Source organism: Crocodylus siamensis, chromosome 15 (assembly GCF_052110815.1).
Source record: "Crocodylus siamensis isolate JL-2025a chromosome 15, ASM5211081v1, whole genome shotgun sequence".
NCBI lineage: Eukaryota > Metazoa > Chordata > Crocodylia > Crocodylidae > Crocodylus > Crocodylus siamensis.
Genome location: NC_143409.1, coordinates 51,024,772 through 51,148,902, shown reverse-complemented (window position 1 = coordinate 51,148,902; position 124,131 = coordinate 51,024,772). Strand labels below are relative to the sequence as shown.

General features: G+C 51.7%; 3 protein-coding genes and 7 non-coding genes across 14 annotated transcripts; 5 read left to right on the top strand and 5 right to left on the bottom strand.

Annotated features, from left to right (window-relative positions):
• The first annotated feature begins 3,302 nt into the window (after positions 1-3,302).
• Positions 3,303-3,374, top strand: TRNAW-CCA (transfer RNA tryptophan (anticodon CCA)). Its single transcript has one exon. It is a non-coding gene; the product is annotated as a tRNA-Trp (tRNA).
• Positions 3,375-3,539: 165 nt separating this feature from the next.
• LOC149852751 (signal recognition particle RNA) lies at positions 3,540-3,838 on the top strand. The gene has a single exon (XR_016439482.1).
• A 1,182-nt stretch (positions 3,839-5,020) lies between these two features.
• On the top strand, positions 5,021-5,092 carry TRNAW-CCA (transfer RNA tryptophan (anticodon CCA)). The gene has a single exon. It is a non-coding gene; the product is annotated as a tRNA-Trp (tRNA).
• Positions 5,093-6,637: 1,545 nt separating this feature from the next.
• On the top strand, positions 6,638-6,936 carry LOC149852749 (signal recognition particle RNA). The gene has a single exon (XR_016439483.1).
• Positions 6,937-28,162: 21,226 nt separating this feature from the next.
• LOC149852745 (uncharacterized) lies at positions 28,163-49,873 on the top strand. Its single transcript, XM_090029755.1, has 5 exons — positions 28,163-28,695; positions 29,404-29,566; positions 30,251-30,377; positions 31,380-31,496; positions 32,132-49,873. Exons 2-5 carry the CDS (start codon positions 29,537-29,539, stop codon positions 33,478-33,480), a joined length of 1,623 nt encoding a protein of 540 aa, XP_089885881.1. The 5' UTR covers positions 28,163-28,695; positions 29,404-29,536; the 3' UTR covers positions 33,481-49,873.
• On the bottom strand, positions 40,676-40,748 carry TRNAK-CUU (transfer RNA lysine (anticodon CUU)). The gene has a single exon. It is a non-coding gene; the product is annotated as a tRNA-Lys (tRNA).
• Positions 46,253-46,324, bottom strand: TRNAW-CCA (transfer RNA tryptophan (anticodon CCA)). Its single transcript has one exon. It is a non-coding gene; the product is annotated as a tRNA-Trp (tRNA).
• Positions 47,961-48,259, bottom strand: LOC149852746 (signal recognition particle RNA). Its single transcript, XR_016439480.1, has one exon.
• Positions 49,874-57,651: 7,778 nt separating the features above from the next.
• Positions 57,652-68,069, bottom strand: LOC149852744 (zinc finger protein RFP-like). Its single transcript, XM_090028408.1, has 6 exons — positions 64,499-68,069; positions 63,562-63,792; positions 63,235-63,257; positions 60,866-60,881; positions 58,906-58,932; positions 57,652-58,216 (listed from the first exon to the last, which is right to left on the bottom strand). The coding sequence occupies exons 1-6, from the start codon at positions 65,258-65,260 to the stop codon at positions 57,671-57,673; spliced, it is 1,605 nt and encodes a 534-aa protein (XP_089884534.1). The 5' UTR covers positions 65,261-68,069; the 3' UTR covers positions 57,652-57,670.
• Positions 68,070-73,935: 5,866 nt separating this feature from the next.
• DDR1 (discoidin domain receptor tyrosine kinase 1) lies at positions 73,936-112,649 on the bottom strand. 5 transcript variants are annotated; one of them, XM_090029695.1, is made up of 19 exons: positions 112,499-112,649; positions 111,878-112,062; positions 101,221-101,356; positions 98,537-98,639; positions 96,445-96,673; positions 95,719-95,866; positions 95,392-95,494; positions 93,879-94,065; positions 93,233-93,479; positions 91,529-91,687; positions 91,256-91,419; positions 90,727-90,925; positions 89,055-89,165; positions 86,832-87,070; positions 83,818-83,945; positions 79,488-79,688; positions 78,156-78,390; positions 76,991-77,140; positions 73,936-76,817 (listed from the first exon to the last, which is right to left on the bottom strand). In XM_090029695.1, exons 3-19 carry the CDS (start codon positions 101,294-101,296, stop codon positions 76,677-76,679), a joined length of 2,820 nt encoding a protein of 939 aa, XP_089885821.1. In that variant the 5' UTR covers positions 101,297-101,356; positions 111,878-112,062; positions 112,499-112,649; the 3' UTR covers positions 73,936-76,676. The 5 variants fall into 5 exon arrangements, with proteins under 5 accessions (XP_089885821.1, XP_089885820.1, XP_089885822.1 ...); XM_090029694.1 differs by lacking the exon at positions 112,499-112,649 and having other exon boundaries at positions 111,878-112,074; XM_090029696.1 differs by lacking the exons at positions 111,878-112,062; positions 112,499-112,649 and adding an exon at positions 111,281-111,418.
• Positions 112,650-124,131: the final 11,482 nt, after the last annotated feature.

Here is a 124,131-nt window from a genome sequence, read left to right as displayed (position 1 = left end):
ATCGCGGGGCCACATGCTCAAAAGAGCTCTTTCTTCGCTTCATATCCTTCTGCCAAAAGCCCTTAACACGGTGCATGTCGGGATCTTGCCCCCTCCCCTCTTCCAAGTGCTCATTCCACTGCATTTTCCAGCCTTTCCCTACGTTCACTGTAACTTTCGCATTAATCCAAACAGAACATCCTAACTGCGGCAAGATTTTAACGCAGAACTTACAGAAGCTTCTAGCTGAAATATAGGTTTTATCTTTCAAAGAGTTGCCAAGCTACCCTACAGCACCCAAGTATAAACACAAAGGGAAAAAAATCATTAAAGATTACATTATAGTAAATAAATCATTAAAGGTGAAGAATCTTTCTCCTTTTCTTAGGTGTATATTTGTATACTATCAGCAATTGCAATTTATTTGTGAAACAGGAGGAAAGGTAAGTCCTTTAACCATTCCTGGGAAACCAGAAGCAGTAACAGCATGCTAGAGGGGAGTGGGAGAAGGAGTAGAAGAAGACTCCTTGGGGCTCAGTGTTAAGGGTGGCTCTTATGCCACTTCAGGAACTGAATGGGGGAGCATTAGGAGCACCCTGAAACTAGCATCCAAGCAGGGATGACAGACGAGGCATGAATCCCCTGGGGTGCGACAACCCTTGGGCAGCCCCAGGCAGTGCTGAGGATTGGCAAAGCGTGCATGGCCATGCAGGGCCAGCACTGTCAAAAAGGTGGGGAGGTGAGGCAAGAAAGATCCAAAGGGTAAAATAGAAAGAAAAAGAGTTTTAAAACGGGGGGGGGGGGGGGTGTTAAATGCTGTAATATGAGGAGCACCTACACAATCTAGGCACACCTGGAGTAACCGGGGATGCAGGAAACAGGAATTGACATGCAAATAGGCTAAGCTGATAAGACCATAAGAGACTTGTAGATGGGGCATGGGGGTGGGCATGTGCCCCCCACCCCCGAAATTGGCCCTCACCGGCCAGAAAGGGAGTGCTAAAAGAAACCTCTGGCCAGTGCCCCCCCCGTGATCATTGGGACACCCAAGGAAACTCTGCCAGCACTTCCAGTTGTCGATTGGCCACTGGGGCCCCCACCCTCATCAGTGGTCAGCTGCTGGCAGACCCCACCCTGGAGATAGGCCACTGGTGGTCCCCCAGAGCCAGGAGGCACTAATCGCCCGGGGGTAAGACAATGCCTGTGACTGAGCCGAGAATGCTTTGCTGACTGGCAGAAAAGTTGTGCTTATACGAGGTTCGGATTGGTGGCCAGGGCAGAGAGAGTGTTTTCCAACAACAGCACCCCACCTTTGTGCCCCGAGGTCCCCCTAGCATGCACCCAGGCTTTCTCTGCGTGGCTAGTTCAGTTGGTGGAGTATAAGACTCCTAATCTCAAAGTTGTGGGTTCAAGCCCTATGATGGGTGGGTGCGTTTTACCTCCCAAATGGGACCAGAGGAAGGCTTAACTGAAAACCTGTGGGTCAGACTGTAAGGAGGGTGGGGGGAGAGGGATCTGGTGGTAGGGGTGACTACAGGCCACCACATCAGGAGGAAGAGCTGGATCTGGAAGTCTCCAGGCGGCTGGGGGAGGCTGTGCCTGCAAAGGATGTTGTGGTCATGGGGGATATGAATTACCCTGACATCACCGGGAGGAGCAGTCGGCCAGGTCTACCCACTCATGAAGGCTCTTGACGTGTGTCCAGGACCTACTCCTAGTGCAGGATGTACTTGTCCCCACTAGGGAACTGCCATACTGGATCTGGTGTTAGCCTCTGGGGACGACCTAGTGAGGGAGGTGCTAGTACAAGGGAGGCTAGGGGACAGTGATCATGAAATGATCCAGTTTGCTCTTCAGAGGAAGGTGGGGAGGGTAACTAGCACGGCGCAAATGCTTGACTTTAGGAAAGCCAACTTCGATGGGGGTAGCTAGTACAGGGGTCCAGGAAAGGCGGTCCTTCCTCAAGGAGGCTTTCCTTGGGGCGCAGCAGGACGCAATTCCTCTGCGAAGGAAGGTGGGAACAGGGTCCAAGAAAACTTCCTGGCTGAGCGTGGATATCCAGGCTGGCCTGAGGGCAAAGAAAAAAGCATACTGGCGGTGGAAGCAGGGGGCAGGGACAGAGGAGGAGTACACCTCCCTGACCCAAGCTTTTCGGGAATTGGTGAGAAAGGCAAAAGCAGCACTGGATCTTAGATTAGCTTCTGGGATTAAAGATAACAAAAAGTCCTTCTTCAAGTATATAGGTAGTAAGAAGAAGTCTCGGGGTAACACTGGACCCCTACGGGGCAGGCAGGGCAGATTGTGCCAGATGCACAAGAGAAGGCAGAACTCTGCAACAAGCTCTTTCCCTCCGTGTTCCTGTCTGCTGACAACGGGGTGCTCTCGGGTGACAGCGTAGAGAGGCCCGGGAAGGATGCGAGTCCCCCGACTGTTAGTTCAGATAAGGATTACCTGGAGGGCTTGGATGTGTAAAGTTGGCAGGCCCGGATGACCTTCATCCGCGGGTGCTGAGGGGATTGGCTGGTGGCATTGCGGAGCCATTGGCACGGCTGTTTGAGGACTCTTGGTGCTCGGGCCAAGTCCCTGAGGACTGGAAAAGGGCCAATGTCCCTATTTTCAAGAAGGGGAGGAAGGAAGAACTTGGCAACTACAGGCCAGTCAGCCTCACTTCTATCCTGGGGAAGGTCTTTGAAAAAATTATCAAGGGCCACATTTGTGAGAGCCCTGCAGGGGAAGTGATGTTGAGGGGTAACCAGCATGGGTTTGTGCCAGGCTGATCCTGCCTGACTAACCTGGTCTCTTTCTATGACCAGGTAACAAAGAGCTTAGATGGGAAGGAGGAAGTCGATGTCGTCTTCTTGGACTTCCAGAAGGCTTCGACACAGCGTCCCACCCAATTCTGCTGGGCAAGCTGAGGGGCTGCGGTATTAACGAATGCACGGTCACATGGGTGGCAAACTGGCTCCAGGGGCGCACCCAGATGGGGGTGGTGGATGGGTCGATGTCGACCTGGGTGGGTGCGGGCAGTGGAGTCCCCCAGGGCTCGGTCCTTGGGCCGGTGCTGTTCAACATCTTCATTAGCGACCGGAACGAGGGTGTGGAGAGCACCCTGTCCAAGTTTGCTGATGACACCAAGCTGTGGGGTAAAGTGAATACACTGGAAGGAACGGACCGCATCCAGGCAGACCTGGATAGGATTGAGAAGCAGGTGGATCTGAATAGGATGCGGTTCAACAAGGACAAGGGCAGGATGAATATGAGTCGCCAATGCGATGAAGCAATAGGCAGAGCCAACTGCACACTGTTCTGGGTTAACAGCATGTGGCCCCATGGTGCAATGGCAGCATGTCTGACTCCAGATCAGAAGGTTATGTGTTCAAATCACACTGGGGTCAACAGCTGCTTTTTATGCCCTAGGAGATTGTCACCACTTGTGCTGGTTTCCTTGCTGTGTTGTGGATGACTTGAGGCAGCAAGCAGATGCCAAAGGAGGCCTTTTACACATGCCTAGTGAATCGGGCAGTAAAGGAGAATGGTGTTGTTGGGAGGCTGGGAGGGCAGCTGGGTGCAGTGGCTTGTGCCTGTAGTCCAAGTGTCTGGGAAGCTGAGGCTGGTGGATCCCTTGAGCCCAGGAGTTTGAGGCTGCAGGGAGCTGTGTTGAGCAGGTGTCCACACTGGGGTCTGCACCAGCATGGGGCCTCTGGGGGAGCTCGGGGGCTCCAGGTTGCCTAAGAAGGGGTGAACCGGCCCAGGCTGGAAACAGAGCAGGTCAAAGCTCCCTTGCTGACTGGTAGTGGGACAGCACCTGTGAAGGGCTCCTGCAGCCCAACCTGGGCAAGAGAGGGGGACCCAGCCTTTTGCCAGTTCCTTACTCCTGACAGGCTGCCCTGTAGTCCCCGTGGGGCAGGGCTCCTGAGAGATGAAGAGAGCGGCTGGTCTGACCGCAGCTGCAGTCCTCTGTCCAGTTCTGGGTGCTGAACTTCAAGGGGGACGTGGAGAACCTGGAGAAGGTCCAGAGGAGGCCACTCATATGGTTGAGGGCCTCTGTGGCCAGCCCTATGAGATCTCGTGGCTGCCTACAACCTTATCAGGGGCCAGCAGCAGGGACTCGGGGAAAGTCTGTTCACCAGGGTCCCCCTTGGATTCACCAGGAACAATGGCCACACGCTGAGGGACGAGAGGTTTAGGTTAGATATTAGGAGGAACTACTTCACTTTCAGGGTGGCCAGAGCCTGGAATAGGCTCCCCAGAGAGGTGGTGCTCTCCCCTTCCCTGGAGATCTTCAAGAGCAGACTGGACAGGCACCTGGCTGGGGTCGTATGACCCCTCCCACTCCCAGTGCTCCTTCCTGCCCATGGCGGGGGGTCGGACTAGATGATCTGTCTCGGTCCCTCCCGACTCACTGATTCTGTGATTCTATAAACATTTTATCACTTGTTCTGTGCCACAAACCTCCGCAGTAAACTAGGTTTCATCTTCCAGCTCCATTCTCAGTATGAACAGCTGGGCACCCATACTAGACGTACTGACCCATTATTATGAACTAAGCAAGGCATCTTGACCAGCAGGGAGTGAGCCTCTGATGATGTGTTGGACAAGTGGGGAGGCTGTGTAAAGGCCAGGAGAGGGGAGGGGAGAATATATTTCTCTCAGGTACGCTCCTGCTTGAGTACGTGCTGCCATTTTTAATGAACATTTCCAGTGGTTCAAGTCGGAGATGGCAGGGTACAACTAAGACTGTGAAGCCAGTGGGTGTTTCCTGTGTGTTTGTACTAGGTTGCCGGAAGGTAGTTTGTCAGCTCGTTGAAAACTACAACTGATATTTTAGCTAGATGCTTAAGTAAATGCTGTGTTAACACCATGCTGAGGTTCAGTTGTTGTTTTTGGATTTCTATGCAAGTCACAGGAAGTGTAGGAAAAGTCTGGGGAACGCAGTGGGCTGGGCGCTTGGAATAGGGCGGGGGGAAGAATCCCTCTGTGCACCGAGGAAGGCCTTCTTCCAGGCAGTTCTCAAGAGGCAGGTGAAGCCAGCAAAGCGCATGGCCCCATGGTGCAATGGCAGCATGTCTGACTCCAGATCAGATGGTTGTGTGTTCAAATCACACTGGGGTCAGTGGCTACCTTTTATGCCCTAGCAGATTGTCACCACTTGTGCTGGTTTCCTTGCTGTGTTGTGGATGACTTGAGGCAGCAAGCAGATGCCAAAGGAGGCCTTTTTCCAAAAACAGCTTCAGGCCAGCTGTTCTAAAGGGAAGCAGGTCCCAGCCCTTCCTGGCTGCTGTACAGGCCAGGAGCGAGAGTGCCTTGCAACATTCACCTCATCTAGGACTACACCCAGCAAGGGCTTGGAAAAGCTCCACAGGTGTATGGCAGGTGGGCAAAAGGCTGGGTGGGAGATATGGCGGGACAGGACGGGGTGCTACTGTGCTGAGCTGCCCTATGAAAGCCACACCTGGGGTTTCTGCCCTGGAGTGTCTATGTCAAGCTGATCCCCCTTCCTGGTGCACACCTGCAAGCCTGGGGTTACTGCTGCCACCACCCAGGCTCCGGTCTCTGTTACAGCTCTGTGCAGCTCGGGGCACGCAGACCTCGGCGGTGTTTTGCCCACTAGTAGTACTTCTGGGGGCCCCTTATAGCCTGGAGCCACTCAGGTAGGGCAGGATCTGTTCATTATCAGCCAAGCTCTGCTAAGAGTGGAAAGGCCTGTCCCTCCCCTCCAAAATGTTTCAGTTCTCCATTTGCTGCTGCAGACACATGAGGCCAAACACTGCAAGCCTCACTCCTTTCTGGCCCAAATTCCTCAGCACTTTCACCACTTTAGCCAGGTGCGGACAGCAGGCTTTGTCCCAGCGTCTGCACTGGATCCAGCTGCGGTCACTCTGCTTGTGAATTCTGAGCTCTCCCTCTGTGCTGCTTGATTGTAGGACTCAGAAGAGCCCAAAAACATGCCGGTGACCCTGTAGCCATGACCCTAGACCCCTCCTTGGAGAACTTTCCTTGCTACAGCCACTTCTGCCACCTTGAGGGTGCCCTGGAGGGGGGCTTTGTTCCCATGACCAGCAAGAATCCCTGCATCTCTGTGGCCTTTCCCCCCTGCTGACTGCAGCCCAGCATCCTGTGTGTGCCCTGGGGCCTGGTCCCATTCAGGGAAGCTCAAGGGGGAGCTCTGTGTTGTACCTGGCTCCAGAATGCAGGGGTCAAAAGAGTGATTGGCTTCCAGGATTAAGCCTACAGGTCCCCTTGTCTTACTTTCCCAAGTTACGAGAATCTGAAAGAAGGGCTCACAAAAGAAGTCTTCCTTACTTCATTTTTCACAGCTTTGGATGAGAGAAGGAACCACTGGACTGTTGGGGCTTTTTTGTTTTGTAGGAAGTGGACCCTGGCCAGTGTTTTCCTTAAGGTTGTATATTGTGCACCTTTCCCTCTGCAATCAGCCTTCTTTGATTGCACTGTTGTTTCTAAGTGGGTAAACTTGTTTATGGTGAAAAAGGTATTTCCCATGTTTCTCTGATGATGCTGGAGCTAGAGCTAGATTGAGGAAGTTAACGTTTAATCCAAAACCTGGGCCTGGAACCTCTTACTACTGATGAAAAGTTTACACATGCCTACTTAATAGGGCAGTAAAGGAGAATGGTGTTGTTGGGAGGCTGGGAGGGCAGCTGGGTGCAGTGGCTTGTGCCTGTAGTCCAAGTGTCTGGGAAGCTGAGGCTGGTGGATCCCTTGAGCCCAGGAGTTTGAGGTTGCAGGGAGCTGTGTTGAGCAGGTGTCCACACTGGGGTCTGCACCAGCATCGGGCCTCTGGGGGAGCTCGGGGGCTCCAGGTTGCCTAAGGAGGGGTGAACCGGCCCAGGCTGGAAACAGAGCAGGTCAAAGCTCCCTTGCTGACTGGTAGTGGGACAGCACCTGTGAAGGGCTCCTGCAGCCCAACCTGGGCAAGAGAGGGGGACCCAGCCTTTTGCCAGGTCCTTACTCCTGACAAGCTGCCCCCCCAGCCCCGTGCAGAAGGCTGAGACCTCTGCCACAGTAAGACCAGGTGATCCCAGAGGAGCAAGAGGCTCAGTCCAAGGAGAAGGAGTCAACACCTTAACTGAATGATTTGCAGAAGCGCCGTTGCTCAAATTCTCCCTCCCAGGATGGATGGCTCAGGCTTGTCTCATCTATACTGTAGGTGGCCCTGTCATTGGCAGGTTACAAGGGGCCACAGGTAAGTCTGGGGTGGTTTTTGTCATCCTTGTGTGACTCATGTCAACGCCCCCCAGCAGCAGTGGGTAAGGGGCACTGAGGAGCAGGTTACAGTTGGTCCTGTCTAGAATTTAATGACTGGGGAGGCTGAGGCTGCTGACTCACTTAATTGCAGGAGTTTTGGGGTGCAGCACAGAGGGAGCTAAGGATGAGTTTGGGATCTTCTCAAGAAACATCTGTGACTCAGGGGCCACGTGAAAAACTTGGCTGCAGACAGCCCTGACTTGCAGGAAGAAGAATCCTCTACTGCCAGGTCCACGGAGATCTGACCTCCACCTTGAAACTGAAAACGAAGAGTGCGTGTTGCCTGAGACTTTGGCTTAGTCCCTTATATAGAGTTCTGGGCAGCCCTGTCCCAAAAGCAGAAATAAGCTGCCTAGAATAAAGCCACCATTAAGCTGCTGGCTTGAGTCGCTCTTCATTTACATGCGGAGACCAAGTCTCTGCCCCTCCCTGCCTCTACACTCAGGAGCCCTAAAATGCTGCCAGCCAGAAGGATAGCCTTGTGGTGCCATGGGAGATGACTCGCTGCACACAGCAGCTCAGTCTGCAGCAGGAGATATGCGAGGAACGGTGTCACACACACCATGAGCAGCTTGCGGTATTATCAGGGTTATGCGGTGTCCTCTCACTCACTGAAATAATTGCTGCCTCGATGCTCCTCACGAGATCCCAAGTGGTTGTGATTTGAGTTGCTGCCAGATGATGCCTCTTGGACTTTCCTCTTTTGTGGGCCCTAGAGGACCCTGGCAAGGGTCATCTGCATCCCTTGTCTTCAATGTTCCCAGGGACAGCAATGCTCTGGCTGTGCTTTTGTATCCTAGTCCCTTATTTCCTGCTGCTCCCACATGATCTCACAGACCTCATGCACAAGGGGCAGCCACCCTTTGAAAAGTCCAAGATCCATGAAGAGGAGTGGGCTGGCAGGTCCACGTCAGTCACTCACTTTGCACCCTGTTTCCTTGGCTGGCTTCCTGCAGAGCCAGAGTCCTTGCTTGGTGCAGCTGGAGCTGACAATACCCTTGTCAGTCAGAAGCGCAGAATCCTGCTCTCAGTATTGGGAACCTGCCACAGAAACAAACTCAATCAGCAGAAGTAGTGGGACAGCAGGGACTTGTTGGGAGATTTCTGCCCTTTTAACCTCTCTACCCCATCGAAGGATGGTACAAGGGGGACCACAAGGGGGTCTCAGTATAAGTGCACTGTGCGTGATGCCCCAGAAAGGCTGTACATGACCATGTCAGGGTCCTGTTAGGTACACACCAATAGGCCCTCTGACGCAGGCACTCTCACTGGTGCCTGCCCAGCACCTGAGCAAGGCTGCACAATGCACACCGCAAGTACACTGCCTTTGCCACTGCAGACAAGCTTGGGGTGACTGGGTTAGGACCCCAGGAGAACCTGCAACAGAACCAGCAATCCCATCCCAGCCTCTGGGCTGCAAGGGAGGCTGTTTCTTCCAGCCCTCTGAGCTGCCGCACTGACAGAGCCCACAAGACTAAAAGGGCCTCACCAGTGACTGAACAGGGTGCCGTCAGCCCATTGCCATGGCTGGCTCAGTTTCCTCTGGAGTCCAATCCAGTAGTCTCAGGGGACTTTATAGTGCATCAGAAATGCATGTGTTAGAAGCATGAACAGAAAGAGACAGACATTACAAACCTTGGCCTCTGGCCTCCTACAGTCTGGGTTGATTCTCTGAGTGGCTGCTCCACAGACGGTCCAGCCGGGGACCTCCTTGCACTGAAAAGTGTCACCGCCCTTCGCAGTTCTGGTCCTCACTCCCCCAGGAGGGCAGTACAGACCTGCTCCCTCGACGCCTGGGTCATGCTACAACCAGCACGTTCCTCTTGGCACAGCTGACTTGGGATTCATAGATTCATCAACTGTAAGGCCAGAAGGCAGCTCAGAAGATCATTGGGTCCAGCTCCCTAAACTAAGCAGGAAAGACAACTGGGGGTCACGTAACCCCCAACAAGTTGCCCATCTAGTCTCCTCTTGAAGATTTCCCGGGTCGGTGATTGCATCACCACTGGAAGAAGCTTATTCCACAGTCTGGACACCCTGACTGTTAAGAAGTTTTCCCTAAGGTTGAGCCTGAATTGATCCTCCAGGAGTTTGTGGCCATTACTTCCGGCTTTCCCTTCAGGTGCCCTGGTGAACAGCTGCTCACCAAGCCCTCGATGTACTCCTCTAGTGTAGCGGTAAGCTGCTACCAGGTCCCCTCTCAGCCTTCTTTCCCTCAGGCTGAAGAGTCCCAAGATCCCTCAGCCTTTCCTCATATGGCCTGTAAGACTCTGACCATACTGGTGGCTCTTCTTTGGACCCTCTCAAGCTCGTCCACGTCCTTGTTAAAGTGCAGTGCCCAGAACTGGATCCAGTACTCCAGCTGCGGGCTCACCAGTGCTGAGACGAGCAGAAGAATCACCCCCTTGGCTTTGCTGGAGATGCATCGATTGATGCATGCCAGAGTATGGTTTGCACTGATGGCTACAGCATCACACTACCGGCTCATATTCATATTGTGGTTTATTATTACCCTCAGGTCCCTTTCATTCATAGTGCTAGTTAGTTTGGTGCCGCCAAGCCTGTAGGTGTGTTGGGAGTTGCTCGTCCCGAGGTGGAGCACTTTACATTTCTCAGTGTTGAACTTCATCAGATTCTGATCCATCCAACTTGCCAGCCTGTCTAGGTCCACCTGTAACTGTAGCCTATCTTCAAGCGTGACTATGCTCCCCCATAACTTGGTGTCGTCCGTGAACTTGGCCAGTGAGCTCTTCACCCCCACATCCAAATCGTTAATAAAGATGTTGAAAATTACAGGACTGAGCACTGACCCCTGTGGGACACCGCTGCCCACTTCTCACCAGGATGACACAGATCCATTCACTACGACTCTCTGGGTCCTATCCTGCAGCCAGTTTCTCACCCACCTGACTGTCTTGGAGATAAGCCCACAACCCTCTAATTTTCTTGCGAGGACATCATGGGATACTAGATCAAAGGCCTTTTGGAAGTCAAGGTATACAGTGTCAACCTGCTCTCTTGTGTCCAGGTGGTGAGCTCCTGGTCATAGAAGGAGATGAGGTTGGTAAGGCAGGACCTGCCCGTGATGAAGCCACGCTGGCTGTCATTCACAATCTTACCTTCTGCAAGCCTATTGCAGATAGACTTCTTGACGAAGCTTTCTAGGTTTTTCCCTAGGATGGAAGTTAGGCTGATTGGCTTATAGTTACCCGGGTCCTCTCTCCTGCCCTTCTTGTGGCTGGGCACAACATTGGCTCTCTTCCAGTCCTCAGGGACTTCTCCAGAGCACCACGAGTTATGGAAGAGTTTTGCCAAGGGTTCCACAATGACTTCAACCAGCTCCTTCAGCACTCTCGGATGAAGGGCCCTAAACCTGTTCAGCCTTCACAAGAGAAGGCTGAGGGGGGACCTGGTGACTGTCTATAAACTCACTAGGGGGGAACAGAAGGGTTTGGGGGAGACACTGTTTCCCCGAGCGCCCCTGGCATGACAAGGAACAATGGACATTATTAGAGCGTAGATTTAGATTAGACATCCGCAAGAACTACTTCACAGTTAGGGCAGCTAGGAGCTGGAACCAACTTCCTAGGGAAGTGGTGCTGGCTCCTACCCTGGGGATCTTTAAGATGAGACTTGATGACTACCTGGCTGGACTCATTTGAGCCCAGTCTTTTCTCCCGCCCAGGCGGGGGGTCGGGCTTGAAGATCTACAAGGTCCCTTCCGACCCGATGTCTATGATTCTATGAAGATCATCCAGTCCCACTGACTTCTATACATCTTTATTAATAGAAAGAGGCCATAGAATTGGTGTATGACCAGCTTTATTAACTGGTCATACACCAATTCTATGGCAATAGTAGGAAGGCAAGCATCCTGTACTCTACCTGGCATGCTTTTCCCCTTGGTTTGGTGAAAGACCAAGGTGAAGTAGTGATTCGGGAGTTCATCTTTCTCTTGGGTGCCGGTAACCAGCTCTCCTGAGTTGTTGAGCAATGATCCCACACTCCCGTTTGTTTTCTTCCTGTTCCCTATCTACCTAAAGAAGGACTTATCGTTGTCCTTGATTCCCGTTGGTACTCTAAGTTTGGTTGCTGCTTTAGCCTTTCCGATCTGTTCCCTGCAAATGCAGGCCATCATGGAATAATCCTCCTAGGGGCTCGCCCCAAGCCTTCATTGTTTATATGCCTCTTTCTTCTTTCTTAAGAGGACCGTGATTTCCCTCTTTAGCCAAAAGGGCTTCCCAGCCCTTCTGTTACCTTATCGCCACATGGGAATGGACTTCCTTTGTGCTTCAAGGATCAACCACTCTTCAGGCACACCTTTCACCTTTGGTCCCTGGTCCTGCAGTACTTGCCCTACTAGTGACCTAAGCGTGTTGAAATTTGCATTTTTAAGCCCAAGACTTCAGTCCTGCTATCCGATTTGTCTGTCTTACGATTTGTCTGGGATGTTGGATCTAAAGGGGTCTTGCAACCAATAAATGTTTTCCAGGGATTGTCTTTGCAGAGAAGAGGGTCAGTTTCCTCAGGCTGTTTCAATTTTTTATTGAGGAACTGTTTGCTTCGCTGTGGGTCAGCTCGGTGCTAGCCCATGTCCAGCATTTGAGCAGCCGTGGAGCCTCACAGATGTGGTAGTTCTGCTGCCTCCTGTGCACAGTCCCTCCCATGGACTAGGCTCCCTGCCCAGACTATGTCTTCTATGATGCACAAGTGTTTCCCGATTGACTGAGGTACCGCTGAGCATCATGGGAGACACAGTCCAACCAAAGGAACCCACAGGGGAGAAGAGAGCAAAGAGGCACCTGCACCCCTGCCTGCACAAGGCACCAGGGCGGCTGCTCAGTGCTGAAGTGAAGCGTTCTGACATGGCAGGACACAGCAGAGCCGTTTGCACTAGGAACATCCAAATGTGTGTGTGTATATATATATAAATTTTGAATGAACAGCAATTGCTGCATTTCCAGGTGCATTTTCGAGCTATCGTGGGGAGAGCTGGCCGTCCTGGTATTTCAACTTCCTGCCTCCAGAATGCAGTGGCCGAACACTGGGATCTCCATCACATAGAAAACGTGGCTTCCTCTCAGCGCAATCATCCCTTGCAAGGCCTGGCCTCAGGCTTCAGCTGCATTCCCACCCCTTCACATTCCTGCACCGTCTGCAGCTCGCAGATTTCATTATATTTGTTACTCTTTTAAAGCCCCAGCTCCTGGAGTCAGGCAGTTACGAAGGAGTTGGAGCTCTCAAAAGCATATGAAAAACACAGCTATTAAAAAAACCCAATGATTTCAAGCAAGCCCTAAATTCTGTGGAGCCAGATTCTTTGTGTCTGAGGTTGACAACACTGCTCCCATCATGTAGAAAGGATGGGAAGCAGGTGGATTCCCCCAGCCAGGAGAGCCCTGGAGCAGAGAGGAGCCATAAAACAGCCCTGCCCTGCTTCTGCCGTCACCCACAGAGAAGGGTGCCATGGGGCATACCTGGAACAGCTCCTGCTCCACCCAGTAGGGCATGATCCACCCAGTAGGACATGACAGCACACACAGGAGCAGCAAGAGTAGCTGGAGGCTGTTCAAGCCTCTTTGTGGGGGATACAGAAAGAACGGGAAGAAATTTGCCCTTCAGCAACCAGGAAAACAGCTCTGTGGTGATGCTGCAGTACAGACCTGCTCTCCCTGTATTCACACTCTACACTTTGGGGTCCTGGATTCATGCCTGGGAAGCCTCCCCTTGTTGACCTACTGGGGCCAGTGCCCCCCTGCCGCTCCCAAAGGAGGACAGCCCTCAATCTAGACCTGGATGAATCTGCACATCTGCTGCTCAGAGGCTGCTGTGCCTGTGTCATGTCCCTGGGAGCAGGGCACAGAGCTGCTCTCCAAATGTCACCACATACAGCCCCAAGAGGATCAAAGAGCTGGCCAAACTAATGGGCCGGCAGGGGGTGGTGCAACCCCCGTGCACCTGCAGAAGCAGCATCCTGCCCAAAACGGGGCACAAGCTCTAGGAAGAGTGGGCGGACATTGTGCCCCTCACTTGGTAGTGAGCTGATGCTTCTGACCAGCCACAGGGTCTCCCGGCTGCCACTGTGCGTGCAAATGCCCTCGCGGCTGCAGGAGTTCTTTGCCCCCCACATGCTGCAGACTTTGTGGTCAGGATAAAATTCACTCTGCAGGCTGGATGCAGCATGCAGGACACAGGCTATTAACCTCTGCCCTAAATCATCCAGGTGCTGCATGCACCGTGCAACCACAGCCCTGGCTCCTCCTTCCTTCCTGGGCACAGGATGAAGCTTACTGCGGTAGTGGAAGGGAGGAGATGGCACAGTCACCCAGGGGCCAAGGACCTCAGTGCTGCACCCCAGCTCTAGCTCGTGTGGCCAGAGTTCCCCAAGTCTCAAAAAGGGACAATGTGAGCTATGTCTGACCTGACTGCTGAAGCAGAGGTGAGCTATGGGAGGGAAAGACAGTGAGAAAAGGGCCTGTGTGACAAATATAGCCTTGAATTGTGGCAGGGAGGTGGCATCAGTGCGGCTCTTCATTCACCTGAGTGTGCTATGAGGGAAATTGCCCAACAGGTTGAGGACCACGCTCAGAATTAGCAAGTAAGAGATTCATGGCTGGAGCGTGGACAGGCAGCCTGGAAGAGAAAGAACCAGGAATTGTCCGTGTTGTCTGCACCAGAGGGACGGAGGTCATAAATACACTGGTGGAAGGAACAGCTGGACCTGGGAGGCAAAGGCAGGGGCACTTGTGAGAGGGAAACATGCAGGGACTTTTAAGAGAAACAAATTAGAAAAATTAAAAACATTTAAAAGGGAAAAGCAATCATGCCAGTTTTCAACAGGAGAAATTGTTGGTTCCTGATTTTCAATGATTCTGTCCCTGTTCCCCTGGGATTAATTAGTTAAAGAGCCATTCCCGAGGGAAACCTGGAGAGAAAATCCAGAAGCCAAGTATTTTACTGGCCTCATCTCCAGCTGACTTTAGCCTTGAACATGAACCAGCCACTAGAGGGAGAGGGAGACTTGTGCTGTGCTCCTAACAGCTGGGCAGTGGAGAGCAGAACATGGCAGGATGGGGCTGCACCTGGAGAAGTCATGGTGCTTCTCTCTCTGTCTTGCAGAGGGACGGTCATGTGAGCCCCTTCTTTTCCTTTCTGAGAGTTTTGCACAGGCTCAGCCTTGACACAGATTCATTCTCCCACCTTTCCTGCATTGCAGAAGGCATCAACCCCCCCAGTCCAGCCGTGGTGACTTGACGCACCCTGAGGACGCCCCTGATCCTGGCAGTGCAAGCAGAAGCCTTGGAAGGACAACTTTAAGAGTCACTCACTTGATTGCAGCTCAGGCCTGAGTCTGCTTTGCCCCCGCAGGGCCGTGCTCCACAGGGAGGGTTTCTCCCCAGGCCAATGAGAGCTCCACGAGAGGAGCCCGGCAGAGCGGTGCACAGCCCCGGTGGGGATCTTGCGGCCCTGCCCCCAGAGCCCGCGGTGGGGCCGAGCTCTGCTGCGGAGACACACACGCTCTGCCAACTTGGCTCGGAAGGTCCCTGCCAGGGTCAGGACGCAGCGGTGCCAGGGATCCCGGGGCTGAGCTCCCGCTCCCACTCCCGCTGGGGTGCGAGGGTGTGGCGGCATCTCTCTGCCCTGGTCCCACCGTGTCCGTGCCAGGCCCGGGCTCACGGATCGGCCTCGGCTGTGGAACGGCCCAGCAGCCCAAGGGGATCAGGCCCCCTGCCCTGCGCCTGGGCACACTCCTGCCCCTAGAGGATGCTGCTTGCTCCCACTGCGTCCCTCCATCCTGTCCCCAGGCATCCCACCAGCCCCTTCTGGAGGGAGGGTTTCCCTGTGCCCCTTTGCACTGCAGGATCCTTAGGCACTTCACCCGGGCACTTTGCGGGGCTGCTTGATCCAGCCCCGGGAGCCGAAATGTGCCAGGAGGAGAGGACTCCGGCACCGCCATCCTTATGGCACAGCCTAACCCTAACCCTAACCCCAGCCCACCCTGTGCTCAGCACCAGGGCGGGTGCACAAGCCGGGGGTCCCGGCACTGGGGAGAGCCACACAAAGCCCTCCCTGCCGCAGAGGTGGAGGCTGAGGACACACAGGGCCCCCCAGCTCCCCACCCTCCTCCATTTCTTGGTGCTTGAACTATGAAATGAGGCTGAAGTTGGTTCCTTATTCCTTATTCCTGGTTCCTTTTTCAAAGCTAATCTAGACCAAATAAAAACTTATTCATGAATTACACTTTCTAAAGAGACAGAATTTCATTAGCTATGCATATGTACTAATTAATATGTAAAATAATATCTCACGTCAAGTACAGAGCACTAAAAGAAGGTCAGATTAGGATGGGATTATGGGGCAAAATACTTCTTGGGCCACCCCAAATTTCATGGCAATGCCACTGGGGCACTGTCCCAAAGAACCAGGACCACAGTCCCGCCCAGCCCAAAGCATGGTTTGGCCATGCCAGGCTGCCAACTAACAGCCCCCATGCCCACTGTACAAAGTATAATGGCTTGAAAAAGGAACTCGTTTTCAGGCTGGGATTATGGCTAGAAATTCTGCTTGGACCACCCATCAGAATAGCTCTGTGCCACCAGGAGACGGTCCTGGACATCTGTGACCAGAGACTTGCTTGGCCCAAAGCACGGTTCGGCAGTGCCAGGCTGCCAGCAGACAGCACCCAAACCACTGTGCTAAGTATATGGAACCGAATAAGGAACAGGATTATGGGCTGGGATTATACCCAGAAATCCTTCTGCCACCCCAGACCACACCTCAGTGCAACCAGGGGATGCTTCTGGGCATCTCTGAATAGAGACCTGCCTGGCCCAAAGTGCGGTTTAGCCATACCAGGCTGCCAAAACACAGCACCCCAGCCACTGTGCTAAATTAATGGACCTGAATAAGGAATTGGATTTTGGGCTTGGATTATAGCTAGAAATCCTTCTTGAGCCACTGGGAGAGACTTTTGGGCATCTCTGACCAGAGATTTGCCCGGTCAAAAACACGGTTTGGCATGCCCGCACTGTTCAACATCTTTATCAGTGATTTGGATGAGGGGGTAAAAAGCACCCTGTTCAAATTTGCTGATGACTCTAAGATGTGGGGGGACGTGGGCACACTGGAAAGATGCAACAGGCTACAATCAGACCTAGACAGGTTACAAGGGTGGGTGGACGAGAATAGGATGGGATTCAACACAGACTAGTGCAAGGTGATGCACCTTGGGAGGAACAACCGGCACCATACCTACAGGTTGGGGAACTCCCCTCTTGTCAGCACAGAGGCAGAAAGGGATCTTGGGGTCATCATTGACTCCAAGATGAACATGGGCGGCAGTGTGGAGAGGCAGTCAGGAAGGCCAACCACACCTTGGCATGCATCCACAGATGCATCTCGAGCAGGTCCAAGGAGGTGATCCTCCCCCTATATGCGGCACTGGTCAGGCCGCAGCTGGAGTACTGCGTCCAGTTCTGGGTGCTGCACTTCAGGAGGGATGTGGACAGCATGGAGAGGGTCCAGAGGAGGGCCACTCGTATGATCAGGGCACAACAGGGCAGGCCCTATGAGGACAGGCTATGGGACCTGAACCTGTTCAGCCTCCAAAAGAGAAGGCTGAGGGGGGATCTTGTGGCCTGTTATAAACTAGTCAGGGGAGATCAGCAGGCATTGGGGAAGTCACTGTTTCCCCGAGCACCACCAGGAGCGACCAGGAATAATGGTCACAAGCTGGCAGAGGGGAGGTTTAGGTTAGATATCAGGAGGCGCGACTTCACAGTCAGGGCGGCTAGGGCCTGGAACCGACTTCCAAGAGAAGTGGTGCAGGCTCCTACCCTTGGGGTTTTTAAGAGGAGGTTAGATGAACACCTTACTGGGGTCGTTTGACCCCAATACTCTTTCCTGCCATGGCGGGGGGTCGGACTAGATGATTTGCTCAGGTCCCTTCCGACCCTAGAAACTATGAAACTATTGTTAGAAATAGAATATTGTTAGAAATGCGCAGCTTGCATCTTGCACCTGATAAGAAAGAAATACTGCCAAGGACTTTTTCTTTCCCAGCCTTGCCACAGCCTTTCTCATGCTAATTGCAGTTTCTCCCCCTCACCTGCCTTAAGTCTTTCTCATGCGGATTGCAGGAGCCAAAATTCAATTATCTGTGTCCTTGAAGGGCGGGGGGGAAGTAAACTTTTGGTGACCTGTTGTAGTTTCTGAGCAGGCTTAATTAGCTGATGCATATTTACTTCTCCACCCTGCATACTTAAGTAGTTAATTATACTATACATGCGATGTATGTAGTGATGTAACTTATATGTATGCTTGTATGAAACGGAAGTAAGCTGTAAGAGTTCCTGTTTCTGCACACGTGCCCAGGAGGGAGGAGATAAATTTCGCTTGCGAATACCAATGCGGGGTCAGAGTAATCTGAGTACCTGACTCTGCTCTGACCTTTGTTTGCAAACAAATGCCACCTTTGTGCCGTTTAATGTATGTGTGTCTGTGATTTTTTGCGGGCCTCCGGAGAAACGAACCACTTTATGCATCACTATGAAACTATGACAGGCTGCCAAATGACAGCTCCCCACAGGCACTGTGCTAAATATCTGGACAAATCTTGCCTGGCCTACGATGCAGTTTGGCCATGCCTGGCTGTGATCTGACAGCCCCCCAACCTCTTTTCTAAGTATAATGGCTTGAATTAGGAACTGCTTTTTGGGCTCGGATTAGAGATGGAAGTCCTCTTTGGGCCACCCCACTCTATGTATGACTCTGTGGCACTGAGTGACTCCCCCAGGCATCCCCCACCAGAGTATTGTCTGGCCCAAAGTGCGGTTTGGCTCTGCCATGCGGTCAACTCAGAGCATGCCCCCTTCCTCCCACCCCAGCAACTGTACTAAGGACAATGGCTTGAATAGGAAACTCTGTTTGGGCTGGGATTAGAAGTGGAAATCCTTCTTGGTCACCCCACACTATGACTCTGTGGCACTGGTGGACTCCTCTGAGCAGCCCTAACCAGAGTCTCGCCTGGCCCAGAGCACGGCTTTTTCATGCCATGCTGCTAACTGCAGCTCCTATATCCATTAACATAATAAAAAGCCACAGAAGCATGGCACGGGGTGGCCCGAGGTTTTCTGGATATAACCCTAGCCCAAAATCCAGTTCCTTTTTGGGTCCATGTACTTAGCAGGGTAGCTCAGGTGTTGGGCCCATAGAAGCAGCCGGCCCAGTGCTGCAGGACGTGGGGGCAGGCGGTGAAGCATCCTGTGTTGCCCTGTCTGTGTGCCCATGGCCCCCACAGGCCCCACCACTGGCACCAGGGCATGAGCTCCCCGTGCCAGAGACCTGGCGCTGGCACATCCAGGGCTGCACTGCCAGGTCGGCACCCACCTGCGGGAGCTCTGCCAAGGCCACAGCCAGGAGCAGACGGTAGAGCTGGTGGTGCTGGACTAGGTCCTGGCTTTCTTGCCCCAGGAGATGCAGAGCAGGGAGTGGGGACATGGCGTGGAGACCTGCACGGGGTGGTGACCCTGTCAGACGGACCTCGGCTGGGACAGGTGCAGGTGGGGAAGCTTCATGTCCGAAAATGTCATTCTCTTCTCTACCTGCAGGTGCAGAGACCATGAGCAGAGCTCATCAGTCGCCTCCTGAAGAAGGGCCTGCAAACCTGGAGCTGCTGAGGACTTCCCCAGGGAGGCTGAGGGAGAGGGCGCCCCTGAGCTGGACCAGCTGCAGAAGGGGTAGAGCATGCCAGCAAAGCAGGGGGAGAGCGTGGAGGTAAGTAGAGCACCAGATCCAGCAGGGCTGGGAATGCCACACCCAGGAGAAGTCAGGGTCACTGTCAAGAGTTTGGGGAACAGAGAGTTTGGGGAGCTACCCCACCCAGCCACAATTCTCCAGAGCTTGCTCCCCAGTGGTGATAGTCAGGGGTGCTGGCAGGGGAATCTCTGGCCACAGTTGTGGAGCCAGGGGCCATGGCTATAAAGGTGTTGCCCAAAAGGATGGAGCACAGGATGAGGAACTATTTGATCTGAAATTCCTACAGCATTTGTAACATCAGAGGAGAGGGGAGTTGTAGGAAATTCTTCAGCTCGGAGAGTAGAGCGGCTTGCACCTGGGTCTACCAAACATTTTGTAGAGATGTCATTTATCACACAGGAAATGAAGGGGTCTTCTTGATTAAGTGAGAGAAGTGTGGCTGTGATGACGTTACTGTTCCTCAGGCTGGCCTAACAGGAGGCTGATTCAGGACAGAGAATTGAGTGCTCGAGTGCACAAGGAAAATAACAGAAGTCTGCCAGACAGGCAACAAGAATACTCCAAGGCTAAGATAAGCTGAAGACACAAGAACAACCGCAAAAAAGAACAACCACAAAAACAGAAGCTGGGTATGGAAAAGAGCCCCAGAGCATTGAAACAAAGGATGCCAATCCCTGTAAAAGAACACTTTGAAAATGCCAAGTTGGGTGAGTCTCTTTCTCTACTGCTGTTTCATCGGAGCACAGATGCATCTGTTCACCCTGCTCCAGCAGTTATCTTTAAATGTGCTATCTTCAAATCAACATCATCTACTCAATAATCCTAGGTTGGCCACCCTGGGCTGATATTGAGCAACTATTGCTGGTAACTATATCTAGTGTATGTGTAGATGAAATGGCTGTTTTGTGTATGGGTATGCCTGTGTGTAATGGTGTGTATGATGATTTGTGTGTGTTTGTATGAATAGTGTGCCTGAACCTCTATGTCTAACTCATGTAATCAATAAATGCAGCACTGTGCCTTATCCCCCTTTATAAAGTCTCACTCATGATTTAAACAATTAGCAATCTGTGTAACTGGCAGTGGGAGAAGGTGACGGGGACAATGCACAGGCCGCTTGAAGCCTGCCAATCCTGAGCTTCCCAAGCATATTTGGGCTTCCAGCATCCCAATGCACTTTCTTATGTAGCAAACTAAAATACCTCCAGTGGGCTTTACCTTGCTATGTAACAAAGTAATTTAAAGCCAAATACACTGGCAAAGGTGTACATCATCATGTAATTAAAGCAGAAGATGCCACCAAATGTGTAAACAACAACACCATTAAAGCAATGCAAAAGGGGAATTAAGCCACTTTAAACACCAGTTTTGTCACATGTACAAGCACCCATTTAGTCCAACTCCCTGCCTGAAGCAGGATCAGCCCTATCCAAAGCATCCCAAGCAAATCCTTGTCTAACCTATTAATAAAATTACACAGGCCACCCTGTCACACAACCACAAGGCAACCTAATCTGCCACAGGAAAAGCAAGTGGACAACAGTGGTCAATGTCCTGCTGCTGCACGTGTTGTTAAAATACATTCAAGAGATCCAAGGAAGAAAACAGCGTGGCTGTGAAGGTTGAAGGAATTGGACAGGTCATGGAGTATGACGGCTGAGTACTAGTTCTAAGAAAAACTCATAAGAGATTTTGGCAAGAGGTATTTCAGTGGAGTACAAAGAGACTTAGCATGACAAAAGCAATGATTTCAAAATAATCTATCCAAATAATCCCAAATTATAGTGACCACAAAAGAAAAAACCCAGCAGGAAGCTAAGCAATTTAAAGCCACTATTACAGCTTCTAGCGTTGCACAATACATTCAAAGTGAGAAGACCCCCCCCAGTGTTCCCATGAAGAATAAATTCAGAATACTTCTATCCTCCTTGGAATTTACATGAGTCTGTTTCCCTTGCAACCAACAGCACTAGATACGAGCACATAATTCCTGATGCCACTGTGTAGTTATGCAAATGCAAGGAAAAGATAAAGGAAGGGAATCAAGGATGATGACTCAAAAAAGTAAGTCCACTGCCTGCACCGCTGCTCTGTCTGCACACTTTGGATTGAGACAGACTGTGTGTAGATACTGTCCTCAGGCACAGACCATTTGTAGAAGATAACAGAAGCATGTAGTTTTTCAGAGGGAGGAAAGGGGCACTTCTGATGGAGGAAGTGTGAAATAATGCTACTTTGTGGCTAACAGGAACATCACATTCCCCTAAAGAATAAAATCTTGGACTAGACAACAGGCTGAATGATGAGCTAGGGAGAACAAGGCCTGTGTGGTACACCCCCATTCCACAACTTTTATATCAAAGCAATACAGGTTTGAATAGATTTTGATGGAAGTACAATCAAAAGTTTCCATTTCCCCCCTGTCATCAATATTCCATCATCCACATTGAAAGAAACTGCACCTGCTCCTTTGCCCCTGCAGCAGGTAAGTAACATTTTCTTAGCAAAAAGAAGTTAAAAAGAAAGGTTTGCTCTGGCTCAGGACACCATGTGTGAGCTATTTAATCATCCAAATTAAACATACATTAGTAACAGTTCCACTTTTACAGCTTTGCAGTCACCAACAAACAGCTCAACCTTAGATGTCGATGGAGCCCCTTGCCTATAGAGGTACTGAGCTTATGCAAATATCAGTTTGTACTGCAGGAATGTCCAGAAGCTCTAATTTGTGATCAGGACCCCATTGTGCTAATCACCAAACACATCAGGTAAAGAGACAGCTCCTGCTCCAAACAGCTAACAATTTAATTAGAGAATGAGACACATTTGGGCACAAATAAAGCACCAGGTAAGAGATGGTTATGAATAACATAGTAAGCCGCACACACAATACAGCAGCTGCCTTGTCTTTGACAAATGTGGATGAAGACAGGTGAGTTTTAAGGAGCAAGCTGGATAAGCAAAATGTAGCTGCTCCAAGGACTTTTCTTTAAGTGAGCTTTGATGCCATTTTTTTCTGAGGGACACAAGGAAAGTACTAGTAGAGAAAAAATGACTGATGGACAAACATCTTTTTCTTCTGTTGTTCCCCCATCTGGATAACTGAGTGGCATAACAGCTCAATCAAAGTCGGAGGACAGACTAACATCTCAAAGCAACATCTTAAGCTCATCTGCTTAGTTGTTTGTCATTCCATTTTGCAATTACCTTTTAGTATTATTCTATATAACAAGCTATGATGATAATACAGGTATTACTGGCACAGCGTCAGAATATTCCTCAGGCTGTTTTACCCTTAATCTATACACAAGTCCAGTTCACCTGAAGGAAAAAAGCAGTGCCACCAATATTCCCAGAGGCAATTTTACCTTCCAAACTCCAGAGCTATTATCGCAAGCTTGTCTGATCCTGTGACCTCCTCCTACCCTTCTGTCACATACTACCCAGCCTCAACACACAGTATCCTCAGTCTCTTTGTTCAGGATACCATGCCCCATCTGGTTCAGACGAACTTGGGCACAAGCTCTTTGGCTACCCAGTGGCAAAAATCAGAGCTGGACCTGTCATTTTTACCACTGTATCTCTACTCATGGCCGCACTGGTAGAAGCAAGGTATAAGTAGAACATGGTACTTGACTTAACCGTTTTCTATCACTGTGTTTTCTGGTTCTGCTTTGCCAAAGCATTTATTTTACTCTAGTTATTACAAATGTATATATAATATACATGATCTGAGCACACGACTAGTAAAATATCAACTTACCAGTTTCCCTTTAAAAAAGCAGGCCAAGTATACCTAAAGAAGCCTGTCCAATTTCCTCTCTAGAGTTGGAAGAACCTGACAAGATGCACAGGAAATTGCAGGGGGATGAGATTTCCTGTGAAAATTTCTGAAAAATCTCATTTTGGGAACAATGGCAGTGTTTCCAGAATGACAGATGCTTCCCAGTGCCAGCTACCAAATGACATCAACATGATTTTTGCCTATTTTGTTTCTGTCTACAAACATGGCCTCAGACACCCTGCTATAATCTCAGAAGTTGAATCCCTACCAAAGGCAGAGTTCTCAACACTTCCAGGCACCAACTTCATATAACTTTAAAAAAATAAAACAGATATTTGGGAAATTAAGAAGAATTTTTTGTCACAAATAAAGATTGGTTGAATGAATTTGAATCAGAACTCATAATTCCTAATTCAGATTATAAACCCAAAACTTTTATTCAAAGGAAATAGTTTGATTCCTGCGTATGTGTCTGCTTTGAATAGATCAGAGGTTCCCAAACATTTCCGTATTGTGTACCCACTTGCAGATTTACCAGCTGCCCACATAACCCCACCAGCATACTTTCTATCTGTCTTATATTAACCCCTTAAACACCAATTATTATAATAAAATTTATATCTGCCATTACACAATTTCTCCCATGTAACCCCTGGAGATGTCTTGTATACCCCAAGGGGTACATGTACCACAATTTGGGAACCCCTGGAATAGACTGTTGCAAAACTGAAACCTTGAAAATGAAGAGAGCTAGTTAGTTTTGGGACTACTGAAAACACTGTGTACTTAAGTCCTGCTTATAGTACGGCTGTATTAGCTACCCTAAAACAACTTCACAGATCGAGAAATTTGGTCGTCACACCAGACAACAAAGCTAACATGTTTAACGATTTCTTTGCCTCTGTCTTCCTAAGTAGAGACCAGAACAGCCACCTCCCTGCTGGGCCCCCCTCGTGCCCCGGGGGAGGCACACCTGGGCCAAGGGTTAGTGAGGAACTAGTTTAGGGAACTTCTGGAGGGACTGGATGTATTCAAGCCAGCCAGTCCGGATGATCTCCACCCTAGAGTCCTAAAGGAATTGGCCGAGGTCATTGCAGGACCCCTGGCACGGCTTTATGAGCACTCGTGGTGCTCTGGTGTGGTGCCGGAGGACTGGAAGAGGGCCAACGTGGTTCCCATCTTCAAAAAGGGGAAGAAGGAGGACCCGGGAAATTATAGGCCAGCTAGTCTTACCTCAATCCTAGGCAAGCTGTTTGAGAAAATTATTCTGGCACACATCCACAAGGGGCCAGCTGGGGACTGCATGCTTAGGGACAACCAACACAGGTTCATCAGTGGCAGGTCCTGTCAGACTAACTTGGTGGCCTTCTACGACCAGGTCACCAAATCCTTACGTGCAGAGGTAGCAGTGGACATAGTCTTCCTGGACTTCCGGAAGGCTTTCGACACTGTCTCTCATCCTGTTCTCATCAAGAAACTGGGGGTCTGTGGTGTAGACACTCACACAGCCAAATGGGTCACCAACTGGCTGGAGGGCCGCACCCAGAGGGTGGTAGTGGATGAGTCCTTCTCAACCTGGAAGGACGTGGGCAGTGGGGTCCCCCAGGGCTCGGTCCTCGGGCCTGCACTGTTCAACATCTTCATCAGTGACTTGGACGAGGGGGTAAAAAGCACCTGTTCAAATTTGCTGATGACACTAAGATGTGGAGGGATGTGGGCATGCGAGAAGGGAGGAATAGGCTGCAATCAGAACTAGACAGGTTACAGGGGTGGGTGGATGAGAACAGGATGGGATTCAACACAGACAAGTGCAAGGTGATGCATCTGGGGAGGAAGAACCAGCACCATACCTACTGGCTGGGGAACTCCCTTCTCATCAGTGCAGAGGCAGAAAAGGATCTTGGAGTCATAATTGACTCCAAGATGAACATGGGCCGGCAGTGTGGGGATGCGGTCAGGAAGGCCAACCGCACCTTGTCATGTATCCACAGATGCATCTCGAGCAGGTCCAAGGAGGTGATCCTCCCCCTCTATGCGGCACTGGTCAGGCCGCAGCTGGAGTACTGCATCCCGTTCTGGGCGCCGCACTTCAGGAGGGATGTGGACAACATGGAGAGGGTCCAGAGGAGGCCACTCGCATGATCGGGGGCAGCAGGGCAGGCCCTACAAGGAGAGGCGATGGGACCTGAACCTGTTCAGCCTCCACAAGAGAAGGCTGAGGGGGATCTAGTGGCCTGTTACAAACTAGTCGGGGGGACCAGCAGGCATTGGGGAAGTCCCTGTTCCCCCGAGCACCGCCAGGAGTGATCAAGAATAATGGTCGCAAGCTGGCAGAGGGTAGATTTAGGCTAGATAGCAGGAGGCGCGACTTCACGGTCAGGGCGTCTGGCGTCTGGAACCAACTTCCAAGAGAAGTGGTGCTGACTCCTACCCTGGGGGTGTTTAAGAGGAGGTTGGATGAACACCTTGCTGGGGTCGTTTGAGTCCAGTACTCTTTCCTGCCATGGCAGGGGGTTGGACTAGATGATCTACTCAGGTCCCTTCTGACCCTAGAAACTATGAATGCTTTCAATAGCAACTGCCTCTTCTTCACTGTTTGGTGAAGTTAAATGTGGCACAAATATTAAAGTAGATGGCAACATTTAGTGTCCACTTAGTTACAATGTAAGCCAGTGGTGCTCACACTTTTAGCTCTGCAGGCCAGGTGAATGGTATGGAGCCAGCCTGTGGGCCAGACTGGGTCTCGCTTCCCCACCTGTACGGGCCCTGCTCCTGGGAGACGGTGGTGCTCCATCCCCGCCCACCCACGTGCCATCCCCACCTCCCTGCTCCCTGACTCTGCTCGGGGTCCAGCCACCAGGGGTACTTAGACTAAAAAAGGTTGAAAACCCCTGACTTAAGGACTCTAACTTTCTTCTGCTCTTCTCTCTAAAGGTTTACTAGAGAAACCCTGATCCAGCTGGCTACAAATAAGCACAGTAGAACCTGTTCTTCCACATCACATGAAATGCATGAACTTTCTCTGAACTTTTGACTTTAAAAGGAAAAGGCGTATTGACAATGGAAGCAATGCAGTAGAATTTCAGCTTAACTGTGCCAAGTTACTGACAATTTTTACACAGAAAGATTGCACGTAAAAGCACAGACACAAATATGTATGTACCGCATGTTCATGCATATAGCCTACACACTGATATAAACCATGGAAAATTGTATTTTTGGAAAACAGTCCGTGTACAGAGCGCACCCATGTATTCCCCGCCCCCCGAGACATGGCCGCAAGTGCAGGCTCTGCTGGGCACGGCTGCCAGAGCCAGCTAAGAGTGGTGCTAATTGCTGGAGGGCAGGGGAGGGGAGGGATGAGGAGCTGCGAGCAGGGGGATCCCTGCCGCCAGCCGCTCTCAAGCCTATCCTGCAGGGGCTTGCCACCGCCATCAGCCTGCAGCTGGGGACAGGCTCTGCTGTTCTAAAGACTCTGCATAGCCCCCACCCTTGTATAACCCACACCCATCCATCAAGTTTGTAAAAACGTGTATAGCCCGCTGACTATATGCACGAAAATATGGTTATCCTTTAAACCTACATAGGAAGATGCAAATTTCTAATTTAGCCTATGACACATCACAAAATATGACATATTCTGCAACGTATCTAGCGTATGGTAACTTGGACATTTAATGAAATCCCCACTGCACATCTAAGTAAAGCGGAAACTGTGCTATAGAGCACATAAAGCTTCTTAAATGCTTCAAATGCTAATGCACTTATCACACAAAAGAGGTAAGGGTTAATCAAGGGAAACTATCAATAATGGTTAAACTGCCTAATATCTAAAAAGTGAGATCTGGAGACTGACTATAATGAACTTTGAAGACGAAGTTCCTTGATCTAAAGCCCATGACAGTCCGCTCAGATTCCCAGTCTGAAGTTAGAAAATACCCAGACTGCAGAATTCCTATTACACAAGGGCCTGGAAGAAAATGAAATGGAGATTTGAAGAACTGGGAAAGCAGAAGATTGATTCAAATAGTGTACTACAACAACAAAGAAGAAGAAGGATATGTTTTAGGTTTCTGGCTAAAGAGTCTTGCCCCACTGCTCAAGGTCAGACTGATGCCATAGCCAGAGTCAGGTAGGAATTTTACTCCATGGTCAGACTAGTATGGCCTGTGGGGTGTTTTGCCTTCCTCTGTACAAGGGGTGTGGTCATTTACCCAGGATCTCTTCAGCATATGTAAACAACATATATTCAGCATACATTGACAACATTTCATAGAAGCAGGGCGCTGGCTGCTGTGGTTCCCCTGCTTTGCCTATGGCACATAGGGCATTAGGTCTGTGTTGTGTCAGGGCTGATGGTTATCTAGAGTTTAGATTAGGGATTATGTGGGATGGTTTAGATAGTGATGGTCCTGTCTCAGGCAAGGGGCTGAACCAGATAATGTCAGGAGATCTCTTTTAGGCCTACTTCTCTATGGAAAAAAAGAAACCATTTGAAAAGGGATGTTCTCCTTCTGGCTAAGCTGCTAAATTGAAGCTCAGAGAAGAACATTACATTTTCCAAAATAACGCCAAGCTACTATCAGTCTCTCTGGTTAGGGCAGGATATAAATCTAGAGAATAAGGAGAGAGAGGTCAGTCAACCTGGGGACGTTTGAGGAGCGACTGAGTGGTACCTGCACAGTGTGGGCTTAGGCTTCATGCAGACTTGGCAAACTGAGCTATACAACCCCCCTGCAGGTAAGCACTTAGCCAGTGCTGGGATGCAGGGCAGCCTTTTACTTTGGGAATACACTGACACTCTGCATTATCCCCCATTCCCTCCAAAACAGCTCTGGCTCATGAGTTGTGTGGCTGCACCGAGCTGCCCCCCACCTTCTTTTGTTTTTGGAAAAAAAAATTCTATTCCAGGTCAAGTTAGCCCAATCAAATCTGAATCTGTTTGAATCATTCAAGAACCATATATGGCCCCGCTACCAGTAACCATCCTCCACCCCGGCCTGGGGCTTTAGATACTTCCAAATCCTTTGGCGGGCATCCTACACGCAGGCCCAGGCTCAGAGCCCTGGGGTTCAGATGCCCCCGAGTTTCCCTTGCCCTCAGCTATGCAGCTGCAGGACCGAATGAGGGAGGGGGTCTCCCATTTCCATCACCTTGGTGTGGCCAAGATCCTCCCACTGGAAGCTGGCCACGATGCGCAAAGTGTCTGGGGACCAGGAGCTCATCCTGGGGAAGGACCCGGGGATGCAGCTGTATCCTGAGGGTCACGAGGGCCTGGACGCACAGCCCCCACCCCGGGCGCCCCGCGTCGGACATCCAAGCACCTGGCCCCGCCCCTTCCCGCAGCGCCCGCCGGGGGGGACGGCCCCGCTCCGTGCCGCTGAGGGGGGCCCGGCGCACCCACCGCCCCGCGGCTCTGCAGGGCAAACGCGCGGCGCCGCCCGGCCTGTGGAGGATGTCGCCGTGCGGAGCACCCCCCCACGTCCCCGACAGGGTCTGCGCGCGGCCGGTGCCGGTGCCCGCGGCTGTCTGGACGCCGGAGGCCGCGGCGCGCGGGGCTCGTGGCCGTTGCTGCCGGGCCACAGCCCGGTGTCTCCATGTCGCGAGGCAGATGCGCCACGGGCCGGGCCGCGGCCCTTCCCCGAGGTGGCGCGCACGCGAGGGGCGGTGCCGGGCGTGTCCCGGCCCGGCAGAGGCGCCACACGGAGCCGCGCGAAGCCCCACTGCTGCCCCGGGGACGCCACCGCGCATGCGCAGCCCCTCGCCAGGCAGCGGCACCAGCAGCCGCGTCCCTACGCATGCGCCTCAGCAGAGGGGCGAGAACGGCTCTGAGATGGACGCGCTGCGCATGTGCGAATCGGCGGGGCGGGGCCAGAGGCAGAGCGGTGCCGCCGGGACAAAGGTTGGAGGTGCCTGAGGGGGGGGGCAGGGTTGGGGGCACCTGGACCAGCGCCGGTCCCGCCTGTGCGGGGGCTGCGGGGCGCGGTGGGGTCGGTCGGGGTCTCCGTGCCCCGGTCCGAGCCGCGCCGCCTCCTTCCCTGCAGAGCGCGGGGGAGGGGAGCGGAGCCCCCGGCGGGGCTGAGGCCTCTCCCGGCGGAGGAGACGCGGCGGCGCTGGAGGCTCTGGCACCCGCGGGCCTCCCCGCCCAGCCTGGGGCAGCCCCCGGGAGGTCTCCGGGGCGGGGCAGGGGCACAAGAAGTCCCTTGCGTGGCCCACAGCCGTGTCCTCGAGACGGTGGGCGCCGTAGGAGCAGCCGGCCCAGCGTTGCAGGACGTGGGGGCAGGCGGTGAAGCATCCCGTGCTGGCCCGTGGCCCCCACAGGCCCCACCACTGGCACCAGGGCACGAGCTCCCCGTGCCAGAGACCTGGCGCTGGCACATCCAGGGCTGTGCTGCCAGGAGGTCGGCACCCACCTGCGGGAGCTCTGCCAAGGCCACAGCCAGGAGCAGATGGTGGAGCTGGTGGTGCTGGACTGGGTCCTGGCGGTCCTGCCCCAGGAGATGCAGAGCAGGGAGACCTGCACCGAGGTGGTGACCCTGTCAGACGGGCCTCGGCTGGGACAGGTGCAGGCAGGGAAGCTTCAGCTCCGAAAATGTCATTCTCTTCCCTACCTGCAGGTGCAGAGACCATGAGCAGAGCTCATCAGCCGCCTCCTGAAGAAGGGCCTGCAAACCTGGAGCTGCTGAGGACTTCCCCGGGGAGAGGGGGCCCCTGAGCCTTGAGCCGGGCCAGCTGCAGAAAGGGGAGAGCATGCCAGCAAAGCAGGGGGAGAGCGTGGAGGTGAGCAGGGCACCAGCTCCAGTGGGAGTGGGCGTGCAACAGAGGCCACACCCAGGATGAGTCAGGGTCACTGTCAAGAGTTTGGGGAGCTACCCCAGCCAGCCAGAATTCTCCAGAGCTCGCTCCCCAGTGGAGATAGTCAGGGGTGCTGGCAAAGGAAGCCCTGGCCACAGTTGTGGAGCCAGGGGCCATGGCTATAAAGGTGTTGCCCAAAAGGACAGAGCACAGTGGCACCACACACGGGGTGCACATGCACCCACTTAGAGTGCTGGTGCACCCCCTTCTCAGGCCATGCTCCCTGTTTAGGTGATGGGCAGGAGGGTAGTCACGAGCACCAGTGCCTTCCCCTGGCAGCGTGACTGGCCACAGGGGGATCCCTTCCCCCAGTTGCTCACTGGTGTTAGGGAGTGGGGGGGCATGTGGCCCACCTCCTTACTCAAGAGGCATCAGTCGCCCATGGTGGAGCACATAAAATATGATGAGCCGGGCCAGAGCTGACAAATGGACTCTTACGTCAATGCCTGCACCCACATCCCATGTCAGTGAAGAATGGGGGATTTTGCATCCCTGTGTCATCTTGGCCTATCCTGCGCACAGCTGTCACACACACAGATTCTGGAGAAGGTGGTGGGCTGAAGGCAGCTGGAGCAGGCGATGCTGATGGTGTAATGCTTGTGTTTGCAGCTCCGGGAGGCCTTTGAGGACGTGGCTGTGTATTTTGCGTGGGAGGAGTGGGAGCTGCTGGAAGATGCAGACAAGGGGCTTTACCGCGACCAGATGCTGTGGAACTTTCAAGCCCTCGTTTCCCTGGGTAAAACTTTGTCCTGCTTCTTTCTCCCTGTTGCCCTGTCAGCTGTGTCGCTCACTGCCTGATCTGATCAGAACTGATATGGCTAATTTGATATGGAAGATGAAAAAATATTTAAAAAAAAATGTACAGGGCTGAGGGACTTGGCTTCTGTGAGGTCACCTTGCTTTTCTAGCCCTTTCTTTTCCCTCCATTTCCCCCAAAGGACATCCTTGGGGAAAGACTCCAAGGCTATACGTAACTCAGGAAGAACCATGTTGACCGTTCCTACGTTGTGGGCTTTCACGTGCTGAAAAGGTGTCTCCTTCTGCCTTCTGTTGTCCATATCGCAGACACCCAGGACCATTTTTTTTTGAAAACCTGCAGGATTTGCCCACGTGCATGCTCATCTCCCCTTCTGGCACTATCCTTCCACTGCATGCGATGATTCCTTTTGTTGCCACTGCAGTTCATACAAAATCTTCCCTTCCTCTGCCCTGTTGGTGAATGATCATCTTTCCTACAAAGAAGTGTCATGGTTAGCCATCTGTTCTGGATTCTGTTCACTGCCACCTGGCTTTGCATTATACCTTCCCACAAAAGAAACTCACTCCTGTTCCTTTCCCTACCATGATACTAATAACACAGATGCTATCCAGCTGTGTGTGTCCAGTGTCTCTTCATTTCTGTGCCTTGTCAGTTGTGAAAGCTTCATCTTCGAGGTAGCTAGCATATCACTGCATCTCCACCCCATCCCTGGGAACTCTTGTTGGTCTTGCACTCTTTTTATAACTTAGAGTTGTTGGTGCTTTGTTTCCTATGACCATCCCCCCACCACCTAGGTGGCAGCCTATCAGATTCTTCTAACTGCAGTGCCTTCTTATTCATCCTAAAGGTCCAGCCTTGCCTCTCCTTTGAGGCCCCAGTAATATCCATGAGTTCACTGGATCCATTCCCCATACCCCAGTTGGTTATTCTGCAACCAGGACCGAATCACAAACTCTCTTTAACCGCTGCCCCAAACAGGATATCAAGGCCCCACACCTGACTTAATCTGCTGCATCCAGCGAGGACAAAAGGAGCTGTGGGTCTGTGGTGATGAGGACCATGGGAAAATTTCAAGCTCTGAGGGCCTGTGGCTAGGTGAGTTGTGGCTGTCCCCTCCCCCGAATCCTCTTTCAGAAATGCTCCATGTCCACAGTAACAGGGCCTGAAATCTGTAGACCTGTCCCGCGCTGCCCTTTCAGGGTGCTGACCTCAGATAGTTTATGCTGTAGTGTGTGCAGGCAGGTTGCTTTCCCATGCCCTGAAATTCCAACCTGTGAAGACGAGCAGTCTTTCGCTTCTTCTCCCCGTAACTACGACAACGGAATTTGTTGTGCTGATCTTTAGGCACAGGCCTGGTTTCCATAGGGCTACCATGGACTGAGATTTCCATTTTCATTCAGCAGCATAGGAGTTGATTCTTCACCCCAACATAGCCATACCTCTTAACACCCTGTCCCAAGGCATGGTGGGATTTGTAGTCCCACATGGAAATCAGCATGTTTATGTGAAGTGATGTGTAGCCATTATTGCAGGACATGAGAGGGGCTGGGACTCTGCCTGGTGTCTCTTGGTCAAGTTGACCTGAAACCCAGGAAGTGTTGAATCCTGGTCTCAGGCTTCATTGAATGGCTCTGTGGGGTGGGTGGGTGGGTTTCACAAGGTTCCATGTTGCAATGGGAAGAGATTCAGCAAGTCCTCCAACCTCACCAAACACTACTGCATCCACACAGGGGAGAAGCCACATCAGTGCTCTGAGTGTGGGAAGAGCTTCACACAGTCCTCCAGCCTGACGAGACACCAACGCATCCATACAGGGGAGAAGCCATATCAGTGTTTTGAGTGTGGGAAGTGCTTCACCCAGTCATCCTACCTGGCCAGCCACCAGCGCATCCATACAGGGGAGAAGCCACATCAGTGCTCAGAGTGTGGGAAGAGATTCAGCGACTCCTCCAGCCTGACCAAACACTACCGCATCCACACAAGGGAGAAGCCACACAAGTGCTCTGACTGTGGGAAGAGCTTTGCCCGTTCCTCCAACCTGGCCATACACCAGCGTCTCCACACAGGGGAGAAGCCACATCAGTGCTCTGAGTGTGGGAAGAGCTTCACACAGTCCTCTAGCCTGACCAGCCATCAGCGCATCCATACAGGGGAGAAGCCACATCAGTGCTCAGAGTGTGGGAAGAGATTCAGTGACTCCTCCAGCCTGACCAAACACTACCGCATCCACACGGGGGAGAAGCCACATCAGTGCTCTGACTGTGGGAAGAGCTTTACCTGTTCCTCTGACCTGGCCATGCACCGGCGCATCCACACAGGGGAGAAGCCACATCAGTGCTCTGAGTGTGGGAATAGTTTCACACACTCCTCCAGCCTGACCAGCCACCAACGCATCCACAAAGGGGAGAAGCCACATCAGTGCTCTGAGTGTGGGAAGAGCTTCAGAACGTCCTCAAGCCTGAGCAGCCACCAGCGCATCCACACAGGAGAGAAGCCACATCAGTGCTACGTATGTGGGAAGACCTTCACCCAGTCCTCCAGCCTTAGCAGCCACCAACGCATCCACACAGGAGAGAAGCCACATCAGTGCTCCGACTGTGGGAAGAGCTTCACCCAGTCCTCCAGCTTGTCCATCCACCAGCGCATCCATACAGGGGAGAAGCCACATCAGTGCTCTGAGTGTGGTAAAAGATTCCTCCATTTCTTCTGTCTGACGAAACACCAGCGCACCCATACAGGGGAGAAGCCATATCAGTGTTTTGAGTGTGGGAAGAGCTTCACCCAGTCATACAACCTGGCCAGCCACCAGCGCATACACACAGGAGAGAAGCCACATCAGTGCTCTGTGTGTGGGAAGAGATTCAGTGAGTCCTCCAGCCTGACCAAACACTACCGCATCCACACAGGGGAGAAGCCACATCAGTGCTCTGAATGTGGGAAGAACTTCACCCGTTCCTTCAACCTGGCCATGCACCAGCGCATCCACACAGGGGAGAAGCCATATCAGTGCTCTGTGTGTGGGAAGAGCTTCACCCACTCATTCAGCCTGGCCTACCACCAGCGTGTCCACACAGGCTAGAAGCCACATTGTTGCTTTGTGTGGGGAGATCTTTGCCATATTCTCCCAGTAGCCTGCAAGGTTTTGCTTCTCAGCCTCCTTCCAGAACTATGCATCCTTGGGTGTGTTTTACTCCCCTGCCCTCTTGCCCTTCACTGCACTCTCTGTAATGCAGTTTCTGCTGAGAAAGCTGAAGTACTGAACATGGTATCCCTTTGGCTGGGCTCTGTGCCCTCTCCTAAACTAAGAGGGGGATTGAGCAGAATCCAGAACCCTTTTTAGGGCAGATCTTTCTGTGAGTTGCCAGCCTCTTCCCTTTGCCAAGAGTTCATCACTGTCCAGGGTTTGTTGCAAACCCTGAGACCCAAGAGTTAGTCACATTTGAGCCCTCACTCCCATTGACTGCTGTGCAGCAAGGACCTTGCCACAGGAGTTGCAGGCTGTGACAGGTCCTGCCTCCTGTGGAAAGGCACAGAGAGTATGAGGACATCCTCTCAGTGAGATGTTACCTGATTCCTAGTGTCTCCATATATTGTATCTCATGCAGAGAAACTTGCTGTGGCTTCTCTTGTTCTTCTCCAGATAAAATGCAGAGCCCCAGAGACATCCTGGGTGTAACACCCTGGGATTCTGCCCCACCTCTGGCACCACCACCTCTCCACTGCCCGTCCCAAGTAGCCTTTTGTGAGAGCAGAGGCATGGGTCGCTCTGGGGTGCTCGACCAGTTGGAAAAGCAAACTGGTATATCTGCTTGGTGTGAGGGTACAACCCTCAGCTCCTGCTCATCTGACCAGGAGCCACCCAGAGCCCAAGCTGCCTCTGTCTCCTCGCTAGAGAGAGAGACAGGACCCAGGGGAGGGTATACACCACGTGGGTGTAACAGCACACTAGACTCCTGTGTCCCATTTCTCCTTGTCTGGGGAAGTTTTCTGCCTCTTGTCCAGTGCCAAACACCCTCCACGTTCTCCATGGACCTCAGCATCACTCTGCACCTGGGTTTCCAGAGCTGGATCTCTTTTGGGGAAGGACACCTCTAAAGGTTTCCTGAAAGAGACATCTGTGTGTGGCATCAACATGAGTTCAAACAGCCACTAGTTGGGGGTGAACTGGATGTAGCTATGCCTGTGTTCTGCTAGGGGTCTTTCCTAGGCTTCTGGGCTTTGCTGGTTGCCACATGGAGCTGGGTGGGAATCCCCCCCTCGACCCCCCCCCCCCCCGCCTTCTGCTTCGTGTCAGGGGGTTTCTTATTCTTAAACCTTCCTCTGATGCATTGTGGGTGTCGGCACTGCTAAGCCTTTCTGGATAGGCTGGGACAGGACTCAACATAAGCACTCATGACTGGTGCTATCAGACTTACTGTTGTTATGATTGGTGGTGCTATTTATTGTAATAATATAAATAGAAATAATAATACTATTGTTATAATTACTGCTGCAGTGATAATCGCAGTGCTAGCAGTAATGCCAAGAACAGTAGTAGTAATGATATTATTGCTATTGCTGTCTCTATTATAATAGCAATTGTGCTAATAAGAATACTAATGTTGCCTCTACCCTGGGTATTGCTGTTACTTTTATTATTATAGCAATAGCAGTAGTAGTAACAAAAATATTATTTCTACAACTATTGCTATTATTAGTGCTACCACTATGGCTATTAAATTTAAGAATGCTGCTATTACTACTACCACCACTACTACTACTACTAGACAGATCCTGGCACTGCTTCCTTGTCCAGCTCAACTGCCCACCAGGACAAAACCTGGTGAAAAGATGGATTGTGGCTGACAACTGGTCTCCACGCCCAGAGGGCTGAAGAAGTGTTGCTGTCCCCCAAACAACTCCTCCCAGCTTATCTTGTGTTCAGCATTGGTTACCAGTGCTATGGGGGAGAAAAGTTAGCATCTAGAAGCCATTCAAGCTGGGGGAATGCTGAATGGCAATGTCTGCTGGACCTCCCTCTCCCACTTCCAAGGACAAGATGCAGGAGCCCGGTCTCTCACTCCAGCCTGCTGTAAGCTGCTGAACTGATTACGTTATATGCAGGACAGAGGTGAACTGTTCTCTAGGACTGTAGAGGATGGGATATGGTCTGTGTATTGGAATCAGGACATCACCTGGCTCTATGGGAAACCTTGAGGGCTAGAAAGGCACTGCTGAATGAACAAAGGGTTCCTTTGGTACATGGGTTCCTACTGCCACTGTCCTGCATGGCCTGATGATGTAGGGATGAAGTTTCAACTTTTTGCCCAGGATCTGGGTGTTCTCAAAGTCCCCAGCTGAAGAAATGGGCCGGGAACCATTCTCACCTGCTCATTTGAGTACCATATTATCTTGGCAAGAGCTGTAGTAAGACTATTAGCTGTATGCTGAAGCAGCCCTCTCCAGGAGCAGTGCTTTCCCTGGCCTTGGTGCCTCTGTGGGAGGCTTAAAACCCCCTGACACATGGCACAGAAAGTGGGGGGTAGACTTTCCTCCCAGCCCCACATGGTAGCCAGCAAAGTGTAGGGCACTTCCAGCCTGAGCCCATGCCCTTTGTCCACCAGACCTAGGCAGAGGCCAAACCTCCAGAGGGGTGCATGTTACAGGTTAAGGATGCCAATGACTCAACAGCCCCTTTGTTGAGAACAGGCAGGCCTGAGTCTCAGTGGAAGAGGAAGATGCTCTAACCTAGCATTTCCCAACCTTTTGGTTCCAGTGGCACACTTACTAGGCCTCCTGTCTTGCAGGACACCAGCCAAATAGCAGGGAAGAGGGCTGGGTGTGGAGCAGGGCAGGGCAGTGTGCAGATAAAAATCACTGGCTAGAGCCACAACACTTGCCTGCGTGGGCGACTGGTGCCTCCCAGTCCGTGTCCCCCCCCCCCCCAGCAACCATTCCCTCTCACCAGGGGAGAGGGTCCCCCATGGGTGATCTTGCCGACCGGAGATGAGCCTGTGGACCGGGGAGGGGGGATCCCTTGCAGGCGATCCCATGACGGCTGATTGCTGTGCTTGCTGCAGCCGCTTCCAGGAGTGGCTATAGCCACTTCTGGGAGCAAGTGCTGGCTGATTGCTGCAGCCACTCTTGAAAGCCCTGAGACCCTCAACATGTGGTTTCTTGCCCAGGGGAGTGGGAGCAGGAGGGGTGTCACTCCATGCTGTAGTCCAGGCTTCCCCACTGAGCTTTAAGACCAAGGTGTGGCCTTTCCAGTGGAGGAGGAACCATCCCTGAGTTGCACCAGCTCCAGTTCAGCATGTGCACCAACTCTTGTGTTGGAGCTGCCTCACCTGCAACTCAGTCCCTGTGTTGTGTCACACAGGGAGAAACAGTCTCATGTCTCACTGGTGAGGGCAGATAGCCTCTGGATGTAGGGGCAGGGAGAAGGACTGACAGAAGGAGATGGCACTTCCCCCACTGGCATCATCTGGCCAAGTCAGGGACTCTGTGGCCAGGTCATCTGTCTTTAAAAAAAAAAAGGTTGATGGGGGAAGAAGGGCTCATTAAAAGGTCAAAGAGGACAGCAAGACCTAAGTGTGAAAAGCTTACCTGAGGAGCTTATTGAAGAGCTTGGCACTGTGTGATATGCTTATGGTCTGCAAGTACCTGCATGGAAAGAAAAGACCTGATGCTGGAAGGATCCAGCAGATAGGTAGAGCAGGACCCACTGGTGAGGAGCTGAAGTTGGAAAACACCAAACTGGGAACAAGGTGCAAGGAATTAGCCAGGGGAAGCAGCATTGCAGGGGGCACTGGAATGTCCATGACATGACATCCTGAATCACATGCTGTCTAACTAAAAGGCACACTAGTTCAACCACTGGTTGAAAAATGTCCCAGCAGTGAGTACGGGTATTTTGGGGCAGAGGAGATGTGTCCACATTCCACTCTGCAGCCACCCAACACATCAGCAGTGCAGAACCAGGCAGCTTTGGACCCCATTTCCCTCAGCCCAGATTTCTCTCCTGTTGCTTCTCCTCTGAAATAGGCTCAGGAAGGGCCTTGCAGAAATGCTGAATCCTCTGCAATAATGGCAATGTGAAGGACCTGCAATAAAGGGTCTGCAACCCTGGCCACCACCTCAGAGGTTCTGAAGCTGCCTAGAAGGACCCATCCACCATAGCCAGGCTCCTGTCTATCCTCCTTGTATTCATACTTCAGCAAGCTCTCCTTGATGGCATCAAAGCACTGTGGTGTGACCAGGGCACCTGTGAGTCTGTACTGACATCTGGGTGGCTTCTTTAGGCAGCACTGTTCCTAGTCTGCACCGGTTGGAAATATCACACAGACAGCTGCCCCTCATGGCCAGCGGGGACACAAGGCTCTGGGTTTGGATCAGTGCAGTGCAATGGAGCCCATGGGCTTTACAAAAGGCCCCTGGACAATCAGCTTTTCACCTATGGGCAACACCAGTTCATAAACCAAAGCAGCTGTCCAAAGCGGGAACAGCTGTCCTGCAGCCCCAGCTGCTCTGCAATCAGGCATCCCATGTGTGTGTCTGTGTCTGTGAGCTATCAACCTGGACCGGAGCCAGGAACCACCAAGAATGGGGCCAAGACACATGATGGGAGACAGTGGTTCTGGGAAGGACTGGGCAGGTCCAGCCTCCCTAGCCAGGAGTCCCCTTGCAGCTGGGGAGTCAACCACCTGCTTTTCCTGGCCTTTTTCTTCTACCCATAATGTATCACACTGAATAAATTCATTCAGCACCAGTAGGGACTCTGAGCCGAAGGCCATGCTGAATTGATTTCACTAGTTGGCTGACCCAGCACAGGGAACCTGGAGAACCCATGTCCACTTTCCCACAGGAAAATAAAGTTTCCAAGCCTACTCTATCACACCAGGCAACCTTTCCATCTACCCCAGGCTTCAAGGCCTGATGTTTTTCATTATGGCCATTTTTGGGAAAAAGGCCTCCTTTGGTCTGCTTGCTGCATCATTACCAACACAGCAAGAAAACCACCACAAGTGGGGAGAATCTCCCAGGACTTGAAGTAGTTGATCCCAGTGTGATTTAAACACACAACATTCCCATCAGGAGTCAGACATGCTACCATGGGGCCACATGCTTAGTACCTTTTCTCTCTCGCCTCTTCATAACTGCCTGAAAGAAGGCCTTCCTCTTGGCGCACAGAGGGATTTTGCCCTCCGCCCTATTCCAAGCGCCCAGCCCACTGCGTTCTCCAGACTTTTCCTACACTTCCTGTGACTTGCATAGAAATCCAAAAACAACAACCGAACCTCAGCATGGTGTTAACACATCATTTACTTAAGCGTCTAGCTGAAACGTCGGTTGTAGCTTTCAACGAGCTGACAAACTGCCCTCCGGCAACCTAGTACAAACACACAGGAAACACCCACTGGCTTCACAGTCTTAGTTGTCCCCTGCCATCTCCGACTTGAACCACTGGAAATGATCATTAAAAACGGCAGCATGTACTCAAGTAGGAGCATACCTGAGAGAAATATATTCTCCCCTCCCCTCTCCTGGCCTTTACACAGCCTCCCCACTTGTCCAACACATCATCAGAGGCTCGCTCCTTGCTGGGCAAGATGCCTTGCTTAGTTCATAATAATGGGTCAGTACATCTAGTATGGGTGCCCAGCTGTTCATACTGAGAATGGAGCTGGAAGATGAAATCTAGTTTACTGCGGAGGTTTGTGGCACAGAACAAGTGATAAAATGTTCATAGAATCACAGAGTCCGGAGGGACCAAGACAGATCATCAAGCAGAATTGGATGGGACACTGTGTCGAAGCCTCCTGGAAGTCCAAGAAGACGACATCGACTTCCTCCTTCACATCTAAGCTCTTTGTTACCTGGTCATAGAAAGAGACCAGGTTAGTCAGGCAGGATCAGCCGGGCACAAACCCATGCTGGTTACCCCTCAACATCACTTCCCCTGCAGGGCTCTCACAAATGTGGCCCTTGATAATTTTTTCAAAGACCTTCCCCAGGATAGAAGTGAGGCTGACTGGCCTGTAGTTGCCAGGCTCTTCCTTCCTCCCCTTCTTGAAAATAGGGACATTGGCCCTTTTCCAGTCCTCAGGGACTTGGCCCGAGCACCAAGAGTCCTCAAACAGCCATGCCAATGGCTCCGCAATGCCACCAGCCAATTCCCTCAGCACCCGCGGATGAAGGTCATCCGGGCCTGCCAACTTGTACACATCCAAGCCCTCCAGGTAATCCTTATCTGAACTAACAGTCGGGGGACTCGCATCCTTCCCGGGCCTCTCTACGCTGTCACCCGAGAGCACCCCGTTGTCAGCAGACAGGAACACGGAGGGAAAGAGCTTGTTGCAGAGTTCTGCCTTCTCTCGCGTGTCCGGCACCATCTGCCCTACCCTGTCCCATAGGGGTCTAATGTTACCCCAAGACTTCTTGCTATCTATGTACTTGAAAAAGGATTTTTTGTTATCCTTAATCCCAAAAGCTAATCTAAGCTCCAGTGCTGCTTTCACCTTCCTCACCAATTCCCTACAAGCTCAGGTCAGGGAGGTGTACTCCTCCTCTGTCCTTGCCCCCTGCTTCCACCGCCAGTATGCTTTTTTCTTTGCCCTCAGGCCAGCCTGGATATCTGCACTCAGCTATGAAGGTTTCTTGGACCCTTTTCCCACCTTCCTGCGCAGAGGAATTGCGTCCTGCTGCGCCCCAAGGATAGCCTCCTTGAGGAAGGACCACCTTTCCTGGACCCCCAGACTAGCTACCCCCTGGGCTCCGAGTGCCTCGCTGACTACTGCCCTGAGCACATCGAAGTTGGCTTTCCTAAAGTCAAGCATTTGTGCTGTGCTAGTTACCCTCCCCAACTTCCTCTGAATAGCAAACTGGATCATTTCATGACCACTGTCCCCTAGCCTCCCTTGTACTAGCACCTTCCCCACCAGGTCGTCCCCAGAGGCTAACACCAGATCCAGTATGGCGTTTCCTCTAGTGGGGACGAGTACATCCAGCACGAGGTGTAGGTCCTGGACACACGTCAGGAGCCTTCGTGAGCGGTTAGACCTGGCCGACTGCTCCTGTTGATGTCGGTAATTCATATCACCCATGACCACGACATCCTTTGCACGCACGGCCTCTCCCAGCTGCCTGGAGAAATCCAGATCCAGCTCTTCCTCCTGATGTGGTGGCCTGTAGTCACCCCTGCCACCAGATCCCTCTCCCCCCACCCTCCTTGGAGCTTGACCCACAGGGTCTCAGTTAAGCCTTCCTCTGGTCCCATTTGGAAGGTAAAATGCATCCACCCAACACAGGGCTCAAACTCACAACCCTGAGATTAAGAGTCTCATGCTCTACCAACTGAGCTAGCTGGGCTGGTTGTAAAAATAGGAAATAAAACAGCTTCAGGGTTATAGCTGTAATGGCAGAGAGAGGGCTGACACTACAGGGTATGGGCATCTAAAAGATTCAGAAGGGTCCGATTGAACAATCCAGTGAAGAGTGAAGTGTTAGGAACCAGGGTCCAAATCTGCCCTCTACCTGCTGCAGAATGAGAGAACAGATACGGCTGATGTAAAAGAAGGAAACGAGGGAAAGTGTAGAGGGGCATTTGTACACATCATTGGGTTACTCTAGTTCAGGAGTCAGCAACCCCCAGCACGCATGCCAAGCATGGCACGCTAGGCCATTTTACTTGGCACACCACAGCCAGCCACGGATCTGGGTAGCTGCTGCCAGTTTCATAGTTAGTAGGGTCTGAAGGGACCTGAGCAGATCATCGCGTCCAACCCCCTGCCATGGCAGGAAAGAGTCCTGGGGTCATTTGACCCCAGGAAGGTGTACATCTAGCCTCCTCTTAAACACCCCCAGGGTAGCAGCCTGCACCACTTCTCTTGGAAGTTGGTTCCAGATCCTAGCTGCCCTTACCGTGAAGTCGCGCCTCCTGATGTCAAGCCTAAATCTACCCTCTGCCAGCTTGTGACCATTATTCTTGATCACTACCTGGCAGTGCTCGGGGGAACAGGGACTCCCCCAGTGCCTGCTGGTCCCCTCTGACTAGTTTATAACAGGCCACTAGATCCCCCCTCAGCCTTCTCTTTTGGAGGCTGAACAGGTTCAGGTCCCGTCACCTCTCCTCGTAGGGCCTGCCCTGCTGCCCCCGATCATGCGAGTGGCCTCCTCTGGACCCTCTCCATGTTGTCCACATCCCTCTTGAAGTGCGGCACCCAGAACTGGACGCAATACTCCAGCTGCGGCCTGACGAGTGCCGCATAGAGGGGGAGGATCACCTCTTTAGACCTGCTCGAGATGCATCTGTGGATGCATGACGGTGCGGTTGGCCTTCTTGACTGCCTCCCCACACTGCCGGCCCATGTTCATCTTGGCATCAATAATGACTCCAAGATCCTTTTCTGCCTCTGCACTGACGAGAAGGGAGTTCCCCAGCCTGTAGGTATGGTGCTGGCTCTTCCTCCCCAGGTGCAGCACCTTGCACTTGTCTGTGTTGAATCCCATCCTGTTCTCATCTGCCCACCCCTGTAACCTGTCTAGGTTCAATTGCAGCCTATTGCTCCCTTCTAACGTGCCCACATCCCCCCACATCTTAGTGTCATCAGCAAATTTGAACAGGGTGCTTTTTACCCCCTCGTCCAAGTCACTGATGAAGATGTTGAACAATGTGGGCTTGAGGACCGAGCCCTGCAGAGCCCCACTGCCCACATCCCTCCAGGTCAAAAATGACCCATCCACCACCACTCTCTGGGTGCGGCCCCCCAGCCAGTTGGTGACCCAATTCACTGTGTGGGTGTTGACACCACAGTCCCTGAGTTTCTTAATGAGAACAGGGTGAGAGACAGTGTTGAAAGCCTTCCGAAAGCCCAGAAAGACTATATCCACTGCTACCCCTGCGTCTAAGGATTTGGTGAGCTGATCATAGAAGGCTACCAGGTTGGTCTGACAGGACCTGCCACTAATGAACTCATGTTGGTTACCCGCAATGAACCAGTGATGGATCCCAGGCTGCTCCCAGTAGGGCTCACAGCATCTCAGCTACCTGCTGGGAGCAGCTCCCCAGAGCCTGGGTTGGCTGTAGCAGGGAGGCTCCAAAAAGCTGCACTGGGCTCTGGCACCAGCTCTGCACCGGCATGTGCACCCGTGCATCAGAGCGAGTGGTGGGGTAGAGGCCTGAGGCAGGACAGCCTCGATCTCTCCCCCCCTCCCCGCACAAGAGCCTGCCACAGCTGTTTGTAACCAGCCCGGGCTCTGGGCAGCTGTAGCAAATGGGGCAGGCTGCAAACAGCTGCGCCAGGCTCCACAGCTGCCGCATCAGCTCCATGCTGGTGGTGACTGCATGGGCACCTCTGGCCCCCTCCGCCGCTGCCCGATCCGACACACCGGTGCGGAGAAGATGCCGGAGCCTGGCTCAGGTGTTTGGAGCCTCCTGGCTGCAGCCAGCCCTGGCTCTGGGGAGCTGCTGCAGCAGGTAGCTGAGATGCTGCAAGCCTTACAAATAAACAAGAATTTATGATGATTTGGAGAGACGGCCCTTTGTAGCCAACATTGTGAAGGCAAGAATAAATGTTCGAAGGATGGCTTACAGTCCTGGCCCTTTTCTTTACAACATGTGAGACTCATGGGAAAGCAGAGCAAGCGAAACACTTTTGCACCCTCACCTTTTCATGAAGTGCTCTCTCCTCCAAGATGGAAGAGCTCTGGTGGACCTGCTCTTGCCCTGATGAACACACAACCATTTGATCTTGAGCCAGACATGTTACCATTGCACTATGGGGCTACAAGGCCAGCGTTTCTCTCTTTCCTCTCCATAACTTACTGTAAGTAGGCCTTCCACTTGGTGCATGTAGTGATTTTACATTAAGGAAAACCCTATCCAGTGTCCACTAGCCTTGAACTCCTGTGCTCAGGCAATCCATCAGCCTCAGCTGCCCAGACACTTGGATTCCAGACACAAGCCACTGCCCCCAGCTGCTCCAGCCTGCTCCTGACAACCGTGGGACACTCTGCTGCCATCTCACGTAGGCACATGGAAACCTTTTGCCAGGCACTGCACTGCAGGCACAGGGACTGGGCCTAATATTGGGATTAAACATCAGCTTTCTCAATCTGGCTCCAGCCTCCTCACAGAAGCATTTGAAGATACCTTTTTCACCGGCTTTTACCACAAACAAATTTCCCCACTTAGAAACAACACCACAAGAAAACAGGGCTGACTACAGGGCAAAAAGTGAAGAATATGAAACCTTAAGGAAAGCACTAGCCGTTGTCCACTACGTTAAAAAGAGCAAAACACAACAGAACCCCGCAACCCCCGCACCAAAACAGTCCAGTGTTTCCTTCTCTCATCCAAAGCTAGGAGAACTGAAGGGAGAAAGGCTTTTGTGATCCCTTTTTTAGGATGGCCTTAGCTGGGGATTGTGTGTGCTCAAGTACTGCTGGACTTCTTTTGCTTGGTCTCTGGTTGGCGCTGTCCTTTCTGCTTCCCCTAGGACCAGATCGGGCCACCTCCCATGCCCCCTCATTGGATCCAGACCCCTTGTCTTAAGTTTCCCTCCAAGGAACCTGTGGAACCAACTGGGGGTCTCTGGTCACACCACCATGGGGTGCTGGCCACTCTTGAAATGGTTGGTCTGCATTAGCAGGGTTCAAATAATGCCTGTTCTGCCTGTTGGAGCCAAGTGAGGAGGCCAAACACGTTATTTAAGGGTCAGGCCACCTGGTCCTGGGGCTCACTTCCTCCAGCAGGCAAACTGGAACAAGCTCAAGCAGGGACCTCAGGCTGCTGTCTGCATGAAGCAATGAGTATGCCTGCTGACTAGCTAGAAAGGTAGAGCTAAGTAGTTTAGATGTGGATGAAAAGGGTTACCGAAGGCAAAATTTAATGAAAGGTTCAAAATATTCTGCGTTGCTCAAGGTACTTCCTCTGAAACCCCTTGGTTCCCCGCCCCTCCCCATCCTGCATCCTCCCTCTCTCTGGTCCATACAGCTGGCCCTTACAGCACGCCTGGCTCGGAATGCGTGAGGGGAGAGACGGGCCTTTTCGCTCTTAGCAGAGCTTGGCTGATTATTAACGGGTTCTGTCCTACCTGAAAACATCCTGGGTGGCTCCCAGCTCTAAGGAGCACCCAGAAATACTACTAGCGGGCCAAACACTGCCAAGGTCTGCAGGCTCTGTGTAGTACGGGCTGCACAGAGGCCGAAAACAGACCGGGGCCTGGGTGGTGGCAGCAGTAACCCCAGGCTTGCAGGTGTGCTCAGGAAGGGGGATCAGCTGGACACAGACACTCCAGGAGAGACACCTGAAGCGTGGTTTTGGTCGGGCACAGTGAGGCAGGTGGCTAACCACAGTAGCATCCCGTCCTGTCCTGCCACATCTCACACCCAGCCTTCTGCCCGCCTGGCATACACCTGCGGAGCTCTTCCAAGCCCTTGCTGGGAGTTGTCCTAGATGAGGTGAATGTTGGAAGGCACTCTCGCTCCTGGCCTGACAGCAGCCAGGAAGGGCTGGGACTTGCTTCCCTTTAGAACCGGGGTCCTGGAGCTGTTCTGGGAAAAAGGCCTCCTTTGGCATCTGCTTGCTGCCTCAAGCCATCCGCAACAAAAAAGCCCCAACAGTCCAGTGGTTCCTTCTCTCATCCAAAGCTGTGAAAAATGAAGTAAGGAAGACTTCTTTTGTGAGCCCTTCTTTCAGATTCTCGTAACTTGGGAAACTAAGACAAGGGGACCTGTAGGCTTAATCCTGGAAGCCAATCACTGTTTTCACCCCTGCATTCTGGAGCCAGGTACAACACAGAGCTCCCCCTTGAGCTTCCCTGAATGGGAGCAGGCCCCAGGGCACACAGAGGATGCTGGGCTGCAGTCAGCAGGGGGGAAAGGCCACAGAGATGCAGGGATTCTTGCTGGTCATGGGAACAAAGCCTGGGAACAAAGCCGCTCTCCAGGGCACCCTGAAGGTGGCAGAAGTGGCCGTAGCAAGGAAAGTTCTCCAAGGAGGGGTCTAGGGTCATGGCTACAGGGTCACCGGCATGTTTTTGGGCTGTTCTGGGTCCTACAGTCAAGCAGCAGAGGGGGAGAGCTCAGAATTCACAAGCAGAGCGACCGCAGCTGGATCCAGTGCAGACGCTGGGACAAAGCCTGCTGTCCGCACCTGGCTAAAGTGGTGAAAGTGCTGAGGAATTTGGGCCAGAAAGGAGTGAGGCCTGCAGTGTTTGACCTCATGTGTCTGCAGCAGCAAATGGAGAACTGAAACATTTTGGAGGGGAGGGACAGGCCTTTCCACTCTTAGCAGAGCTTGGCTGATTATTAATAGATCCTGCCCTACCTGAGTGGCTCCAGGCTATAAGGGGCCCCCAGAAGTACTACTAGTGGGCAAAACACCGCCGAGGTCTGCGTGCCCCGAGCTGCACAGAGCTGTAACAGAGACCGGAGCCTGGGTGGTGGCAGCAGTAACCCCAGGCTTGCAGGTGTGCACCAGGAAGGGGGATCAGCTGGACACAGACACTCCAGGGCAGAAACCCGAGGCGTGGTTTTAGGCGGCCACAGCGAGGCAGGTGGCTCAGCACAGTAGCACCCTGTACTTTCCCCACACCTCCCCCACCCTGCCTTCTGCCCACCAGCGGTACAGTTGTGCTCTTCGAACCCACTGCTGGGTGCTGCCACCGAGCAGGTAAATGTCGCACGGCACTCTCAACCTGTACATCCGGCGAGGAAGGGCTGGGACCTGCTTCCCTTTGGAGCCGGGGTCCTGGAGCTGTTCTGGGGAAAAGGCCGCCTTTGGCACCTGCTTGCTGCCTCAAGCCATCCGCAACACAGCAAGGAAACCAGCACAAGTGGTGACACTCTCCTAGGACATAAAAGGTAACCACCGACCCCAGTGTGACTTGAACACACAACCATCTGATCTGGAGTCAGACATGCTGCCATTGCACCATGGGGACATCTACTCTGCTCCTCTCCCATCCCTCTTCAGAACTGACTGGAAGAAGGCCTTCCTCCTGGTGCACAGAGGGATTTTGCCCCCCGCCTTATTCCAAGCGCCCAGCCCACTGCGTTCCCCAGACTATTCCTACACTTCCTGTCACTTGCATAGAAATCCAAAAGGAACAACCGAACCTTCAGCATGGTGTTAACACAGCACTTACTGAAGCGTCTGGCTGAAATATCAGCTTGTGTGTGTGTGGTGGGCTCCTTCTCCCAAGGCGCAGCACCCTGCATTTGTCGACGTTGAACCCCATCCTATTCTCGTCCGCCCACTTTTGTAGTCTGTCTAAATCTCGTTGCAGCCTCTGTCTCCCTTCAAGTGTGTCCACCTCCCCCCACATCTTAGTGTCGTCAGCAAACTTGGACAGCGTGCTTTCCGCCCCCTCGTCCAAGTCGCTGAGGGAGATCCCTGGGGGACCCCACTGCTCGCATCTCCCTTGTTTTGTGCCCTGCAGTAAAATCCTGCCTGCACAGTGCGAGGCTGCACAAGCACTTCCCACAGGACTGAGCCACAGAGCAGGTGACAAGGGTTACCATATTTTCAAGATCAATATAGAGGGCACCTGTCAGGTGGGAAGTCAAGGGGGTGGGAAGGGGAAGAGAGGGTGAATGGGTATATAACGTAAGGGGGGCAGCGATATGCCCGTGCCCTGCTCCTGCACCTCACTCCTAAGCTACAGCTTCCCCTCCCCACCCCCAGCCCTTCTGCTGCCTGTCACTCTCCAGCACAGTTACACCACCCCTCACCGCCGATCTGCAGCCCCCTGCCCCCCAGCCCTGCTGAAACCCCTCCTTTCCGACCCACAGCCCTTGCCTCCACAAGCCCTGCTGCCCACACAGCTCGCACGCCCCATATCACACGCTCTCTCTGTCTCCCTGTGTCTTTTTCTCCCCTCCCTGCGAGCAGCTTGCCGGGGACCCCCACGCACAGAGCACGTGATGCCTCCACAGACCAGTTAAGGTGATGACGACTCCTCCTTGGACTGAGCCTCTTCCTCCTCTGGGGTCTCCTGGTCTCAGTGTGGCAGAGGTCTCAGCCTTGCACGGGGAGTGTGTGTGTGGGTGGGGGGCGGGCAGGGGTGTCTTGAACCCCATATCACTGAAAGGAGTGGATTAAATAGTCCTTACCAGGCGCGCATGGCAACTGCCTGAGCAGGAGCATGAAGGCAAGAAGAAATGCTTGAAGCATGCCTTCCAGTCCTGGCCCTTTCCTTTGGGACCTGTGAGAGCCACGGGCGAGCACAACAAGCGCCAGAGGCAGGAGTGCGATGCCCAGGACAGACTGGGGGGACCAGTGTCTCAGGCGTGCACCCGCACCTTTTCATGACGTGCTCTCCGCTCCCAGGTGGAAGAGTGCTGGTGGACCTGCTCCTGCCCTGTAGCCTCTGAGGTAGCACCATCATCTCTTGCAGCCACGCATAGGAGCCCTGGGCTTCCCCCTGGGGTGCTCCCCCCCACTTCCTGCAGGACCCTTTCTCAAGCTGCGCACAGTGACCCGCCGCCACCCCAGCTTTAGGGCTCCCTCTCTTCGTCTCTCAGGAGCCCTGCGCCACGGGGACTACAGGGGCAGCTTGGCAGGAGTAAGGACCTGGCAAAAGGCTGGGTCCCCCTCTCTTGCCCAGGTTGGGCTACAGGAGCCCTTCACAGGTGCTGTCCCACTACCAGTCAGCAAGGGAGCTTTGACCTGCTCTGTTTCCAGCCTGGGCCGGTTCACCCCTCCTTAGGCAACCTGGAGCCCCCAAGCTCCCCCAGAGGCCCCATGCTGGTGCAGACTCCAGTGTGGACACCTGCTCCACACAGCTCCCTGCAGCCTCAAACTCCTGGGCTCAAGGGATCCACCAGCCTCAGCTTCCCAGACACTTGGATTACAGGTACAAGCCACTGCACCCAGCTGTTTTTCCACCTCCCAACAACACCATTATCCTTTACTGCCCTATTAAGTAGGCATGTGTGAACTTTTCATCAGTAGTAACAGGTTCCAGGCCCAGGTTTTGGATTAAACGTTAACTTCCTCAATCTAGCTCCAGCATCATCAGAGAAACACGGGAAATTCCTTTTCCACCATGTTTTGCCATAAACAAGTTTACCCACTTAGAAAGAGCATTGCAATCAAAGCAGGCTGATTGCAGGGGGAAATGTGCAGAAGGAAAACACTGGCCAGGGTCCACTTCCTACAAAACAAAAAAGCCCCAACAGTCCAGTGGTTCCTTCTCTCATCCAAAGCTGTGAAAAATGAAGTAAGGAAGACTTCTTTTGTGAGCCCTTCTTTCAGATTCTCGTAACTTGGGAAACTAAGACAAGGGGACCTGTAGGCTTAATCCTGGAAGCCAGTCACTGTTTTGACCCCTGCATTCTGGAGCCAGGTACAACACAGAGCTCCCCCTTGAGCTTCCCTGAATGGGACCAGGCCCCAGGGCACACAGAGGATGCTGGGCTGCAGTCAGCAGGGGGGAAAGGCCGCAGATATGAAGGGATTCTTGCTTGTCATGGGATACTTCTTCTAGTTGTCTGAAGAAGGCCTCATCTACCTCATGTTTCTGGTCTTGTGGTCCATAGCATGTCCCCACCACAACATCACCCTTGTTGCTGTCCCCTCTAGTCTGAATCCAGAGACTGTCAACAGGGGTGTCTCCAGTTTTATACTGGAGCTCTGAGCTATCATATGGCTCTTTTACATACAGCACAACTCCTCCTCCTCTTTTCTCCTACGTGCCCTTCCTGAACAGTTTGCAGCCAACCTTGACAGTGCTCTAGTCATGTCAGCTCCCAACACGTCTCTGTTATTCCAGTCATGTCATCGCCCCTCAGGGCTTTAGTTTTCACCCCCCCCAGCCAAGCTACTACATGGATCAACGGGATCGGCCCACCATGGACCTGGATCTGCAGGGCTCCGCTGAAAGGACAAACATTTATTGCTGAGGAAGGTGCCTTGGCCTGGAACCGTGTCTGTGATCTCTCCCAGCCATGCAGTTGCTGCAGTAAAAGACATTGCCCCCAGACCTGGCCTCCAGTACGGTCACTGTCAAGAGTGGTAAGTCTCTGCCCTGGATAATAAAGGATGATTGCCCTGGCCCTAAGACCAGGCTCAGCAGGTAGCACCGCAGTTCTGTCTCCTTTACAACCCAATGCAGGTCCAGTCTCCTTTGTGTTGGGTATGGTCCACTGGGCCCAGTGTCCAGGTGAACCCCCTCAGAGTGCAAATAACAGAGGTTGCATCACCTGTCCCATCTTAGTGCTAGCAGCTGTCTTAGCCATGGCCCAGCTTAGCCCAGCACAGACATGAGCCCTGATCTTTCTACTCCACGTACCTCTCTTGCTGCATCTCATCTCTCAGCTCTGAGCAGTAGGCAAATCAGAGCTATGTTGGGCTGCCCAGAAGGAGCTGTTGCTCCTCAGCTTACCCAAGCCAGCAGGACCACAGTGCCCTGGGCAGAGTTGGACCCAGAGCTCTGTGGTCAAGTCTTGCTCCAGACTCCTGCCAGCGTCTGTACCCCTTGACCCAGCTGTAACCAGGGCCCTACTCATTTGGCGTGGGTAATCCATGGTGGCTGGATGGGATGGTGGCAATTTGCCCCGGTACAATGCTGGTGATGTTATACCTAGGATGACTTGAGTGAGGGGTGGTTATTTTACCTAGAGAAGTACAAGAGAATCTATAGCAACTGTCTCCGAACTATACACCAGCTTATTGGGATATTATGACACCAGCACAGTTCTGGTGCAAATTTATGTATTCCTGCCTGGTGCTCTGAGATAAGGATCTCAGTCAGTCTAGTAAAGAGCAAACACCCTCCCTTATGTGCTGCCAGGGCACCCTGCTGGCTTTAAGCAGCACTGGGGAGCATGGGATATGGGCTGAATGGAAGTTATCTGGACAGCCTGAACCCTGGCATTTCCTAGCTTTGACTCTGCAACCATAATGCTTGCTTACTAGTTTTTTGTATACATATTAGACCATAACTTCCACTGGGAAAGAACTGAGGCTTATATACTGCATGTGAACTCCCTTCCCCCTTTCCATTGCCCTGCCAGTGATCCCAGGGGTGACACCACAACAGAGATTTCCCCAAATTGCATGCAAACACTTTGTCAAGGCGCAGGCAGGGGACTGACTGGCCACTGGAATGGATGCAGTGGCTGAGACTGCAGGAGACAGAGAAGGTGTCCCTTTGCTTGGGCTGCAAAGAGAGGCCCCAGGGAAGGGGCATTTCTCCCAGAAATGCCTGCATGGAGCCAAGGAGAGGCCTGTGGATCACTTGAGAGCAGCAGGTCCCTGGGTCAGAGGGATGAGGGACAACAGGTCTGGACCCTTTCTGGGGTTTCCCCAGTACTGCCTCTACAGGCCAATGCTGCTGTTATGGGCTCAGGAGCGAGTACAGCACACACACTCCGACTGTGATGGGAGCCCAGAACTACCAACATTTACTGCAGGCTCTGAGCACTAAGCATTGGCAGGATTTCTTCTCTTCAAACCCGGAGCCAAGCAGTCACATGCAACCCTTTACTGCAGGAGACCCCAAGATCCCCACTTCCAAACCTCACACACAGCCCCAAGACCCAAGACCAAAACATGAAGACTGCACTATGCCAAGGAGACAAGGGCACTACCAATGCCCTGCTGCTGCAAGAGCAGGGCAGCGCTTGGGTCACACACTCCCAGGAGCTCCTAGGGGGAGGCCCTGCAGCCACGGCAGAGGAAGGGGAAAACCAGCACGGCTTAATGGACAGGCACACATGAGGTATGACATTGTTCTGAACAACAAACGAAAACAAGAAATGTGTGAGCCACCCACAAGTAACTTTTACATAAAAAAGGAAACAAGGATTACAATCTCATAGGGATAACAGAGACCTGGTGGGACTCCACCTATGACTGGGCCAGTGGTATAGACGGCTATACCTTGTGCAGGACAGATTGTGTGGACAAAAGGTGGCGGGGGTAGCTCTCTATGTCAAGGAAAGCTGCAAACCAACATTGGCACCCAGGGGGGATGATTGGAGACTCTCTGGGTCAAAATCCATGGTGAGCAAGGCACAGGGGACACAATGGTGGGGGTCTACTACTGACCTCCTAGCCAGGATCAAGAGCTTGACCAGGAATTTGCCAGGCAACTGGCTGAGGCCACGCGCTCCTGGTGCATGGTTGTCATGGGAAATTTCAACTACCCAGACATCTCGTGGGAAGAGCACTCAGCCACATCTGAACAGTCGCAATGCTTCCTCGTGTGTGGATGACCTCTACCTGACTCAAGAAGTCTATGGACCAACAAGAAGCAAAGCGCTGCTCAACCTGGTACTGGCAATGGGGGATGACTTAATCAGCGACCTAATGATCAAAGGGAAGCTGGGAGAAAGCAACCATGGGCTGATCACCTTCACCATCTGCTGTAAAGCTGGCAAGTCAGTCAGCAAAGCAGAAGTCCTCGACTTGAGGAAAGCTGACTTTGATAAGCTCAAGCTTGTTGGCGTAGCCCTAAGGGACCACAACCCATAGGGGAGGGGAGTTCAGGACACGTGGTTGCTCCTCAAGGGAGTGATCCTGGAAGCACAAGCGGGGAGGGAAGGGCAGGCACCGGGCCGGAGCCCGAGCACCCTCTTCCCACCCGCTTTCCCCAGGAGGGGCGGAAGCATCCGCCTGCACGACGATCGCTAGAGAAGACGGTGTCCTGGAGACGCAGAGAGTGGAGGGGCAAGGCGGGGACCCCCAAGCATGCACAGGGGGGCTCACCCAGCCAGGCCTGCCAACTCTCACCTGGCATCTCAGCATGTGCGGACCACTGGGAGGGCGGGCTCCCAGGGCCGCTCAGGGTCACCGGAGCACCAACTCGGTCCAGCATCCCCCTCCGCGGGGCAGGGGGAAGAGCCTCACTTCCAACACAGAGGGGTCACACGGGTTGGGGAGGAAGCCGCTTCGCCTGAACACCGGCGGTGGGACCACCGGCCCGCTAAGGGCCCTCCCCGACGTGACCGCAGGCACCACGTCGATCAGGAGAGAGAAAAGGAGAAGTGGGGGGGGGAGGTAACCACCTCACCTGAACACCGGCGGCGGACCGCCGACCCGCGAGGAGCCCTCCCCAAAGGTTTGCCGCACTGAGCGGCGAGCGAAGCGCAGCAGCGGCGCCCGGGGCACGGCCCAGGACCGCGGGAGGCCTGGCCCCAGGGGTTCGGGCCAGTCGTGACAACCGGGCTGGGACCGGGAGCTCACGTGTCAAAGTGTCCGCCATCCCCCCTCTCAACAGCAGGGAACACAACTCGCCTTCGACCCTTGGACGCAGCGCGGTTCTGCCCCGGAGGTTTCTCTCACTGACCTCCTGGAACTGAAGATGGGCATTTGAGGTCCAAAAAATGTGTCCCTGAAAATCTCCGCGGACGTTTCCTAGAAGTTTTGAGTCCGTGGCACCCGGCCCCGCCACCGGGGCAAACCACCAAAAGTGTCCGCTCTCCTGGATCGAAGGGTTGGACGCCGCGTTCAAAAACGACCTCATACGGACTTCCAGGCTGCGCCGGGTGGGCCCAGGTCAATCGCCCGCCACGTGGCGCGGCGAAATTTTTCTAAGTCCCGCGTCCGACATCCGGTCACCCTGGGTCCCCGGCACGAGAAGCGCCCCCGTGCCCACCCATCGACCCGGGAGCGCACCGGGGCGAGCCCGGAATCGTGCCCGGGCTCCTGGAACTCCCACCCGGCCTCGCTGCCGGCGTGGTCCCCTGCGGAGCCCCGGGGAGACACCCACTCGCAGAGGGCTGCCCGGGCCCCCGCCGCCGCGGCCCGGGCCATCCGCCCCCTCCCGCGGGGGCCCCGCACGCCTGCCGCGGCCCTGGCAGCCGCCCCGCACCAGCCCAGCCCTCTGGGCACAGGTCAGCGGGACGAAGCCGGGATCGTGACCGGCCTCCTGGAACTCCCGCCCGGCCGGGATCGGGCCCCCGGTTGACAAGGCACCGGGGCACCGAACGCGGACACCCCTGCCCACAGCTGCCCGGTTGTGCCCCTGAGGTTCCTCTCGCCGCCCTCCTGGAACCGAAGATGGGCATTTAAGGTCCGAAAAACGTGTCCCCGAAAATCTCCGCGGACGTTTCCTAGGAGTTTGGAGTGGGTGGCACCCGGCCCCGCCACCGGGGCGAACCACCGAAAGTGTCCGCCCTCCTGGATCGAAGGGTCGGACGCTGCGTTCAAAAACGACCTCATACGGACTTCCGGGCGCCCGCCGCCTCGAAATTTTTCTAAGTCCCGGGTCGGACAGCAGGTCAACCCGGTTCTTACTCTGCAGCCCTTCAGCCAGAAAAGCGCCCGGCCGCACCTCTCGCACGGCTCACCGGGGCGAGCCCGGAAACGTGCCCGGGCTCCTGGAACTCCCGCCCGGCCTCGCTGCCGGCGTGGTCCCCTGCGGAGCTCCGGGGAGACACCCACTCGCAGAGTGCTGCCTGGGCCCCTCGCCGCCTCGGCCCGGGCCATCCGCCCCCTCCCGCAGGGCCCCGCACGCCTGCCGGGGCCCTGGCAGCCGCCCCGCACCTCCCCAGCTCTGGCACAGGTCAGCGGGACGAAGCCGGGATCGTGCCCGGCCTCCTGGAACTCCCGTCCGGCCGGGATCGGGCCCCCGGTTGACAAGGCACCGGGGCACCGAATGCGGACACCCCTGCCCGCAGCTGCCCGGTTGTGCTCCGGAGGTCCCTCTCACCGACCTCCTGGAACCGAAGACGGGCATTTGAGGTCGAAAAAACGTGTCCCCGAAAATCTCCACGGACGTTTCCTTGGAGTTTTGAGTGGGTGGCACCCGGCCCCCCCACCGGGGGAAAGGCAGCAGAAGGGCACAGAGGAAAGGCAGCAGAGGAAAGGCAGCAGAAGGGCACAGCAGCTCCCTTGGCTCTGCAGGGAACTAGTGGACCTCCTGCAAATAAAAAGAAAGACCTGTAAAGGATGGAAGATGGGATCCACCTCCAAGGAGGAGTACTCCGCACTGGTCCGGACCTGTAGGGAGTGAACCAAGAAAGCCAAGGCTGCAACTGAACTCCAAATGGCTACACATATCAGGGACAATAAAAAGTCCTTTTTTTAGGTATGTGGGGAGCTGGAGGAAAAGCAAGGGTAACATTGGACCCCTGCTAAACCATATGGGTCAACTGACAACTGACACCCAGGGAAAAGCCAACCTGCTAACCGGGTATTTTGTGTTGGTTTTTCACCAGCCCCAAGGGACAGCCCTGCTCAATACAGTACGGGGCAGCCAGGGCTAGGCAGAATCGTTACCCTTCATCAATGTTGACCATGTGAAGGATTACCTTGAGAGGCTGGACACCTTCAAGTCATCTGGCCCAGACAGTTTACACCCCAGGGTACTTAAGGCGCTGGCGAGCATCATAGCTCAGCCACTGGCACGGATCTTCAAGAACTCGTGGTGCTCAGGCGACGTGCCCAAAAATTGGAAGAAGGCCAACATACTGCCTATCTTCCAGAAATGGAGGAAACTAGATCTGGGGAACTACAGACCCATCAGCCTGACCTCCATCCCTGGAAAGATCTTGGAAAAAATCATCAAAGAGACTAGTCTTGACAAACTGGCTGAAAGCAACTTCTTGAGGGATAGCCAGCACAGGTTTGTTACGGCTATGTCTTGCCTGACCAATCTCATCTCCTTCTACGACCAGGTGACCTATCACCTGGACAAGGGAGAAGAGATTGATGTCATACAACTTGATTTAAAAAAAGCCTTTGAGCTGGTATCCCATGATCATCCCGTAGAAAAATTGGCCAACTGTGGCCTCGGCCACATCACCATCCACTAGCTGGGGAATTGGCTTTGAGGTCGGACCCAGAGAGTGGTAGTGGTGTGGTGTTATCAGTGGGGTCCCCCAACGCTCCATCCTTGGGCTATTCTTTTCAACATCTTCATTAATGATGTGGATATTGGTATTAGAAGCGACTGGCCAAGTTCATTGATGACACCAAACTTTGGGGAAAAGCATCCACACCCGAAGACAGGAAGGGGATCCAGGCCAACCCTGACAGGCTCAGAAAATGGGCAGATGAAAATCTGATGGCCTTCAACTCCGAAAAATGCAAGGTACTCCACCTTGGGAAGAAAAACCCGCAGCATGCTTATAGGCTTGGCAGTACTATGCTTGCTAGCACCACGGCCGAAAGGGACTTGGGGGTCATGATTGAGCACAAGATGAACATGAGCCACCAATGTGATGTTGCAGCTGGCAAAGTGAGCAAAACTCTGGCTTGCATCCATAGATGCTTCTCTAGCAAATCCCAGGATGTCATCCTCCCACTGTACTTGGCCTTGGCGAGGCCACAGCTGGAGTATGCATCCAATTCTGGGCTCCACAATTTAAAAAGGATGTGGAGAAGCTTGAGAGTGTCCAGACGAGAGCCACACATGAACACAGGGCAGGAAAACAGACCTTATGATGAGACACTAAGAGCTACGGGACCCTTCAGCCTGGAAAAGTGCAGGCTCAGGGGTGACCTGCTGGCTGCCTATAAGTATATTAGGGTGTACACCAGGATCTGGGGCAACATTTGTTCACCAGAGCGCCCCATGGGATGACAAGGTCAAATGGTCGAAAACTCCTCCAAGACCATTTCAGGCTGGACATAAGGAAGAACTTCCTGTCTGAGCCCCCAAGACCTGGAACAGACTGCCGCCGGAGGTGGTGCAAGCACCTGCGCTAGACTTCTTTAGGAGTCAATTGGACATTTACCTTGCTGGGATCCTGTGACCCTAGTTGACTTCCTGCCCCTGGGGAAGGGGGCTGGACTTGATGATCTTCTGAGGTCCCTTCCAGCCCTAATGTCTACGAAAGCTATGAAATCTCCCATGCTGCCTTTGCAATGTGTGGGAATACTGAGTGTGGCACTCCCAGGCCAGATACATGCCTGTGTTACTAGTCATAGGGAGGAGACAGTGAAGTGTTTCCTCTTTCCCCTTCAATCCCTGGGGAACACCTGGCTGTGTTGAAGGCTCCTCCTGCTCCTAAAGGCCAGCAGCTCCGCAAGGGCCTGCCGTGATGGGCACCAGCACAGAGACTGTAAGGGGGTTCCTCAAGTAAAGGGTGCCTGTCCCAGGACAGTGGGGGCCTCAAAGTGTAAAGGGGCTTTCATAATGTGTTGGTCTGGACTAGCGACTCACCAAGAGGTGCTGAACTCGTCAGCCATGGTAGCTGTGTAAACACCTACACGCGAGTTACACGATGACCCCAGATTACCTGATGCGTTGTGGCCTTTCTGAGTGCTATGCAACAGAAGAATGGCTCTAGTATTTTGCTGCAGTCAAAGCACGGGTGAAAGGTAAGAGCAGGCTAGGGTGCCTTGAGTCTAATGATAGTGTCTTGAGTCTAAAAAGGATTAAAACCCCTGATCTAGAGTGACAGGCATGTTCATCTGAAGTCAGGCACAAGGCAGGGTAGAGATGCATCAAGGGGGCTCAACCTCTGGCCCATGAGGTAGACCTGGCCTACAAAACCATGGCATACATCCTATGGGGACCCGCAAGCGTCCAGAAATTTGGTGGTGGGCCAGCAGTGGCAGCTGTTGCACTAACAGCTCCCCCACCTCTGAATTGTTGGACCTGACGGGAGCCCAATGCAGTAGAATAAGGAACTGGGGAGACTGGGGCAACAACTTTGGGCAGGAGGGGAATAAGGGGGTGTTAAGAAAAGAATAGGAGCCGCAAAGCTGCCAGGAACACCGCAAGTCATGCGGCCCCAACCTGCACCGCAGTACCCAGGGTGCTCAGGCATCATGTTGCATGTGCTGCATCCTGGGCCACTTGTTGAGCCCTACACTTGCCCCAGAATTGGTGCTTGACCCTGGACCCAAACACCAGAAAACTTGAGTGCCCCCGACTCACTGAGTCCAAGATGTATCAGGTTTTATGTGCAAGCGCTCATCTCATCAGAAGCTATGGAAGGATGTGCAGAGGGCAGGCTGTCCAACACAGATTCTTTAATACAAGACACAGAACAAAGGAAGAACTGGGGAGGGGCAGTCAGGATAAGGCTGAAAGAGGTCAATAAACCAACAAAGTTATAAACCCAGGGAAACTGCAGAAACCTGTAAAGTGAACGATGCTTTTGTAGATGGTCCCTTCCAGTGGGCAATGCTGTGAACGGGGGAAATGGGAGATGAACCCCGGGGTGCAGGGAACCAGCAGGGTCCAGGGTCGAGCAGCTCCTTTGACCAGGAGACCCTAGCCCTGCCCTGCACCCACCCTAACCCAGGGGCACCGGAGGGGCTGGCAGTCGTGCAAGGCTGGGAGGGGACAGTTGTTGCGGCACGTGTCATTGCAGTGACAGGAATACCCTCAGGGCTGGGCTGGGACCGGGCACAAGATCAGGGGAGCTGCGTTGGTGCCCTCCTCGTTGACACCAGTATAGAAATATGGGCGCAGGGTCCCGGAGAAGTCATCAGTAAAAGTGAAGAGGTGGAACCTGTCAGTCACGTTGTAAAATGAGACCTTGCCCGCCTCGTAGTCCAGGAAAACCCCCACCCGTGTGGGCTGCACGCAAATGGGGACAGGAGTCAAGGGAGAGGTGAGGGCCCCGTATTCCCCATCCTGCAACCACATGGTCCAGTATCCATCCTCAGGTGCCAGTATGACCTCCCCCTTCCTGCGCACAGACTCCCCGCACACGCCCAGAGCCCAGGCCGTCTTGTCTCCCACCTCCACCTCCCAGTAGTGCCTCCCGCCCGTGAACCCCTCACGGCCCAGGAGACAGGCACAAGTATCAAATCTCTCAGGATTGTTGGGTAGATCCTGTTGTATGTCACCGTCCCACACACGTTTCCGATCCTCAGACAGGATGAGGTAGGGATTTGCCGTGTCTGGGTCCAGGGTCATGTCCACTGGGGAGAGAGACACAGGTCAGGGCCGAGGCAGGTGAGTCCCCGGGATCACAGGGAATTTGCTGCATCCCAGGAATCACGGGTCAGTCCCTGCCTGTGAGATTACCGCCGCCCCGAGGGGAAATGGGGACAACAGGAAATAGACCCAGGGGCAGAGTGGCATGTTCCTTCCCGACCTCTTCATCCCTGGGGCAGAGTGGGAGCTGGGGCAAGAATGCCAGGTGTTGAATCCACAAAGGGAAAGGAGAGGGGAAGTACCAGGGGGCGGTGGCGGGTCAAAGCCTGGGAAGGAGGCACATAGGAAAATGTCCTAACAGCAGGTTGCTGCCTGCCCTTTCCACCCCAGGCATTTCCCTACTGACTGTCCCCTCACTGTGGGCTCAGCTGCACCATCGGCAAGTCCCCATGCACGCAGTTTGCACGGTGCCAAAGAGATGGGCTGAGGATCCCAAAACATCTTGGGCTTGGGGTCTCACATGGCCCAGAAACCAGCCCTGACCAGGGCCCAGGGAACACAGAGTTTGCTGGGCTGTGGGCAGCAAGGGGGAAAGGCAGCAGGGATGCACTGATTCTTGCTGGACCCAGGGACAAAGGCCACCTCCAGGGCACCCTCAAGGTGACACAAGTGGCTGTAGCAAACCAAGTTCTCCAAGGAGGGTCTGGGGTCGCTGACGGGGGGTCAGGGTCACTCACCTGCGTGTCCTCGGGCTCTTCTGAATTCTGGAATCAAGCAGCAGAGAGAGAGAGGTGAGCATTCACACAGCATAGTGACGACCCAGCACTGACAGTAGGACAAATCCTGCTGTCCATGTTTGCCCAAACAGCTGAAACTGCCCAGGTGTTGGAACAAGAGTGGAGTCAGGGCTGCAGCATTTGCCCCACGCCCTGCAGCAGCCCAGGGAGAGATGAAACATTCCCAACACTGGGAGTCCCAGGGGAGGGGCCCCTCAGCACCTGAACCCTGGCACAGCAGCCTGGCCCGGAAGGGTTGGCCATGGTCCTGCCAGCCCTGGGAAATCCCAGCATCCAGGGGCACCAGGGGTTTGGTGTCACTGTGGACACCACTTCTCCATGCCCTGATGGTTTGCGGGGGAAGAGCGGGGAAATCTCAATCTGCAGCCTCCTTTTCTCAGCAGCTCCCGCTTGGCCCCTCCATGTGTCTGGGTGTTTCGCACCTCCAGCTGCTGTCATCTCACAGCGACACACACCAACCTGAGTGTGCAGCACCACCTCTTGACAGACCTGCCCCTGGCCTCCTCCCCAAAGGGCCCAGCTCTGCCCTGTCTCACTGCTCACAAGCATGGACAAAGATCGGACTGCCCCTCGCTTGTTCTAACCGGAGCCCTTGCCACGTGTCCCCTGCCGGCTTGTCTCCACATCCTACCGCTCAGCCCAGAGTTGCCCCAGACATGGGAACAGGTGCCCATTGACTGCTGCTTCCTCCCCTGCAGCGTGCCCACAGGTCTCACCTCTCCCAGCAAGCAGCCCCTCTGCAAGAAAGAGAACAAGCCACGTTAGTCCCCATGGGGGGGGGGGTGTTCTTTAGCACCGGCACTGGTAAAGGCTCTCAGGGCTCCTTCAGTGCTGCCATTCCCCTAGAGAGCTGGTGAGGACGGGGACGAATACACAAACTGCCAGAATCCCAGCGGCTCAGCTGGGCTCAATGAGACATCCTTCCTGGAGGCCCGGGGCACTGAGAATCCGGCCCTGAATCCATTTGTGACAATGACTCGTATCAGAGCAGCCAAGACCCTCCCCCAAGGAATCCCTCGCCCACTGTCCTGCCCCACAAAGGATGCACCGGGGAGGGCTCTTCCCCCGCACTCATGGACGTTGTCACAGATCAGGTGCATGTTGGATGCCACTCTCACCTTCAGCCCCTACACGCACCCAGGAAGGGCTGAGATCAAAAGGCTGCTTCCCTTCATAACAGCTTTCCTGGAGCTACCACACTCTGGCCAAACCTCCCGCGTGATGATGACTCCCTGGGGTTGCTCACCAGAGCCCACCCCAGGCGCCTGCTGGCAGCTGCTGCTGGGAATACTCCAGGGCTGGGATTTATGCACCAGCACAAACATTACTGGGAAGTGAACTGTGGGCTTTCACCCTGGGCATTCACACAGGGGCCTCTGGCTCGAGTGTCAGGATCTGAGCGTCGAGCAGCAAACCCCAGAGCGAATGAAACATGGGACACTTCTGCACAGCCAGCCCCGCCAGGAGAACCAGGCCTGTGCTAAGGGGCCCAGAGCCACATGGATCAGAAATGGCAAACTATGATCGCGGCTTCAATCATCCCCATGGAGTCCACCCCGTGAAGCCCTGCAGAGCTGGGGCGCCAAGGGCTTTCCCAGGACATGGACCGCAGGCCTCCGAGCCCCGCTGTGCTCCTCCGGACACATGACTGCAAGGGCTCCCATAACCCAGCTGCACAGCGTCTCCCACAGGACCCTCTCCTCCTCCCCCAATACAATCAGACAGCAGCCCTGGAAATGCCCCTTACTCAGGAATCCCGTGAGAGCTTCCCGCAGCTTGTTCTCTCCAGGGAAATCTCAGATGGTCTTCTCCAGCTTGGGGAACTTGGGGGCTGCACGCAGAGGTGTCCCCTCCTCAGCCCTGCAGAGACACAAGGGCAATTATTCCTCTCACACCTCACCCAGAAGCCCCCACATCTTCAAGATTACACAGGGCAGAGACTGGGTGTGACAGGCCTGGCAGGGCCTGTGCAGTGTGCTGGTTCCCGACCCTGGGGACTGAGAGGTGATATTTGTATTCAGGTTGCTAGTAGAGCTATTCCAGCAGAACTCAACCACAAACACTTCCTGTGCAACTGCAGCTCACACCAGCAACGCAGTGCTGTTCCCTCTACAGCTTGCACCAGTGTCGGGGGGGAAGCTGTACTGGGAAAAAAGTGGTTTCTGGTGTAGCTGAGTTTGTCCCAGGGCTTTTGTCCAGACAGCTGCACCATGCAGGGGTTGGAGATGGTCACAGTCCTAACAGGCCCTGGCCTTGGTCCATCCTCAGAGAAATGCAGACCAGGCAATGCCAGCCTGTGCCCCTCTGACATGTGGCCGGCCCGGACAGTCTCCACCCTAGAGTTCTAAAGGAACTGGCCGAGGTCATTGCAAGTCCCCGGCACGGCTTTACGAGCACTCGTGGTGCTCTGGTGAGGTACCAGAGGACTGGAAGAGGGCCACTGTGGTCCCCATCTTCTAAAAAGGCAGGAAGGAGGACCCGGGAAACAATAGGCCGGTTAGTCTCATCTCGATCCTAGGCAAGCTGTTCGAGAAAATTATGCTGGCACACATACATGAGGGGCCAGCAGGGGACTGGATGCTTAGGGGCAACCAACATGGGTTCATCAGTGGCAGGTCCTGTCAGACCAACCTGGTGGCCTTTTACGATCAGATCACCAGATCATTAGATGCAGGGGTAGCAGTGGATATAATCTTCCTGGACTTCCGGAAGGCTTTTGACACTGTCTCTCACCCCGTTCTCATTAAGAAACTGGAGGACTGCGGTGTCGACACACACACAGTCACATGGGTCGCCAACTGGCTGGAGGGCCACACCCAGAGGGTGGTAGTGGATGGGTCCTTCTCAACCTAGAAGGACGTGGGCAGTGGGGTCCCCCAGGGCTCGGTCCTCCGGCCCGCACTGTTCAACATCTTCATCAGTGACTTGGATGAGGGGGTAAAAAGCACCCTGTTCAAATTTGCTGATGACACTAAGATGTGGGGGGACGTGGGCACACTGGAAGGATGCAACAGGCTACAATCAGACCTAGACAGGTTACAAGGGTGGGCGGACGAGAATAGGATGGGTTTCAACGCAGACAAGTGCAAGGTGATGCACCTTGGGAGGAACAACCAGCACCATACCTACAGGTTGGGGAACTCCCCTCTTGTCAGCACAGAGGCGGAAAGGGATCTGGGGGTCATCACTGACTCCAAGATGAACATGGGCTGGCAGTGTGGGGATGCAGTCAGGAAGGCCAACCGCACCTTGGCATGCATGCACAGATGCATCTCGAGCAGGTCCAAGGAGGTGATCCTCCCCCTCTGTGCGGCACTGGTCAGGCCGCAGCTGGAGTACTGTGTCCAGTTCTGGGCGCCGCACTTCAAGAGGGATGTGGACAGCATGGAGAGCGTCCAGAGGAGGCTACTCGTATGATCAGGGGACAGCAGAGCAGGCCCTATGAGGAGAGGCTACGGGACCTGAACCTGTTCAGCCTCCACAAGAGAAGGCTGAGGGGGATCTAGTGGCCTGTTATAAACTAGTCAGGGGCGACCAGCAGGCACTGGGGAAGTCACTGTTTCCCCAAGCACCGCCAGGAGTGACCAGGAATAATGGTCACAAGCTGGCAGAGGGTAGATTTAGGTTAGATATCAGGAGGCGCTGCTTCACGGTCAGGGCGGCTAGGGTCTGGAACCAGCTTCCAAGAGAAGTGGTGCAGGCTGCTACCCTGGGGGTGTTTAAGAGGAGGTTAGATGTACACCTTGCTGCGGTCATTTGACCCCAGTACTCTTTCCTGCCATGGCAGGGGGTCGGACTAGATGATCTGCTCAGGTTCCTTCTGACCCTACAAACTATGAAACTATGAAACTATGAGAAGCTGCTCCTGGGACTGAGGGGCCCGTTCTCCAGGCCCAGCTCCCCTTCCCTTTCACTCCCAGCCTCCAAGGGGCCAGGTCACTGGTGATATCTCGGCACATGGACATTGCCTCACTAGGGCCTGGGCTAAGACACTTGGGTCCCTCCCCACAAACCCCCGAGTCCTTTCAGACAGGACAGACTTGCAGCCATTGCAGAGGCCAGGTCACGAGGATGGGCTTATTGAACCCAGGACTGCGGGGCAATCCCCTGCCCAGGCTGGGTCACAGGGTGGCAGGAGGAACCCCAGGGCCACGTGGATAGAGGCCGGGTCCAGGGCTGAGACTGGCCTGCAGGCAGATGCTGGTGGCAGAGGCTGCAGCCGAGTCTTGGCCAAAGTGACAGGAGGGGTGAGATGAAACCCAGACGTACCTGGTCACAGTGCTTCTGACATCCTGGAGGGGACAAGAAACAGAACAGAGAGTCACTGTCACAGCCCAGCCCGTCCTTGTGCTACCAGGACCAGCCACACTTACATCCATTGCTTTACCGGGATGGCTGCCCCTCTGGACTGAGCCTGAGGCATAGGGCAGGAACTGGAGCAACCTTTCACCACCCTGCCCTGCCTCCCCAACTGCCCCAATCCGTGTCTCCCCGCAGCTTCAGTCTTGGGTCCCTGCACCACCCTGCCAGCTCCCTGGGACTCAGAGGCCATCAACTCTCTACACTGGGTGCTGGGTACGTCTGATGGACTCTCACCTGCAGGAGCTCAGGCACCGAAAGCTGGCACTTCCCCTGCAGCTCCGTGATCAGGGCGCTCAGGCGGGCAGTCTCATCGTGCAGGCAGGCGGCATTTTCCTGCCCCCTCCTGACAATCTCTGCATCCAGCTGCCCCAGCCGGGCCAGGAGGACACGCTCGCGGTCATGCAGGAGCTGGTGCAGCCTGTTGCACTCAGACACCACCAGCTGCCTCTCCAGCTCCGTCTGCCTCTGGGATGGGCAGAGACATGAAGGAGCAGGGGGAAGGAGAGGTGGAAACTGGAGTCAGGGGAGATGGTCCCAGTCTGCCAGGCTGCAGGAAATGTCTCATTCGCACCTCACAGGGTCCAGCCCAGGGCATTTCTGGGGAATGCAGCCCTCTCGGTACAAGAGGGGAATTTCTCAGGGCTCCCAACCAGCCCAGCACTGTGGCTGCAGCAGGGCCCCCATGATCCAGGGGTTTGCAGGGCAGGGCCCCGAGAGTACAGCGCTGCTGCGACTCATCCATGCTGCAGACGCCTCCCCCCTTCCCAGGACCCTGCCTGACCTGCTGAAGGGGCTCCAGAGCCCTCATCCAGGCCCAGCACCTGCCCTCCCCTCCCTGCCCAGCCTTGGGGAGCAGGGCCGGACACTGCTTTCCTTACACCAGTGTAAATCGTCAGGATCCACCTGGATTTCAGTGCAGTCACTCCTGATTTACACCAGGGAAGTGATTCTCATTGTTGGCTCTGCACCGTTTAACTGACCCTGAACTTTGCAAGGCTGCAGCCTGAACATCTTTCCTCCTCTCCCAACTCCACCGACACGGAGCAGCACGAGACCCCCACCCTGCTGCCAGCGCGGCCCTCCCTGCACCGGGCCCCTACCAGGAGCCTTTCACCCTCCTGCTCCCAGGCGCGTTTCAGGCCCTGCAGCTCCTCTCTCTGCTCCCTCAGGCGCTCCAGGTGGCTCCGGATTTGCTCCTGCAAAGACAGAAAATGGCTCTGATGTCCAGTTTGGGTCCCTTGGTTTGTGCCCTGCAGTAAAATCCTCCCTGCACAGAGCGAGGCTTTGTGAGCACCTCCCACGGGCCCAAGGTACAGAGCGAGCGACCCCAGCTGCAAGGGGACTCCCGCCCGGGGAGGTGGGCCTGCCCCGGCCCTCCCAGACCCACTGTCTCCGGGCAGGTGCCTGCACCCCCATCTCGGCAGGTCCCAGCTATGGTCCAGGCTGCGCACAGGGGTTGCCTGTCTGCAGAGCAGGGGGAGCTGTGACTCCCAGGCCCAGGACAGCTGTTCCCTACCCTGTAGTCCTGGGCAGCCTCCTCGACGGGAACCACCGAGTAATCTCTGTGGGCCCGGGATCTATCACACACCACACAGATGGGGGCTTCGTCCTCCTCGCAGAAGAGCTTCAGAGGCTCCTGGTGCCTCTCGCACACATGCTGCCCCTCGGGCTGGGTCCCCGCCTGCAGCCTCCGCCGCTTCTCCAGCTGCACCCCATTGCCCAGCTGCCCGCTGGGCCGCAGGTGTCTCTGCGGGGCCGTGTCCCTGCACTGGGAGCAGCAGCAGTTTGGCTCCGACTCCCCCCAGCACTGGCCGATGCAGGCGCAGCACAAGTTGTGCCCGCAGTCAAGAGTCACCGGATCCGTAAAACAGTCCAGACACAAGGAGCAGGTCAGCTCCTCCAGGATGCTCCCTGCCAGGTCCACCCCAGCCATGGCTCCTCTGCAGAGGGGAGCAGCTCAGCTAGTTTCACTTTCTTGAGTGCAGCAGCCCCTGCAGCCTGGGGCAGGGCAGAGCATTTATTTCCCTTCCTGCTCCCAGCAGGGCCTGGGGGGAGCCCCGGGTGTGAGCAGCCTCAGCCCCTGCAGGGGGAGCCGGGGCAGGGGCTCAGTTAACACCTGCCCGTCCTCCACTCACTTCGGTGCACTGTGTGCGGTTGCCCTGGGGCGGGCTTCAGCTCAAGAAACCCCTTGGGGCTGGGAGGGGGCTGGTATCAGGGGCTGCTCCTGGCTCTGGGTTAGGGTCAGTCTGGCACAAGTTGCCACTGCCTCCTCCACTGTGAGCCAGGAGCCTGGGTGAGCAGGGCTGTACCCTGAGCGGGGTCTGTGCAGGGAAAGACCGTCCCCCTCTGCCCGGCCCAGCGGGGACTTTCTCTGGGGCTGGAGCCAGCCCCATGGGCAGGGACTCTACACCAGAAGCGGACAATTATTTCAGGTGGAGGGCAGCTTAAGGAGTTTTGCTGAGCTATTGAGGGCCACATGGGGAGCCCTGCCCTGTGGCTGCCATCTTGGAACCAGAAGTCCTACCCCTAACCCGTGACCTTTGCTACCAGAAGCCCCTCCCCTTGCCCCCCCAGTACTCCTTTGGGGGGGGATATGCCATCTTAGAACCAGAAAAAACCCCAAATCATACACTAAAAGTCAAACACCTACCATATTTTAATTTTATTACAAAAAATATTTTTCTCATGATTTGTGTTTGTGTACTGTATACAGGCGACCCCCACTTAGCGCTATTTTGTTATAACACTCATTTGAAGTTGGTACCTGATTGCACTTAGCACGTAGCAAGTTTCGTTATAACGCTTGTGCTTGCCATCTTGGGTCATCAAATACTTTTGGTTGCACATAAATGCTCATTTTGCTTAGCACGTGGTTTTTCAGGAACCAATGAACAGTGCTAAGTGGGAGTTGCCTATGAAGATGTGATTTCATAACTCAAAAATAAATTCTTAGTTTTGTATATTGTGTAGTATGTGTGTATGGTCGGGAAGGTAAGTTTGTTTATGGTGGGTGTGGTCCGTGAGGTATGGGGTGTGTGTGTGTGTGTGTGTGTGTGTGTGTGTGTGTGTGGTAGGATGTGGGTTTGTGTATATGTGGGGGGTCATGGTGGCAGTGTGTGGGTGTGAGGGAAGGTGGGGGGTATGGGGACATAGCAGCAGGTGGGGCGCTCAGGGCACAGGTGCCCGGTGGGGTGCAGCTCTGGCCAGTGCTGCACATTGCCTCCCCTGGGCTCATAGGTGACACATGGGGGGCACATGCCCCCCCAAAAAGTGCTGCTGCCACCCCTGACAATGAGCGCTCTGGCTGGTAGGGGGTGCTCCTGCATTGAGTCACCCACCTCACTGCACCTGACCACCTTCCAGGCTCCGAGTGCCTCCCTGGGGGGTGTCTCACATCCAGCCACCCTGCTTCCTGGAATACACTCGCAAGCCTGAGGGGTAAGGATGCCACCACCCAGCATCTGGACTGATCTGGGACCTGTGCCCTCTGGGAAACACAGGACTAGTAGTCCTTGAGGGTACTTGATCCACTGCAAGAACTTGGGGTGCGTTCTTCACTCTGAAGCACAGATAGTGGTCTCCCTTAGTCAGCCAAACCAAGAAGACCCCAAGGCATAATCTACACCCTCATCTAATAAGTCTCCCATGCTAGGTACAAAGGAGAACTTTACTGGTTGCAAGGAGCAGGTTTGGAGTAGGGGACAGGATAGAGCAATATCAAAGGAATACCTTAGAGCAAACAATGTCATGGTACCCCTTGATCACACACCAGAGTTACTGCGAGCTATATATTTAGTTAGATCTCAGGTAGCTTACTCACAAGTATCGTCCAGAGGCAGGTGGAGATTCCCTCTGGAGGCAGGCCGTTCATTAACCATGAGTTTCGAGAGAAAGTGAGTTTCAGCCAGTCCAGCTTCTCTCTGAGTTCTCAGAGTCAGTCCTTCACGTATACAGACCTTATGACCTCATTTACCTGATCCAGTGAAGGCCAGCAACTGTTGGCTGCCAGTCAGCCAATTTGAAATGCATCACTGGTTGCTGGGTAGACTGGCAGGGTCTCTAGCCCCCTTCCAGTCAAGTTGGCATTGCTTAGAACAGTAGGGAGTTTAAGCCCCAACCCAGGTGTGTGCTTTAGGCAGAGGGAGCAGGTTTCCCCCTCCCTCAGGAATGTATCCAGCCCAGGTTATAAGCCATGATTATCCCATGTTGCTGGCTGTTTTTGCTTATCATGCAGGAGATCCAAGTTCAAGTCCCAGTTGGGTCAAGTAAAAGTGAGTGAAGTGACAGGGAGGACAATTCTTGTTGGAGTGGAAGAGGTCATTGTGCTTTGTCCTGCTGTCTGGCTTAAGGGTTAGCAGGGTGAGCTTCTGGGCAGTAGGTTGTGAGCCCAAGGTTGGGTGTGGGCACAGAAACTCACCTGGGATGTGGATGTGCAGGAAATTTTCCTGAGCACTTGTGGTGCTCAGGTCAGGTCCCAGAGGACTGGAAAATGGCCACTGTGGTCCCTATTTTCAAGGGGAGGAGAAGGAGGGTCCAAGTAATTAAAGGCCAGTCAGTCTCATCTCCATCCTTGGAAAGGTCTTTGAAAAGATTATGAAGAATCATATTTGTGGGAGTCCAGTGGGAAAAATAATGCAGCAGGGAAAACAGCCTGGATTTGTAGCACGTAGATTATGCCTGACCAGTCTGGTTTTGTTTTATGACAGGGTCACAAAATGCTTAGATGCAGGAGTAGAGGTGGATGTCATCATTTCATAGTTAGTAGGGTCAGAAGGGACCTGAGCAGATCATCTAGTCCGACCCCCTGCCCTGACAGGAAAGAGTACTGGGGTCAAATGACCCTGGCAAGGTGATTGTCTAGCCCCCCAGGGTAGGAGCCTGCACCACTTCTCTTGGAAGTTGGTTCCAGATCCTAGCCACCCTGACCATAAAGTTGCACCTCCTGACGTCTAGTCTGGATCTATCCTCTGCCAGCTTGTGACCATTATTCCTGGTCACTCCTGGCGGTGCTCGGAGGAACAGTGACTCCCCCAATGCCTGCTGATCCCCCCTGACTAGTTTGTAACAGGCCACGAGATCCCCCTCAGCCTTCTCTTGTGGAGGCTGAACAGGTTCAGATCCCATTGCCTCTCCTCGTAGGGCCTGCCCTGCTGCCCCCGATCATGTGAGTGGCCTCCTCTGGACCCTCTCCATGCTGTCGACATCCCTCTTGAAGTGCGGCGCCCAGAACTGGATGCAGGACTGCAGTTGCGGCCTGACCAGTGCCGCATAGAGGGGGAGGATCACCTCCTTGGACCTGCTCGAGATGCATCTGTGGATGCATGACAAGGTGCGGCTGGCCTTCCTGAATGCATCCCCACACTGCCGGCCCATGTTCATCTTGGCACCAATGATGACTCCATGACCCTTTTCCGCCTCTGCACTGACGAGAAGGGAGTTTCCCCGCCAGTAGGTATGGTGCCGGTTGTTCCTCCCCAGGTACATCACTTTGCACTGGTTGGTGTTGAATCCCATCCTATTCTCATCCGTCCACCCTTGTAACCTGCCTAGGTCCAATTGCAGCCTATTCCTCCCTTCTAGCGTGCCCACATCCCCCCACATCTTAGTGTCATCAGCAAATTTGAACAGGTGCTTTTTACCCCCTCATCCAAGTCACTGATGAAGATGTTGAACAGTGCAGGCCCGAGGACTGAGCCCTGGGGGACCCCATTGCCCACGTCCTTCCAGTTCGTTTTCTTGGATGTTAGCAAGGCCTTTGTTACAGTATCTCATTCTCATAAATAAATTAAGAGGCTGTGACAGATCATTACATAGTCCGGTGGGCAGCAAATTGGCTTAGTGGTTGCACCCAGAGAGTGGAAATAGATGGGCTGGTATCAACCTGGAATGACGTGGGCAGTGGGGTCCCGCAGGGTTCGGTCCTTGGACCTGTACTCTTCAAGATCTTCATCAGTAACTTGGATGTGGGTGTGAAGTGTACTCTGTCCACGTTTGCAGATGTTACTATATTGTGGGGTGAAGGGCACACCCCGGAGGGTGAAGAACAATTGCAGGCAGAGCTGGACAGGTTAGAAAAGTGGGCAGAACACAATAGGATGCAGTACAACAAGGACAAGTACGGAGTGGTGCACCTAGGGTGCAAAAATATCCAGGACTCCTCCTGGCTGGGAAGTGACCCTCTCAGCAGCACAGAAGTGGAGAGGGATCTCAGAGTCACACTGGACTCCAGGATGAGCATGAGTCATCTGTGTGACCAAATCACTGATGCAGTAAAAGCTAACCGCACTTTATCATGCATCAGCAGATACATGACAAATAGATCCAAGGTGATACTCCCCCTCTATGCGGCACCGGTCAGACCGCAGTTGCAGCACTGCGTCCAATTTTGGGTGCCATGCTTCAAGAGGGATGTGGATAGGTTCGAGAGGGTCCAGAGGAGGCCACTCATATAGTTAGGGGCTTACAGGACAAGCCCTACGAGGAGAGACTGAGGGACCTGGAGCTCTTCAGCCTTCACAAGAGAAGGCTGAGAGATGATTTCGTGGCCGCCTACAAATTCATTAGGGGGACGCAGCAAGGGATCGGAGATGCTCTGTTCACCAGGGCACCTCTTGGGGTAACAAGGAACAATGGTCACAAACTGGCAGAGAGCAGATTTAGGCTAGACATCAGGAAGAACTTCATGGTGAGGGTGGCCAGAATCTGGACTGGGTTCCCATGGGAGGTGGTGCTGTCCCCTGCCTTGGGGGTCTTTAAGAAGGCTGGACGGGCATCTGGCTGGGGTCGTCTGACCCCAGCACTCGTTCCTGCCCAGGCCGGGGGTCAGACGTGATGATCTGTGGAGGTCCCTTCCGACCCGAGCATCTGTGCATATATAAATCTATGAAGCAGATGGGACCAGAGGAGTCTGCACTCTGCAGTGACTGTGGTAACCAAATTGTCAGCTAGCAGAGTTTGGGGAGAGACGGAGATGGTATTCTGCCACAGGGGGGCTCGGAGAGTGCTAGTGCCCCCCCAAATTGGCTGCACCGGCGGCACAGGCCACACGTGGAATTGGTGGCACTTGCGCTGCTGCCGTGCTGCTGGCACGCTCAGCGACTGGCCGTTGGGGGACATCCCCCCTTCCCGGTCACTAGCTGGCTGCTGAGGGACCACCCCCCCAAGTCATGCCCTGTTGGAGCCCCCCCAGACTTGGGAGGCACCAGTTGCCCATGCCCATGGTGTCTGTATCACTGGCGCTCCCTGCCACTCACCCACAGCCCCTGCACTGGCACAGCACAGAAGGAAAGCCCCATGTGCTGGAGCTGGCTGCCTTTCCTGCCAGGGGTGCGCAGCACAGGAGGGAAGCCCTGCAGGCTGGAGCCCATTGCCCCACGGGCCAGGTGAAAGTGCTTAGTGGGCCACGTCAGGCCTACGGGCTGTATTTTGTGCACCCCTGCTGTACACACATGGCCTCAGGGGCCTCAGATCTGTCAACCCCTGGCAATGCGAGTCCTTGTGGTTATAAGGTCCCAGCAGGAGGAAGAAGCAGTGCTAATAGCAATAAAGCTGTGCGCGGTGCTGCTGGCCTGTGATCAGCCATCATGCATGTCCCTGGTGGCTGCCAGCCCTTCCAGGCAAGTCCAGGATGTCAAAGTTAGTCTCTGCAGGGAGGGACAAGTTTCCCCTCCTTGTCTTGGCGCGGGGCAGCAGGAGCAGCTGCTCAGTCCCATCCTACGAGGAACTGCAGGCAGCGCAGCCTGGGCCCACGGCAGTGCCGGGCAGGAGGTCGAAGGTGCCAGAAGGTCCCGTGGCCATTGGAGGAGCAGCAGAGGAGGGGCCATTCTCCTCCTCCTCCAGCCCTTTGTGGGGGAAATGACCAATGTCTGCAGCAGGTTTGTATGGAGGGTTTTGCAAATGGTTCAAATGCAGCAATCAGCTCTGATTCCTACCCGCCCCAGCGCCCCAACACCCAACTCTAGATAGCGACCTCCAGACAAAACACCCCACATGCCCCTCACCCCACACATCGCTCAGACCAAAACTACTTCCCTTGACACACCCCTGGCCTCGTCCCTAAAGCCCACCCACCCCAACTGGGAACATCCCACCACCTCTGGGAGCTCGTCTCTGGCCCCAAGTCTGCCACGGGAGCCAGGCTCCAACATGCCACAGCTTCATCAAACACCTGCTCCGAGCTCTCACTGCCGCGTTAGGCAGCTTTTGAGCCTTGTTAGTAAATGCTCGCATTTGGCTGGCAGGGCAAGGAGCAGGTCTCAGGGATGACTTTGCTTTATCAAGGGAGAAAAATCAGCACCCCCTGCTCAGAGAGGACACACTGTTGTATATTTATTACACATAAGAGAGGTCTGTGCTTTCAGATGAGTGCTGGGATCTTTAGAGAATCTGACCATGGCTCCTAATCCAGGCTGGAGGGCAGAGCTGCACTGATGGACACACCGGCTGGCACCGTGTTTGAGGTGTTTGTCATTCCCCAGCCATCCAACAGCCCGAGCAAAATTTAGAGCTGACATCATTACACTGGAGACATGATTGACCTATTTTGTGTCAAAGACGGGTGCTGTATCCTGGAAAGATGGACCTAAGACTGCAGGACTGGGCATTACCAAGTCTGCCTCCAAGCTCCGAATTAGCGTGGCTTCAGACAAGGAGTCCCCTCTATTACCCTCCCAGTGAGAACTGACTTGGCTACAGGAGAAATTAAGACAATCCTTTTGGCATGGAAAAGCAGGTGAAAGGCTAGAAAGGAGCAGCAAATTTGGTGTGGGAAAAAAAGGGCAGGCACACAGCTGAAATCAGCAGGGCCAAAGCATTATTGGAGTTATAGCTAGCAAGGGACATGAAGGGTAATAAGAAGGGTTTCGATAAGCATATTAGAAACAAGAGGAAGGTCGGGAAAATGTGGATCCCTTACTGAATGGGGGAGGCAGCTTAGTGACAGATGATGTGGAAAACACTGAAGTGCTCAATGTCTTTTTCACCGCAGTCTTCACAGGCAAGGTCAGCTCCCAGACTACTGCACCTGGCAGTGCAGTTTGGAGAGGAGGTGAGCAACCAAGTCGCAAAAGAGCAGGTAAGGGAGTATTTAGAAAAACTGGAGTTGACAAGTCCATGGGGTCAGATGGGACACACCCGAGGGTATTGAGGGAATTGGCCGATGTGATTGGCAGAGCCATTGGCCACCATCTTTGAAAACTCATGGCAATTGTTAGAGGTAACAGATGATTGAAAAAGGGCAAATATACTGTCTGCCTTTAAGAAAGGGAAGAAGGAGGATCCAGGGAACTACAAACCTGTCAGTCTTACCTCCATTCCTGGAAAAATCATGGAGCAGATCCTCAAGGAATCCTTTTCTAGGTACCTGGAGGAGAAGAAGTTGATTAGGAACAATCAGCATGGATTTACCAAGGACAAGTCATGCCTGACCAACCTGATTACCTTCTATGATGAGATGACTGGCTCAGTGGATATGGGAAGAGTGGTGGACGTGATGCACCTTGACTTTAGCAAGGCTTTTGTTACAGTATCTCACAATATTCTTGCAAGCAAGCTGTGGAAGTACGGGTTGGATGAATGGTCTGTAAGGTGGATAGAAAACTAGCTGGATCATTGGGCTTAGAGGATAGTAGTCAATAGCTTGATGTCTAGTTGGCAGCCAGTATCAAGTGGCATACCCCTGGGGCTGGATTTTTTCAATTTTTTAATCCATGAACTGGAAGATGGGATGGAGTGCCCCCTCAGGTCTCAGTGGCGGCAGATGACAGAACAAGGAGCAATGAGTTGCAAAAAGGGAAGCTTAGGTTGGATATTAGGAAAAACTGTCTCACTGGGAGGGTAGTGAAGCAGTGGAACAGGTTTTCTAGAGAGGTGGTGGACTCTCCATCCTTGGAGGTTTTTTAGGCCTGGCTGGGATGATCTAGTTGGGGTCTGGTCCTGCTCTGAGCATGGGATTGAACTAGACGACCTGCTGAGATCCTTTCCAACCCTACTTTTCTACACTTCAATGATTCTGTGACATAAGGAGAGACTAAAAAGGTCAGATTTAGAAATTTGGAAAACAGATGCTTGAGGGAGGACATAAGTGTTTCCAAAATACTATATGGTGAAGAGAAAGTCAATACAGATTTATTATTGACTCTCTCTCTCTCCCAATACAAGAACAAGGGTTTACACCATGCATCTAGGAAGGAGTAAGTTTAAAATGAACAAAAGGAAGTACTTTGTCATCCAGCATATCATTCAAGTGTGGGACCCATTGCCACTAGACACGGTGGATGCTGAGAATTTAGGCAGATTCAAAAAGGGAGTGCATACAGTCTTGGAGGAAAGGAGCATTGGTAGCTATTGAGCTCAGGAGTGAGGGGCACGGTCTCTGAATCCAAACTTCGTAGACCTTAAATGTTGAAGACTGCAAATGAGAGGGGAACAAAGAAAGAACCTTGGTCACACCCAGCTCACTCTCCCTTTCAGCATCCACTTTCTACCATGGCGTGACAGGAGACTAGGCAAGACTGACCTATGGCTTGACCCAGTAAATGGCAAATCTTACATTCCCTTACGTGCTGTTTCCGCATTTTGAGAAGACAAGAAAATTCAAGGAGACGCGGGTAGAAAATGCAACGCTTTTATTCACCACGTTAAAGGAAACAGCTAAAAAAGAAAAAAAATCAACAAAAATCTATATATTAGTTTAAAAAATTTGTCTTTTTATCTCTACTCTCCAAATATGTACAGATCCCATTTCCAAATAATAATAACAATAACAACAATAATATTAATAATACAAAAGCTACTGAGATCAGCAAGGGAGGGGGGAAAATGGAGAAAAATTTCGACAGTGTTGTGTGTGAAGAGGGAGGGAATTTAAACAAGGAGACAAAACACAGACACGTCCAAGCCACTGAACCTATGTCACAGCCACTAATATTTACTCCCTGGAAACAAAACGAGAAGACAGTGGGGTGTTTTTTTCAAGGGAACCCAAGGGAATTAAGCACCAAAAGCTCAAGCTATTTGAATGAGTGCTGCATTCCCCTAGGCCTCCTTTAAGAAGCTCCAGCTTGAGAGTTTCAAAAGCAATGAGTGATCTTACAGTGTTAAGGCCCCTGATTAGCAAAAAAGCTCTCTACGGGGTGTCCCTGATATACCGTATCTTCTCACATACCACACGTCCCCAGTAAGATAGACACCTCTTTTTTGGGAAGGCAGAATGAAAAATACAAGATTTTTTTCCAGAGTTATGGCCACATACAGCAGGGATAGAGCATTAACTTCTGCTCATTTGCCCTCCTTTTTCTGTTCAGGCCAAAGTTCTGGTCTTAATCCTTTCAACGCTGAACTGTCAGCAGCTCAACCAAAAGCTGAAACTCTAGTTGTTGCTGAACACTGCACTCCATGAGTGGATTTAAAATGTTGCAAAAAAAGCTTAAAAACAGAGCTGTGAAATAGGGGAAGAGAGACCGTAGGAGCTACATTGCAAATTCTTCAGCATTCTGGGTTAGTGGAACATCAAGACCATTAAAAAGGAAAGAGAGTTGTTAACATCCATCAGGTGAAGAGCAATTAATAGATTCCAGTGAGCTATCAAGTCAATCAGCTCCCTCAACACTGCTTGAATAGAAATGCCACAGCCGCTATTCTGGGCAGAAGGATCAACTTCCCCACTTAAGATATGCACCCCCATTTTGAAAGTCTCATTTGAAAGTGCGGAGGAGTGTGTGGTATACAAGTATATACGGTACTCCAAAAATGTGTTTGCATTGGTACACCAGTGAAAAATCTCCTCTCCTTCCCAACGGCAACCAGATAGGATCTATAGCCTTGTCTCATGGGCGAAGAGGGAGTGTGATGACGAAGGGGATGGGCCGGATTTCTCTGCTGGAGTCTTCAAAGTACCATGAGAGCCAGCACTGGTATCATGTGAGTTGGAGGTCTCTGGAACAGCCCCATGGGGCCACTGAAGTTGAGTCGTGGCTCCCAGCCTCCAGCGTTGCAGTCAGTAGTGTCTCCCATATATCCAGTGTTTGGCGATGCCTCGCAGCACCGCAAATACCCAGTGTTAGCCCAGTCTGAGGGAACATCACATGAGGCAGGGACCTGACCGCCACCCCTCCAACGCATCACAGTTCTTTGAGGTTGGGGAGTGAAGCAGCGGGGTGGTGGAGGTCAGCCCCTCTGGGAGTAGAGGAAGGAAAGGAAACACCCTCGAGCAGGGAAGGGCAAAAGAAAGGGAATGGGTGAAAGTGGGATGATAGGAGATGGGGAAGTGGGTGGAGAACAAGACACAAGACAGATGGGGAATGGAAGAGCTGAGGAGAGATGGAGACAAAAAGCAAAAGAGGGATGAGTGTGCATGAGGTGGTGGAGTATATGGTCAGAAGATAGATAGATAGACAGATAGATAGATGGGGTAGAGTATATGGGCAGTAGGGAGGTAGATAGAGAGATAGACAAAGTCTGAGGGAATATATATAGACAGACAGACAGCTATGAGTATAAGGAAGATAGATAGACAGATAGAGAGACAGCTGTATATGAGGGAGACAGACGTGGATGGGAGTAAGGAAGATGGACAGACAGCTGTAAATGAGGAAGACAGACAGATGGGTGTAGAAGATAAATAGAAAGACAGATAAATAGAAAGAGAAGGAAGGCATGGGTAGATGGGTATTGGAGGGGGACTAAATGACCTCTGAAGGTCCCTTCACCCTACTTCTCTATCATTTGATGAGGAAAAAGATAGGACAGACTGACAGTTGTAGATGAGGAAGACTGATACAAAGATTGGTGTAAGGAAGATATACACAGCTGTCCACCTGTCTGTCTATGAGGAAGACAGATGTAGAGAAGTGTGAGGAAGACAGATAGATGGAAACCTGTGCGTGAGGAAGACAGATACATAGAGGGGTATGAGGCAGATAAAGACAGACAGACAGCTGTACATGAGAAGATGGGAAAATAGATGAGTATTGGGGATTGGACTAGATGACCCTGGGAGGTCCCTTCCAGTCCAGCTTCTCTAAAATGCTATTAGGAAAGGGATAGGAAATATAGACCACTGTATGTCAGGAAGAGAGACAAATGGATGGGTATAAGGAAGACAGAGAGATGCAGAGGAGGTAGGCAGAGGAGGAGTGGGACAAGGAATGGGGTGGTAGAGCCAGGGCATCAGGGAGATCCCATATCCCTAACCCCTCCAGCACCAATATGTCCAGTTCCCAGAGCCGGGCATGGTCTGGCCACCCTCCATCCACCCACCCACCCCTGTTGCTGTGGCCGGAGAGACACCAGGAGGCCTATGCCCAGGAGAGCCACCCCAAGTCCCTCCCCCCACCCTGGCATAGCCCAGCTCACACCATATTGAGAGCGTCTTCATTCAGGAAGCGGTGGAGATGCTGGAAGAGGGGACGGTCCTTGGCATCCCGAGCCCAGCATCTCAGCATCACTTCATAGAGGGCCAGGGGGCAGGCTGGGGGTCGTGACAGGTAGACCTAGGTGTGTGGGTAAAAGATCAGTGTGGGTGGAGGTCTAATCATCTCATGCCCCCTTCTCATCTCTGCTGCCCTTCAAGGAGGGCTAAAGTTTTAATTCTTTCATATCTGCTCAGCCAGAATCTGAAACTCTTGTTGCTGAGGCTGGAGACTGAACTCTGGTGCCCCCGTACCTGCTCGCCCTGGTCTCTGAAGAACTGCCCGGCATTCTCGATGACCTGCTCATCGGTGAGTTGGCTGTAGGGCTGCTCCTGGCACAGCATAAGCACCTCCCACAGCGTCACCCCAAAGGCCCAGACGTCTGAGGCTGTTGTGAACTTCCCCTATGAAGCCAGGAAGGGGAGAGAGGCAAGGTGAGGGGGACAGGGGGTCTTGAGTGGGATGCTGAGTGGGCCCCAGGACACATTTCCCTTCCCCCCCCCATTTAGCCACACCCTTACTCCCTAGCCTCTTCCCATCCCCACTGCTTTCACTTAGCCCCTTCCCTTTTGGGATAGCCCCACCCCTTTATTTAACTCTGCCTGCTTTGGGATAAGACCACCCTTACCTTCGATTTGCTCCTTCTGGGCTAGACCCACCCTTCTTTTAGTCCCACTTCCTCCTGAATAGCCTTACATTGCCTTTAGCCCTGCCTCTTTGGGGATAAGTCCCAGTTCCCCTTAGCCTCACCCATTCTGGGGTAGCTCCACCCTTCATTTAACTCCACCCCTTTTTCAATCAGCCCCATCCCTTTCTCTTAGTCCCGCTCCTTCCATCAGCCTCCTCCCTCAATGCTATTCTTGCCCCTTTTGGTGAAACCACTGCCTCCTTTTAGCTCCACAACCTCTCAGCCAGGTCATACCTTCTTGGGTTTTTATACAAAGGATTCCCTCACCATTCCCTGGTTCCACCCTCTCCCTCAGTCCCTGCCCCTCCTGGATATTAGCTCCACCCCCTTCCCCAAGACACATCCTTTCCCCTTTAGCTCCACCCTTCTCTCCCAGGCTATCAATCCAAGGAAGCCCCTTCTATTCCCCATCCTCTAGCTCCATCCCCCTCTCTCATGCCCTAGCCCAGGGGTGGGCAAAATGCGGCCCGGGGGTCAGATGTGGCCTGCAAGGCCATTCTATCTGGCCTGCAGGGCCCCTAAAAAATTTAGAAAATTAACATTAATCTGCCCTGGGCTGCCTGTCATGCGGCCCTCAATGGCTTGGAGAAACTCAGTAAGTGGCCCTCTGCCCAAAATAATTGCCCACCCCTGCCCTAGCCCCTGGACATTAGCCCCACTCCTCTTCCAAACTCCACCCCTTCTCCCTTTAGCCCCACCATTATCCCCAATCCCTGCCCCCCTGGTCTTACCATGAGGATGCACTCCCAGGCCATCCAGCGGATAGGCAGGACAGCACGGCCCTGGATGCGGTAGTAGTCGCCCGAGTAGAGGTTGCGGCTCATGCCGAAGTCAGCAATCTTGATGGTGAAGCCCTCACCCACCAGGCAGTTACGTGTGGCCAGGTCCCGATGCACAAAGTTGAGGGAGGCCAGAAACTTCATGCCTGAGGCAATCTGGGCTGCCACATGGATCAGTGTTGGGTAGCTGGACCCCAAGGGAGGGAAGGGAGGGGATTAGAGATGGTCCCACAATGCCTTGAGGCAGCTGGGGAGAGGAGAGGCTAGAAATATTTCATAGATTTCATAGAAGTTAGGGTCAGAAGGGACCTCAGCAGATCATGGAGTCTGACCCTCTGCCCTGGGCAGAAAAGAGTGCACAGATCAGATGACCCAGCCAGGTGTCCGTCCAGTCTCCACAATGCACTCAAATAGCTCTCATTTCCACAATACACTAGGGCAGCTGAGTGGGGAAGGGGGTGGGAGGTTATAGGGAATTCCCTATAATGCCATGGGGCAGCTGGGTTGTGGAGGGGATTGTTGCGGGGTAGGTTAGGGATTTTTTACAATTCATTAGGGCATCTGAGCAGAGGAGGGATGTTGCCAAAATGCACTGGGGTAGCTGATTGGAGGAGATGGAGGGAGATAAGGAAATCCCCATAATGCTCTGGTGCAACAGGACATAGGAGGGGTTAGGGATGTTCCCACAATGCCCTGGAGCAGTCAAGCAGAGGAGAGGGCAGGAGGAGGTTAGGGATATTTCCACAATGTACTGGAGAAGCTGGACATAGAAGGGGTGGGCAGAGGTTGGAGGATATTCCCACAGTGCACTAGGGCTTTTGGACACAGGTGGGGATGGGATGGGTTAGGGATATCTCCACAGTGCACTGGGGAAGCTGAGCAGAGAACTGAGGAAGAGGTGAATGATGTCCCCACAATACCTTGGGGCAGCTGGATATAGGAGAGGGCAGGAGGACTTTGAGGATATTCCCACAGTGCACTGGGGCAACAGGGTACACAAAGTGGTGAGAAGGGGTTAAGGATATTCCCACAATTTCCTGAGGCTGCAGAACACAGGAGAGAAGGGAATGGGTTAGGAATATTGCCACAATGCTTTGGGACAGCTGGGTATTAAAAGGAGGCAGAAGGAGGTTGATATTACCACAGTGCAGTGGGGCAGCTGAGCCAAGGAAGGGCAGGAGGTGGTTAGGTATGTTCACACAATGCCCTGGAACACCTAAGTAGAGGAGTCTAGCTGGGCCAGGACTCCTGGGTCTCTGCTCCTGCTCCTGCTCGCAGCAATACCTGATAGTGGGGGCATCGCTGGCACTGCTCCCTGTCTTGGCCTCCAGCTCGTGGGCGCTGAGGAACTGGTTGAGGTCACCGTTCTCCATGTACTCAGTGATCATGCAGAGGGGGTCGTCCCGCACACACACGCCCAGCAGCCGCACGATGTTAGGGTCCTTCAGCCGTGACATGATCTTCACCTCTTTTAGGAAATCATTCCTGGGGTGGAGGAGGGTGGGAGCCAGGGCCTGTGAATGCCCTTACTCCACTTATGAGGGAACTGCTCCCATGCACTCATGACAGAGCATCCAGCATCTGCCCTGAATGAACTCACGAGGGAATGTGATCACACCAGGATCCCTCTTGCCCACACAAGTAGGACAGTGAATGCTTAAGATCAGTCCTCATCAGTGGTGATGTGTAGGGGGTGTACAGGGGTGCACCTGTACCCCCTGAGAGCGTTGGTGCACCCCCTGACTCTCCATGCTCCCTGCTTAGGCGATGGGCAGGGAGAGCAGGTGAGAACGCAGGTGCTCCCCTTGCGAGTGATGGCTGGGGAGTGCGAGTGCCAGATGTAGGCCGTGGCTGCTGCAGGAAGCACCATGGCCACTTCTGGGAATGCCATGGCCGCTTTCAGAAGCAGTGTGGCTGCTCACTGGTTGGTAAGTTTGGCCATGGGGGGACTCACCCTCCCCCCTAGTTGGTGAGATTGGCTGTGGGGGGGACTCCCCCCACACCCCCAGTTGCTGACTGATCACTGTGGGGGGCACATGCCCCCCCAACTAAGGTAGCACCAGTGCCCACGTGCCCATGGCCCTCGTGAACTGACCAATGAGCAACTGTGACTGCACAACAAGCTCCACTGATGAGTTCATGGGGGAACCGGTGTGACCACCTGAGGAACCTTCCTTGTGCACTCAAATGGAAGAACTGCAAATTCCTGAATCCCTACTCATGATCTCACAAGGAAACGATGCCATGAACTCATGAGAAAATAGTGATGACCATATCAGGATCACTGTTACCCATGCAACTGGAAGAACTGTGAGTGCTCATAGATGGCCTTTGAGAACTCATAAATGAGCAGCTCTGACTCCACAATGAGCTCTGTTGGTGAGTTCATGGAGGAACCATTGTGACCCCATGAGGAATCCCCTTGTACACTCAAATGGAGGAACTGTGAGTGTGCACCAGGAACACTGCTGTGAATTTACAAGTGAACAGGAATGACTGTACCAGGATACCTCTTTCTTGTGCAAATACCATAATTTCTCACAAACAACGTGCACATTTCCCCCCAAAATCTGCAACCCCCTGACACCTCCGATATGGGGTGCATGTATTAAGCAGGGAAGCTGATTTTCTGGGATAGAAGCCCTTTACTTTGGATTCTTGCTCTACCATGGCTGACTCTGGTAATACCATTCAGGCAGTTGAGGGAGTCCATTGACTTAATGGCCCATTGTTCTTCACTCCAGAGGCATTAACAACTGGACTTTCTTGCCTTTTTAATGGTCTGAACATGATACTAAGCAAGCTAAACTTTCTTTTTGCAATTTGGCAGTCTGCAAGCTTCTCTTGGGCTTTCCTTCTATTCCACAACTCTTTTATCTCTTTTCAAAATCATGGAGACAAATTCTCAGCAGCAGGTAGGCTTTCAGTTTGTGGTTAAGCAGGAAGGGAGGGTGAGGCCACTGAAGATAAGGCTCAGTCCCTACTCTCTGCAGCCAAAGCTCTGGAAAAACATTTTCATCTTCACCCTGCCTTGGAAAATCTAGGGTGTCTTATATCCATGGGGATGTTATCTGTGAGATAATAAAGTAGATGAGTTTGTCTCTCTTAAGAAACCTGTTATGTGTTCAGTTGTGACTGTACAAGAAACACCAATGTGAAAGCCCCAGGAACATTTATGACCACACAAAAGTCTCCCTTGCTTGCTTCAATATGAGAATGATGACTCTGTGAACACACAAATGAACAACTATGACCACACAAGAAGCTCTATCGGTAAATACATGAGGGAACCATTATGAAAATACAAGTAATCCTCTAGCTCACACAAGAGGAAGAGTCATCACTGTGTGATGAATCCCCTTGTGACTTCACCAGAGACACCATCATGAACTCACGTGAGGGACAGTTGGGATGCCTGGATCTCTCCCTCTTGTACTCACACTAGTGACTACACAAGGAACTCCCTCACTACAGGCCAAACCACAAGCACCCGACATGTGCACTCACAAAGGAACAACCCAGGGCTGTGAGGCCTCTTGCCCGGTGCAGGAAGATTCCCAGTTGATGCATGAACTTGTTGCATGTATCCAGATGTGGCTAGTCCCATGACACACAGGGATGGTTGTGCATCATCAGTACCTCCCTGAGTTTGTGCTCGCATGAAATCACCATCCCTGCTTGTGTGAGGGAAGGTCACTGACTGCACACTCCTAGGTCTGTAAGATTATCTGTGTCCACAGAAGCACATCATTCTCGTGCCTTTGCAGTGGAGTGTAGGCTATAGACATGACCAGTGACTGAGAAACCACTCTGATGAGTGCAGACAATGGACATAATGGAAGCCTAAGTTATGAATGACGTGCTTAGGCTGATATATAATCCCTAATCAATAAGCTTGCAGTTCAATTGCAAACAGCAGCTTCCCAGCTAATTGGTATTGTCCAGGCCCATAGGAAAACTGGTTCAGTCCAGTTCCCAAAGTCTCAGTGAAACAAGAAATCTGAATAACACCAATCAGAATAGTTACCTAAAGAATCCATGCATCCTGTATTTACTCAAATCTAAGATGACCCCGCATGTAAGATGACCCCACAATAATTAGATTCTATACATGGGAAATGTATACATTTGTTATAATTTTCCATGTATGGAATCTAATTACTGGAGAGGTCATCTTTAATTTATTCCTCCACCACTACTGCAGGCGGGGCAGGCACTGGGGAGGCAGGTGGTATGGGAAGGTCAAGTAGCTTGCCCCCTGTTTATTCCTGTCCTTCTGCCACCTCTGTCCCCCTGCCTGCCCCCTCCATGGTCTGGACCACCCCCTTCCCCCTCCCCTAGCTTCTCTGATCCTTCCCTCTCCCTTCTCCTCCCCCTGCCCATCCTTGCTTTGCACTGGCATGCTCCATCCCTGTTCTAGTAGGCTGGATCACTGAGCATGGCCCCAGCCGCACTTGTAGCAGCTGTGCACACTGTGCACCACTGCTGTGGGGCCAAGCTGGGGCCATGCTTAGTTCCCCAGGCTGCAGTGTGGATGGAGTCTGCCAGTGTGGAACAAGGGTACCGAGGGAAGAGAGGCTGCATGAGCTGAGGGTGGAGAGGTAGGCAGCAGCTGTGGCTATGTCCCTGACCCCAGTTAGGGGTTGGAGACCAACCCATAGCAGCCGCCTGCCTGCCTCCCCCCGCCAGTGCTCCTATTCAATTCTAAGACGAGGGGCTTTCCTCTTATGTTATATGTGGTGGGGGACATTGTCTTAGAATTGAGTAAATATGGTAAATAATGGGTATAGACAGGAGGAATCTTTAGGAAGACTTCAGCAAATTCAAGGCAGCCAGATTGCATGCCAGCTGCCTTCTCCTTCTTGCTTCTCCTCCGCTCCTGTAGTTGAGAATCTGCATTGTGCTGTTGCAGGGTGCTAGACAGGCACAGAGACAAGTGCTTATTCTTACCCTTTAGGAAGTCATCAATAAAAGGTTGGGTTCTAGACCTTTCTCTTGCCTCTTTATCTGACTTGTCTGGTAGTGATGCCTCAGTGGCTAAGAGGAAATGAATGATCACTGGAGAATGTGACTGTCTCTTGATTTGGTGTAGAAAAAGGGTAATGAGTAAGGGAACTGTAACTGTCCCTGAATCCTACGCCTAAACTTGCAAAGAAGTCCTGATCATAGAAGGGTTGTAGTCTTGTCTCTCAAAAAACTGAATGGTACTGGGTTTTTGGTAACTGGAGAGGCTGAGTTGGAATAAGCACTTCCCCGTGCAACAGGGCAGGGACATTTGTGTGGAGACCAATATTCCCCGTGAGTTCACCATGGCATTCTTTGGGCAGTTTCAACTCTCAGGATCCCAGTATGGTCACCACGGCTCCCTCGTGAGTTCACGGCAGTGTTCAGGATCCTGGTAGGGTCATCACTCTCCCCTCGTGAGTTCAAGACAGTGTTCAAGATCCTGGTAGGTAGGGTCACCATAGCTCCCTCGTGAGTTCACAACTATTCAGGATCCTGATAGGGCTACCACAGCTCCTTTGTTAGCACTGTTCACTTGTGAGTTGCCACAACCAGCCCCCCACTAATGCAATGGGGCCAGCCATGCCTCTCTGCCCTCTAGAGCACCTACCTGGCATTCTTGGTCGCATCAGAGCGCAGGATTTTCACAGCAACCAGCAGAGGGCGTCCCTTGCGCACGTTGAAGGGAAACTCCAAGTTGAGCAGGTCCTGGGGACTCTCCACCTCACACAAGTGGACCTGGAGTAAGGAGCATAGCAAAAAGCAATGGTCAATTAGCACAGGTCTGGGCTGGCCACACCCTAGATGACCAACCCCTATGCCCAAGACTGAGTGCAACCTTCCCACTGTATTCTTCAGCCAACAAAATAGCCCCCACCCTGGCCTTGGGATAGACGAGGGATGGGAAAGAAAGGAGAGAAGGAGAGAGATGGGAAAAGAGTTTGAGGAAGGGAATATGTCAACTCTGGAATGGAAAAAGTAAAGAGTGAAGGCAGTAGAGAGATGGGTAGATAGAGGCATCACAGGAAAGACAGGGAGATGGGAAGAAGAGATACTGGTCTGAGGAAGAGAGAACAGGGTTTAGCAGAAGGAGGAAGACAGAGGGAGAGACAGAAAGACAGAAGGAAAGAATAAACATAGAAAAGAATGAATGAAAGGAAAGAAACCAGGGAAGGAGAAACCCTGAATGACAGAGTGATGGGAAGATGAATGAAAGAGCCAAAGGAAGGGGGCAAAAGAGAACAAATGAATAGGGGGCAGGGAAGAATCAATGAAAAAAATGAACAAACAAAGAAATGGACAGAAGAAATGTGAGGAACAAAGGATGAAAGTGTCATCGAAAGGATGAGCAGCAGGAGATTGAAAATAGGATGAGAAAAAAACCAAATAGAGTAAATGAATGATAATTATGGATCATCTTGGTAAGAAAAGAATGAATGAAAATACAAAGGAACATGTGAAGCAACAATGACTAAGAGAAGAAATGAATGGGCCTAGAAATGCAAGATTAAATGAATGAATGGAAAAAAGAATGAATGGAAGAGAAGGAAAACCTTGAATAGCTAATAAGTGGCAGAAAAGAATAGCTGAATGAAAGATAAAATACATAAATTAATAACAGAAAAAATATATATATTTATTCCATCACTTGTTTTCATTCATTTATTCATGCAGTAATTAATTTACACCCTTCTTTATGCTTCAGTTATTCATCGATTCATTTATTGATGTGTTCTTGTAGTTGTTGTTTTTAACTTTTCATTCATCTGTGTAGTCATTTATTTTTTATTCATTCATTCATTTGTTTGTTCATTGTGTATTCTTTTATTCAGTCATCTGGGTACTCTACTTCTATTCTCTTATTCATTTGTTTGTATTATATTCATTTACTCTTTCATTCATGCTTTCCTTATCTCATTTGTGTATTCATATATTTATGATTTTTTGTTCATTTATTCCTTCTTTCATTTATCTAGTCTTCCTTTCTGCAGGTATTTATTCTTGTATTAATTCATTTACGTATTGTTTCATTGACAAGTTCTTTCACTGACATGTGCATATATATATATATATATATATTTATCTGGCACTTACATATATATATATGTAAGTGGCAGATAAAAGTAACTGAATGAAAGATAGAATACATAAATTAATTAAAGAAAAAATATATAAGGCGAACATATGGAAGGTAGGAATATATGAAAGAAAAAAGAATGGATGCATAAAATGAGTGTACAGATGAAGGACTGGAAAGAAAGAAAAGATCATACATCAGACTGTAGACAGGAATAAAGGGCTGAGGGAACCAGGAAGAGGAAGAAATAAATAAACAAGGGAATAAAGAAACTGTTGAAAGAACAAATAAAAAAAAATGAAAGAATGAATGAAGCAATGAACAAAAGAGAATGAATCAATGGATGAATGTGAAAAATAATAAACAAAAGAATGAAAGAGCATAAGAATAAAAAAGAAATGAATGAATGAAAAAAGAGTAAATAAAGGAGGTAATGAGAGAACAGATTAGGGACTGAATGAGTGATAAAAATTAGCAAAGTAATGAATAAAAAGAAACAAGTGAACATAAGGATGAGTGAATGAAAAAAAAGAATGAAAGAACAAAAGAATGAAAAATATAAACAAGTTAAAGAATAAAAGAATGAAAAAGTGACTAAATAAATGAATGAAAGAATGAATAAAATGTAGGAATGAAATAAGTAGCAAAACAAATGAATAAATGAAAAAGCATATTAAAGAGCGAATAAATGGAAGTATGAACAAAATGAGTGAATGAATGAATGAACAAAAATAAATGAATGAAAAAGGACAGGAAAGAAAGAATGAACAAGTCAATGAAGGAAAGAAAGAGGAAATTAAGAACTGGATTAATACAAGAAAAAATGAAAAAAAATGAATGAAAACAAATGAATAAGGATTGATGAAAAAGAATGAACGAAATGAAAGAATGAAACAGCAAAAGAATGAACAAAAAAGAAAGTACAAAAGAATTAACTAACAAATGAATGAAAGAAATTATGGAGTGAATAAATAGAAGGAAGAACATATAAAAATAATGAATGAAAAAACAAGTGAACAAAAGAAGTTATAAATGGAAAAATGGACTAATGAACAAATGAAGGAATGAACAACATAATTAACAGAAAAGTGAAAGAACAAGAGAATGAATGAACAAATGAGTAAAACAGTGAACATAGGAATAATAGAATGAACACACGAATGATTGAAAGAGCAAATTAAGGAGTTAATGAAGGAAAGACTGTACAAGAATATTGAATGAAAGAAGAGAAAAGAGAATGACAGAACAAACGTGCTAAGGAAAGAACAAGTATACGAATGAACAAATGAACACAAGAAAGGAACAATCAAGGAATGAAAAGAGAAGAGCCAAACAGAAGAATGAATGAACAACTAAGCAAATAGAAAAGCGAAAGAAAAGAGGAAAGAACAAAAATGGAAGGAAAAGAATGAAGGAAAGAAAGTACAGCAAACGGATCTGGATGGATGAAGCAATGTCCGAGCAGCTGAAGGAAAAAGAAAGGAGAGAGGAACAGAGACAAAGGGGCAGGGAAAGGCTGGCAGGAGAAGGGTGAGGGGGGTCCATACCTCCCCAAACTGCCCCTCCCCAAGTTTCTCCTTAAAGCGGAGGCGGCCGCGGGGGAACTCAGCCAGGGCCACATCCTTGGCTGCCAGTGCATCCACAGCCACAGCTGGCATGGCATAGGTGTTCCCTCCTGTCACCCCTTGCAGGTTGATGATGTCAGCTTCGGCGTAGTGCGGCACGTTGTTTGGCACTGGGGCCAGGGCTCCCGAGGAGTCCGGTTCCATGTAGTCGCTGCTGCAAGCTGGCAGGGAGGGCAAGGAGACTACATTAGTGGGGACTGCTCTACCCCAGAGTTAGCTGCATCTTAATGTCAGAAAAAAGAAAACCTCTATACTTTGCATGGTTTTGTTCCCCCCCCCCAAAAAAAGGCTGAAAATGGGAGGGTGCATTATAAGCAAGAAATATGGTAAAAGCAGTTTCTGCCACTTACAGGGCAAATGTAAAAATACTGTACTTTCTCACATAAAACACAAACTTTTCCCCTCAAAACACAGCTGGTAGGGAAATTGGAGAGGACATTGTATGCTAGGAATGTGGTAAAAGTAGTTTCTGCAACTTAATGGGCAAAAGTGAAAATACCATATTGTTCAGACATTACGTGCACTTTTCCCTGCAAAAATCAGCAGGAGGAAAATGGAACATGCATTATATGTGAGGTGTACAGTAAGAGCATTTTCTGCCATTTACCAGACAAAAGTGAAAATGCTGTATTTCTCACACATCCACACACATTTCTCTGCAAAAAACTAGCAGCAAAAAACTGAAGTGCTCATTATGTGAGGCATATGATAAGAACAGTTTCATCCACTTACTGGGCAAAAATCATAGAATCATAGAAGTAGGGTTGGAAGGGACCTTGTAGATCTTCATGTCCGACCCCCAAATGAAAATAATGTATTTGTTATATGCCCATGCAAATTTACCCCACCTTCCGTAAACGAGCCGTAGGAAATCGAAGTGTGCATTATATGCAAAGAATATAGTAACAACAGGTCCTGCCACTTGCTGGGCAACAGTGAATACAAACTGTGCAGCGATTCGCAGGGAGCAGAAGAAGGAGCAGGCCCAGCTCTCTTGCTGCTGCTACTTGGCTGCTTGCTACAAGTCATTCCACCTTTCTAAAATAAGGTGCAGATTATATTCCAGCACATGTTGTATACAGGAAAATACAGTATAAAGTGCCATCACATGCTCCAGGCCCCCATATTGAAGTCAGGGGAGGGATCCCTGTATACACAGAGGTCCCCACTCCAGAGATGGTTGCATCTCTGCACTGGCAAAAGACTGCTATATACACAGTGGCCCCCATTCTGAGAGGGTTGCATTTTAATATAATATACCATATTTTCCTGTTTACCATACACCCACCAAATAAGACCCACACTTCGTTTTGGGGAAGACAATTAAGAGAAAAAATAGTTATGGCCGCATAGGGCAGCTCATTCACCTTAGCTTCATAGATTGCAAGGCTGGAAGGGACCTCGGAAGATCATTGGGTCCAGCTCCCTGCACCAAGCAGGAAAGATAACAGGAAAGATAACTGGGGGAATAACCTTCCCTTTCCTGCTTAGGCAAAAGTTACAGTTTTAACCTTTTCATGCTTGCACTGTCAGCAGCTCGTAGAGGCTCAACCAAAAACTGAACCTCTCGCTAGTGCTGGAGACTAAACTCCATGGGTAGATCTAGGATTTTGAAAAGAGCTAGAAACAGCTTTTAGGGGTATGAAAGAAGCGAAGAGAGAGTAGTTGCATTGCAAATTCTTTAAAGAAAGGCTATCTTGATTAATGGAATGTGAAGATGATTAAATAGGAGAGCAGATCATTAACACCTGTGGAACAAAGAGCAATTAGTAGGATTCAAGTGGATGCTAATGAGCCACATAGTGAATTGATTCCCTTAGCATTGCCTGAATAGAAATGTCACTGCAGTTATCCTGGGCAGAAAATCATCTTCTCCACTTCAGACATACACATCAATTTGGGAACGCTAATTTCTTGGGGAAATGGGACCTGTGGCACGTGAGGAACTACGGTAATCCTGTACCCTGGTCCCGCCCATCAGCCAAAGCAAGACGCATTATGGGAGCAAGACAGGAAGGAAGCTGCGAGCCAGGGTCAGTTTGGAAGAGACAGGAAAAGCCAGAGTGGCAGAGGATGCCCCCTGGAGGGCAAGAGGGGGGCAGGAGATGCTGCCCGGCCCTGCATCCCAAGCAGGGCTCTCCTTACCATCAGTGTTGATTGGCTTAGCCGCCTCGGACAGCGGGCGAGCGAGCCCTCCCATTGGCTGGGCGTATGTGGCCAGGAAGAGCCGATAGGCCGGGTTGTTGAGCAGCAGAGCTGTCGGGAGAAGGGTGGGGGGTGGGAAGGGAGGGGGAAGGGAGAGACAAACGGATGGATGAGAACAGACAGACGGACACAAGAGGGCCGGGGTACAGGGAGGGGGCTAGCAGGACATGTCTCTCCCCTGGAAAACCCAAGAGACAGGGGGAGGGGGACAGGGATGTTCCTGACACACAAGGATGATGGGGGGAAGCCCTCCTCAGTTTGATGGGACCCAGGTGCCTGGGCTTCTAAACCCATTCACCCCCTGCTGTAACCCACCACACTCGATGCCCCTTCCAGAGCTAAGAGAGAACTCAGGAGTCCTGGCCCCTAGGCCTGTCTGCCATAAGCCATCAGACGTTACTGCCCCTCCAGAGCTGGGACAGAACTGGGCATCCTGGTCCCCAGCGCCCCCCAGACTTTATTCCCCTAAATTGAGAAAAGAACTCAGAAATCCTGTCCCCCTTGCTCTTACCCACCATACCCCATTCCCTTCCCAGAGCTGAGGTCAGAACCCAGGCATCCAGGCTCTCACCACCCCCTACTGCTCTAACCAAGCAGACCCCGCCCCTTCCTAGAGCCAGGAAGGCATTCGTCACTTTGGTGTGGGATGAGCACACAGCATGGAATGTGGGGGAGGGGCAAACACATCAGGTTGGGGGAAGGGCTCCAACTGGTGGCCGAGTAGGTGGGGCAACCGGGCCGGGGGCTGGGGCCTTCCATCTCCCTGCCCATCCCACACTTCTTCCCAGCTTTACCACTTGGTACCATTTTCCTCTGCCTCCGCCTCTTCTTTTCTCCACCCCAGCTCATATCCCTTAATCTATCTCCTTCCCATCATTTTGCCCTCTACTCTGTATCCTGCCCTCTTTTCTTCTACTCCAAGCCCTTTCCCCACTTCTACCCGTATGTCTTTCCCCAGTTCCTGTCTCTCTCCAGCTCCGCTTATTCTTCCTTCTCTCCATCTACCCATCCATTTTTTTACTGCCCTATTCAGCTTTTTGCTTAGCCATTCATCATTCTAACCATACTCTATCCATCCATTCATACCCTTCATCCAGCCATTATTTGTTTGTCTGTCAATATACATCCATGCATTTGACCCTCCATGGTTCCACCTGTCCAGCCATTTGCCTCTTTGCCTATCTATCCCTTTGCTTTGCCCATCTCTTTGTTTCCTTGTCATTTGTCTGCCTATCAGTATAACTACATGACATTACCTGCAGAACCTATCATATTGTCCATCCATCCATCCTCCACGACCCTTTCATGCATCTATCCATCCATCACCCCATTCATCCATTCATGAGTTCATTCATCTATTAATTTACCTACCCATCTGTTTGTCCATTCATTCTTCAAGTGCCTCTTTCATCCATCCATCCATCCATCCATCCATCCATCCATCCATCCACTTTTCTCCAGCAACGTGTCTCCATTTTCCTATCCATCCCTCCATCTCTCTTGCCACCTCCCCTCCCACCATCTCACCATCATACCCAACCATATCCCAGATCCCAACGCAACCCACAGCTGAGTGACTCTCCACAATCTGGCCCCTACCCTGTGCACTCACCAGAGTTCTCAGTGCCATGGGGCAGGTCAGGCAGCTTCATGCGGGCACGGTTGGGCTCCTGGTACTCAGTCTCCCCAGACTGGATGCGTTCATAGCGGCTGGAATGGCGCTGGGAACCCATTGTGTTGTTGATGACAATGGTGTCACCAGGCACAGAAAGATGAACAGTCAGGTCATCATCAGAGATTCGTCGCTGAGCCTGCAGAGGATTCCAGAGGGATCATACTAGCATTGACTGTCATGTCCACCCCTAGGAGATCTGGGAAGGATCCAAGAAGTCCTGACACCATCACCCTCTAGCCCATGAACTTCCAACAACCCATTCAGAACCAGAAGAGAACCCAGGCATCTTGCTTCCAGCTCCTCCCTGCTCTAGCCCACAACACTGCACTACCCTCCCAGAGCAGAGAGAAACCAGGAATCCCAGCACCTTTCACCCCTTAAGATATACAAGAACCTCTATCAGCAGCAAGGATCTCCCATTCCCACCCCAACACCTCTGCCTCCTCTGCCATCCCCTCTGTCTTACTTTTCCCAGGATTTTTTTCCAGTATTGCCTCCAGAGGATGAGGAAGATGACGACCAGTAGGAGCAGGATGATGGCCACCAAACAGCCAATCAGGATGGAGGTGTTGCTGTTGTCATCCTTTGCAACTGGCTGGCTAGTTTTGGGGTTCCCTTGGACCTCCAGGTCTGAAATGGACAGAGAGACAGGGCTGAACTGCAGGCAGCCTCTCAGTGGGCATTAGGGAATTAGGCCATGTCCACTTCTTCCCTTGCCCTGTCCTATTCTGTGACTTACCCTGGCGGGTGAGGTTGGAGGTGGGTCTTGGTTCCCCATGCAATGTGGAGCTCAGGTCTTCCTGGACAGAGGGGGCTGCAGCCCCCCTACCTGAGGGTTGAGGAGGGACCACTGGGGGCCAGCGGCTTGTTCCAGTGAGAGATGGGTCCTCTACCACTTCTGGGGAAAGAGAAGAAGAGGGTGAATGGACACTTAAATGCCTAATCTCTTAGAATAACAAATTAACCAGCTAATGAGCCTCCTCGTGAACCAGAGAGAGAAAGAACAAGCTAGTCAGCTAATGAGCAAAGGAAATAACCAATTCCCTACTGAGAGAGATAACAAATGGAAGAGGGGGCAAAAGATTAAATATGCAAAGAATGAACAAACCCATAATGGAAGGAACTAATGAATGACCTATTAATGAGCTAACTCATGAATTAATTACCTTACTAATGAACAAAGGACTAAGAAAAGAAAGAACCGATGAAAGAGACCAACCTACCCTCCAGCCAGTCAATGAAGTAACCAGCCAACCACTCACCCAAGCATACAGCACCCCAAGTCCAAAACCAGCCACATATCTAGTCACCCAACCAACTAATAACCATCCACCCTATATATTAACCATACAACCAACCAACAAGCTAACATCCCAGGTGTTCAAACGTTCAATGAACCTACCAAAGAAACATATTAACCACGCAACTGAGCAACCAATCATGCAACCACCAAGAAAAGACTCTTCTGGACTAACCAACCAATGAAAAAGCCAACCATCCATTAACTAATGAGTGAATGAATGTATAGGATAATTAGCATATATCCTCACATACCCCACACACTTTTCCTCAAAATTTAGCCTTTCAAAATTGTGGGGGGTGTATCTCTTAAGCAGGGAGACAGGTATTGTTTTTGATTCTTGCTCCACCCAAAGTTTCAAACCAGCTTCCCAACAGCAGCAGGGCATTTCTATTCAGGTAGTGATGCGGGGGTCATTTGATGTAATGGCTCATTGTTCTTCACTCCACAACCGTCTGTTCTATGTAATGGTCCTTATAGTCTACGAATCCAGTTAACCTTTCTTCCTGCAATTTTACTGTCTGCTAGCTCCTCTTGGTCTCTGTATTCCTGTCACAGCCCTGCAGACTGTTTCTAGGCCTTTGTAAAACTGTAGATCCACCCACACAGATCAGTTTTTAGCAGCAGCTAGCTTCAGGTTTTGGTTGAGCAGAACATGGAGGATGAGCGAGCTAAAGGTAAGACTGTTCCTGCTCTATTTAGCCATAACTCTGGAAAAATCTTTTTTGCTTCTTTCTCTGTTCCCCCAAAATAGGTGCCTGTCTCACTTGGTGGTGTATAGTTGGTTTAATTACTAATGAGTAGAAAAAAGAGCGAAAGAACACAAGAAGAAAAACTAAACAAAACCTAAGGTAGAACAAATGAATTAATAAACCAAGGAGTCCTGAAAGAACAAATGAAAATTCCAGCCAATGAGCTAATAAATTCATGAATGAAGTAACAAACTTATCAAGCCAATGAAAGTCTGGGGACATGAAGAAGATAGAAAGGGACGGGCAGTTACTTCAGCTGGAGGGCCACTTAATGAGTTTTGGTGAGTTGTTGAGGGCTCAGTTGCTACACAACACTTCACAGGAGTGGACACAGGTAGTTTTATGGTGACAAGGGATGTTGAGACTGGGGAGGGCATCCAAGGGACCTCACCTGAAAGGAAAGCAATTTCACTGAAGAGCATCCACTCATCGGAGAAATAGAAATGGCACTGCAGGAAGCGCCCCAGGTGTCCCTCCAAGGGCACGGTGACAGAGCGGGCACTGGGGTCCTTGACATTCACTGCCAGCTGGTGAGTCACCAGCTCAGGATCCCAGGCAGTTGCAAGGTTCTGCTTGAACCTACAGTCCACCTGACGGAAAATGCTCACACCCTGCGTGTGCAGGTTATTGCAGTGGACCTGCAGAACAAGGAGAGAGGGAAGTTGGTACAACCACTCCCTATCCCCAGAGAGCTATATAGGACAAGTACCATATTTACACACATAGCATTCACACCTTCCCCCCAAAATTTAGCCTCCCAAAACTGGGGTGGGTCTCTTAAGCAGGGAAATTGCTACTACTTTTGGCCAAAACAGACATAGCCCACTTTGATTCCTGTTCCGCCCGAAGTTTCAACCAACTTCCTGGCAGTAGCAGTTGTATTTCTATTCAGGCATCACCTAGGGAGTCAAATGATGTAATGGCGCATTGTTCTTCATAGTTGTTAACAACTGTTTCTTCTATATAATGGTCTTGATATTTCACTAATCAAGCTAACCTTTTTTTCCTGCAATTCCTAGCGCCCCCTATGCTGGTACCTTCATGTAGGTGAAGGTCCGGAGACAGTCAAACTCAAACTCCATCTCTACATAGCCCATAGAGAAGGACTCGTTCTTCCACCCGATGTAGTCATAGCCTGGCCAGACCCGCAGCTCCTTGGTCCGAGTGAAATCATCCAGTCCCACCACACCATCTACCAGTTGCCCAAGGCCCCCAAACTGAAGCCTGTAAGGGGAAGAGAGGCAGCACCATGAAGAGAGGCCACCAGCACCCAGTTTGGACACCACATGGGGGAGCTTTCAGACATGGAGGGTGGGGGGAGGATGGGCTCGGACACTTGTGTTCTAGCACCACTGAAAGGAGTTGGGAAGCACTGGGATGGGGTAAAAACACAGGTGCTGGAACCCACCAAATAAGCTGGGGATGCTTCCCGTCCATGCATCTAGCCATAGATCTGCCCATCCATCCATTCATCCCTCCACCTATTCCTCTTCAAATCTGTTCATTCATCTATCAGTCTCTCTTGGCATGCATCCTTCTGTATCCTTTTATTCAGATCTTAAGGTCCATCTACAAAGCTGTTCATCCTTCTATCAAAAGATTTCCTTTCCTACTCACCTGTCCACCCCTGGTCACATGGAACTACACATTCATAGGATCAGAGAAAAGTAGGGCTGGATGGGACCTCATGACGTCATCTAGTCCAACCCCCTGCAGGATCATCCCCGAGTGAGCCATCCCAGCCCAGCGTCCATCCAACTTGCTCTTGAAAACTTACAGAGGTAGATTCCTCAACCTTTCCTGGCAGCCTCTTCCAATGCATGACTGCCCTTATAGTCAGAAAGTTTCTCCTCATCTCCAACTTATATCTTCTGCTGTAGCTTGAGACCATTGCTTCTAGTCCTGTCCCCTACAGCTACAAAGAGAAGCCTATTTCCATCCCCTGCCACTGCCCTTCATGTCTCTGAAGTCTGTTATAAACCACCCCCTCAGTCTTCTCTTCTCCAGACTAAAGAATCATAACTCTTTCAGCCTTTCCACATAAGTCATGTTCCCCAGGGCTCTAATCATTTTGGTGACTATTTGCTGGATTCTTTCCAATCTTTGCAGAACTCCTTTGAAGTGTGCAGCTCAAAACTGGGCACAGGACTTCAGATAAGGCCTCACTACTGCCTAATAGAGCAGAAGTGTCTGCCATCTGTCCACTGACCTTCACATCCATCCATCCATTCATCCATCCCTTCAGCTATCTCTTTGTCCATCCTGCATCAGATCTCCCTTCCATTTATCTGTCTGTTCATCTTCAGGTCTGTTCATCCATCCATCCACCCTGTCAGGTCTGTCCATCCATTTTCCCATCCATTCATTGCTGCATCTGCCTGAGAGTCGGGGGCAGGTGTCAAGAAGCATGGCACTAGCAGAGCTTCTTTTTATTGGGTCAAGTAGGCACCAACAGGGTGGTGAGATGGGGCACTGTAGAGGGGGTAGAGGAGGGTACCAGCATGGAGCCACTGAGTGGGAGATAGGGAGTGGGTGCCAGCACTCACTTACTTGCTGATGCTGTGGCCATCGTAGGTGGAGTCATTGAGGTAAACAGGCTCTGGCTGGAGAGGCATAACTTGTCCCATGGGGGCGGTGTAGGACTGCAGTCCGTCTGTAGGGGGAGACAGGGAACAATGCCCCTGAGTTCCCAGGATGGGAGGCAGTAAGGCAGAGAGGAGGAGAGGTAGTGAGCACCCCAGAACCAGCTGGGGACTGAGGGGCATAGCAGGGGGCAAGGGGATGCCTCACTCCAGCTCCTCACCCCACCAAAGGTGGATGTACAGCCCCATGCACAGGAAAGAGCAGGTGGGGATGGGTGTATGAAGGGCCACTCACCCCGCCAGAGGCAGCCATACAGTTCCACACGCAGGCAGACGCTCATAACACGGTCTGCACGGGGATAGAAGCGGATGTAGCGGGCAATGATGGGTGGCCCAAGATCCTTCAGCACCACCTCATTTGTGTTAACGTTCCCAGAGATCACCTGGACAGGCAGTGATGGGTTAACTGCATTGCAGGGCAGTGCCCCTGCCCACTGTTCTGGCTCCACCCCTCAAAAGGATATGTGCTTCACTCTCATAACATCACGGTCTCGTGACCTATCACATCACTGTTTGACATCATGTGACATTCAATGTCTCCTTGCCCACCCAAGCTGGCATCACTGTTGCCTGCTTGAGACATTATCAGTGCCTGTCCTGACATCATTTCCCTCTTGCTGTAACTTCACAGAGCCAGTGACATCATAGCCCATGTACTGATGGCAGCATGCTCGTGGGATGTGAGGTCATACATAGGTAGATGATGATGTCAAGAGGCTGTGATGTTCACGGGGGCAGCTGCAACATCACAGGGAGCCATGAGATTTCAGGGGGCTGAAGGCCATAATGATGTCAGCAGGGGGCTTTGATATCTCATGGCCTAGTGACATCACAAACTGCTATGTCACTGGCCCTATGGAGCCTCCTTTCCCTTCCCATGACCCCCTCCCCCACCATTCCCTTGCCCCTCCCACTCAGCCCCCCGCTTCCCCCCCGTACAGTGGCCCCACCTCTCTGGTACCTCATTGCCCCAGCGGTCACGCCAGGCCAGCCAACGGCGCCGGTCGCGACTGTAATGGAGGCGGTAGGCCCGGGCAAACTCCTTGCCGTGCCCACCAGCGTGGCGGCCCTGGGTGCCCACTAACGTCAGGAAGTGCAGGCGCCGGAGGTCAACTTCCAGGAACTCAGCATCGTTGGGGTAGACTGGTCCCGCTGGGCACCAGGCTCCATCCCCATCACTTGTATCCAGCCTGAGCCCATGTGAGATGGAGAGGAAGGAGAGGAGATATCCCATGTGAGAGAGTTAGCCAGGGCACTACAATGGAGCTTCCCAGGAAAACCAGGGCTGGTTTGTTTTTGTAGGGTCTGCCTTAAAACCAGAGAGCTGTTTTATAGCAGATAAGTCCCTTGGGAAACCAGAGGGCCAGTCTGTGAGTAGAGAGTCAAAGGTTGTTCTGTTATGGTTTCCATAAGTACCAGGTTTGCTATGGCAGGGTTTCTTATGAGAACCAGGGCCAAGCTATTACCATATTTTCTGGTGTACACATCCTTTCTCCCCTCAGATCAGGTCACCTCAAATGGAGTTGTGTGTCTTAAGTGAGAAAACTGATTTTTCCCCTGGTCTGGAATAGAAGCAGGGGTGGATCCAGTGGGAGTCCAGTGGTGCAGTTGCACCCCCTTTCATTCCTGCTCCACCCAAACTTTATAACCAACTACCAGAGATGGGCAGTGGCATTTCTATCCAGGCTGCGTGGGTCATATGGGAGTGGATAAAGGATGGGTGATATCTAAACCAACTGGTTGTAATCTTTGGGTGGAGCAGGAAGCAAAAGGAGTGCAACTGCAACATTGCACCTCCCCTGGATCTACCCCTGCTGGGGTCTGCTGTAAAAAATAAGGTCCTTTAATAGCCCCATGTGAGACCATAATTTATGGCTGGGTCTCCATAAGCCCTGGGGCTGGTTTGTGATGCTGGACTCTCTACCAAAGGTCCAGGCCACCCCTGCATTTTGCCTCCACCCCACTGCTGTTGTACAGTTTCCCATAGAAACTGGGCTGGGTTTGTTTATAGCCACATCTTGGCCCACTCTGGGGCTCTGAGGAGGCTGGCAAAGGGACGGAGGGTAGGGAGGGAGGGGCCCTCACCAGCTGTGCTCTGGGGTGGAGGTTTCTGCGACAGAAGGCTGGAGCTAACAGGGCTTAGTCCCCACCAATGCAGGACAGTGGTGGCAGTGGGTAGGTACGCAGGGCAGCCCAGGCGCAGTCTCTGCACATGCGGCAGGTACATGGCATCATGCAGCTCTGGCGGCAGTGGCAGTGGGGTGCAGAGCCCCAGCCTGCAGCAGCAGCCCAACCCTGCCCTGCACACAAATCTGGGGGGCACATGCCTTCTTGCCTCCCCTGGGGTGTGAGCAGTGGCATTTCAGGGAGCTTTTCAGAGCCCCCCCACACCCCTGGAGGAGCCACTGGGGCTCTGACCATCTGGTGAGCCACCATGGGCAACTGGTGCCTCTTGAGTCAGGGGGGACATTGCCCCACCTGACAACAGTCAGCGACCGCGGCTGTTATCCTCCGTGGCTGATCTTAATGACCAGGGGGCAGTCCCCCCCATGGCTGATATCACCAAAAAGTGACCGCGCCGCTTCCGGAAGTCCCATGGCCACTTCTGAAAGTGGTGCAGCCGCTTTTGTTGGCGGCCCCGCTCCCTGGCTGGTGCTCATGGGGGGGGCACCGGCATTTAAACAGAGAGCACACCCTGGCAAGAGGTGCACCAGAACTCTCAGGGCGTGCACCTGCACCCACATGCACCCCCTACAAATCGCCACTGTGAGCCACCCTGTCTTCAGGGCCCCATTTGCCCCAGCCTCTACCCCTGTCCCACTCCCTCCCTCACCGTGGGGACCCCTGCCCCTCCCTCACTGTGGGGGCCTTGATCCCCACCCCCTCTCACCCCTTCCTGCCCCTTCTCCTCCACAGATTTACCTTCTGTGTGTGTGTGTGTGTGTGTGTGTATGTGTGTGTGTGTGCGCGCGTGTGTGTTTGTACTCAGCAATGCCAAATAATATTTTCTCCCTCCACCCATGGGTTTCAGGGATGGGAGTGGGGGCCCTCACCGGCTATGCTTGGCGGCAGTGGAGTCTGACCAGGAGCTGGAGGCTGACAGGTCCTTGTCGGGGATTGTGCGGTCCTGCATACCCAGCGCATAGCGGCACTTGGCTGGTGGAGGGGGTTTGAGAAGAGTGAGAAAGAGAATGAGGAGCAGCCCCTTGGCATCAATTATTTGCATTCTCCCCCCAACCCCCAGATCCCACCCAGCCTCTAGAGACCCCAACCAGGCTCTTGGCATCCTCTATAGTTTACTTGACCCCTAAAGCCCCCTCCCCCAAAATCCCACCCAGGCCCTAGAGACCTCATTCAACACTTACTCCCTTCTACATAGCCCACCTGGCTCTTGTAGATCCTACCCAGCCACTATAGATCTCATCCATCCCTTACTCACTCTCATATGGCCCACCCAGCCTGTATAGATCCCATCCAGCCCTTATAGACTCCAGCCACCCATTATTCACTCCCATATGGCTCTTCCAGCTTGATAGATCCCAGCCGGCTCCTACAGATCTTATCCATCCCTTATGCACTGCCATATGGATCCCTCAGCCTCCTATAGACCCCACCCATTCTGTGTTCATTCCACTACAGCACTTCTAGAAACCTAGATTTCTTATCCATTTCCTACATATCCCTTTATAGTCCATCCTGCCTCTATAGAACCATACATCTACTATAGTTTCCTCTGCCCCACACCCAGATTCTCCTACAGTCCATCTTAACCTTCTTCTGACCTCCCCCCACATTCCCTTATAGCCCAGAAAGGTTCTGTTGAAGTATCAAGCCCCTCTAAGCCCTATACAGAGAGATTCTGTATATGTATCTGTATACAGGGAATATATATGGGGAGACCCCTCGTGTAGCCCTCCCCCACCCTATATATTTCCCTAGAGCTCACTGGGCCCCATTGATCCCTTATGTATCCTACCTGCCCCATACAGATTCCCCTAGCACCCACATGGCCCCTAGACAACCCATATGCACCCCACTTACTCCCTACAGAGTTCTATAGCCTACCTGGGCCTTATGGATCCTGTATGTATCTCATCTACCCACCCTCTATAGATTCTCCTGTAGACCACCTAGGCTGCATTGATCCCTTATGTGTTCCACCTACCACTACAGCTTTCCCAATAGTCCCACTTGGCCCTTATACATTCCAATATGTATCCCACACATCTTCTGAAGATTCCCCTATAGCCCACCCAGCCTCATTGATCCCATATGTATCACATCCACCCCTTATACATCTCCCTATAGCCCCCTAGGCCTAACTGATCCCATATGTATCCCACCCATATGTATTCTCTTGGAGCCCACATGTTGTCTAGACAACCCATATTTATCCCCCCCCCACCACTTCCTATAGAGTTCTATAGCCTACCCCAGCCTCATGGATCCTGTATATATCTCATCCACCCCTATTGATTCCCATATATCTCACCTGGACCCAAGAGACCCCATACAAATCCCACCAACCCCCTATAGATCCCCCATCTCCCACCTCCCCTCTGGTCCTCTACACTACACTTGTTTCCCTGTACTTCCTCTAAACCCTCTCCCACCACCCACCAGCCCCTATACATCCCCTATGGTCCCTGGTGGAAGGTAGGGGCTGGCCAGGTTGCCCTGGGTACGTGGGTTTGAGGCTGCAGACTGTATAGGGGTGCTCTTGGGTCCAGACACCTGGAGGCACTAGCCCTATACTCTCCAGCCAGGCTGGGATCAGGCTGCCAGATGCCCATGCATGTATAAGTGTGTGTGCATACACACACATGTATATGAAGTGTATCTGGTTGCATGCTAGCACATGCAGAGCATGTTCACTTATAGTCCCATGTAGTGGCATGTGCTGGGTCCTGTACCTTGCCTGTTTTAGTGTGTTTGGCAAGGCATGTTGGCTTGTGCAAAGCATGTTCATGTGTGCTTACATCGGGGTGGGCAAAATGCAGCCCGGGGGGCCAGATGTGGGCTCTCTATCCGGCCCTTGATGGCTTGCCAAAACTCAGTAAGCGGCCCTCCACCCAAAATAATTGCCCGCCCCTGGCTTACGTGTATGTGTGGAGTGGGCACCGTGCCTGCTTTAGCCTGCTTGACAATGTGTGCACAGTGCAGAGCATGTTCACATGTGCTCACATGTGTGTTGGAATGTGTAGGCTGGGCCTGTGTGGATATGTGTGTGTGTGTGCATGTGCAAGGCATGTTCATACATGCTTAAATATGCTAGCATGTGAGGGGGCATGCACAGTCCCTGTTTTAACATGCTTGATGAGGCCTCTGTGTGTGTGTGTGTGTGTGTGTGTGCATGTATGTGCACATACAAAGCATATTCTCCTGTGCTCACCTACATAAATTATGCACTGTGTCTGTCTTAACATGCTTGAGGGGGCCTATGTGCACATATGTATGTGTTAGTATGTACAAAGCATGTTCTTCTGTCCTCATGCATGCATTAGCATGTGCAGAGTGGGCATCATGTCTGTCTTAGCCTGTGTGGGTACCCAGCCCAGGCTCTCACACCAGACCATGTGCATCCCACATATCTGTGTGGCTGAGGCTCGGGGAACGGGGTCCATGAGGTGCATATGTAAACGTGTGCATGTGCACGCGTGTGTGTGTGTGGGGGGGCACTAAGCTGAGCAGAGCTAAGGATCTCTCCCACCTTCCCAAGCAGGTAACCCAGGCTCACCAAGGTCGAAATGCCCCTCCAGCTCCGCAGTCCCAACAGATGCCAAGAGCAGAGAGCAAAGGATTATGGGGACCATCACGCCCCCAGGGATCCTGGCTCCTCCTGCCAGGTTAGGCCAGCAAGGGTGTCTTCATGCCTAAAATCAGGAGAGAGAAAGGAGGTGAAGGGTGGAGTAGTGAGCACAGACAGCTTACACGGTACCAGGTGCGACCAGCTCTGGGGTATGGCACGCAGAAAACAGCAATATAAAACAACCCAGTATCTATATGGGTCATATAGTGTGGAGATGCAGCCAGCTCTGGAGTGTGGCAGGCAGAAAAGAGCTATGTAGAACAGGCCCAGCTACTGCCCTGGTCACCTAGCACTGAGATGCAGCCAGCTCTGGAGAGAGGAAGGCAGAAAACAGCTGTGTAGAGTGGCCCAGCAGCTGCATGGTCCACATAGCGCATTAATGCAGCCAACTCTGGGATGTGGCTGGCAGAAAACAGCCATGTAAAACGGCCTGACACCTAGAAAGGATGCAACCAGCTCTGGGGCAGGGCAGGGGAAGGTGAAGGCTGGGATATCCTGCCCCCTCCCCATGCCAGGGACATTCCCCCAGGCTGGGTATTCCGGACATGTGAGTAGTCGCATTCCCAGCTGAGGCATCACAGCTTCCTGCCATTGTCACGGTTCCCCCCTGGGGACAGCTGGAAGGGACACATGCTGACCACATTCCCGAAACACACACGCCCACGCTCCCACATGCTCCCTGTACAAACACAAAGCCTGTGCGCGTTGCCTTTGGCACACACACATACCACGCTGCACGTGCACACTGTATGTAATATAGATCCAGCACACAGGAGGCAACATGTGTGCACTGCATTACACAAGTATGTGCTTGCCTTCTGCAGTACACACATCTAAACATACACTGTGTGTACAAGCAGCTTTATACACACACACATTACATGCTTGTGCTACTTTACACACACATGTGCAGGCGTGCTGCGTTACACACAGCAGCTGAATGTACATCTGGCTTAACACCCCCCCATAAGTGAATGGATATATTCCCTTATGTACCCACATACTCTGTGTGTATGTATGAACATATGTGTACATGTAGATAGGCATGTATGCACATACAAACAAAGAGACTGCATGGATTCACTGCTTTATGCACTCACAGATGCACAAACATATATGCATGTGCTGCATGTACACACTGCATCACACACACGTGTGTATGGATATGTTACATTACACACATGATGCATTACACATGCACACTGCAAGGATATACCACCTGACATCCCCCACAGGCACATACACATGCACTGCATGTACACGTTATATGATACATACACATGCTATGCATTGTGTGCACACACACACACACACATTATATGGATACACTGCTTTACACCCCACTAAACACACACACAAACACAAACATGGAGCAGGTGCTCTCTGCATTTAATACACAGATATGCACACACCCCACACTACATGTGCAAAATGTATTTAACATACATACATCATGCTACACATACACACAGCATTACATTGTGCCACATTACACACAGGTGCACATGTGCATTACACACACACCTCCTGCAGATACACACTACCTTATACACCCACACATGTGTGTACACATGCACACACATGCAGCATGTACACATGAAATTTAATACACACAGCATGCTGCATATGTGCACTGTATTTGACATATATACACCATGCAGACTACATGCACATACTGCATTGCACACACACACTGCATGGATATAGTGCCTCAGACACCCATAGACTTACACTCACACATGCTGTCTATACACATGTACACACAGGCAAGCAACATGTATACGCTGCCATTTAACATGTGCACATGCACACACATACCACACTGCACGTGCACCCTGTATTTAACATACATCCATAATGGATGCTACATACATATATATAGGTAGTCCTTGGACTTACGACACAATTGGTACCTTAAAATAGCATCTTAAGTGAAAACGTTTAACTCAAAACTGATTTTCCCATAGGAAACAATGTTATAAATGTGGGATTCATTCTTGATACCCTGTTTTCACCAAAATAGGCCCGATACCCTATTTTCACCAAAAATAACCCAGAATTTTGCACTCAATCAATTATAGATGAGTAATATAGTTACATTTATTTATATTGTAAATAGCAATCATATTGATTTGGAAGGACTCCTTTGAGGTGACTGTGCTGGACTTTTTGAAGGGCTCTAGGCTGGCATCTTCTCAGGAGTCTTGGCTGCAGGTTTTTCTGGAGTCTTGTCTGCTTCCTTAAAGAAAGTGTCCAAGGAAGTTTGGACAGATGTTCTCCAGGGAGGTGGGCCATGCAGTGAACTTGTTCGCTGGTGTCACATCGGATCAAGCGTCATAAGGTCAAAACTGACGTCAGAGAGTTGAACCAGGGCGTCAATTTATAAATGTTGTAAGCACAGAACGTAACTCGACACGTAAGTCGAGGACTGCCTGTATACTGTATTGCGTACACACACAGAATGTATGTGCTACACCACACACAGGTGCACGCTGCAGTACATATACACACATGCACACACTGGGTGGATTCACCGCTTTACACACCCACACACACACACACGTGAAGCATGTACATGTTGCGTTTACCACAGAGACAGACACACTCCACACTTGGGCAGACCATGGAACATACTTACAGCATGCGTGTGGCATGTACACCCAGCATTACACACACACACACACTCAAACAGCATGGCCCTCCCTATAGCCCAGCAGCGCCCCTCACCCCCATCCTGCAGTCCCTGCTCCCCAGTGCTGCCAGGCCCAGCTGGACTCCCCCTCTGGCCCCCTCCATGCAGTGGTGGGGGGGTGTGGGCACCCGCAGCCCAGCTGGCCCCACAATGCACGGCTGGAATGTCCCTCCTGGCAGCTGCTTTTATGGCAGCCGGGTAAACAGCAGCTGACAGGCTGGGGGTGGGGAGGGGGTGCCAGCTTGGGTCTGGGGGCAGGGGGCTGTGAGTTGGGACTGAGGTGCCGGGATGCGGGCAAGGGATACCGCCACCCCCTCCAGGCCCTTCTCAACACCCCCACAGACCTAGGCTCCTAGAGGGAGGCACGTTGGGCTGGGGAGCCAGCCCCACCACCCTCCTTCACATGGGGCAGCAGGTTGAGAGAGAGGGGCACCAGCCGAATGGGGGGCTGCAGGCAGGGTGGGGGGTATGGGGCTGGCACCCGCCTGAGGCCGTCTGACATTCCCGGCTCATAGCTGGGATTCCAGGCCTGGGCGCTCTGCTCCATGTGCTGCTTCTCTCCCAGCTCCTGTGGGCCTCTGGGTCGCCCAGAGCCAAATACCAGCAGGGCACTGTGGGGGCAGCACAGCTGCTGAGCTGGGGGTCTGGAGTGAGAGGCACCCGCAGGGCCGGCTATGCATATGCATGTGTGGCCAAGTGTGTGCATGTGTGTGTGTGTGTGTATGCAAGTGAGTGTCTGAGAGTGACTGTGCCTATCAGTAAGAGTGTGCATGTGAGCGGGAGTGTCTGAGACAGTCTGTGTGTATGAGTGTGAGCATGTGCATGCAAGCCTGTGTGTTTGGGTGTGTGCATATGGTATGTACAGGTGAGTGAGAGGATCTGAAAGTGTGTGTGTGTGTGTGTGTGTGAGCATGACAGTGTACATGTGTGAGTGAGAGTGTGCACATGTGAGTGTGAGACTGTGAGCTTTTGAGTGTGTGCATGCCTAAGAATGACAGTGTTTGAGAGTGAGTGTGTGAGGGAGTGTATGACTGAGTGAAAGTGTGAGTGAGAGTGTGTGAGCATAAGTGTGTGTGTGAGCATGTAAGCATGTCTTTGAGCATGTATGTGGCTCTGTGTGTGTGTGTGTATGAACTGTGTCTCCCCCCTCCCCTAGCTCAGCACCTTGCTGCCCCCAGGGCTCTATGGAGACCCAACGCAATGGCCTGAGGTGGAACTGGGGGTTGGGACATAGCTTGGTGCACACACACCCCTGCACAAACACAGTTATACACACACATATGTGCACATGCAGATTCTTGTATACACATACACACATTCACAGAGGCTTGTACGCACCCACACTACTTGCTTACAAATATTTGATCCCCCAGGTATACGCACATACCCCTTTAAATGAACACCGCCCTCTTATGCATACATACATCCCCTTGAACACACACACTTGTACACATACACAATTGTATAGGCACATACAGCCCCTTGTGTACAAACACACTCCTTTATATAGGCACACAAAGACTTGTACACACACAGTTACATACACATACATATATGTACACAAACACACTTGTACACACACATATACAGGCTCGTATGCACACAGATACCCACACCTCTGCATACACATACCTTTGTACATACATATATACACACCCTCATGTATAAACACACCCTTTGTACACTCACAAACACATGTGCCTTTGTAGGCGGACAACTGTACACATAAAATTGTATATACACACACCCTTGTGTACAAATATGCTCCTTTATATGTACACATGAACACTTGATCACACATATCCATTCAAGCACACATGATTGCATGCACACACACATAGGTTTGTACCCATGGAGTCCCCACACCCTTGCATACACATATCTTTGTACACATACACACCCTTTGTAGACAAACACACCCCTTTGTACATACACACCTATACCCTTGTACACACATACACATGTACCCTTATATGCACACAATGGTGCACACACAATTGTATATACATACATGTATCCTTGTATACAAACACATTCCTTTGTACAGGCACACACCCTCTTGTACACACACATGCATTTGTGCATACACGCACCCTCTTGCAGACATGCACACACTCCCCCCTTGTATATAAACACTCCCCCCTTGTACACAGACACACATACACGCACACAAATGCACACACACAACCCGATGGTCCATGACCAGCTCCAGCCAACACCAGCCCCTGGCATATCATTAACCCTCAGCCAGATACAACCACCTGGCTCTGACTCAGCGCCGGGAGCTGGGACAGACTGAGCCCCAGGGACGGATGGACAGACGGACACACACACCCACGTGCATGCAGGGAAGACTGTCTGTCTTTCCATAAAATGGGGGCAATGTCTCCCTGTCAATCACACAACTGCACACACGTTTCCATACAACTGGGGCAGCATCTCTCTCATCCCCCCCCCTACGTACACAACCACACACATTTCCGTACAACAGGGACAGTGTCACCCCCCCCCCCAACTAAGTGAGAAGAAAAACCCAACCTTGAACTTGGAGCTCCCCACTCTCCACTTCAAGCCACCCCAGTCCGCTCCCACCCCACAGCCTACATGCCCAGCCCTTCTCTGCCCTAGTGGTGCTGGAGCCAGGCCCTCCTGGACGGATGTTGGATTCAGGATCAGGCTCTCACTGGAGACCTGGCCCTGAGAGTTTGTGGGGAGGATCCCCATGCTTCAAAACACGACCATCACACCCCCAGCCTGTTGTGAGGAGTGGGACCTGTCTCCTGCATGCCTGGAGCCCTGTGTTGGCCCCCAGGGTAAGGGTGGTGAGATTGGCTCCCCATCCCAATGTGCCTCCTTCAAGGAACCCAGGTTTGTGGGTGTGTTAAGAAGGGCCTGGAGGGAGCCCCTGTGTCCTTTGCCCACATCCCGGCCCTCACCTACGGTATGGGGAGGCTGGGATTCAGCCTTCCTCAGCCTGAGCAGTCTTAAAGTCCCCACTCCCACCATCCCCATGCCTCAGAGCTCTTGACAGGGCTGGAGGGTGGGGAAGGGCCTTGCTGGAAGTGGGGTCTTCCAGGATGGATGGATGGAGAATGAGACCTGAAAATGGATGGGTGAAGGGATGGACGGAGGGACAGATAGTTGGATAGCTACGTTGATGGCTGGAAGCGGAGAGGTTAATGACACAAGTGAACAACATTAATGCATCTGAATATGTGTGTGTATGTGCGTTTGTACGTGTGTTTCTGTGTGCGTATGTGTACTCAAGAGGGCCTTACACTCCCAAGGCAACACATACACACCTCCCCCGGTGAACAATCGTTCGGAGCAGCATTACCCAACCATAGCATTTGCTATGACCTTGTTTTGAAGGAACGAGGACTTTGATGGGTACTTCAACACCGTAATGGCAACGTTAGGTGCCTGGACGAGACTTCGGTTGAAACCGAACAGCATCTAGTCCAGCAGTCCTCAGCCTTTTAAGACTCAAGGCACTGCAATTAAGACTCAAGGCACCTTTATAAAATGCCAGCTCTTTGCTTTTGCTTATTTCTGGCTACAGAAAAATAATAGATTATTTTGGTGCAAAGACCTCAGAAAGGCCACAGCAGGTCAGAATGGTTTTGACACTATGGTTTCCTCTCTGAAATCTCTGGGTTTGTCTGGCGAGTCCTGTTTGCACACCTAACCATGGTAACATTGCCTGGCAACCCGTGGCACCCTTGGAAGGATCTCCAGCACCCCTGGCTGAGAATCACAGACTCCTAGAGAAGCTGGGTTAGAGAGGACCGCATCTAGCCCAACCCCCTGGCCGAGGCAGGATCACCCCTATGCAAACCATCCTATATAAATCCATCTTCTAAACTATTCGTAAGACCACTATCAACCCTAACACAACACAAGACATCACACCTGACCCTGCCACAGGGAAAGCAGGGGAACCACAACAGTCAGTGTCTTACTTCTATAAAATGTTGTAACTATATACTCAAGAGATCCCAGGTAGGGGCCATGCTCCTTCGTGCAGAGAAAGGCAAAACCTCCCCACAGTCCATCTGAACATGGGGTAAAGTCCCTTCCTGATCTCAGATATGGCATCTGGCTAACCCTGAGTGGAGAGGCAAGACCCTCCAGCCACGAGCCTCCAGCTTTATTACCCAACAGGAGCTCTAGCACGACCCAATCAAAATCCCCACCCTTGGCTGCAGCCAACACCCAGTGCCTCTGAGGAACAGTTAGAAACACTCTGACACATGTAGCAGAAAGGGGGACAGGGAGGAACTAGCAGAGCCCAGAAGCCTGGGAAATACCCATAGTAAAACATAAGCACACCTACACCTACATCATTCCCAACTAGTGGCTGTCCAACCTCTTCTTCAACACCTCCAGTGATGGAAAGTCCATACCTTCCCCAGGCATCTATTCCACTACCTCCCTGCCCTAACAAGTTCTTCCTGAGATCCAATCTAAACCAACTCGGCTGCAACTTCAAGCCTTTGTTGTATGTCCTACTTCCTGCAGCAAGACAGAAAAGGTGTGTGCACTGATCTAGGCCTTGGACTCCCTGGAAAAGTGAGCTTGGAGCCTCCTCCTGCTGCCACAATCTTGGGGCGGGGGGAAGTACATTTCAAACCTTCTCCTTCACCTCTTTTTACTTGGGGAAAATTAGTTTCACACCCTGGTCCCTACTCTTTTTTTTTGTTGTAGATGTTTCTCGTTCTCCTCTTTCTTCTTCTTGCTGGCTAAAAAAGTGAATTTCAAATCCCGCCCACACACCTCCTGCCTGGGCAAAGGTCGGTTACAAATCCCGGCATATCCTAGCCTTTCAGTTCACATAAATATGTCCCCTGTCTGCATGAAATCGCATTATGTGGATCAAAACTCCTGGCTTGAGTCAAGGGAGTCTGATTTTGCTTCCCTTGGAATTTCCCTGCAGTTTATGAAGTGAGGATGGGAGTCCTTATAGCAGTGAGTCTATTCTATTCTATTCTGTTCTAATGAAATGTAATGTATTTGGTTGCAATGCAATGCAATGTACATTGTATCATAATATATCATATGTATTAGTTGTAATATATTCTACTGCGTTTTATTATGGTTTATTATTTAAATTGTGCCATATTATATTGCACTACGCATAGCTAAAGTATATGTTATTTATCTATGGTATAATATATTTATTACTTGAAATATTCTATTGTATTGCATTACTAGTATGCTGTATTTTATTATATACTGTATCATATAATGTCATATTTGTTACTTGTAATCTATTCTATTTTAGTAAGGTTTATCATTTGAATTGTATCAGATCATATTGCATTACCCATCAAACTGTCTGTAGTATTATATTATATTTCCTAATATTATAGTACAATATATTACATTACACCTTGTATTGTATCATATGTATTATTGGTAATATATTCTATTTTATTATGGTTTAATTGCATTATACATTATATCTATCATATGGTATTTATTACTTGTATTATTATACTATACTATATTATATTATACATTGTATCATATTGTATCATATTTATTACTTGTAATATATTCTATTATATATTGGGTTATATTATATTACATATATTAACATATTGTATTATGTATATGATGGGTTATTATTTGACTTGTTTCATATTGTTATGTTATGTTATGTTTCTCCATGATGATGATGATGGGTGTATATCACTGCAGATTAGTGAGCAGAGCACAGCCTGGATACCAGGACACCTGGGTCCTATCCCTGGCTCTGTGACTGGCTCGGGACTACTACTATGACTTGCAACACATGTGGTGACTACTGTATTTAACCACCTACCACACCCCCCTGAAGAAGACACCTACCTTTGTTTTGGGAAGTACAAATGAAGCAGGGGGAAAAAAAGAGGGATTTCTTTTCCTTTTAACCAAACCATTACAGTTCCCTCATTCAAAGCATGCAGTCCAATTTTCAATTGCTAGTTTTGAGGGGAAAGGTTAGTGGAGTATGTGAATAAATAAGGTGTCATATCTAAACATATATATAATCAAATATATTTTGAATAATAATCTATAATCATGCATGCAATCACGTATATGATTTATATGAATAATGCACCTTGCATATATAGCTATATGTGCATATTTTAACAATATGGAGCCATAGATGCATGTGTGTGTATGTATGTGTGTACAAACGTATGTCTATACTATATGGGTGTGTATATGTGTTTTAGTATGCATGTGTATATATGTGTGTGTGTGCATGTACAGGTGTGTGTGTATATATTTGTATGTGTGTATGTACATATGTCTATATGTGTGTGTTTCTATATGAATATGTGTATCTATATGTTTGGATACATATATGTGTCTATATGCATGTGTGTATATATGTGTGTGTGTGTGTGTTTGTGTATCTGGAGATATGTGTGTATATGTGTATTTTATGATTTATAACAACAATGATGTCAATATTATTGAAACTTGTTTGTTTTTAATCACAAACTTTGGTGTGTAATTCTATGATCTCTAGCAAAGTTGCCTTCATTATTATAGTTTTGATAAGGATAATGATGATTCTGATTATTATTTTGATTTGTATCCCGCTCTGTTCAGAAGGCCTGAGTTACCTACTAATTACTATTGCAGTTAGTATTTTGAGTAAACTGTGAATATCTAAAATATATAATTAATCACAGCTTTGTGCATATCATTAATATATAACTTAAATACATGCTCACGTCAGTGTGTATTAAGAATATATTCTAAGAATGCTAATACTATTATGAAAACATTTTATTATACTACACTATTACATTATAAATTGCATCATATCATACCATATTCATTACTTGTCATATATTCTATTATATTTACTGTTTGACTGTGTGGGTAATACAAAAATCTTTTCCCAAACTGCCTTTATAATTAGTGGTATTCTTGTGTTATCTGCTTTACTGTAATCCACAATAAAAAAAGCAGCAATGCTAACACTAATTTGCATAATTGCTCTGCCTCTGCTATTTATGACCACATTTATCACCTCAAACATCAGAGCAGATATAATTACTTATCTTCACTCCCTCTAGTGACTAGCTGTTATTTTTAATTTTTTTTTTTTACCTCTCACAGCAACAGCGATAGATCTTGCCATTCTCCATTGTTTAAATGTCGAATTGTCCATTGCTGGGTATGAGTTTCTCCCTTTTGCTAATGGCCATGGGGCCTTGGCATTACGAGGTCTTTCCCATGGTTAATTATCACCCACTATAATTCTTCGTGTCCATCCAGGCCGAGTCACGTTACCTGCTAATGCGATTTCAATGGCCGGGAGTGATCGATTCACTGTTATTATGGTTCACAGGCTGCATAGATGATGAGTCTCACCCGTGTAAACTCGTGGAGCAGCTGGCTGAAGGGGAAGGGTCTCATGGGAGAGAGAGGAGTCGGAGAGAGTGAAGGTTTGAAAGCAGGACGAGGAGGAAACCATTTGGAGACAGTCCCCGAACGGGGCGGGTTAAAAATGGCTCAGGTCGGAGCTTATACCTGGCGCCTGCCGAACCTTTCTGAGACGGCTGCAAACTTCGGTGCCTGGAGCCAGACCTGAAATAGTTCCCGGCGGATTCCGATCTCGGGCCTACGCCGGCCTCGCTGAGAGCAAGGAGCACCCCAGGGATCCCTCTGGGTTTACTTGGAGGTCAATGACTTCAGGATCCCGCCTGGTGGCCCTGGGGGTCGCTCTGGATTTCTACCAAGGTCATGGAGAGAATGGGCCTCATGCCATTGACACCCATCAAGTTAAGAGATGAGAAAATCGGAGACGGGAGATCCCCTTTTCTTTCCCCCCCACCGCCTCCCCTTCCCCTCTCCCACCCTGTGGAAAATGCATCCCAAGCGACTTACCTTCTCTGACCCTCCTTGCTTGTCTTATGGGGAAATATAATCCACGGGAAAAAGAGAAAAGTCCCCGAGACAGGAGCCCAGGTTTCAAGCCACTTGGTAAATCCAGTTTCGGAGCGCGGTCTGCCCAGCAGCGAGTCTTCAAGGACTGGCACCCACAAAGCCCAGCCCTCCAAATCCAAGCAGTTCTGCACAATAAAAGAGAGAGAGAAAGAAACCAGCAGCTTTTTTTTTTTTTTTTTTTTTTTTTTTGGCGTGTCCCTGCAAAAGAGTCCAGTTCTGAAGGCTTCTGCTTTCCCCCCTGATCTCATCCTCCACCAGCCCCAGGATTTGCATAAACTTGTTTCTCCGGGAGCTGGGATTCGCTGGCAAAGTGTAGGCAAAGAGCCCAGACCTCCCTCCCCCTTGCCGCCTCCTCCTCTTCTCAGCTGTTCGCCAGAGTTTTTCCCAAGAGGGGCCTCTCAGCCTCATTGTGCCTGGCTGGGCTGCCATCAGGCACAGAGAAAAGGAAGACAGAAGGGGGAGATGGGGGCGGGAGGGCTGCCTCAGAAATCACAGCTGAAAAATTCCCCGCTTCCCTGTTTCTAGCTCAAGACCTGCAAGAAGAGGCCTGTCCCTTCTCACCTGCTCCCTCTCAGGGTGGAGAAGTATTAAGGGGTTGCCAGTCTCTGCCAGGGGCAAGGAATCCACCGTCTTCCTCTCCTGGGCTAGCGTAAAAAGTGAGTTTTAAGTCCCCTCATACACGCGTCTTTGTCGAGCTGAGGGGGGGAAAAAAGTGAGTTGTAACCCCACCCCTCACCCCGCCTCCACCCAGACTCGTGCTAGGATAAAATGAGGTTTAAACCCCACCTTGGTACCAAACTGTGTCTTTCAACTCCCCTTTGCTGGGAAGGGGAGTGGGGAAAGAAGACTCCTACTAGGATAAAATAAGTTTCAAATCCCCCCCACTTCGGTGCTAAGGGGAACATGTGCTTCAAATCCCCAGTGCTATGGGGGGCGGGGAAGTGATTTGCAACCCCGCTCCAGACTCATACTAGGATAACATGAGTTTCAAATCCTCCCCTTTGGCACTAAGGGAAATGTGAGAGAGGCACAACATGCACGCAGACATGCACACGTTCATACACAGGGCCACGCATGCACATGCACACGCATGCACCCCACCAGCTAAACATCCCCCAGAAGCTAAAAGTCCCCCCCAAGCTAAACACGCACAGCCCCACAAGCCATGGGTGACTGGTGCCGGGGGGGCGGGCACCAGATCGTTGACGGGGGGGTCTCCCCCCGGTGCCTGATTGCCAATGGGGGGGTGGTCCCCCAGCAGCTGACCACTAAGCCAGTGGCAAAACCAGAAGTGCACTTCCGGTTTCACGGCTGGCGCTTCCAGGGGGTGCACGGCCGATCTCAGACGCACCCCCTATGCGTCGCCGATCCTACAAGCTGAACATACACATGCTCACACACCCGCTCCTACAAACATATTTACACCCCCACAAGTAAACACACACACCCCCCAGCTAAAAATGACCCCCCCACACACACTCAAGCTAAACACACACACACCCACGAGCTAAAAAAACTCCATTTCACCTCCTTACAGCCCTGCCTTGATAAAGCTAGTTACAAGGTCCCTCCCCTACCCTCACACGCTTGCAGCTTAAAGAAAAATCATTTCAAGTCCCCCGCACACTCCAACCCCTGCTTCTGATTAGCCCCCTTGGCCTCTGCTGTCCCCAAACCCCTCTCATCCAGGACGCCCCGTCCCCAATCCCAGTGGTGGTCTGGGACCCAGAGGCCTTCAGGCCTGGGTTTTGACCTTTGTACTTAGCATAAGCTGAGTGCTTAGCTTGAATTGTGGTCAAGACATGCAGCCGGTGAAAGGAGCAGATGGAAAATACTGTTCCTGACTTTATACAAATTGCGGAGTTGGCTACCTAAATTGAATACATTGCTTCTCGGCCTCTTGTCAGCTCAGATCAAGTGTAGCCTGGGCAAAAGAGCAACAGTCAGAGCAAAAAAACCTACCCCTACCTAGGAATGAAAAAATTACTTCAGAATAGAAAATTCCAGTTGAGGGTAACCATATTTGGCAAACAGAAGCAAAATTATTAATATGCATTAGGAGGGAGACTTGAGCTCTTTTTTGTGTACGGGCACCCCTTGCTTTATGCGGGTTCTGTATGTGCGAATTCGCTCTTATGCAATGGCCCTTTTTATACCAAAAAATTGTTATATGTAAGGTAAAGTCACGCTTATGAGATTAGTGTGGTGGAGTTGCTTTGTGCAGTGCGCACCAAAATACCGTCTCCTGTGTGGATCTGTGCTCCTCACTCGTTGTCTGCAACATGTGTTTCTCATCCTCATTACAATACTGCCCAATGCTTGTGGGTACTGTGTGCTACTGGTGAGCTGCAAAAATGTCTTGTAAAAGTGGTAGAAATGGGCCTGGAGGTCAGTTCAGTTGAGGTCTTGGAAAGTATTCCTATTTGTTACATCGTAAAATGGGTTCCCTTTATGTGAATTTGAGTTATGCATCGTTTTTCAGGAACACATGTACTGCATAAAGCAAGGGAATTAAGAAATGCAAAGGTAACTGATATATAAAGGGTGGTAAGAGACTGTACCCTTTGCAGCCTGCTCTTAAAGGACCCAGTCACCAATCCGAGACTCAGAACTCAGATGAAGGAGTCAGGAGCCCTGGACAAGACCCCACGGACCGGCCATCCAGTGATGTTGAGTTTGTTATAGCTTGGTGGGGTGAGCATGCTGTTCAGCTTTTGACTAACTAAGGTATTAGAACTGTCACTGCTGAGGATACCCAAGGACAACCGTGTCTTAGTCTCCACACCTGGTAAAAAGACCCGTAGAGTCATTGGATTAACAAGTAAGAGATGAATTTCCCACTCGGCAGCCTTGCTGTAGGTTGGAGATTCCCTCTCTCCGCAGTCCACCACCAGAAGGGAGGACTTAAAATTCCCATTTTTTAAACTGGGAACTGAGGGAGTTTCACTCTCCACCTGCCCCCTCATTCTGATGGACGAGGAGAAGGAAGAGGCAAGTCAGCTTCAATTTTTAACCAGCAGATCCCTTTAGACTCCCCGGACAACTGAGTTTCGAAGCCCCCGCCCTGCTGCTTCCCCAATGGAAAAAAAAGTCCATTTCGACCTGCTTTTTCCCTTGGGAAAAACCCGATTTGGACGCTGCACCCCTTCCTTTTTCCTGTGCAAATGTTAAGTCCTCCCTCCCCTCTTCCTGGTGGCTAAAAAATGGGACGCTCAAATCAGCTAGTCAGTCCTCAGCCTGTACTGGTGCATGGGATTGTACCATCCTAAGTGCAGGACTTTGCCCTTCTTTTTGAACCTCACGAGATTTTTTTTTTGGTCGAATCCCCTTATTTGTCAAGGTTACTTTGAATCCTAGCCCTACCCTCCAGTGTATTTACTACTCCTCCCAGCCTGGTGTCCTCTGCAAACTTGCTGAGGGTGCACCCTGTCTCGTCTTCCAGGTCACTGATAAAGACAATGAACAAAACTGGCCCCAGGACCGACCCCTGGGGCACTCCACTTGATATCAGCTGCCAACTGGACATCTAGTCATTGATTACTACCTTCTGAGGCTGGTGATCCAGCCAGTTTGCTATCTACTTTATAGTCCATTCATCTAACCTGTACTGCCTTAGCTTGCTTGTGAGAACGTTGTAGGAGACCGTATCAAAAGTCAGGGTACATCACATCCACTGTTCTCCCCACACCCACAGAACCAGTCATTTCATCATAGCAGGTTGGTCAGGTATGACTTGTCCTTGGTGAATCCATGCTGACTGTTAAATGGAAACTAGAAGCTTTACTAACATACTAGGCACCTAGCGCTATGATATTCAACTTAAGAGCAAAGCAAAAACAAGTCGGGCTTTATAGGAGCGTGTGCAAATTAGTTAGATGTTATATAAAGTTTAAAAATACACAACAAACTAGCCAAAAATCATCAAAAGAAATTGTTTCATTAATCCTATAGCCAACATAGTTAATTGTGCGTCTCTTGTTCAGATGTATAAAGCAGAAACTAGCCAGAGTATCTTGACAGTGCATCTACAACTTCACTGTCAGTCAGCTCCACACATGAGTTAATATTCACGTAAGTTCATATGACCACACCTGAGATAAGGCTTTAGGCAAAAGCTATAAACAGTCTGCAGGGCTGTGAAATAGGGGAGAGACATCAAGAGGAATGGCTCACAGACAGCAGCAGTGCAGAAGGAAGGATGGTTTGAATAGTAGAACAACAAGACCACTGAAAAAGTGAAAGGGTCATTCACACCTATGGAGTAGTGAGAGATTAGCAGGAACTAGGGAGATGCTAATGAGCCACAAAGTCAATGGATTCTCTCATTACTGCCAGAAGAGAAATGCCCCTGCCCCTCCAGACAGATGGTTTAAAAACTTGGGTGGAGCAGGAATCAAAGGTTGGAGGGAGACCCTGTGTGTGTGTGTGTGTGTGTGTGTATGCACACATGTGTGAGCCTTGCTACATGTTCAGATTAAACCTGGATAGAAACCAGCTATACAGTTGTTATGCATTTTCAAGCATTAACTGTGTAGCTGCTTGGCCCTTTTCATAGCTGGCCCTTTACTACATTGATTGCACAACTGACCAGTTAACTATCTGATAACTACATGAGAGGCTAGGATTTCTTAGGGCGATCTCTTTTATTGGACCAACTAGGGAGCTGGTATCAAGTTAGATAAGCTTTCACACGTAAGACAGTCTTCCTCAGGTCTCAGAATATAGGAGGTAATAACTTCGTACTTGTGGCCAGTCCAAATTTATTTCATGATTGACCAGTAAGATGTGCAATATATGTAATGTGTGCCAAGGGCCTAGAAAGAGAGTGTGGGGGAGCTGGGATGAATCACACCCAATACAAAGGCAGGATATCCCGGCTGCCACCAGGGCAGCTCTGATTCACGTTCCACGCTGTATGGGGCCCGGAAAGCCACGAGATCCAAAGTGACAATGATCAATGGAAGGTTTCCTCTCCAGGGAATGTGGCCATGATCCAGGCCCTACTCAGCGTGGGGGGATGGGCCACAGGGACTCAAACAGGGTTTACCTCTAACTGCCTATGCAGGCATGCCAGGGCAGGCTGGAGGCTCCTGGAAGCACAGGCAAGGAGAGCACTGGGGCAGGCCTGGACTGTGCTGCGGGGGTGACTCATGAATGCAAGGGGAGAGGTGGAAGGGGGGTAGAGCCTCAGGGGAGCACTTTGCAGGCCCCAGTGGCGCAGCTGGGCCTGCTCTGTCCCCACCCAGCTGTGGAAACCCCAGGTTCGCTGCGCCCCCAGAGTGGGTGCTTGGGGCTCCAGCTATGCCAGGCAGCAGGCAAAGAACCCAGGTGTCCTGGGTCCCAGGTCTCAGCTTTCCCGACCACAACCAACTAAATTGGGCTGCTCCTGAAGCTGGCAAAGAACCCAAGCATCCTGGCTCCTAGCCCTCCTGTCCCCCCACCCACCCACTCCCAAACCTGAATAAAGACCCCAGGTGTCCTGCTTCCCAATCCTCCCCCTTCTTTAGACCCTGCTAAGAAGAACCCAGGTGTCCTGGAGCTGGATGGCTGGGGCTGCTGGGGTGGAAGCAAGGGGCACCATCAGTTGGCAGGCAGCGGGTTAATGGGGTTTAAGCACCCTATTTGCCCAGAGCTGGCTCCAGCTCCACCCTTGGCATCTCTACCAGCTACTGGGGATAGTCAGGGCTTTGTGCCAGGCCTTGTGTCTCCCCACCCTCCTAGTTTGAGGCCCATCCAGGCAGGCAGGAACTTGAAACTCCTTTCTCCCTTCACAGAAAGGCATCAGTCCCGCCTACCCGAAGCTTAGACTGAAAGCGTGGGACTGGAAATTCATTTTTCCTGTTATAATGGGGAAACATGGGATGTTCATTACCAGGAGAGACTCAGGAGGCTGGGATTCTTTCATCCAGAGAGGAGAAAGCTGATGTGGGGTTAGGATAGAGGGGTATAAAGTCATGAAGAGTGTGAACCAAGTGAACAGGGAACTATTGGTTGCCAAGTCTCAGAAAACTACAGTAGGGGCCACCCATTGGAAACAAGTGTAAAATTAGCCAGAGAAAGGCCTTTTTTTGAGGCAATGTGTCATTAGTGTGTGGAACCCATTGCCACAGGAAGAGGTAGAGGCAGATACCAGCTCCTAGGACTGGATAAATTCATGGAGGATAAATCGTCTGCCCTGGTGTGACACAGGAGATTGGGCAATATGGACCTCTGATCTGATCCAGTAAATGGCAGTTCTTATCTGTATTCATGGTTGTTGAAGAGGATGGTGGGATGTTTCCTGTCATATCTCTAACCCAATGAATGGTGGATGCCAGGTTGGATGTTGAACAGAGAAGTAGACATCATAGAGAAGCTGGGTGGGAAGGGACTTCCACAAATCACCTAGTCCAGCTCCTTTGCCCCACTCTAGATACATCTGGTTCAATGCTCTCCCTCTTTGGCATCCACTTCTGCAGCTGCTGGGGATGAGCTGATTTGTCATAAGAATATATAAAGAGCATAGGATCTGCCATTCATTGGGTCAGCTGATAGCCCATCTTGCCCAGTCTCCTGTATCACGCAATGCCGGTGATGGATGTACCCGAGGTGCACCAGCAGATGGTCATGGTGATGGCCAGTATCCCCTATATTATGGCCCTCCTGGACTATGCCAGTGGTGGGCTGATCCCTTGGCACTTGCCTGGCATAAGGAGCTGCTCACACTGTATGCACCCCACCACCTACTCCAGGAGGTCAAGGCTGTCCTGCCAGATAAGGCCACCCTTACCTTGACCAGGTCCTGCATGAGGGCGGTCCCCGCACCCCTGGTATCACCCAGCCCCCTGGAGCTTGTTATGGGGAACCCAGCCTTGGCAGGCCCCACAGCACTCCTCACCACACTATCTCCAGCTGGAGGATACCAAGCTGATCTGCTTCTGGGCAGCCCATCACCAGCTCTACAATATTCATGGTCTGCACCATCCACTGTCCTGTCCTCGCACCCCACCCAGACACCAAGTAGCAGGACCAGGGTCTCCAGTGGACAAGCTTATACTCCACCCTGATCCTGTGAGCCACTGGGGATCTCAGCTGGCAGCTCCCCCATAGAGCCATCACCACGCTACAGCCATCTAGCATGCTTCACGGACATGCCTAGCACCTGCCATTTCTGTGAGCAGAGGGAGATCCTGGAGCACATGTACTTGGAGCGTGCCAGGCCACAGACTCCTCCACCACCTCCACCAGAGGCTCCTGTTGAGGTCCTGGCTGCACGACTCCCAGCACCTCTTCTTTGACTTACTCCCCATCCATGGCCCCACCAAGTCCTGGGTCAGCCTCCTCCTGGCCAGGCCAAGCTGGCCATCTACCTGACCTGGAAGGGGGCTCTGGCTGGGAGGAACCTGGGAAGAGAAGAAGGAAGAAGAAACAATGCCAGCAGCGGAGCCCTGGAAACCTCAAGGCCTGGTGGCAAGCGGGGAAGACATGTGACAGCAGTGGTACAGAGACAGGCCATGAGGATGATCTTTGGTCTTCCCTTCCCAGGTGCTCCCTAAAAGGCGATGGTCTTTTCAAGGGTGTTTCAGACTCAGAAAGGATGGCACATACTCAGAGAGACATGCAGCAGGAGAAAGCCTGACGGCCACGTAAATGTACATGCAGAAGGCACGACAAGACCAACATGCACATGCTTGGTGACACTACAAGACAGATTCACACACACATGGAGACACCAATGCACATACACACCTGCGAGACAGATTCGCACATACACAATGACCAGGTCAGCAAATCCGTAGATGCAGGGCTAGCAGTGGACACAGTCTTTCTGGACTTTTGGAAGGCTTTCGACACTGTCTCTCACCCCATTCTCATTAAGAAACTGGGGGACTGTGGTGTCGACACCCACACAGTCAAATGGTCACCAACTGGCTGGAGGGCCGCACCCAGAGAGTGGTGGTGGACAGGTCATTTTTGACCTGGAAGGACGTGGGCAGTGGGGTCCCCTAGGGCTCGGTCCTCGGGCCCGCGCTGTTCAACATCTTCATCAGTGACTTGGATGAGGGGGTAAAAAGCACCTGTTCAAATTTGCTGATGACACTAAGATGTGGGGGGATGTGGGCACACTGGAAGGGAGGAATAGGCTGCAATCGGACCTAGACAGGTTACAGGGGTGGGTGGATGAGAATAGGATGGGATTCAACACCAACAAGTGCAAAGTGATGCACCTGGGAAGGAAAAAATGGCACCATATCTACAGGCTGGGGAACTCCCATCTCATCTGTGCAGAGGCAGAAAAGGATCTTGGAGTCACCATGATGCCAAGATGAACACGGGCCGGCAGTGTGGCGAGGCAGTCAGAAAGGCCAACCGCACCTTGTCATGTATCCACAGATGCATCTCGAGCAGGTCCAGGGAGGCGATCCTCCCCCTCTATGCGGCACTGGTCAGGCCGCAGCTGGAGTCCTGTGTCCAGTTGTGGGTGCTGCACTTCAAGAGGGACGTGGACAACATGGAGAGGGTCCAGGGGAGGCCACGCGCATGATCAGGGGGCAGCAGGGCAGGACCTCCGAGGATAGGCTACGGGACCTGAACCTGTTCAGTCTCCACAAGAGAAGGCTGAGGGGGGATCTTGTGGCCTGTTACAAACTAGTCAGAGGGGACCAGCAGGCATTGGGGGAGTCCCTGATCCCCCGAGCACTGCCAGGAGTGACTAGGAATAATGGTCACAAGCTGGCAGAGGGTAAATGCAGATTAGACATCAGGAGGTGCTACTTCACGGTCAGGGCGGCTAGGATCTGGAACCAACTTCCAAGAGAAGTGGTGCTGGCTCCTACCCTGGGGGTCTTTACGACAAGGCTGGATGAACACCTTGCCTGGGTCGTTTGACCCCAGTACTCTTTCCTGCCATGGCAGGGGGTCGGACTTGATGATCTGCTCAGGTCCCTTTCAACCCTACTAACTATGAAACTATGAAACAAGGAAAGACACCAAGATACACATACATGCACACACAACGAGACAGACACACAGAGATGCATACACACACTGAGACAGATTGACACGCACACAAATGATGGGTTGGGAATGAGGGGCACCAGCAGAGAGAGACACGCACACACACTGTGAGAGTTACACACACACACGGAGACAATGAGACACACATGCACATTTGGACATACTGTGAGGAAGTGTTCAGGAACCCGGGATGGGGTTGTAAAGCCCCTCGCACCTTGCCTTCCCCTCCCACCCCACAGCCAGGGAGTAGTGGGGGCTCACACTTCCCAGAAGCAACAGATGGGGAAGTGTTGGGGAGGGGGCACAAAAACCTGCAGCTCCTCCCAGTCTTACCTATCCCGGCTGTGGGGAAAGGCTCTCATCACTGGACCTGAGACCCACATTCCCATCTGAGGGAGCCCTGGTCCTAGGGCAGCCTCCTCCTTGGGGACCCGCAGGGCAGGTTTACACCCCCTCAAGACAAGACAGGAGCACATGAGGCAGGTGCCAGACCCCCAGCCCAGCTGGTGCCCCTCATTCCCAACCCACGGCCCTCTGCCCCCCACCCCCACATAGCCCAGCCCTGAGGGTGCCCCTCACTCCTGACCCACACTGCTAGGTTTCCTAGCAGGCAGAGGTCCATGCCAGGCCCCGGGCGCATAGCTGGGCCCCAGGCGCCTGGAGGACGGAGCAGGGGAAGTTGTTATCTGCACAGATTCCAGGATGTCGTGGATGGGTTAAATATAGGAATAAGAGGGAGAGAAGAAGGGGGGGTGTCTGCGATGGAAGGATGGTAGAGACAGACAAAAGGACGCACACAGAGAAACAGACAGACATACCCCCGGACAGACCGAAGCAGTCACAGGGAGGCATGCTGCGATAGACATACACATAGACCAAGGGCTAGACAGACATAGAGACAGGCGCACATGGACACGGACACACATGCAGCAGGAGGTACGCTAACAGCTACACAGGCACACGCAGGAGGCAATGTGAGACAGATGACTCATGACTCATGACTCACGAGGAGACACCGAGACCCACAGAGATGCTGAGAGGCATGCACAGATACACACATGGAGACACCGAGAGACATACACAGGGGAGTAAAACACTGGAACAGAGACAGTAAGACACTGAGAGACACACACAGAGACACTGAGACAGACATGGAGACAGCGAGACACGCGGATGCTGAGATACACACACAAAGACACTGAAAGACACTCACACACACACTTGGGTTCACTGTGAGACAGAGTCACACACACATGCACACATGAGGAAACAGTAAGATGCACATACACACTGAGACACAAATAGACACTAACAAATGCACAGACACACCCCCAGCAAGACAGTTAGAAAACCACACAAAAGAAACATTGTGTGTGAAGGACAGCGAGACAGACACCCACACACCCACAGATACACATGTAAACAGACACACACAGAGACACACTGTGAGAGATGCACAAAGGCAGAGAAAACCATGCAGGCACCCCCAGACCCCTCACATGGAGACACTGTTACAGACACACACACATATTCTTTTGGACAGAGACAAGTAGACAGCAACCAACACACACACCCCCAGAAAGACAGACAGAAACAATCACACACAAGGCACATTGAGACATTGTGAGAGAGAGACACAGATACAAAAACAGATCCACAAAGAGACACACCATGGAAGAAACAGAGGCAGAGAAAACTGTACATGCACACAAGGAAACACTATGAGACAAACACACACGCCAAGACAGACAGACACCCGGCCAAACACAGAAAGACAGTGAGACAGGCACAAAGACAGACACATAAGTACACAAAGCTATAGCAAGGAGCACACGCGTACATTTGCAGACGCACAAAGAGACACACAGTGAGACCTGCACAGCCACACACACACACACACACACACACACACACACAGATATTGTAAGACCAACAGATACACTTGGACACATAGTGAAACTCAACTACAGGCCCCCCAGGGGGATACCATCAGACAGATGCACACTTGGATACACAGCACACTCTGACACACAGACAGACACCAACACAAACACACATACACAGAAACACATGTGGAAAGAGAGAGAAACATGCACACCCAGACAGAAGGTCACAGCTACACAGACACACACAAGGAGACATTGTGAGACACACATGTATGCATGTACTGAGACAGATAGAAAACCATGACAAACACCACAACACACAGATACGGTGATACTGTCAAGCCAACTGACACACACTTGGACACACAGGTGCATCTACATGAGCTGCTGACTGTGCTATACCTGAATAATACTGCGCACTAGCGTGTCACAGCACAGACGGTGCTAATACGTTACCGCATAGTATTATTAGGCTACTGCACAGTAGCATCACTTAAAAGGCATTTGCTGGCACTGCTGTGCTGTAACTCCGGTTACTGTGCGTTTATTTAGTACTTGTATAATCAAGTGCTCTGTAAGTGCATAGTAACTGCGCATTAGTGTCTTGTGTAGATGTGGCCAGTGAGACACATTCTCTCTCCCATGGACACAAGAGACACATGTACAGGCACACACAGAGATAGATACCCACACATGCACCCACATAGTGAGACAGGTTATCTCTCTCTCTCTCTCTCTCACACACGCACACACACACACACAGCCACTATGAGACAGACAAAACACAAGCACCCACATGCACGTTGCCCCCTTGTGTTTCTGGTTTGTCTAGTTTTCTGCTCAGGAGTCACCTTGGCAGACAGGCAGGCAGACACTGCGGCGCCGCACATCTACACATGCGCCCCCCCCAACACACCCGTCCATAACTCTCCTTGAGATCCTCATGGACTCCCCCACGCCCCTGGACACACACACAGAGTTCTCCCAAGGATGACTGTATATACACACACACCTAAGTCTCCCTATGGACTACTGTACACACACATACCCCCCCATACACCACCCCCCAGGATTCCCTCATAGATAGCTGTATACACATGCACCACACCCCCCCAAGTTCCCCCACAGACTGCCATACGCATCTACCCCTGAGTTCCCCTATAGACTGCTATAAACACACCCCTACTTGAGTCACCTAGCACCTGCTCTAGAAGCTGAGGAAGGAGCCGGTCCAGATCCGCTGCCTTCCAGATATCCACTCCAGGTTTTCCCCCTGCCCTGCCAGGGAAGGGGCCTGCGGGGAGGGCTGCC

What these genes read in the sequence shown, in the direction of transcription:
- LOC149852745 (XM_090029755.1), top strand. Translation starts at nt 29,537, where the DNA reads ATGCCAGCAAAGCAGGGGGAGAGCGTGGAG. An exon ending in AGCAGGGGGAGAGCGTGGAG is followed by an intron (nt 29,567 to 30,250) that starts GTGAGCAGGGCA and finishes TTGTGTTTGCAG; the next exon opens with CTCCGGGAGGCCTTTGAGGA. An exon ending in CTCTGAGGGCCTGTGGCTAG is followed by an intron (nt 31,497 to 32,131) that starts GTGAGTTGTGGC and finishes GCATCCACACAG; the next exon opens with GGGAGAAGCCACATCAGTGC.
- LOC149852744 (XM_090028408.1), bottom strand. Translation starts at nt 65,260, where the DNA reads ATGGCTGGGGTGGACCTGGCAGGGAGCATCCTGGAGGAGCTGACCTGC. An exon ending in AATCCGGAGCCACCTGGAGC is followed by an intron (nt 63,793 to 64,498) that starts GCCTGAGGGAGC and finishes TGCCCATCCCAG; the next exon opens with AGGCAGACGGAGCTGGAGAG. An exon ending in AAGAGCCCGAGGACACGCAG is followed by an intron (nt 58,217 to 58,905) that starts GTGAGTGACCCT and finishes GTGTCTCTCTCC; the next exon opens with CCAGTGGACATGACCCTGGA.
- DDR1 (XM_090029695.1), bottom strand. Translation starts at nt 101,296, where the DNA reads ATGGTCCCCATAATCCTTTGCTCTCTGCTCTTGGCATCTGTTGGGACT. An exon ending in GGAAAAAAATCCTGGGAAAA is followed by an intron (nt 90,926 to 91,255) that starts GTAAGACAGAGG and finishes AATCCTCTGCAG; the next exon opens with GCTCAGCGACGAATCTCTGA. An exon ending in GGGAGGGGCAGTTTGGGGAG is followed by an intron (nt 83,946 to 86,831) that starts GTATGGACCCCC and finishes TCCTTACTCCAG; the next exon opens with GTCCACTTGTGTGAGGTGGA.